A 137,713-nucleotide genomic window follows, 5' to 3' on the forward strand; every position below is an offset into this window, starting at 1 on the left:
TGTCAGGAGGGGCTTACAACCCCAATGGCTCCCAGCTGGCTCCCAAAACAGCACAGTTCTAAGAAGAACCCAGTAACAGTCTGCTCCCTGCCCCTCCTCGGCCTTCACTACCCTTCATTGGGGCTCGGCTCAGCCGTCCCTCATCTCCCAGCCTATGCCAGAGTTCCTGTTACAGATTCTCAGAGCAGCTTTGTTTTTCCTTTATGACTCTCACGTTGTACTTTCGCAATAATGTGTGTGTAGGTAATTTGATTTCCTTCCATCTCCCCCACTAGACTGTAAGCTGTGTTAGAGCTGACTTGGTTGGGTTTTGTTCTTATATCCCCAACACAGGGTCTGGCACATGAATGGATGGAAATGGTGTGAATTAAAGGGCATGGGTCTTACACTTCTGCATTGCTTTCTGCCAGGCCTAGGAGACTGGGCACAATAACATATGGCCTCCATGACCTATGTTCTGTCTCCAGACCCAGGGGACATAGACTAGAAAAGATATACCCAACCCTGGCCTGGCATTCAAAACACACTAATAGAAACACAGCTTCCCAAACCTCAACCTAGGAGATTTGGGCATCTAGGCTTTATATTTTTAACAAGGTTCCCTAGGTGAGGCTAAACCATGTATCAGGGTTGAGAATCCATGGAGATACTGTTGCAATAGATATAAGGAAACTTAGAGACCAAACAGAAGGCACCCGAGGTCCAACCTGAAGTTTCGTGGGAGGCTTTCTGGTGGGAATGACACCTCAGCCAGGTCTTCATGGTTGGTAAATGTGAGTGAAAGAGAGAAAGGATAGAAGGGCTTTCTGGATCAAAGGAACAGTATGAACCAAAACAGAGACACAGGACACTGCATGGGGTGCATTTATGGGGCAAGGCAGTGGGGTTGAACCAAAATGACAAGAATCGGACTCCTGATAGAAAATTAAGCTTAATTCACCCACCATTCCACTGGGCTCCCAGAACCCTTCTGGGTAGGAAGCCCACGTTTCAGCACCTCACAGCAGAGTTCCTTCGTACCCTCCATTTGCAATGCAAGCCTCTTTCCTATTTTGGGTTAATTTTACCTTGCTCTTCCTTATCTTCTTTCACTAGTGAGCCTGTGGCTTCCTGAATAGCCTTCCGAGACCAACGCCATCAGGCCAGTAGTGCCAAGGGCTTCCTTGAATACTAGGCTGGACTTAAGAATTATCCTGGCTGGAAAGACGAGACGGCTGAAGCTGGCACAATGGCAGCACTCACAGCCAACGTCTATTGCCATGTTCATCAACATGGCAGGAAAGGGTCATTTTATTAGATATAAAAGCAACATCTGAAGCATAAAGATCAGGCCCCAGAGGGGACTGCTCATCACCTTTCACTTCCATCTTTTTGGTGCCCAGAATTGGGGTGGGGACTAAGGTCGGGAATGACAGAGGGGATGCATGTGGGACAGGAGGGCAGATGCTCAGAAACCTGCCTTCACTCAGGAGGGAGCCATCCATGGCGGGTGCGTCAGGCTGTGGGGATGACCTCTCACCTCCCAGCTTCTGGCCCTCCTTCTCCATCTTTCTATTGCCTTCTCTGACCAGGCTTCCTCCCTCCTCTTCTCCCCTCCTGCGTAGTTGCTCTGGGGGACCCCAGCTGGGTTGGCAGGCCAATACTCCCTCTTAACTGGCCTTTTTAAACTGGGCTTTTCAAATGAGCCTGGCTGTTGCCTGGGCAGGTTTTCTAAGACCAGTGACCATGCCGTAGAGAAGAAGGGAGAGTCCTCGGCATATTTTCCCTCTCTGGACCAGGTGGCATCTAGGGCTAAATGTGGACCTGACGTTCTCAGCCTCTGCACCAAGCTGCAGACCCAGGCGTCTTCTGAGCAATGCCCCATGCCACAGTTCAGTGCCACCCCATCGAAGCCTGAATTATCTTGTCTGCTGTCCAGTTATAAATTAATCTCTTGTCATCAGTGATTAACTTATTCGAGCCACAGGAGCTGCTGAACCAAAACAGCCCGTTGGGGTGAAAGAGTCTCCAGTACCATGCGGTGTGTGGATGTGCCTGTGACCCTCATCACGCTGACCTTGTGCTGTGTCAGCAGGGGAGCAGGGACAGCCGGGACAGGGGTCTGAAAGGCTCCTCAAAGTGGAGATCCACATGGCAAAGGTCTAGGATTTGTTTTCTGAGTGTGTTTATCTGCAAGGAAGGTTTTAAAAGTGGAATTGGGGTGGGCATATTCTTTGGAGACATGTATCAACTCAAACTAATAGCCTAGGATTGACATGGGAGAAAGGGGAGCCAAACTTTGCAATTTGCTGGATGTTGAGGGGACTGAGGATCATCTCTTCAAGCATAAACCATCGCAGTGGGGAGAGGCCTTGGAGAGCATCAGCTCCAACTTTTATGGGCACCAAGAGAGAGGGCCTGTCTCACCCAAGGTCACGCTCTGGAACCCATGGAGAGAGAAAGAACAAATGTCCGGTTATATTTATATGTCAGATGAAGGCTCATTGCTTCACCACCATGAAGCTAGGCGACATACAACGGTCTTTGGGGGAAAAAAATGATTCGGGGGATCCTTCCATACACCATTTCTACCATTTGAAGTTCTCAGAAGTAAAATTTCTCTGATTTTTCTGAAAACTCCTGGCAGATTTGGTCTCACTTCTTGGTTGCGGGGCTCCTCACAGCCCTTTTAAAGTGGTATCTTTATTCAGTTCTAGGGTCATCCCCTGGAAACCCATAACCCCAGTCTAACCATGAGAAAAATATCAGGCAAACCCCAACTGAAGGACATTCTGCAAAGAAACAGACCAGGATTCCTCAAGGTTTTCAAAAATAAGGGAAGTCTGAGACATTGTCACACAGCAGAGGAGACTAAGGAGACAAGGTGACTAAATGCGACATATCCTAGATGGGCTCCTGGGACAGGAAAAGGCAATTAGGGAAAAACTAGTGAAATGTTAATACAATGCAGAGTCTGGTTAATAGTAATGAAATAAGGCTCGTTCCTTAGTTGGAATGAATGCATCATGGTACATACGATTTTAACAATAGGGGAAACTGGGTGATGGGTATACAGGAGTTCTGCACTGTCTTTGCAACTTTTCGGTAAATCTACAACTTTTAAAATACAGCATTTACTTAAAAATGTTTAAAATGCTGCCTTTCAATTTTCTCAGACTGGAACCTTTATCACATGTTTAATTACCGTGCTCATAACATGCTGGGTGTGGAATAATAAGTATTTGAAGGTAAGAGGGAGGGAGGAAGACACTGAAATACAAAATACGAAAGTAAATATAACTACCCAGCAACTGATGACTGCATAAACGAAATGTGGTATATATGTCCCCATGATGGAATATTATTGGCCATAAAAAAGAGCGAAACACTGATGCATGCTACAACGTGGCTGAACCTGGGAAACAGTGCGCTAAGTGAAAGAAGTCAGACACAAAAGACCACATATGGCATGATTCCATTTACGTGAAATGCTTAGAAAAGGCCAACCCACAGAACAGATAGCAGACTAGTGCTTGCCAGGGACTGGGGGTGGGAGGAATGGGGAGTGGCTACTAATGGATACAGGGTTTCTTTGTGGGGGGGGGGAATGTTCTGCTGTTAGATAATAGTGATAGCTGCACAACCTTGTGAATAGACTAAAATCACCGAATTGTCCACTTTAAAAGGGTGCATTTTATTGTGTATGAATTACATAATAAACTAGAAATCTGTACCTTCAAGGAGCTCAGAGTGTACTGGGGGAGAGAATTTCAGTCCAGGTGGTTGTAAGCCTTTCCTCTTGTCTGTAAGCTCCATGGGGGCGGGAGCCGTGATCGTGTTGTTCGCTGTTGTATTCCTGGCACCCACCACAGTGCCTGGCCCCTCACTGGCTCTCAGGAAGTACTCGATGAATGAGAGAATGAGTGTGTTAAGTCCTGTGACAGCTATGGAGTCACAGAAGAGAGGCTGAAGGAGTTCAGAAATACCACAGGCTGTGGCGTGGACAAGATTTATTGTGCCACACCACCATCAAGATTGTCAAAGCCCTCTGGAGTGATGAAGCCATGCAATCTTGGGTCCTCAAACAAGGCCCTGCAAAGGCACCTCCTTCCAGCTTACTGCCCACCCCACATGCCCTGGGACCCTAGAGCAGCTCTGCTCTGCCAGGAAGCCCATAGTCTAGAGAAAGGGACGTGCATACACACACCCCACAGCCTACTGCTTCTGATACAGTGCATTGAGAGTGAGAACAGAGGCATGTGCAAAGGTAGTGCGAGCCCCGAGGGTTCATGGGCCTGGGCAGAGCAGGTCACCAAGGGCTTCCCGGAAGAGGTGACATCATTTCAGCATGAGGGAACTTGAAGCATGAGGAATGGATTGATTCTGAAACATTGTTTCTGAGTTGGTATATCTATCCTTTTTATATACCTATCCTTTTCATAAATGGTTGCTTGTTCCCTTGTTCCTCCTTCCAAGGGAGTCTCCACAGAGCCTTAGATCTGGCATACCTTGTTTTATTTAATTTTATTTTTTTTACAAACTGAAGGCAAGACACTCCACCAATAAAATGATTATGACCCACTTAATTGCAATACTCACTTTGTAGTGGTGGTCGGAACGGAACCCACCATATATGCGAGAGATGACTGTTCAGCTTTTAATGTCATCGCCAAAACCCAAGAAGACCCCAAAGGGGACTGAGCTACTCAGAGGTGAAGTGCCGTACAAATGAAAACTGCTTTTGACTTCTAGAGCCAGCCAAAAGGAAGAGAATTTTTAAAAATCTGGTTTCAAGGACTTCAAAATACTGGGAGGTGTGGCTGGAAATTGAGTGTCATTGACATGTGAGGGACTTGGCTCTCTATCACAGGAAGGCACTTAGAGGGGAAAGAAATCTGCAAAACTTTGCACTATAGCCTTGGCAGAACATCAGAGCAGGGAGAGCAAAGGATTTGCAGTCAGACAAAGTTGGGTGTGAAAAACAGCCCTGCCACTTACCAGCTGTGTCATCTTAGGAAATACAAAATCCGAGCCTCAGTCTCCTTGTGTGTAACATGGGGATACAGTCTCTAGCCCGCTGGGTTGCTTTGAGAATTCAAAAAGATAATGTGTGTGAAGCATCCTGACTAATGTCTGGCAAATAAGAGACCCTCGATACGTTGCAGATATTACTTGTCATCATTGTTATGACTGTTATAATTACATAGAGACACCTTGTCAATTTGGAGGGTATTGGAAAATAAATTTCCATCCCAAAACTCCCTTTCACCCTCCAGATTATTTTAAAACCTACTCAAAGAACAAATTGAACTCTGGGTTTTTATCTTGGTTAAATTTCAAAGGGAGTTTCTATACCATTTCATAACGAGGGTGATGAAGTCACAGACCACAGAAACTGAAGACAGGGAAGCGCCTATGCCTTTCAGCCTGGTCTATGGAACAAAACAAAATAAAACAAAGAGTCTATCTCAGTCATGTCTCAGTGGACATGCTGAGGATGAGAGATTTTTATCCCTAAAACATCTCAAGTTTTAAAGTGAAATCTTCTGATTTCATTGTCTATCTCTTATTAAGTCTTCAGCATTGCATAATGCACTACTTTAAAGTAACACCAGGTCGATGTATAAACTCACTTAATTTAAACAGAAGGAAAAGAAGGAGGAGGAGAGGAAGGAGGAAAGTGGAAGGCACAGACATTGGTATTTTTAAAACTACCCAGGTGATACCAGTGTGTAGACAGAGGCCCATTGGATGGTGCCAATTCCCTTTGGCACTTAACCTTACAGCCCTTTGGTAAAATAGGAAATAGGAAATACCTGCTTTCTTGTGTCTCCCACTCAACAGGCCAGTTGAGTTTAACAAAATTGCACCCGCCAAAGTTTATCGTACTTGATAGATATTGCTGGTGCCACGTGCTTATTGTAAAACAATCACTAGATCACTAGGAATGATGGGAACCACCATAGATCAAGGACAGGGCTGTGTATTCACATTTACATGTTAACGCAGGAGCCCAAGGCCTCAACCTGGTGAGTGTTGCTGTTTAAACACTGGATGGCTTACAAGGGATTTCAGATATTCACTGGACTCTCTAAGCTGTTGATCTAATCACAGACGCCACACCTAAAGCAGTAAGTTACATTTAAAGAATTTCTTAAATTAACGTATAGTTGTTCCTTTACAACTTTGTCCCAATGCTGTTTTCCAGTTGTCTTATTTAGATAGTTCTTGATTTCCTCCTTGTTCCTGTTACCACTAGATGGTGCACATTACAAAACATTAGCCCTGAAGTGGGCCTGCGTTTATCATTCTGCAATGACTAGAAGGGAATCAGAGGTAGGGTTGCTAGATTTAGCAAATAAAAAGAGAAGACTTCCAGTTAAATATGAATTTCAGAGAAACAAATACTACATGGGACACACTTAAACTGAAAAAAAAAAGTACTTTTTGTTTATCTGAAATTCAAATTTAACTAGGCGTCCTGTATTTTACCTGGGTCCCAAAATAGCACCATGTTTAGACAGCCTCGTAAGAATGGTCAGACAATGTCATGTGTTAGAAATTTTTGCTCTATGACATATCCTGAATTCCTTAGGTCAATACATGGCTAAACATGGAAAGGAAACGAGCCTGCATGTCTCAGATTTTCCTTACATTTCTCAAGGCATGACGGTCCTGGAGAGGAAGCTGAGCTGTCTTCCTTGGGAGGGAAGGGAGGAATCAAGATGGATTGACATGAGTCACCCTTAATCCCCTGCTGAGAGGTTCCCTCCCTGGGAACTCTGCCCATCCGCATGGATTCATTCCACACATTTTACAGAGCCCCTTCTGTGTGCCAGCTGCTGCAGATAAAAACACCACATCACTTTGCAAGTGAGGAACTGAGACTCGGCCTTCCCAAGATAACATAGCAAATGATGCAGCTGAGATTTTAACCTAAGCCATCTGACTATAGAGAAGCCTTTTTAGAAACAGCTCCAATGATTAAAATGCAGTCCTTCCTCTCAAGGAGATTATAATCTAGTGAGGCAAACAGAGAAAAATACATTAAAAATTATATAGAGACAGAATGGTACTAGAAGTGAGTAACACAGAGAAATCATGCGGTAAAACTACGGGGAATTAAACCAGTGGTGGGTAGGAAAAGAGCACCAGAGGTAGTCAAGGAAAGTTTCCCCAAGATAATGAAGTTTGAAAAACAAGGAAGAATCTGCCCGAGAAAGGAGGGGAAGGAGGGTTTCCTTGCTGAGAGAGAACAGCAGATACAGAGGCTCCCATGTGGCAAATAGCTTTAAGAAATCTGTAACAAGATCAATGATTAGAGCAGAGGGACCGAGTGGCCATCCAGAGTGGTGCGAGAAGGGCAGAGGTCAATAACAAAGGGCCTTTTATATCACAATGCAAGTTGGATTTTATTGTGAAACCTGGGGAGCGATTAAAGGATTTTCAACTGAGGGGGAAGGTAATCGAAAACTTTATCAAGTTTCCTTGAGCAACATTGTGGAAAATGCATTGGAAGGGGCACCAGCAGAAATTCAAACTACTCAACACATCTTCCCAACCTGCTCCAGTTTGACCCCGTTGCTCTCCCAGGAAGATGCCCTGCTCTCATTTCCCTTCATTGTCTTCCTGTCAGGGCAGCCTCCTACCTTCTTCTCCTGCTCACCTCGTTGGAGTAGATTGCCATGTAAATATCCTAAGAAACGTTGCTTTATAGGTAGAAGTTCTGAGTTCTTATAAGTCTGAAATGGCTTTATAGAGAGAATCCTAGGTCGAAAACCTTTTTCCCTCAGAACTTTGTAGGTACCGCTCCCTTGTCTGTGGTGACACCAATCTGGTCCTCTTCCCTTTGATCTCACATTCGGAAGGATTCTCTTGGGCTCCACATCCTCTTGAACATTGCACTTCCGCTGCACTGGTGTTCTTGTTGTTCCTTGAACATGGCAAGCTTCCATCTACTTACTTCTCCCCTCTTCCTGGAATTTTCTTCCCCAACTCCACTCATGGCTGTTTCACTAATCAGGTTTGAGCTCAAATGTCAGCTCTCAGAGAGGCCTTCCCTTACCAATCTAGGCTAAACTAGCAAACACTAAATGTGCAAAAAATGTCTATTGAATTAATTAGAAATAATTGATGAGTTAATTCTAAGTAGGATTCTGTGGGACTATTTCACAGAGGAGCTGTTCTTTGGCCAAATTCTCGATCTTATCTATTTTCAGTTGGCTATCCGTATGGAAAAAAATGAATCTCAAATCCCTACTTCATCCAATACATAAAAACCTATTCAGATGCCTTATAAATCTAAATGCAAAAGAAAAACTGATAAACATTCTAGAGTAAAATATAAAATGTCTTCATGACCTTGGAAAATGGCAGACTCTGAAACAGAACACAAAAAGTTTAACCATTAAAATGAAACAATAAACTGGACAAGATTAAAATTTAAAACTTCTGTTCATCAAAAGACACAATTAAGAGAGTGAAAAGGCAAGTGAGAAAAGATATTTGCAGTATACAACACACAAAGGACTCACTTGTAGAATATATAAAGAACTTTCATATTTAATGAGAAAAAAAGAAAACAACCCCCAAAAAAGAAAAACAGGCAAAAGACTTGAATAGGCACGGCACAAAAGAAGATACTCTAGTGGCTATTAAATATATGAAAATAGTGCTCAATTTCACTATTCATTAAAGAAATACAAATTGAAAGCACAATGCAATACAAGTACACGTTCATTGTCTTCAGTCTCCTAGAACAAAATACCATGGACTGAGTGGATTATAAACAACAGAAATTTATTTCTCACAGTTCTGGAGGCTGGGAAATCCCATAATCTAGGCACAGATTTGGTATTTGATGAGGACCCACTTTCTGGTTCATAGAATATGCTTTGTAGCTGTAACTTCACATGTTGGAAAAGATCTCTCTGGAGCCTCTTTTACCAGGGCACTAATCCCATTCATAAGGGCTCTGCCCTCAGGACCTAATTACCTACTAAAGACTCCACCACTACAAACCATCACATTGGGGATTAGGTTTCAACATATGCATTTCGGTGAGACACGAAGATTCAGACCATAGCAGCTACCAAAATGGAAAAGAGAAACCATACCAAATGTGGGCCTATGTTTAGAGCTTCTAGGACTCATATTCTGTGGTGGGTATGTGTATTTATCAACCCCTTTGGAAATAGCCATTAAAGCTACACATAGGCGTGTCCTATGACTTAGCAATTCCACTCCTGGGTAAATACCAATAGAATTGTGTACATATATTCACCAAAAGATATTTACCCAAAGAATGTTAACAGCAGAACTATTAGTAGTAGCCTAAAATGGGAAACTACCATAATCAAAGTTCCCTCAACAGAATGGAGAAGCAAATTGTGGTATAGTCATAAAATGGAATATTATTTAGCAATGAGAATAAATGAACTATCGTTACATGTGAAATCATGGGTGAACCTCATAAACATATACTTAGTAAAAGAAGCAATACACAAAAGATTTTATATTCTATGATTCCATTTATATAAAATTCAAAATCAGGCAAAATTAATCTATGGGTTTAAAGTCAAGATATTAGTTATCATTTCTTTCTATTGGGGGTGGGTGGATAGTGGGAGACTGGGTAGAACTGGAGAAGGCACCAGGGGGATTTCTGGGAATTGCTGGTAACGTTTTAGCTTTTGATCTAAGTGGTATATTCACTTCGTGAAAACTCATCAATCTGTACATTTATGACATGTTTGCTTTCTTGTATGTATGTTATATTTCACTTAAAAGTTTGCCAAAAATTATTGTTGTGAGCATTAAATAACATAAGTTAAAGAACTTAGTTCAGTTCCTGTTATATGCCAAACACCCATTAAATATTAATCGTTCAATTCATAGTATTAATAGTGATTAGTGACCACGATGAGCCAAAGTGAGACACTTATATAGCAGTACAAAGAGTAAATTTAAAAACTGATTCACACCCATTAGGAAGGCTATCATCAAAAACAAAAACCAACCAATCAAACAAAAAACATCCTAGAAAATAAGTGTTGGCAAGGATGTGGAGAAATTGGAAAACTTGTGCAATGTTGATGGAAATATAAAATGGTGTGGCCCCTGTAGAAAATGGATGGCAGTTCCTCAAAAAATTAAACATGGAATTAGTATATGATCCAGCAATTCCACTTCTGAGTATATATTCAAAAGAATTAAAAACAGGAACTTGAACAGATATCGATACAACAAAATTAAAAGCAGTACTGTTCACAATAGCCAAAAGATGGAAACAATGCAAATGTTCCTGAATGGATGGATGGATAAACAAAATGTGGTATATACATACAATGGAATATTATTCAGCCTTAAGAAGGAATGAAATTCTGACATATGTTACTGTATGGATGAACCTCGAAGACATTATGCTGAGTGAAATAAGCAAAAGAACAAATATTGTAACAACAAAAAATATCTTTTCCCCACTGCTCTGCAATATTATCTTTGTAAAAAAAATAATAAATTAAATGACCTATACGTATTGGTCTGTTTGTAGACTGTTCTATTCTATTAGTCTATTTGTCTATCCTTGTGCCAAAATATCACTCTGTCTTAGTTACTGTAGCTTTACAATAAGGTGAGTTATATGGTAGTGTGATCGTTCCTGCTCTGTTCTTCTTCAAGATTTTCTTGGCTATTCTTGGCCCTTGGTATTTCCATATATAGTTTAGATTTAGTCTGCTTATCAACTTCCATTTAAAAATATACTAGGATTTTGAGTGGGATTACATTGACTCTATTAATCAATTTGAGGACAGTAGGAATTCTTTGAATTAGAAAGTGTTATTATCGCTGGTATTGCGATGAGAAAACTGAGCTTTGGGGAGCTTAAGTAACTTGCTGAAGGTCCCATGGACAGGATTGAAATAAACCCAACACAGCACTTTTCTGTCTGACTTCAGAACCTTCCTTCCTAGCAGACTGAAATATTTCTATTACTTCTGTCACCACATAGATCTTAGACTTCTGTGGACAAAGAGTCTGTCATCCATGTTTGTATCCCCTTACCTCCTAGACAGTGCCCAGGACTAAAACCTGTTTATAAATATTCATTAAGTGATTTGCTAAATAAGTGAATGAGTAAGCGAGTGAATCACTAGCTTCTGAGAGCATAAGCACATGCTGACAGCCAAATGCGTTTGCATTTTCCCCATAGACACAAACACCCCAAACAAACGAAACAAACATCAATTAAAGCAAAATTATGTTGTTACATTTTAACCCCTAAGAGTCTAAGTCTTACCGCAGTAAATCAGATCCAATGTAGAACTTTGTCCCTGAAGATGCCATCAAAGGACAAGTGTTCATTGGAAACACTCAATCGTCCTTGACATTCACCTAACTGCTATTTGATTTTTTCTAGCCCTCTATCCAACTTGTTCTCCTTTTGATCCAATTGCCATGTCTGAATTGGAATAATGACTAGAGTGCCATATGCTCACTGTCTCCAGGTGCAAGGGGAGTTTGTTGAGTTTGGACTGCTCCACATCCACTTCTCCCTAACAGCACCCTCCTTTCCTTTATTGGAGTTATTGCTTCTGCACCAAGCATGGTCTGCTGGCTCCTACCTACTCCTAGCCACAAAGTGACCAGATGACCCAAGCCTGACCCATCTGATGTCCCTTCCTTGAGACTGGAATCTTGATCAGAGTACAAATAAGCAGGGATTGGCTGCAGCACCATCCCAAGGGTCAGCACTGACCGGGCGGCTCCTCCAAGAGGATCACTGATGAGGTTTCCTAATCATGATCCCCAGCCTCCGTCAATTCTCTGAGCCCCCAGTAGCCTTCCAATAAATTTATGTTCTGCTTAAGTTAGTTTAAATTGAAACCAAAAGTTCCTAACCAAAACATAATCTAATACCAGAAGTGGGATTTTGCAAGGCTAAGCAGAGACATTTTGGTGAACGGAAAGAATTGATATGGAAATTTAGTAATGTTTTAAAAAAATATATATTGGGGAATATTGGGGAACAGTGTGTTTCTTCAGGGCCCATCAGCTCCAAGTCATTGTCCTTCAATCTAGTTGTGGAAGGCGCAGCTCAGCTCCAAGTTCAGTCACTGTTTTCAATCTTTAGTTGCAGGGGGCACAGCCCACCATCCCACGTGGGAATTGAACCGGCAACCTTGGTGCTGAGAGTTTGGGCTCTAGCCAACTGAGCCATCCGGCCGCCCCAGTAATTCTTTTTTATATTGTAGTAAATGGTAGGTGAACCTGATGCCTATTAAACCCTGAGATTCAGATGGTGTCCTTCCTGAGGTTTTAACATTAAAAGATATTATAAGAGAATCTCACATTTTAGAGTGTGCTGATAACTTCTTCAGCAAGGTCTCCCAAGAAAGAAAGAAATTGAACTCACTCTATTCAAAAGTGAGAGGGAAGAAAGTACAGATTTGCTAAGAGTTGTCTTTTTGCCAATGGCCTGCAGTTAACAGTTGTCTGGGAATCCAATCAAATCTCAGTTCTCTACCCTCAAGACAGAGTTAGCAGAAGAAAGGTGGGAGGTGACATAGGAACCAAAACGGGAACTAAGATTAAGGCCTGGGAGAGACCCCTCCAAAGCACCTCCTCTTACGTCTTGAGCAAAGGAGTCAATACTCCCCCAGGGAAGATGCAGCAGAATATAGTCCGTGAGCAGCACAGAGCTGTGGTTAGAGCCACAGGGACTGTGGAGCCAGGCTCCTGGGTGGGAATCTGGTTCTTTACTGCTCCCTGATGAGTTTCTGCAAAAGAGCAATAATAACAGTTCCTGTCTCATAGGGTCTCTGTGAAAATTAAGTTAATACACATAAAACCTTTAAAACAGTACCTGCCCCATAGTAAGCAATCAATAAATGTTACTCTTCATGTTTTTGTTGGTATTGTGAGGAAGCAGTAGTTTTGTGAGTGATCCCCACTTAGCCTGTTGTTTTAGATGATTCTCAGGTAGAGGCCACTTTTCTTCTGATAAAAGAATTCCTCTAAGTGTGATTTATTTCTTATGGTGATTCTGCCCCCCCAGATCTGGGGATGGGCCTTGATTCTCTTCAGCCAATCAACATGTCTTATCCCCTGGCTCTGTAAAGAAAGCCAATGAAATTTGATACATATCCTAAATCTGGAGAAAGAAGAATTCTTCACTCTTCTCTCTCCATCTCTCTTCTATAGAAGTTACTGGAAAGCGTACCACCCTTCCCCTGGATGGCATATTGTTAAGCTGTGAGAATTATAGTCACTGTGGGGGATGGGGAGGGGCTGGCCCTTGGTGACATTGTTTGAATCTAGTCCTCACCTGAATCCGTCCCACCTCTGCCCTTTTTCCTTAAATAAGTCAAACTGTCCCCATGTGGTTTAAGCCTGTTTGAGTTAGGTTCTCTGTCACTTACAGCATGAGAAGTTCTAACAGGTACATTAGCAAGATTGGTGCTTTTACCTTTTAATAATAACACCTGTTATTTATCAAGAGTTTTATGGCTTATGAAGCATTTGCCTGGACAGATCTCATGACCTTGTCACCTCCCCTACAGGGCAGGCTGCTTTTGCATTAGCATCCTCCATTTACTAGATGAGGAAACTGGGATGGAGAGGTTCTATTCTTCCCACACACCCAGTCAGTTATTAGAGGAGCGAGAGCTTGAATCCAGGTGTGACTCCAGGAAAAAGTTGCAGCAGGAGTCGCACAGAAGCCATCACAAAATGTAGCAAGTAAAATGAGACAGACACGCACCCAACCCATCTATTTTCCTCTTAGCCTCAAATTCTCAACAGCGATTCCAGGATTTCCAATCCTGAACGCCAGTACAGTTGCTTTTATGGGAGGGGAAACGACTCTGTTTGAGATATCTCTGGTGCAGTGAAGCAGGAGGTCATTTTCCTCTGTGGTTTCATTGATTTTATGATGAGGGAGTCTGTAATCTTAGTTGGAAATATTTGTACTTTAAAGAGAGAAACTTGGGGGACTCTGTCATGTCTGTAGGCCAGTCACTCCCAGGGACCTTCTTAATTTAGTGATTCCTCCCCTGCGGCCCCCCTTCTTCTGTCAGTCTTCCTTAATACAGGACAGGGCTGAGTGGGTGATGTATTTATGAGACTGGAGCTCCAGAGCCCACGTGGAGGAGTAAATTACAAGTGACTGTACCTCCAGGATGGGGCAGCCCCCTTTGTCCTGACGGTACTTCAAAGCTTCCTGAAAATTCCCCAAGGAGAACTGCCAGTGTCCGCGGGGCTCTGTGCAGGCCTCTGATGGCTCTGTCAGACACCTGTCCAAGTATTCTCCAAGGTCTGCGGGCTTTCGTTCACTTGTTTTCCACACCCCTCTCTGGCAGTTAGCCATGCCCCTTGGCAGAAGGAGACACCGAGGCACAGGGCGGCCAAGGCTATAAACCCAGAAGGCTTGAGAGCAGAACCCATCCTCCATCTACCTGCCCTGCATACCTGAAGGGCCAGGGTCATGCTTGTCTATCCTTGAATCCTCATTTATAGCACAAATTACCATAGTAGCTAGAACTCAAACCTTGTTGTGGAAAGAGGGGACAATTTTGCTGTCCTGTTCTTTATGGCAAATTCCATTAAAGTCCAATTTAACTTCTGACCCTTTAGGCCACGGAGAACAAAGAAGTTAAAATGTTCATAGATACTGGATGGTGAACAAACTGATTCCTCAGTAGCTTCCAGACACCAAAATAAAAACACTTTAGTAAAAGTGCTGTACAAATCACAAAGCATTTTTACTTATATCCTACTATTATTTTTACAGCACTCATGAGGCTGCATAGCTGTGTACATCTCAGAGATGAGGAAACAGACACAGAGAGGTTGGGTAATTTTCCAAAGTCACACAGCTGATAAGTGACAAAGCCAGGATTCAAACTCAGGTCTTTCCATTCGGAGTCCAACGTTCTTTCTACTGTATCATACCAAGGGTTATATTTTTGTCCCTGCCTTCTGCGGGGCCTTGGAAGGGCTACTGGAAATGAAGGAAGATGAAATCGAGTTTGGGAAATCCCCGTCATTGCCCCAGGCAAGGAGCAGGAAGATGAGGGTTGTCTCCATGTTTCTCCCATTTCCTAAGTACCTAGTACATACCAGGCTCCATGATACACACATACCTGCTTCCAGGGGAAGATTTACAACAAAGCTGAAGCTTTGAGCCCCTCCCTTATGCAGACCCTTTCAATGGCCTTGGGTAATGGAGGCCATCCACTGCCTACACAGGAACACTTTGAAATATCCTGAGCTCATATCTAAAAGAAACCTGATAGAGTTTTTCCAAATTTGACAACAACCCTGAAAAAGTGCCTGACATTGTGAATAATGAGTTTTAAAGCTGAATAATAAGTTCTCATTAATAAAAACCAAATTTTACTCAGTCATACTGTGTTTCCCCGAAATTAAGACCAGGTGTTATATTAATTATTGCTCCAAAAGACGCATGAAGACTTATGTTCAGGGGATGTCATCCTGAAAAATCATGCTAGGGCTTCTTTTCCAGGTAGGTCTTATTTTCGGGGAAAGAGGGTACTAAGAAAAGACTGGATTATCTTTCTCTTTTGACTGGAAAATATTACAAAATTTTTGTCATGTTGACGAGTGATCCAAAAGTATTCAAAATGTAGGAAAGAAGGTATTTTAAAGAGGTATGTTTAGGTAGTTAATTCTTTTAATTGTCATTTTAATTTTTTTATTTTGTGGTATGTATGGTATTTGTCATCGTTTAAAATGTGTTATTTTTGTCATTTCTAATTCTAAATAAATGTTCATTTTTTACCTAACTTGTAATTTTGCCTTCTTTTTTCTTAAAGAGGGCCCTGTCAAAATGAAAAGCATCAGGCCCCATATAATTTGGGTCTGTCCCTGCATAGGTCATCTCATTTAAATAGTATAATAACTCTATGGAAGAATTACTATTGTCATCTTCATGTTACAGATGAAGAAACTAAAGTTTAGAGATGATCCTTTTGCCCCAGATCCCCCAAACTAGAAAGGAGCAAAGCCTGATTTCAAATTCAGATTTGACTCAAAGCCTGTGCTTTTCCCACTATGTTACTACCAGAACCAACCTTTGTGGAAATTCATCCATGGTCCAGTCACTTAATGTTTTAGGAAACCGTGGTTTAAAAATATGTTCACAAATCCTTTGATGCTCTTCCTTCCGTATTTCCACTCCCCTTGAGTACAGACTGGACTTTCTTCTAACAAATAGAATATGGAGGAAATGATGGTATGTGATTGGGTCTTAAAAGGCATCATGGCTTCCTTCTTGCTTTCTCTCTCTTAGATGACTCATTTCAGGGGTAGCTGACTCTCATGTCATGAAGACACTCAAGCAGCCCTATGTGGAGGTCCTCATGATGAGGAACTGAGGCCTTGAACCAACAGCCGTGTGATGAGCTATCTTGACAGCAGACCCTCTGGCCCCACTCAAGCCTTCAGATGACTGCAGCCCGGCCAATATCTTGACTACAACATCATGAGAGACCTTGACCCATAGAAGGAGCACTGCAGCTTCTGGAATTCAACCTCAAAGCCGAATGTCCACAGTCCTGATGGGCCTTTCCTTTCACCCATGTGGTACAGAAATTGGCTTTGCCACATTCTCTGTGACCAGAAACTCAATCTATCTGCATGCAATGGGCCAGTTTTGTGAGGTCTGAGGACACTACGAAAACAGCGAAAGACATTTGGTCTGAGGGAAAGGGATGCATACAGAGGCTTCAGGCGGCCACTCCCTGGAGGCTTCAGGAACCTCCATCCCTGTGCTGCTCCTTTGCCTGGGGACAAACCACAGGGCTCTGCACAGGCAGACAGACTTGATGGTGACACAGAGACATGGGAACTGCCCTGTGCAGCAGCTGGGATTTTTTTGGGGGGTCCAGAGCCTGACCAAAAGTGAGGGACTTTGTGGGAAGGATGCCAAGACAAGGATTTGCAGGCTTGTCTGGTGGCCCTACTTGAAACAGCCTTCTCTCTGCCCTCCCATTTCCTCATTATCAAATCAGGTGTTTCCAGGCAGGGTGCATCTCCCTATGCAGGTTCTTCAGGCTTGCCAGTACCACGAAGAATGGAAAGAGCCCCAGGGAGGTCAGTTTTATTTTCACCCCATAAGAGATGAACTCTTCTGATTTCGAAAGGGTACATTTTCTTGTTCAGTTAAAAAAAAAGAAAAAAGAAAAAAAGAAACTCTCCAAATGTTCCTTTGGGCTGACAAATCTATTATACTTGATTGGTCATTGGAATTTAGGGTTTGTCCAGGACATTCAGGGTATTTTTGTTTGTCTGGGAGTGAGAGGTTTCCTGGGGTGTGGAGCTTTCAATGCTAAAATGGAGACAATCCTGGGCACATAGGACAGTTGGTCACCTTTGGCATTTACGTAAGTAGGAAGCCAGGTAAATTCAGTGGTTGTTTTTTAAATAAAAACTTAATGCTACTATTTATCATTCACCCTCAGGAGAGCATATCTTAACAAGAAATAAAACCTTCTGTACTGAATTTCTTCAGGAAAGCCCAGAGCTCTTTTGGGAGGAGGAAGTGGACGGAAGAGGGAAGGACATAGTTCTGTTTCCTAGACTTGTCCTCTTTGCCTTAATGTTGAGTTCTATGAGTACTATTCACAAGTGATAACTCACCTGGAAGGTTGTGTTTTTCTAGAAAGACAAGTAAGGTGAGAGGTATGTAGTGCTGTCAGCTTAATATAAAATGCTGGCAAGGCTCTCCAAGGCACACCTAATTCTCTCAGGCTCGCACTCTTTTTGAATATGAATATCAGCCGACAAAATCCATTGTGCAAGAAAAGCAACTTTTTTTTCCAAGCACTTCATTTCTATTAGAGTCTCCACCGTATTGTCATGGTGGGAACTTGATCTTAGCCAACTCTGGAGTCCTCATCTTTTCTTCAAGGTTGTGTCTAAGTTCAGGGAGAGGAGCACTTACGAAAAATCTATTGCTAAGGTCAGGGCAAGGGTGGGGACAGTGGCATCTACTAATCACTACGAGCAAAATACTAATTGAGCACCTGTGCTGTGTCAGACATGAAGCGCTTTACATACGGTCTCTCTTTTTATCTCAGATCAGTACTGATCTGCACGATTATCATCCCATTTTACACAGTCCGCATGGAGAAGGAAAGAGATTTACCCTGATTACACTCCAGTAAGAGGCAGAGCTGAAGTTTGAAACCCAACAGCCCGAGTCTACAGGCAGCACCCCAAAAGGCATTCATTCAATAAATATTGATCGATCACCTGTTACCGGACCAAGGCTCACAGGATGGAGCAGTGAACAAAGCAGACAGAGACCCCTGCCCCCAAGGAGCTCCCATCCTGGCTTCCACGCCCCTCTGCCAATTTGCAGCAGCCAGGAGACATCCACTCCCATTCTGGGCCTGGGCCATCATTTCCCCTGGGTAGCACTTTTCTTGTTTCCATTCTAGAGAACTCTTCAGACTCAACAACCGACCCTCTTGATGTCTACACTTCTAGGAAGATGGACATTCATTCTGCTGTGTGCACTGTGCTGGCTAAAGGGAAGCTTAGCAGTGCTAAGACCCCTTCTCCTACTTCCATTGGCTCTCAATCCAGGGCACGTTTGCTCTCTCACCATGTCCGTGTCCTGAGAACAATTCGGCAGGGTCGCGTCAGGCACATCTAACACACAGCAGCCGTTCCTGCGCTGGATTCTAATCTCCAGGACTCCCAGACATCTAGCTCAATTGGGGAGCAGGGTCTACTGCTCCATTTCTCAGGGGATCTATGCACGCTTCTTTTCCCCCTCACTCTCCTGGTCCCTGAGGACAGAAAAACTGGCTCTAACTCACCAGGTTTGTTTATGTCCCGAGTTACTTCACAGCCCAGGTTTTGAGTTTCAAAACTCTAAAGCCTTCTCTGCTCTTTACAGAAAATCCCTTCCCTTCAACTGGGCGTGTGGGGCTGATCCTAAGTGGCAGAAGGGTCAAGTAAAGAATAACAGAAATATCAGGGGAATGAAACCACCAGTTAACATTGCACAATACTCTCTCACTCCAACGTTACCTTCATTATTTCTACATCTCAAGCCCTGTGAATAAACACTTTTCATGCATTATTAACGTTCACAATACCTCTTTGACACACACACATAGGAATAATGACATACACAGCAATAATAGTAACACCCACCTCGTGGATGGTTGGGAAGATTAAAATGAATTAAAAGGTTTCAAGTGCTCAGAAAAATTTCTGGCAAAGCGTAAGTGCCACGTAAAACGTTAGCTACTATTACGATGATTATTGTAATCATTTCCTGTCATATTTGTCTTTCCTTTTACACAGATCACAGGGTAAAGACAATGTTTTAAAAGTTTATTTCTGTATCCTCAGCACAGGCCAGGGTCTGGCGCACAGTAGCTCTTCAGTATATGTTGAACTTTAATTGAATGAACAAACTTTTTATTCTCTGTCTCTCAATCAAAAATCAGATTTGATGCCGTGAAGTCAGTTGACTTCTCCCCACCCTTCACCCGCCCCCATCCCTTGCAGAAGGTTATAGTCCTTAGGATGTTAGAGCTGGAAAAGACCTGGGAGATCATCCGGTCTCAGCTCAGTCTACAGGATGGGGAAGTGAAGTGCCTGCGGCCATTGGTTAGTAGCAAAGGAAGCATTTATAATGGGGGGAGTGTAATCACTTCTTTTGCATGGCCGTTCTCTGAGAAATAAAGCGCATTGCTTCCTTGTACTCATTACTCACTGACAACACTTCACCCTCCGTGCTCTGGAGTGGGAAGAGTACAGGCTACGATGCGAATAGATCAGGGTTCAAGTCCCAGGTCCACCACTTGGCAGTTGTGTGCCTGTGGATAAATTAAGCCTCACTTTCCTTGTTTATAAAATGGCGACAGTAAGACAGAATCCGCAGGAGTTTTGTGAGGATTAGATGACGAATGTGTTAATGTTGCTAGCACACAGTAGAAACGCTTGTTTCCTCCCTACCTCTCCCACCCTCTGCTCTGTTAGCAAACCAAAGAAACAGAAGACAGGATCCTTATTCTCCAGGAGATTATAATCAAACATGTAGCCATATATCTTTCCAAGAATAAAGAAGCTTGAGCAGAGATGAGCTAAAGGGAATGTCAATGGAGGGAAAGTTAATTGGGGGTGTTTTACGAAAGAGGCAATCCCAGTTTTGAAGGAGAGAAAGAAGATAGATTGCTAGAGTGGATCACAAAGGTTTTCCAGTGTGCTTTTCAGGGAGACCACCCGTATAAAGTAGCCCTCCCTCACTCTCTATGGGCCTTACCCAGCTTGGTTTCTTCATAGTGCTTACACCGCTCACATTTGTCTTTCCATAGTTGTCTGTATCCCCAACGAGAATGTGTTTCATGAGGGTAGAGACTTCATCTGTTTATGTGCCTTGCTATAGCTCCTGTTCCTAAAACAACGTCTAGCACATAATAGCTGTTCACAAAATATGTGTGGAATGAATAGGAGTGACAAGTTACAAACGTAGCAACTGAGTTCTCTTGGGAAGAAAAGAATGATCGGATTGGAAAGAGAGTCTATATTTAAAATATTGAAAAATACAATGGGTGGTACTAAGGTACCGAAGGCTGAGATTTGCCATTTCCAATGGCAGAAAGAAGGCGTCTGCTCTGGAGCTGGTGAGGCAGCTTCCCTGTCTAGAAGGCAACATTCCTGACCTTTGGCCAGCTTCTTTCACTCTCCTACCAGCTGGCGAACCTAGAGAGATAACCTCCACCCACTCAAGACCTCAGTGCCTTTAGGTCAGCCTTTTACACGAGACTCATCTGTAGTCACAAGTAATTTTCAACTGCATTTGCCTTTGTTGAGTGTTGGTCCAGTTAGAAAGACCAGACACTCAGAGTCCTCAAAGAACATGGTTGAATCACCAAGCGTCTTGTTTGTGTTGGAGGGTGAGGTAAACTCCAGGAGCCTTCACCCATAAAACTGTCTGCAGTATTGAAAACATGCTTCATAAAAACTCCCTGGTGACCAGGAATGTACCGTTCTAACGTGGGATGTGACTGAAAACACTTTGAAATCCTGAATTACCACTGGTTGCCTCGTTTCGCGGTGAACAGTAGGGGGCGCCATTGGTACAAATTATGTCAGTTATACATTGATTCCATTATCCTGATTACAGTTTCACTGTGTTTACAGCTTTGCGTAGACACTTGGCCCTGATTCTTAACACTGAATAGTTAACAAGTGTGCCAGGAGAAAACCGTGGCTTACTCAAACAGTTTGAAGGATAACATTTTCCTGGTTGGCATCCTATTAACTGTAATTAATTCACCTTTTACAAAACTTCTGTCTTTTTCAGTTTTCACCATGTAAGACTGACTTTTCTCCTAAAGAGGGTATTTATGTTATACATCCCAAGGATCAATGTTTGGCATCCCGAGAATCCTTGTATTAGAAGAAGGTTGAACTGTTCAAAATGGGGGAACCCAAGTCTTACCCACTGACTTGAAGAAAATCCAGACAATATTTATAGGTTAATCCCAATTCTCCCAAAAAATGAAACTATTAAGGCTGTGAGAGTAGTTGTTTGGGAAACTGCTCTTGGGTTCCCCTGGAAGCAATACATAGCCATTAGAAGAAGAAAGTTGCACCCTGCAAGTCCCCAAAAGAGTGTGCATGAGAGCTTCTGACGCCAGATATTGTAAGGATTGTTCACGCACTTAGGGATGGGCACTAGATTTGCATTTCTGAAAGTTCGGAGCGTTTAGAATAAGGGATGAATAAAGGGTGCCCTCCTTCCCTCCAACCCTTCACCCTCTCCTAAGCAACAAGCCCCCCAGGCTGGCTCAGCTTCACCAGGTCCTGCTGGGACTGCCTTAGTCACCATGTGGAAAGTTAGGGAAAATTAGGAAAGTACCAAGACTGTTAGGGACTTGTGGATACTTTGATCTTTTCTGGAGTCTCGGACCTTCACTGTCCTCGACCAGCTTGCTTCTAGTTCTTCGAGCAAAGGAGGGTTCCCAAGGAGTTCCAGTCTTCCTCATGGCTCAAGGACTGTGAATGGGCATCCAGGCCAGGCCGACCTGGTGTCTGAGGACCAAGCAAAGGGAGCAGCCAGGAAGTCCCGTCAGGCCCCTCAGCTCCCTCACCCTCCCTCCACACAACTCCAGTGGATGGAGGTGCCAGAGAGAGGCTGGGAAACAAAGGTGGCTTTCACCCAGAGCCAGCTGAGAGGGGACGACTGTGGCGGGGTCTGCAGCCCTGAAGCAGGGAGCCGTCCTGTGACTCTGAGCTCAAAAATGTGTGAAATTTCTTTTTGCTGGGTATTCTACATCAAGCGGAACCTGTTCTCAGAGAAACATTCCATTTCACAGACCCTAATGGCTTTCCTCTGTGCTGATGCATTAATGAGACTCAGGCTCATTCTAATCAGAAGGAAGCCATGCAGATAATTGCCTGAATTTTTAATTCAGGGTTATGATAGGGGAATCAAAGTCACACTGCAGTTGCTGAGGCTGCCTCTAGTTCCAGGCCATTGACTTTTGCAATTTTCTTTGATTCCCCCCTCCGTCTCTTTCTCCCCACCCCCACTTCTCTCTCTCTGTCTCTCTCTCTCTCTGAGGCTTAGTGGAGGCTGACAGTTTCGGGTTGGGGGTGGAGTGGAGGAATAGGGGCAGCCCTTGGGGTCTTCTACAGTCTTTCTTCCTCCTCCTCCTCTTTTGAAATCTTCACCACCATCCCCACCCCCCGTGAAAGAGTGGATGCTGCACCTGTCACCCCAGGGCTGGTTCTGGGAGAGTGCCCCTTAACTGGCCTCCTAACTCAGGGTCTCCGTGCCCATAAGCAAAGACAGGAAATTTGCCCAGGGAGAGGCTCTCCCTTGGCAATTTACTTCTCATTTCATCTCAGTTCTTTGGGGCAGGGGAGAGAAATGGAAAGGCAAAGGGGAAAGAAATCAGGTGACCAGAGCAGCCCAGTGTCTTCCAATCTCCTGCAAAGGTGATTTGCTCCAGATTAGTGCTGAGACCAGAGCCGGTGGGAAGCTGCAGGAATCCAGGCCCAAGGTCTTTCCTGAAGAAGGAACTGATCTCCTGGCATAACAATCACAAAGTGCTAGAATTTTAAAGCATTTACAGAACTGTGAGAACTGACAGGTGGTGGAGAGAGGTGAATGCAGACTGGCTATATTGTATGCCACCAGCCAGCAAGTGAACCAGAACCCACAGGGGCTAGTACAGAAGAAAGCTCTCTGATGTTGCCCAGTTTTTCCAGAGTATCCAGGACCTTGGAGTGACAGAGAATCTGCTACAGTGAGAGTCTGCTGTTCTGGCTCAGATCCCAGCAGGCAAGCTGACTTTTCCAAAAGAGTGACTGTTCCTGCAAAAGGAAGTTTCTTCTCCCAGCATCCTCCAGTACTGGGTATAGCAACACTCCAGGCAAATGTTTCTACTTTAAAGCCAGTAGTCAGCAGTGATTCTTTTCCTTCCAGACTGGACTGCTGAATCACTGAGCACCAGTCACATGGCCTCTAAGAGCATATCTCTAGTTCTATATAGGTTCAGGATTCTTACGTTCAAGAGAGAGAGAAGATATTTGCACCATGATTGAACATCTTCTCGGTACCAAGGACTTTATACCATCATTTTGATGAATCCTGACCAGTGCCTTGTGAAGAAGCGATTACTACCTCTACTTTACAGATCAGGAAAATCAGGTTCACCAGGAAAAAAATCAGAAATTGTAATACCACCTGCAGCTCACCTTCCAGTGGAGGTTTTCTTCTATGGAATCCAGAAGTCCCTTCAAAGTTGCATGCTTAGGGCTTGGTAATGCCACTGCTAATGCAATCTTTCCGAGTGCAGACTGCAGCTTTCAGAAATTATAAGGAGCAGTTACTTTTATTATGCTGGTGGAATTTGCCCTCCACAGGGCTTTTGTTTCCTCAATAAAATGTTGCCTCATGCTTGAATAGCACCCCTCTCCCAAGAATTCCAAAACAACCTTAGATATGCTCTGCAGTCATCCAAACAGCGAGGGATAAAGGTAGAAGACTAAACTCCTTAAGAACATTCCATATCTTTTAGACCAGTGCACCTCATCTTGTCTCTGTGATATTTTAAGATACCACAGAGTATCTCAAGAGATATTTGTGAACCTCTGTTAACTTTTTATGCAAAATCACTCTCCATTTCTTTTAATTAAAAATAAAAATCATGTGCTTTGAAACAACTTTAGGGAGTTAGGGTCTCATTTATTCAGCCAGTCAGCAAATATGTAATGGGCACCTACTATGTGCCAGGCTGTGCTGAGATAAAAGAGCGAGTCCTGCCCTCCAGGAGGTCACCGTTTAGTAGGATAGGTGGGTGAGTGAAGACTTAACCATGCAAGGTAAGGGCTGTGGCAGAGGGAAGTACACTACACTCTGAGTACTGAAAAAGAATCCTGAAATCAAGCTAACAAGATGATGGGTGAATGCCAACAAAACCAAGAGAAACAGCAAGAGCCCATTTTCCTGAGCCCAGAGTAGAGGTCCACGGAAGACCCCATTCTAAATTTTGGTTCCCTCCCATCTCAAGAGCCATCTTTCTCTTAGCTCCCTGGAGACCCAGCTGCTCCCCAGATACTGTGCATTTCAGCTGCAGCCCTGTGAACTTGAAGTTAATGATTAAACTGGGCATCAGTGCCATGGCTTCCTTGGGGTGAGCTGGGCGGCTCAGCCCTGGAAACTGCCAAGTTCCTGGCTCTGCTCCAGCCCAGGATAGGCCAGAGACAGAACCAGCCCCCATACCCAGATGCAGCTCATTTTCAAAGTTGGCTGGAGTCTCAACCACATGCAGTCATCAAACCTCCTGCTACAAACCGAAGGCAACTGTGGTAGAGTAGAAAAGGGAGTGTAAAAAGAGATGGGAGTCTTGAGTACAGATCCTGGTTCTGTTATTAATTAGCTGGGTGACCTTGGGACAGTCTCCTTACCTTTTCTGGGCTTCTAGTTCCTCAACCATAACAAAAGTAGGTTTGACCATAACGTGCCATGTTTTCTCACACTTTCGTGCCTTTGCACATGCTGTTACCTTTTCCGGGTACACTCTTTCTATCCCCTTTGCCTTCTAACTCATCCTTCAGGATTCAGCTGAAGGGTCACATCTTCAGAAAGCTTTCCCAAACTCTCTCTCTAGAGGCTGAGTTAGGTGTCCCCTTTTTTTCTTTTTAGCCCCATAGCACTCTCTGCCCACCCTTTATCATAACACTTAGCCTATTGCTATTATTGCCTTCCCCCCGCCCCCCGCAACCCTTTCCCACCCCCACTCCCACCATGAGCTTCTTAAAGACAGAAGGTGTAGTTTAACCATTTTTGTATCCCCAGCGCGTAGTACAGTGTCTGGCATCAAATGTGTGTTCAGAAATTTTAAGTTTCATTCAATTGGAGACATTGTGATCACTGACATTTGTAAACTTATTTCTTCCATTTTGTTTTATGTTTTCTTTCTATCCTTAGTTCTTTTTTCCTCTCCCTTGGTCTCTTTCTCTCTCTTTCTGTCTGCATTCTACCAAATTGACTATATTTTCTCTGTTTTCCTTTGGTTTGGAAGTTTTACATTTCATTTCCATTCTTTTAGTGGGAACACAAAATTGTAACTAATGCTTGTCTTACTGATTATAAAGTTAATCAATATCTACAACCCGCCACCCCCCCCCCCAATATAAAAACCTTAGGACAGTTTAAAATTATCCTTCTAGAATCCCTATTGTGTCTTAGTACTTTAGTTTCATTTTATTTCAAACCCACCAAAATTACTCTTTTTAAAAAACTTATAGTCAGTGATTTAGCAGTGTGCTTGCATATGTATTTTATTTTATTTTAGTTCATATTGTTTCTTGCAATACCACTCCTACCATCTGGGCTCAAATCTCTTCTTCTTGAAATGCATCCTTTAGTAATCTTTTCAGTGAGGGTTTGTGACAGATAAACTCTCTGTCTTTTCCTAAAAATATTATTTGCCATCTTAAATAATACTTTAATATAAATTTCTACATTGATGTTTATTCTTCCTTTGCACTTTGAAGATTATTTCCACTGTATTCTGGCACCTTTGGTTGCTGACGAGGTCTTGTTTCAGTTTAGCTGACATTCACATATAGGAAAATGTGTTTTTATTTATCTCTGGTAGCTTTTAATTTTGGAGGGTTTTTTGTGTATATTTTGGTCTGTATAATTTCTGTAGCTTCATTATGCTGATATGTCTAAGTGTATAGTTGTTTTTATTTATTCTACATGGGACTCAGTATACTCATATCTTTTTTCAATTTTGGAAGCCAGGATCTCTTTAAATATTGCCATTTCTACATTTTCTCTAGGCTCTCTTTTAGAATCCCTATTAAATGTATGTTGAACCTTCCCATTTTATATTTCATATTTCCTAACCTTCTTCCATAATTTATATCTCTACTTATCCATATTTCATTTTGGGTGACTTCCTTAGATCCATATTTTATATCACTAATTCTCTCTTCACTTGTAGCTATTGTATTGTCTAGCCAATCCATTAAGTTTTAGTTATTATATTTTTCACTTTTTAAAATTTCACTTTTTCCCATTTATTTATTCTTTTTTTAGTATCCCATTTTGACCTTTTACATCTTTAAATATTTTAAACATACACATTTTGTAATCTCTTTCAGACTGTTCTATTATTTGCAGTTTTGTGGATGCTAATACTCCTAATTTTTGTCTGTTAACTCTCCCGCATGGTGCTTCGTTTCCTAGTGTAGTTTGTAACTTTTTATTGTGGGCTCATCTTCAGCTGGGTTTATCTTTTGTACAGTTTCACATATGCCTGTCAGGGCCCTAGGCTTTTACTGGTTTGAACAGGTTCTCATACTGCCCCACCTGGACATTAGAAATTCAAACTCTACACTGACATATGACACAGTCTTGGGGTTACAATATTTCACGGGTGTCTATTCTTCCGCCTATAGTCCCAGGTGGGTATTAAGAGTCCTTGTAAATTTTCTAGGCTGGTGAGCAGTTTTCCATTTCCCATTCGTGTACAAGAGAACCCTTAGAATTTAATTCCTCACCTCTTCCCATCCTCAGAGTTTCTGTGCCTTCATGTAGTATTGTAACTTAGCCTCTATAGCACCTAAAACCTATCTATGAATCTGAACCCCATGTCAACCACCATGGTCTCAGCACTTACTACTCTGGTTTTGAACCCTTCTCTTTATTTTTCTTACAAACTCAACAATGTATGTGGAAAAAAAAATTTTTGTTCTACTTAATCCACATTTTCTATGAATGTATAGAGAAATAAGCCCACATTAGTCTTTCATTAACTTGAAGTCTCAGAAATTTCTTTATGATGAATAAATTAATTAATTAATAATATTCAAGATTCCTTCAGGTTCTAAAGCCTATAATTTTAAACGTACTCAAAGGAGAAGCTTAATATCAAAAATAGAAATCCAAGAATGCTGTTCATCTTTTCATAGCTCTTGTGACTCCAGTGGACACATGCTCTAGCACACAGACTAAGGTTCTCTCCCAGTTACATTTGGTGACAATGAACAGAAACGATGCCTCGCTTTTTTGTTCTTCAAAATGGAAGCAATTCTCTTGACCTAACTTGTGGAATGTTAGAACACCTAAAGTATTGTTTTGAAGAGCTTTGCATACGAAGATTCTGTGTAGTGTAGTTTATTCCCAACAACGTTAACAATCAAATGTCAAGTTTCCTCATTGATAAGCTCTTCTTCATGGACATTAGAAATGACCAAGGCTTACTGGAGGGAGATTGCAACATGGTCCTCAAAACATTCTCATTCATGCCTGAAACACTGAAGGAAATACTTTCTAGGATATGCCTTTCTAGAAAGAAGACAGGATAATAATTTGCTACATTGTAGGATTTTGTTCATACCACCTTGAAACTGCCCAAGACAAGGCTATGTTCCTCCATCCCTAGGGGATGCTTGTCTTGCCCATGAAAACCAATTTAGTTTGGTTCAGTCCTACAAATGATTACTTGCTGTGGACCCTGTACTGTGCCACGCTCTGAGAACACAGAGATGTACAGGATGAGCACACACACACACACACACACACACACACACACACTCATACCAATACTAACAGTCTGGATGATATAGAACATGTATGGGAAATAGGAAATTTTCTGTAATTTTTTGTCACTTTATTTTCATTTATTTACCTATGTTGAATCTTTGACATTCCTCCTAAACTATTTCCCTTCCTCCTGAACAGTGGCAGCTTTGCAGGTCATGGTGGCTTGTAGAGTGTGGGGATGTCTCAACCAGCCCCTCCACATGAAATTCATTTCTCCTTTGGAGCCAAAGAAGGGCAGAATTTTACAATAAGTTAGCAAGAGCTTTCTCTTTCTCCAAAGGCCCAGAGCCTCTTGTCTGCACTTTTTGGGGCACGTACAACTTTTCACCCTGTATAGTATATTTGTCTTATCTCCATCACTGGAGTCTAAACCCCTTGGCAGCAGGGTTCATGCCTGGTTCATCTTTTTATAGTTCCCTGTAAAGAGCTGCTTAAAAATTACTCTCTTGTGTGATTTGATCCTGTCCAAAAGCCATTGAGACCCATGGCTGTTAAATTGCTTGCTGAAAATTGCACACTAAGAGTGGCAAAGGGAATGACAGCAACACTGGGATGCATGTCTCTTGATTCTCCCTGTCATTATACACTCACCAAACATCTGTTCTCTAACGCAGGGCTTCGTGGAATTGAACGTACCACCAGCTACTCAGGGAGCTTTTTAAAATGCAGATCCTGACTAGGTGGTCTGGGGTGAGGCCTGAGGTTCTGCATTTCTAACAAGCTCCCAGGTGACGTCAGAGCTGCTGGTCCACTGACCACAGTTTGACTACAAGGGGCCAACACATGGCAGATACTGTGCTATGTACACAAGCCATGGAAATTGGAGGTGATGAGTTGGAAAAGAGCAACAAAGTTTAAGAAAGACCCAAGACTCTCAAAGTTAGAGCTCAGAGGCTACAGGGAGATAATGCGTGGTTATGGTGAAGCTCTGTCTGTACGTAGTATTCTAGGGGCACAAGAAAAAGAAGAACCAATTATTTCCCTGGGTTAACCACAGAAAACGAACTTTATTTCCTTGCAGGACAGTCATTTCCCTCTCTAGTAACTAATGCCAACAATATTTTGTTCTGAGTCTTCGAGAAACACTGTAACAAGGCAGCCTCTTTTGGTCATGCTCACTCGTGAGCTCAGAGACCCCATCTTCTCACGTACCTCAAATGCCCCTGCAGCGTTTGGAGCTATAACTAGACCAGGTCATTTCATCAGATTACATTGCAGCCTCTTTGGGTCCTCGGAGCCCACCTGCTTTTTAGAAACTGTCCTCGATAGGCTGTGAATGCCTGAATTCTTAGTAAGGGAGACATTGTGATGATAAGGGCTGGCCGTGTGGGCATCTGCCTGTTGGTTTTCATACCTGTAGCTGACGTTGTTCTACAGTGAGAGCCCCTTCACTATGCTGCTCTGACTCCAGGGATCTGTTGGTTTGTTTTTGTTGTTGTTTTTTTTAAGAGGGGAAAAAATAACAAGAAAACTTGTTCCAGTAATAATCTCATCTACATTTAATTACATTGCCCTGGGCATTTTTCTTTCACTGGCAATGAATGTGGCCTATAAACAGTGTCTAGGGCCCTTAGGCCATAGTCACTTCCTGCAAGAGAAACTGAGATGGGGTCCCCTAAGCCAGCCCGGAGCTATCGATACCCAGAGTCTGCACGGTTCCCCATTGGGGTGGGCAGGCCAAATCTGACAGTGAGTTCTCCAAAAGACTCTTTGAAATAGGCTGGGAAAGAGAACAAAGATGAAGAAGGACAAAGTTCCTTGAAGGGGGCCACCCAAATTTTGTTGCCAAAAAAGATGCAAAGGGCCCAGCTCTCCAATTCTGCCTACTTAATCCTTTCTTTCTTAACGATTAACAGGGGAAAAGCAGCTAAACTGAATGGAGTGGCACAAAGTCCACAGGCCTCAAGTGTATGGTCGGAGGCAGAGCAGAGCAGTAACAACTCTTAACATTAGCATGCATGGGGGTGGGGTAGGGGATACTTTCAGACACACTGAGGGATTTCAGAGAGGGAAGGATCTGAGCAGTTGCCTAAATCAGCCCTCTCAATTACAAATGGGGAAACCAATGCCCAGTGAGGAGAAGAGATGCCCCAAGTCACCATGCAAATACTCCTAGGATATTTTTAATGCATTTATTGTAATATAGGGATGAATTCTTTTATTAAAAGCTGCTTGGCATATTGTAATAGAGAACTTCAGAATTGATTTATGAAAGCTCAAAAGCTGTAAAGCAAACTCAACCATCCTTAACTTCTTTTTTGATACTACCGTGTTTCCCCCAAAATAAAACCTAGTCCGACCATCAGATCTAATGCGTCTTTTGGAGCAAAAATTAATATAAGACCTGGCCTTATTTTACTATAATATAAGACTGGGTCTTATATAAGATATATAATATAATATAATATAATATAATATAATATAATATAATATAATATAATATAATATAATATAATAAATACTGGGTCTTATATTAATTTTTGCTCCAAAAGACACATTAGAGCTGATTGTCAGGCTAAGTCTTATTCTCGGGGAAACATGGTATTAGGATTCCCTGGATTCACTTGGAGAAAAAAAGCACCAAATTCATGAAAAATTTATGTAACTACAAGTACGTAGTCAGGGGTGTGCAAACTGCAGCCCGCTCTTGTGTGTATCTTATGAGTTAAGGATAGTTGGTATATTTCTGAATCTTTTTTTTCTTAAAAAAAAGAACATGTTATGACACATGAAAATTATATGAAATTCAACTATCAGTGTCCATAAATAAAATTTTGTTGGTATGCAGCCATGTGCATTTGTTTACATATTAATTTTGGCTGCCTTTGCACTATAATGGCAGAATCCAGTAGTCGAACAGAGTGTATAGTGCTCAAAGCCAAAAATATTTACCATCTTGCTCCTTACAGAGAGAGCTTGCAGACCCTTCCTGTAGAGAATAAAGATTTGGAATAGGGTTTTGGAAGTGATCTCAGGCTTTGCCATCTAAAGCTAAACACTTCCAAAAGGGGACATATCACTCATGAAGAAAAATCTCTGGTGGCTTACAGAGGACTGTGCGTGGAGAGGGTAAGAATTAATTCCTCATGTGGACAGAGTCAGAGACGTGTCTTTGGGAGTTCTGTCTCTCTCTTCTGCCTTCTCCACATTCAACAGCTGTAATGTCCCTCCATTAGATCCTCTTGGTGGTCCTAGCCACATGTCCCTTTAAGACCATTGCAGTTCCTGCGTAGGTATCACAGATACACCTACAATCTGAGACTCTTTGTCTGTTACAGGGTATTGGGAATCAGAGATCAGAAATAAAGGTATCCAAATGAGGGACTTATTCTTTGATCTAAGACCTGTTATTAACAGTGTCAGAAAATAGGAGGAATGAGGTTTATACTTAAAGCCTCTAGACTTTCCTCCTCTGGGCTGCTGCCCCTGACTGCCTTGGGAAGACTTAGAGATAGCTGCCTCTGAGCCCCTTTGGACTTTCAGCTGCACTTAGCATTATATTGCATTTAATGTATTGCATTGTAAGTGGTTATTTGTATATCTATCCCCAGGAAGATAGGAACTGGATCTTTTGATCACTGGATACCCCAGGACCTATGACCAAACCTGGTACATCGTAAGTGTATTAGTTTGCGAGGGCTTCTATAACAAAATAGCACAAACCGAGGGCTTAAGCAACAGAAATATTATTTTTTCACATGTCCGGTCTGGTTTCTCCTGAGGCCTTTCTCTTTGGCTTGTAGATGGCAGCCATCTCCCTGTGTCTTCACACGGCCTTTTCTCCATGTGTGCATATCCCTGGTATCTTGTCTTCTTCTTATAAGGATGCCAGTCATATTGGATTAGGGCTCCACTCTTATGATTTCATTTAATCTTAACTACCTCTTTAAAGGCCCTACCTCCAAATACAATCATATTGGGGGTTAGCACTTCAACATATGAATGTGGGGGTGGGGGACACAAATACTGGGTGCCTAATAAATATTTTTTTGAAAGAAGGAAGGATGGATTCTGCACACTAAAATATTTACAAATGGCAGAGCATAATATAATGTAAATATTATAATATCATGTAGTAGAATAAACCATCCCCGTCTTTAATTTCCTCTCTCCTCCTGAAACAGACTCACAAGCCAACAGACAACAATTTTGTTGAGTTTCATGCACGAAATAAGAGAAAGGAACCTTTGCTATTCTGGTCTCCCCAAGGGTATTGACCTCAAACATACGCTCTAGCCACATCCAGTCATTTTCGGTAGACAGGCCAATAAGAAATGTGGTTTACATGATAACCTGCTATGTATGTTTCACAAAAATAATGACATTACTCTGCAATACACACTGGCATTTTCAATTATATTCTTTAAAACAAAAATTCTCTTCTGGGCCAGGACCCACTGCTTGAAAAATACTGCTGTTTTCCTCATAAGGGAAAGCAGAGAACAGCTTTCTCCCTTCTTTTCCTCAGTTACTAACCTCTCATATAATTCAACATTTTACAGAAGAGGTCTACAGCCATTGTCTCATACGATCTTACAACAATCCTGAGAGGTGCATTTTATAAAGAAACTGAAGTTTAGAAATGTTAATATGCCAAAGGTCATTCAGCCAGAATTCTACTGATATTTTACCCATATTTTCTGACTCAACTTCAAATCTCTTTTGTATATCATGCTGAGTAGTATAATTTTTGTCAAAAAGGGTAAATTTTGCCCATTTTTCTCCTTTGCATATGTATTTTACTGTCTTAATTGTCTGTTCTTACCTTACTAGAAAGTTTTAAACTTTGGGGTGATTCAATTCCCAGTTACATGAAAGCAGTTTCAAAAATTTTACAAAGCCTGAATAAAAATATTTTTTCTGATTATAAAAAATAGGAATAAATTATATAAAATTTGGTAAAATATAGAAAACTTGAAAAGAAAATATCATCCAAAATCTGAATACCTAGATTAAAGCATTATGGGTCCTTTGTGTATATCCTTCCATTTCTTTTTTCTATACACAGCCATGTTTTCATGACTTAATTGATATCAGACTTAATTTTATCATTGAACATTGTCCCAGAAATCTTTTCCATGTTATTTCAAACTCATAGTTTTCTAATGGACACAAAAACATTCCATGATATGAATGCACCACAATTTACTTAACTATCCCCCAGTGTTGGACTCTTGTTTTGTTTCCAATTATCATCTGTAAATCAAACTTAAGAAAATGAATATTGACCTAAGTACTTTTCAATGCCCAAGTGATTTTCCTGGATTAATTTCAATATTCACTAAATTTTTTTTGGAACTAAAAGCTAGATGGAGACCTTCAATATTATCTAGTTAAATATCTTCTACCTAAAGGTGTAGATTCCTGCAAGAGTTCCCACTGTGGATGTAAAACAATATAAGGCGGCTGATGCACTGGCAGAACCAAGAAAACCATGCCCTTGAACTTGGAAAATCAGATCACCTTTAACATTTAGAAACGAAAACTAATTTAAGGAGACTCTGATCTAAGGGTGTATTCCCATCAGCAACCAGTAACATGGCCACCACAGCAGGAAGTCTCCATGGAAGGAGGCATCAGAATTTGGGGAAAGGGAAATGATTTGCCCCAAATTACACTGTGACGTAATGAGAAACCCAGGCCTTGTACCCAGATTAAGCACTTCTCAACTCAGTGCTCCCTCCACCCCACTGAAAATGTGTGGTATAAATCATAAAGTATAAATGAAAATATCATAGACTTGAACTTCACCCCCTCTAAATGAAAAAAACAGTACTTGTGCACGGAGGTTAACCATTTGGCTAAGTGGAATATAAAACCAGTAAAGCAATAGCTTCATTGTATCACAAAAATAAAAAATAGATAAGTGGAGCAACCTTTTTTTACTAGTTTAATAAACTCCCCAAGAAAAGAACTAGAGATGCAGCAATTAGAGGAAAAGAGTTAACTATAAATGCAAGACTTAAGCAGAAATTTCATTTTCGGCTTTAAACCAGAAATAAATTTGGAATGAGTCATGTTTTAATATCAAATACTTAAGCTATCCTGGAGTATATGCTTTAACAAGTATCCACACAGTAAATATCTACCTTACTTTGCCTGCAACAATGCTCAGGCTAATTTCCACTACCTCCATACTGTTGCAAATTCCTGGCTTCCAATATAGAAATCCCACTAACTGTTGCATCCTGGTGACTAAAGAAACTGCTTCTTGCTGAATTGCATTACTAACATTTCTAGTCCCCACAGCGTCCTTTGCTGCTAGCTTTGGATCAAATACAGGGTACATGGCCAACAACTACATGAATTGCTATCAGCTTTCTAGAGGCAGATTGGCATTTATTAAAGCCACAGAAATGTCTATAGCCTTGGTCTAAATAATCCCATTCCTCGGACTCTTCCCCAAAAGAGAAGTCAAAAGGAGAAGAAAATCTGTAAAAGTCCCCCACTGTGGTGTTATTTCGAACTATCCACCAATAAGGTAAACAACAGCAAACAACAGCACATCTCAATTAACAGCTGCCATTTATGAAGGAATTCTCTGACAGGTCTTGACTAGGCTTAGAGCACAAGGCAGTAACTAAATCAAGGTCACATGGCTCATGAATGGCAGCACCAAGGTTTGAACCAAAAGCTTTGGGACTGTTTCACGCATCCCTAGGATTGCTTGGGACAAAGACACTGACTAGAGCAGTGAATCTCAGGAATGAACCATGATCCAATAGCTTCCACGCTAAGCACCAAGTCGGTATAGCAACGTAGAAAAGGTCTTCCTGAAATAGCACGAGGGAAAAAAGAAGGATTCCCAATTAAATGTACAGTATGATGATAATTTTCATAAAAATAGTGTAAAAACCAAAGGCAGTCACAAAGGAAAATAGTTGGGTTAGCATTTAAGGGGGGAAAATGGGTGGGTGCTTTATTTTATTTATAGTTCTTTAAATGTTGTACCAATGTCTTAATAGCAAGCCTGAAAAAAAAAAAAAAACAAGAAAAAAAAAGAAAAAAAAAAACCTGAGCCGGCCACTGACTTGAATTTAATAAATGCACGTGGGTGTTTTTTTCTTCTACTTTTGAGTAATGTCTCTACCCTGCCATTTCTCTCTCGGTTTCATGATGCCTGCACCTTGCTATAACCACAACTTCCCCTCTGGGAATTGCTGGGCACCCAGGAGGGAATCATGGGTAGGTCTTTTTCAGTAGAGGTGAGAGGATATTGGAAAATGACATCACTATTCAAATGGTGAAGGAGAGAGGGAGAGCACCAAACAAACTCAAATGCCAAGGAGAAAACCAGTGGGCTTTTATGGCTCTGTTTATGGGAAGTGCCTCACTGACTGAAAGGTCAGGAGTTGACGTGTCCTATGGCACTGGAGCATTACATGAAATTGCAAAAATAGAACCTTATAAAAATTCATAAGCTCATAAAACACCCGCTTGACTTATAGTTAGGGGTATAGTGGCCAGGATTTTGTCAGTCCCTGGAGAAAGGGAAGCATACTAGCTGTATCCTGAGCACCAAGGATGCCCTTAGCACTGTCACAGGCCCTTCTAGTAAAAGAAGGCTGAGAACTACGTAATATGCACTGAGGGCTTACCATATGCATGCACTTGGTGGAACTCCTCTTGTATTAACTGATTTAATCCTATGGTAGATACTATTGGTTTATCTTCTGTTTTACAGAGGAAGAAACTGAGACTTCAAAGCAGTTAAAAAGAACCTGCCCAACTGAGATGCAAGCCCAGGTCTACCTGACACTAACTGCTGTATTCTGCAGCCTCTCACTACACCACACTGTCCAAAGGTTCTTGATTCATTCCTACCAATGACCCTGTGTGGCACCAAGTACTGCCTCCTTCATATTAAGGACACTGCCTTTTCTTTAGTTCATAGGAAGCGCTGCATCAGAGCCCCCTCCTCTGGGTGATCAGATCTGAGTGAAAGTTCACTGGGCTTCCTGCCCAGGAAATTAAAGAGGCAATGTGTCCTGCAATGGAAAGATTGTAGCCTTTGGAATGAAATGGATCCAGGTTTGCATTCTGATATCTCCATCTAATAAGTTGAGTAAGTCACTGAATGTCTCTGAGCCTCACTTTTCTCATCTGTGAAATGGGCTCCATGCACAGGTGGTGAGGAATGGAGTCCAGCAGAGTGCCTGGCATATAGGGAGAGTATTTGCACTTCATTAATAATCTGCCTTACTGATTCTAGAGGAACCTCTAATATCCAAGTCTCCTCTTCAGTGAAACTGCTGTGAAAGAATATTTGGTTGGTACCCTCAATGATAAGGCTCTGATTACCTGGGATGCAACCTCCATGCTGCTACCTTTGGCCACTTCCTTTGCCTTCACATTGATGCTACCAAGCTTTGCCTGATCCCTCCACCAGTGGGATTTCTCTTTCCCTTGATGGGAGTTCTCACCCTTTTGGCTATCCATTCCCCAGTCTCTTAAAATGTTTATCTTAATCTTCATTGCGCTTAGTCATTGATGTCCTTGATTTACCTCTTTCCCAACTCAGATGCTAATTCCACTAGGGTACACCCTGCAAGGGAGTGACCATATCTACTTTCTCACCTTTTTATCCCCCAGGGCCCAAGCACTATAGCTGGCATACAGTAGGTGCTCAATAATTGTATGAGAAATGGGTGATGAAACAGATAAACAAAGAAATGACTAACCAATAGTTTGTATGGCCTGAGTGGAGAGTGAGTCATCCTACAAACACTTTCGGAGGACCTATTGTTGGCTGTGACAGGAGAGTCACAAAGAGAGGTCTGTTAGTTTCCTTGGGAGTCGGGTGGATTACAAGCAACTTCTCTCTTACATGTTTTATACATTCTCTCATTTAATCTTTAAAACAACCCTCTACCTGCAAGGGGCAACCCCATTTTACAGTTAAGACTAATGTACCTTGTTACCCAGCTAGGTGGGGTGTCTAACCCAGACTCCAAAGCCAATGTCACCTCCTCACTGTTTAGCATAGCGGCTAAGTGCCTGATGTCAGACCATTTGGATTCCTAGCCTGACTTGCCTCTTACTGGCAGTGGGAATTCTGACAATTCATGGGACTCTCCAAGGCTTATCTTCTGTAAAACAGGGATAGTATTTCCTACTTCAAGCGTTGTTGTGAGAAATAGATGAGAATTTAAGATACCATGAGCCAAGCAGCAGCAACAGCAGCAATGATCATGGTAGTAATTGTAGTAGCGGTGGTGGTATTAATAGTGGTAGTAGCAGTAGCGGTGGTGGTGGTGGTAGTAGTAGTACGACTAGTAGTAGTAGCTGTAGTGATAATAGTAGCAGAAGTAGTAACGGCGGTAGCAGTAGTAATAGCGGTAGTAGCCGTAGTAGTTGTCGTCGTCTCAGGGTGATTTTGATTTCAGTGTACCCAGAAACCAAGGTAGTAATTTGAGGGGTTCAAATGGGCTTGTCAATTTGATGTTAAACTGGGAGGCTGAGTGAGTACAGAAGTGGGAGCCGGGTGTGACTGCAGCCCAGCACTGGTGTGCTGCGGGCCCAGATGTCCTTTTGCCCTGGAACAGAACAGGAGCGCTGCAATTCCCACATATAACCACAAGGGGGCGCCGTGACTCGGCACCCATGAAGTCTCAACCCCAACTCGGGGAAAAGAACTGGGTTAGGAACGGAGAGTAACCCAGGAAATCCAGGGGACTCCTGGTAAATCAAGGAGAGTAGGTTCCCTGAGCTTTAGAGATTTGATCCCTAGCATTTAAGCCAGACTTTAGGAGAGCGAGGTTAAACACAAGAGTGCCAGAAGGGCACGGAACAGAGCAATAGGGGATGACCGGAAACAGTGGTTCTCAACTTGTTCCACCTGACTGATAATGCTGGGACAAGGTTCACTGGTGCCCTTACTCCCAGCTGGGGTGGACATAAATGGGCCACAGGTTATGAGCAGTTCCCCTTTCTTTCTCACTCATTTGGACCCTATTAGGTGAGTTTAAGAACCACTTGTTTGGACCAGATATGGTGGCCAGAGGAGAGAGAATTTAAAAAGTATTGGAGTCACATTTAAAGAACACACGTACCCATAGAGGCCTAGAGTGGGGCGGAAGGCTGAGTATGGGCTGTGGGGATCAATACTAAGAACATGGGCTTTGGAGATGGACCTGGGTTCAAATTCTGCCCTTACACTATAGCTGTGGAACCTTGGGCAAGGGGATAGTATTCACACCAACCTGGTAGGATTGCAGTGCAGATTAAATGAGACAATTTCTGTAAAGTGTGCCTGGTAGTAACGACAGTAACTGCTCTAAAAAAGGCAGCTATTATTATTAGTTATTACTATTACGTTGGCATGATGAAGAGAGATTGCTTTTGAATCCCACAATCCTGTCAATGTTACAGTCTTACATGGGCACTGTCTTGTATTTTGCTCCATCGTTGTCACATGTGATAGAACTGACTTCCCGACGAGATTTCAAGGCCCCTGAAAGACTAAAAACAGACATATGTCTCTTGACTATTGCACAGTTCCAAGTATAAATCTGGATATAGAGTTGTTGCATGATCAATAAACTCATCCTCTGGTCAATTGTGAAAGTGATAACTTAACAAGTTTTCCAGTGTGGCACCTAATGAGATAATTCAATGAGCATTTGTTAAGCACCTGCTGTATGCCAAGAACACTGGGATAGTCTACTTTGGGGACACTGTCCCAGGTGTCCCTCTTTTCTCATTGCTAAACTGTGGCTCTGGGTGAGTCCAGTGTTCTTCTCCGCCCTCCCCACTCTGACCAAACTGACCCCACTTCTGGACAGAAACACTGGCACGGAACAGAAGGGACAGTATAGGAAACTAACTTGGTTCAGTGAATTTAGGCATTTGTTCACAAGGCCATTTTCTCAGGGACTAGACAAAGTTGATGTGTAAGTTACTCTGACGCTGAAGGCAAGGAAGACAGAAAGAACTGAAAGTCCTGCTTAAATAAACTCGAGAGAACCCAAAAGGGTGAAAGTCCATTTTAAATATCTTCTCTGGCCTCTTATGTCCTCCTTGGCCTCATTACTCTTTCTGCATTACTGGTCTCTGTTTCCTCATCTGGAAAATGAGAGTATTGAGACCAGTACGCCCCCAAGGTCATTTGAGGACCCTAGACATTGCTCTATGGAGACTCAAGGTGGGGAAATTCTCCTTTCTAGTCACTAACTCCCCATCTGGCCAGCTCCAGAGTCACTTATCCTTTCTGCACCTCAGCTTCTCCATGTGCAAATGACTTCTATGGTTGCTCTAGATGACCTCTAAGGAACATTCCAGCTGGGTCACCTATGCCATTTCTAAGGTTCTTCCCAGCTCTGCCTGCTCTGCTCTGACCCTTGATTCAACACAGTTACAGGCTTAAGTAAGTAGGTGGCTTTAACTTCTTTTTCTTTCTCTCCATGGTAGGTAACTTTCATGATTACATACCACTTCAGAGAAGGGGACACTTCAGGTGGATGGAGGCAAACATGACTGTCCCTTGATATAAGGGTAAAATTAATTGGGTTACTATTGTCCTTGGAAAACCATGACTCCTTTGCATGTGGCTCTTTCCTCGTTTGCAAAATGGGAGCACACGCTTTGTTTTTAATAAGCAACATTATTCCTAAAGAAAATTTCGGATGGCAATTCTATCATTAAATATCTCAAGCAGTAACTTTGATAAATGACCCCTTTTCTGAAAATCACACAACGAATAGCCTTGCCTCTCCTGTGCTTCTTTCTTCTCTTCAACCCAGAAACTCAGACTCATTAGAGGGCATTTCCCCCATTAGAGAGGAGAAAGAAAGAAGGACATTAATATGGGCTCTCTCCCTTGCCCTGATTCCCCCTCATTTCATTGCTGGCTGAACATTTCCCATATGACCAAACACATTTGAATAATTACTATTCAATAAGCTGAAAGGTTGACCTTCAGCAGCTAGATGACTCCAAAAAACGAAAGTGTCGTACATGAAAGCAGTGTCTGATGGAGGAGTCTGGACGACCTCTAGGTAAACGTCCCTCATTAAATTCTCAGAATGTGGGATTAGGTCAGAAGCCATCATGACTATAGCATATCACCCAAGTCTCTTTGGAAAACTTCTCGGGTAGGAGCTGGGCTCAGGTGAAGAGGCAGTGATAAATAAACCCTACTTCGGAAGAGTGGCCATGTGACCGAGGTAAAAATGATCTGCTCTGCAGATCATGAAAAGATGAGACCCAGCAGGGCTGAAATTCAAAGATCTGTTAGGAGCCAGGGAAGTTTCATTCATTTGTTCATTTTAAAAATACTTATTGAGACCTACTAAGTTCCAGGCATTGTTCTAGATGCTGGCGTTATAGCAGTGAATGAACCAGACCTTCCCCCAAAAAAAGAATTCCTGCCTTCATGGGGCTTACATCAAGGTGCGGAGACATGCAGTAAACAAAATTGTTGAATACGTAGCCTGTCAGTGATGATAATAGCTTGGAAGAAGAGGGGAAGAGAATATCAAGTAGGGAGTGGGCTACGATTTTAATAAAGGTGGACAGGAAAAGCCTCACTGAGAAGGTGACAAATGAGTAGAGGCTTGAGGGAGATGACGAATGGGCTGTGCAGATGTCTGGTGAAGATGTTGCATGGCTGGGAAACAGCAAGTGTCAAGGCCCTGAGGCAGGAATGTGTCTGGTATGTTCCAGAAACAGCAAGGAGACCCTATGGCTGAAGTCAAGTGCCTCCTGTAGGGCTTTTGCTCTGAGTGACATGGGACACCGCCGGGATATTTATCAGCAGAGAAGAACATGATCTGATTTTGGATTTAACAAAATCTGTCTGGCTGCTGTGTGAAGAATAGACCAGAGAGCAAGGGCAGTAGCAGAGGGACCAGGTCGGACAATAAGCAAGATGACTGGTGTGACGGAGAGGATGTTGATTGAAGTGCCAGGAAGTGGTCAGATTCTGGGTTTCTTTTGAAGGAAGATTCAACAGGATTTGCTGAAGGGTTAGATAAACGTATAGGAGAAAAGGATGAGTCCTTGTTTGGGGGCATGAGCAGGCAGGAAGATGGAATTGTTGAAAGCAGATTTGAGGATGAAAATAGGAAGCTGTGTATAAGCAACAGGAAGGGAGGGATACATTTGGCGTGGGGTTGGGGGGAAGGAGAGTGGGGAGAGGAGGAGTTAACCAAAAATCTTGCAACACCAAGTCAGCCAGGGCAGGCTGCACAAGCAATGTTGCGAAGTGGGGAAAGCCCTGGTTTTCTGAGTCAGAACACCTGGTTTCCAGTCCACATTTGCTACTCTGTAGCCAAGGGATTTGGGGGCAAATTACTTCAGCTCTCAGGGCTTCAATCTACTCATCTTCAAAATCTGGATGTGTATCTGTGCTTTGTAAAATGCAAAACATTATACCCAGAGGCAGAGGTACAGCGCAAGGAGAACAGATTCTAGAACCAAAAGGAGCTGGATTTGGAGCCTCTACCTAGAAATTGGATGTTGGGCAAATTTCTTAAACTCTCCAAGTCTTGGTTTCTTGTGTGTAAAATGGAGGTGGCAGTGCCTAGCTTACAAAATTGTCATCAGGCTTTCTGAGATAAAAATTTTTTGAAGCATCTAGTACAGAGTAGGTGCTCGATATATTATGGTTATTATTATACAAAAAAATAGCTGTTTTGTATGTATATTTATCTGTGTGCTGGCCTTCTGAGTGTGTGGTCACCTGTACAGAAATTCAGGGTGGTCGCAAAGTATGGAAACACAATGTTACTTCTTCATGAATTGTAATGTAATATCAGTAAATAGTTTATTATGTGCCTGTGGCCACCCTGTGTATACTCTGAGATTATGAGCCTCCAAGAGACTGTTAAGAGCTGAGAAATAATAAAACAGTTTAAACATCCAATCAAACCTTCTGGAGATGAGAGATCTTACCTTACTTTTCTTTGTGTCTTCCACTGCCAGCCTGGTTCAATGACTACACACGAGAGGTACTTAATAGACAGGATCAAAGAATGGGATCTGAAAGAGCATCATTTTCTTTTAAAACTGAAAAAACCAGAGCCCAGAGAGGGCCAGTGACTTGCCAAAGTGATCCAGCAAGTGGATAGCAGATCTAGGGCTGGTATTCAGCGTTCCTAACTGTTAGGACCATGGCTTTCCACTGTACCTGTCATAGCTATGGAATGAATGACACTCATGTGGTGGAATCAAGATCCTTTCATGACTTGGACCCTCATAAGTCTCTTCAATGGGCTCATCCAGTCTGACAAAGATTCAGAGTTTCCTTGAAGTGACAATAGGACAGAGCAGGGGTTCTGAAATGGTCCTTTGAGCCTCTTGGATTTCTCTGGGGCCTGCAGTGTTTGCACTGGTCTAGACATTTTCCACCAAACCTCCCGGCAAATATTTGAAGGCCTTGATACAATGCCACACAAATAACCATATCTAAAGCCCTCCCGTGTAAACAGCCTGAAGTCCTTAGTCAGCAATGATCAGAGAAGAAAAAAAAAAGCAAAACCAAAACTGAGCTTCTTGAAACAGTTTTTAGAAGGTAAACCTCAAAGACCACCTAAAAGGTGACACATTTTTGTTGTAGTTAAACTCACAATTGTTACTGATACCATTCATTGAAAGTTGGGAGGTGTGTGTGTGTGTGTGTATTTTAACAGCTTTTCCGTGATGCAGAAGAAATTCCCTGTGGTAGCAAATGCTGTTTTAAAAAATAACTTTTCAATTTCAAAAAACATGCCTGTTCTTTTGTCCCATACGTTACAAGTTCATTATTGGGATAACCCCTGTATCTGATAGGGGTTGGGGAAAGACTTTAGAATTAGATTAAATGGAATTTGCTGAGGAATTACGAGATGGTTCATATACTAAGTTTTCCATCACTGGTGGGGGGAGGGAGGGAGTACTATTTCCTCTCATACTAGCAAATCTGGCAGTAGCACAGAAGCAGCTTTGGACAGGGAGATGGAGAGAAAGTCATGTGAAATCTCAGTAATAATAGTAGTTAAAGTTTAGACCAAAGAAACTATAGTGGGTCACCATAGGTTGGAAATCCAAGCACAATCACCTAGCCAGCACCCCCATCACCACCCAACAACCCCTATCTCCAAAGAGTCTTTATACAATCCACCTTACTTCCACTGTATCTTCAAATCTTGTAAATTGAGAATCCTAGTTCCTAAAACCATCTACTTTATTTATCTCAGGTAATTACAGGTTAATCAGATCAATTACCCAGTGATATTCAGTAAGCGAGTCCTTTGACAAAAGCAGGGAACAAAATAACTTTAACGTATTATTATTATTGTTGACAAGAATAGCAGCTAACATTTATTGAAGGCCCATTCTGTGACATCATTGTGCAGTGTCTAATTTAATCTTCACTAAAACTACGAATTTACACTATGTTATCCCCATTTTTGCTCATGTAGAACCCAGGTCCTAACTAGTACACTCTTCCCGTTTAAACACATAAAGGCTCTTGAGAGATAACCAACAGACTTTCAGGATTACAAAAGCCCTAAAAAATCATATGACCTAAATGTAGAGTCTTGCATGTTTATTCTCATCACTAACACTTGATTGTTAGTAACGTATAAACCATAAATAGGATCACCCTATAAAAAATATTTGAAACCTTTCTTTTTCCACTTAACTATATTGAGGTATCTTTAAATAAATAAATAAGAATTTAAAATGTCAACAGCAGTTGAGATTAAGGAAACTTGTGCTTTCTCATTTTGCTTTATTTTTTTACAATGATTATATATTACCAAGAACAACCACAAAAAAGTTATTTCCATTCTTAAAAAATAAAAAAAGATTCCAGTACTTCATAGACCTGTGAAACAGGATGTTGACACAAATCCACTGATACAAAAAGTCAGTAGTAATCATTTACCTGCTGAGAGCTTTATGGTTGGCAAAGCACGTTTGCATATCACTTCATTTTATTCCTCACACTAATCCTATCTGATACGCAATATGATGCCCACTTTCTGGGCTAGGAAACTGAGGCTCAAAGAGTTTACAGTATGCACAACTCAAGGTTATACGTATCAAAAAGGTAAAACTTTAACTCAGGTGACTTGACTCCAAGTGCTGCCTGTATTCCACTACCCGAGTATCTTCCTATAATTACTACCCATGTGCCCCAGGTCCTAAATATTTTCTGGATTCTGCTCTGTCACCTCTTCCTTAAAGTTTACATTATAAGCTTTCGCTCCAGAGATCTACTATTTTGGAAAGGATATCTATATTGTAACAGGTACTCTCAATTGCTGGGAAGATAAAGATAACGCCTTCTTAGTATCTTATTTTTAGCTAGACCTTCTGTAGAAAGATGAGACACACATTGCAAGTCTGAGCATAGCATGTCCTAGAAGATCCTCCCTCCCCTCCCCTGCTGCAGACTTTCTTGAGCCCTGACTGCTCTCAGGGTGCAGGGTCATGGGAGAAACTTACAGAGAAGAACAACCACAGTCAGCCCTTACTGTATGTTTCCTATGTGCCAAGCATCTGCCACTCTTCTTTTCTTTTTTTTACAATTTTATTGGGGAAGGGGAACAGGACTTTATTGGAGAACAGTGTGTACTTCCAGGACTTTTTTCCAAGTCAAGTTATTGTCCCTTCAATCTTAGTTGTGGAGGGTGCCATTCAGCTTCAAATTGTTGTCCTTTCAGTCTTAGCTGTGGAGGGCGCAGGTCAGCTCCAGGTCCAGTTGCTGTTGTTAGTTGTGGGGGGCGGCGAGAGCCCACAGGCCCATGTGGGAATCGAACCGGCAGCCTTCGGAGTTAGGAGCATGGAGCTCCAACCACCTGAGCCACTGGGCTGGCCCCCACTCTTCTTTTCATTAAGTCCCAACAGTAATAGTGCACCCATTTTCAGATGAGGAAACTGGGATTTAGAGAGGTTACGTCACTAGCTCATGATCTTAGTCAATAAGGGCTGGAATGGAAATTCATACCCAGCAATCAGTCTTATTGCCCAAGTGCTTAAATGCATCTCTTGGCCGCCCTTGAGGGGAATAGAATGGTTAAGAAGGTATTAGGGGTCCTGATTTGGTTTTTAAAAGTACACTCACACATACGCACATACACACACACACATCTATGTAAGCATACATGAAGGAAACATACACTGAATAGCAATTGTTTAGAGAAAGAGAAGGAATTGGGGATTGGGAATTAGGCAGTAAATAGATGAGAAAGGAGACTCTCTTTTTACTTTATACGGTTCAGATTGTTTGAATTTTTTATAATGTCTATTAGGTTTTTTAATTGTGGTAAAACAAACATAAAATTTACCATCATAATAATTTATAAATGTACAGTTCAGTAGTATTAAATACATCCACATTATTGTGGGGCAACCATTACTACCATCTTTCTCCAGAACTTTTTCCATCGTGCAAGACCAGAAATCTGCAACCATTAAAAATAACTCCCAATTCCCCACTTCCCTCCACCCCTAGCAACCATCATTCTACCTTCTGTCTCTAGGAATTTGACTAATCCTGGTATCTCATTTAAGTGGAATCATATAGTATTTGTCTTTTGGTGACTGGCTGATTTCACTTAGCATAACATTCTCAAGGTTCATCCATGTTGCAGTATGTATCAGAATTTCCTTCCTTTTTAAGGCTGAATAATACTCCATTGTGTGTATATGCCACGTTTTGTTTCTTCATTCATAGATCAATGGACACTTGGGTTGCCTCCATGTTTCAGTTACTGTGAATAATGCTTTCCAGCTTTATACTCTACCCCACCCTGTGCCCAACTCCATGCCTGTTTTCTGGTAGGTGTCCTCTATATATATTAATTAAAGGGATGACTTCACCAGAGCATCTAGGTAAGTGACAAGTTTTTGCAAGGGTAACAGAAGGACAACTCGGAAGCAGTGCCAGTGGAGGAAAGGACTTTGCCACCTACTTACTCAGTGAGTGATTTTCGACACTTGATTTCTTGAGTCTTAGTCTCCTCAGTTACCCAAAGACACTACCCACCTTATATCATCACAGGATGATTGTGAAAACTCACCATTCAAGTATTCATTCTTTCAACAAATATTGCATGCCTCCTGGCCCAAGGCTAGATCAAATGTGAAATAAGAATAATTCGTTCAGTACACATCGCTTGAATTTTCATTTTGTGTAATTTTGTGTAGTATTTATGTATTCTTTGATTAGATCTGCAGTGAAGCACCCTGTCTCATTCCTTTGTTTTTAAAGCAAGTCTCTAAAAAGAAAAAAGTGTTCAGAGTTCTCAGAGAACTTCAAACATGACTTTCTTTTGATAGCTGTGTAAACCAGAAGATTGTCTCCCAAGTCCTGCAGGAGAGAAGTGGGTCAGGAATTTCTGGGAAACTGTGCATTCCTCTGCTCTCTGAAGAACCTGTCAGCTTTTCTAATCCATAATGGTCATCTCCAGCTGCAAGGAGAAGTTAATGAGGTGTGTGGGACAGTGATGGGAAAAGGTCAGCCTCTACATCACTCCTGACACCCCTGCTAAGAGAGGGCCACAGAGGGGAACTAGCCATAGGGTAAGAGACATGGACCAGAAAACAACGTCCACTTCATTAGCCGGTGATTCTGAGTGTGTGGAAAGAGGCCAAGGTCCAACCTACAGACTGTGACAGAACATTCTTACAACGTTGTGAGGTCTGGGCAAAGGCAGGGTAGAGAGCGTCCATACTGCCTCTCTCCAGTGGCATCGTGGGGACATTTCCCCTTTACTCTTCTCTCTCTCTCTCTCTCTCTCTCTCTCTCTCTCTCTCTCCTTTTCTTTTTCCTTCCTTATTTCCCTCCCTTTTGTCTTTTTTCCTTCCCTTTTAAAATTGTATTAATCTTATTCTTTTTTCTAATTATCCCCCTTTTGTTTTCTTCCTCCCCCACATCCCACCCCTTACTCTCATCCTATACTTCCAACCAATTTGCCCGTGTTTCCAAATCTTAAAAAAATTCCTAAGAACAGTACTTCCATACCTTCAAACAGGAGTCCCAAAGTGCAGTGCACAAGGTAATACGTTGTGAATACAGCTGAAACTATTAAGTCTTATTTTTATAAATTTATATTGACTCCATGGCCTTTTTATTTTCATGTTTGCTTTATGATGAGCATAAAATATTAGTACAGTAGCACATGTAGTAAGTTAATTAATTAATACAAATAATGGGATTCAGGTACTCAAAGTTTTTTTTTTTTTTAACTGAGAGGAGCAATTGGGGAAAAAAACATTTCCAGATATTGCTTTAAAGAAAAGCCCCTTAAATACTGAATTGCACTCCCAGGGGTTCCAGAGCGTACATAGGGCCTGAGCTGTGAGGAAGTCTTAGGCTCAACACCCCAAGGATTGCTGTCACTATAGAGAAAGTACACTGAGTTTGATTTTTCAGCTCTGTGTCATTTATTTGAAAAGTCTTTCCTGGGAAGACCCCTCACGCACGATAGTGTCTCCCACATTCCCTTTCCACTTTTCCCTGCCCTTCTATTTGTCTCCATAGCACACCTGACATGCTATGTATTTACACACTCACTGGTTTTCTCAGCTGTCTCCCCCTCTCACTGGAATGAAAGGTCTATGAGGGCAGGGCCTTGTTTTAGTCCCTGTTGTATCTCCAGTATCGAGAATAGTACCTGACACAGATAGGTACTTGAGGAGTGAACAAACCAAGAGCTGCAAATGACTAAGTGAAACCAACCATGGCCTACGGGGCTTCTGTTTGAAAGGAGATCCCTGACTCTGCACTCCTCTTTTTTATCCTTTGTCGTCTGAAGGCTCATTTCATAGCAACTGTGATGCTCAATGATGCCCAGTTAAAACACTCTGACTCCCTGGCCAGACTGAACTCCTTGAGGGTAGCAATTGTACCCTTAACGTCTTTAAATCCCCAGCATTTCACGTAATAGTAAATGCATTAATAGATGTTTGTTGAATGAATAAATGAATGTATTCTGGGCCTTGGACATGCAGAAAGGAGAATCAGCACAGAGTCAAAGAAGTTAGTAAGCAAGTGGTTACAGAGTGCCTGCTGCATACAGTACACTGTTCTAAGCACCACTGAGCAACACAGAAGATTGAGAAAGTTTATTTCCTGTGCTTTAGGCATTTACAATCCACTTAGAGGAGATAAAACATAGAATCATGTAGTGCCTAAGACTACATGGTGTACAAAATAATAGGTTAAAGTTTGGTGAGGTAAGTTTGTAGGCCCTGCTGGTCAGTCCAGTCAATGAATATTGAGAACGTACTATGTGCTGACGTTGCCTTAGGTCCTGGTGACACAAGGAATCATAAAAACGCAACCTTGCTTTTGGGGAGCTTCCAGTCTAGACAGGTTGTAAGGTCATTCCGAGAACATGGGCAAAAAACCAGTAGAGACATAAGTGCAGAGGATACTGGAAACAGAAAGAAGGAGCAAATAACCCAAGGTTTCTGAACCTTGGCACTGTTGACATTTTGGGCCAGATAATTCTTTGTTTTGGAGGCTGTCCTGTGCGTCGTAGAATGTTTAGCAACATCCCTGGCCTCTACCCCCAGACGCTGTAGTAACTCCTAGCCATGACAGTTGAAAATATCTTTAGACATTAGGACAAACTATGCAAGTTGTGGGGTCCACTGCAGAATGAAAATGTGGTACCCCTTGTTCAAAAAGCAGGGGAAAAAAGTGTCATTAAAGATCCTAAAATATAAAGATTTTTTTTTTTTTTGGTGGCCTAGTCTCTCTCTCTCTCTCTCTCTCTCTCTCTCTCTCTCTCTCTCTCTCACTTGTTCTCTCATTCTTGCTCTCACTTTTGATTTGCTACTTACTGTCAAATTCCCTGGGGAATGGGGATGCCAGCAGGATTAGAGCAAACCCTCATAAATCTGAAGAGCCCACTCTTGACTCAGTGTGCACACATGCACTCAGCTCACCGTCTGTCAGTTTCCCCCTCTGACCAGCCATTGGACCTGTGAACGGTGCCCCAGCTGAGGGCATGGAAGTCAAGCCAGGCATCTACCCTTCCCACTGCCGCTGCTCCAAACCCCAAGGCTGTTGCAAAGATGAGCGTGGGTGAAAGGCTTGCATAGTCTCTCGCCTACTGTTCCATGGCACTGACAGCTTGAGTCATGGGTGGCCATTGCCATGTCCCCCCCTGAGATACCACAGGGCTAGAACATCCTATCCCAACCTCCCCGGGTCGACCACAATCCCTCTAAAGGCACAGAGGGCAGCAGTGGTCGTCCTGTGGGAGCTGGGAGACAGAGGCTTGGCAGGGCAGGGACATCAGGTTGTGGAGGAGCTGGAGCCACAAATCCATCCCATAAATGCAGGGGTGGGGGCGGCGATGGAACCTCGTGAATTGAGGCTGCAAGCCCCTGGGGCATGCTCATTGTCCCATCAGACTTCACTTACAAAACAGAAATTCAAAGATAAAATTATTAAGAATTCCGGGATGGACTGCAGAGCATTAAATACCAAGAACTCCCATGAAGCTAGCGAGCCCTGACAGACATTGCCAAATCTCCCCTGGGAGGCAAAAGCACCCTAAATTGAGAACCACTGAACTCAACCTGGGGTTAGGTAGGACGTTTCTAAAGGAGTGAGCCCTCAACTATTTCCAGAAGGTTACAAGGGGGGAAAATTATTAGAAGGGACAGCATTAATCAGGAAAGTTTCCTGCATTTTAAAGCAAGTGAATTTTAAAGCAAGTTTTGGGGGGAATTTCTGGGACCTGGTTTGGCCACTAAGGCTTTTCTCAGTTCGTCTTTCTTCCTAAAATGCCTGTGACTTTTTGTTGTCAAAATCCTACATATCCTTCAAGGGCTCTGCGCCCACACAGAACTTTTCTGGTTCCCCCATTATTATTAGCATTTGCTCCTATTTATTAATTGTGCCAGGTAGTTTACATATATTGCAAGGATTTCCTGCCAAATTCTACACTGTCTTCCTTTTTACAGCCAAGGAAACTGAGGTTCGACGTAGCACCTTGCTCAAGGTCACACCAAGGAAGCAGCAGAGACAGATTTGAAACCTGTATTAGCCTGACTCCAAGCCCCACGCTGGTTCTCTTATTGTACTTGCCTCTTTGCTAGTTCAGAAAACGTTTGAAGCCAGATAGAGCTGCTTTTGAATCTCAACTCGATCTGAGCAACAACAGGCTGTCTGCAACTCAAGCTCTCTGAGCATCAGTTGAGAAAACTAAAAGTAGGAATAATGATACTGCCTCACAATGAGATGCTTTCTGTAAAGCAATCAGTACAATGCTTATTATAAGACCGGCTCCATTCTATCTAGCAATAGACATAAGTGTAGACGCGTCTCTCTCTCCTACTACTTATATACAACCAACTCCTTGGAAGCAGGACTTGAATCTTGTTCATCCCAGTAGTGCTTGATACCTCCTGCAGTGCCCAGCATATAGTGGGTGCTCAATAAATGTTTGCCGCATTAACTCAGCAGCCCTGCATGGCTCTTCACTCCCAGGCCTGGAAGCGGGGTCTTCATCTGGTCACCAGAGCATCAAAGGATGCCATCCCTCAGCGTGAGGCCCAGTGGACACCCTCATGCCCAAGGCGCATGTTGTGGGCAGCAGTCCTGACCAGACACAAGCAGGCCGAACAGGGGGCAGGGCCCTACAAGTAAGAACTAAGAGAGGAGTAGGAGGGATGTCTGAGGGAGAGGCACAGAGTAATACCAAGTGGATAGCAGTTCCTGACAGAGATTGGACCCAGTCCTTTCCCGGCATCCTTTCAGCTTTTCCATCCCAGAAGCATGGCATTGGGTGTGGAATTGGGGGTCTCTTATCTTGACTTATTCCTGGGTCTTGTACCTGCTCCTGGACAGCACCTTGTGCTACTCTTGTTTTGCAAATGCAGTGCTGTAGAGAAAACAGCAGGCGAGATTCAGAAGACTTGGGTCAACAGGCAGTGAGTCTGGCACCTTCACGGGGTCATTTTTCCTCTCTGAGGCTCAGTTTCCTCATCTGTGAGTACTAATGCCTATCTTGCCTTCTTTGCGGGATATTTTGAGATCAAACAACAACAAAAAAAGATTTTTGCACACCATAGAACACTGAACCAATATAGTTCTCTATGTGGCAGGTATCTCCTCAGACAGGAAGGACTTCAGTCTCTCTCTCACACACACATACACACAATCACAAGATTTCTCTGTGCTGAGACTGTCAGGGTGTTTCCGTGTGTTCCCCCTCTGTTTGGGTGAGTGGAGGTCTTGGAAGATGGGAAAGAGCCAGAAGGGAAGCATTTCCCGTGGAATTAGGCAATCGGTAGTTCCACTGCTTAACTGTTCGTGGGTCCTTGGGCAAATTCTTATCTCCATTTCCTCATCATTAAAGTGAGGATGGTACTGTCTACCTCATAGATTTGTGAGGAAGAATAAAGGAAAGAGTGTAGCAAGGGCACCTCACTAACACTTATTTGAATATTAATCTGAAAACAGATTCCAAGAAATTTTAGTAAAGGGCATGGCTTTTTTTCCTAATCACCACAGCCTCACCCATATCATTTATTCAATAAGCATTTATGGTGCACTTGCTGTGTGCTGGGCCCACTGCCAAACTCACTTTTTATGGGTGTAGTAGAAGAAAGAGGAATAGATTATTGCTCTGGAGTGAAGGCTCTCTCTGCTCGGTGTAGTATTCATTAGTTTAATATCATACCAGGTCGCTAGTTTTTAATTTAATCTTTTACAAACTACTGGGAACACCCTATTTCTGAAAATGACCCAACAGGAGGATGTGAGTTGTTGAATCAAAATGAGAGAAATCTTCTCTACCCTTAGGAGTTTCCCTGGCAAAGATCATCTGATGTCAGCATGTTTGAGAAATAAAAGCACAAAGTTAGAAGGGATTTCTAGAAAGGAAGCTGACCCCCGGTGTTTGAGATCTTCCCACATCCATTTGTTATTACCTCACAACTCTCTGCAGAGGACTTCATACCTATTAGATTCTTGGTAGTGTTTGTCAGTTTTACACCAGAAACTGTGAATTTAGAAGGGATCCCCTGAGCCATGTGCTATGATTGAGAAAGCACTTGTGAAACCATCCCCCATACAAGCTGTTTCTGTGTTATCTAATTTCTTCCAGTAACCCTATGAGGTATAAATTCCATTATTATCACCATGATAATATAAAGACTCAAAGAAATTAAGTAACTTACCCAAAGCCACACCCCCACAAACACCCCCTTCCAGAAAGCAGCTGGTCTATTTAACTCCAAAGCTAAGATTTCCCCAGTGCACCGAGCTATATCTCTTAGGAAAGTCATTTCTCCTCCTAAATCTCCTTCCTCATCCCAAAGATGAAGTGAAGTGAGATGACCCCAGGTCTCGTTCTTATCTATGGATTTCTACCTACATAGGTGTTTATTCAAGGGTTGACAAACTGTGGCCCACGGACCAAATCCAGCCAAGCAATTGTTTTTATAAAGAGTTTTATTGGAATACAGCCACGCATATTCATTTATGTATCAGCAATAACGGAGTTGAATAGTTGTGAGAAAGACTGTATAGCCCTCGAAGTCTAAAACGTTACTATTTGGCCCTTTATAGAAAAATTCCAACCCCTGGAATATACTGGTCTATGATGATAAACTATACATGGTAAATGGGACAGAATCTGGAGGGTCACGCATCAACAGTAAATAGTTGGGAGGGAGTAAGGAGGTGGCCTCCGCTCTTCACATTTTACACTTTGGAATTATTAATTTAAATTACTTCTTACTAGTTACAATTTACAGCAACCCTCATAAATCCGAAATGTGTAGCCTAATGATCTACCCACCATCCCAGTCAAGATACAGAACTTTTCTAACACGCCAGAAAGCTCCCGTATGACCCACCCCTATGAATACAGCCCTCAAAGTAACCTATCACCATGGATTAGTTTTTCCTGCTTTTTAACTTCATATAAATGGAATGGCACTGTATATACCCTTTTGTGTCTGGGAAAGGTATTCTACAACTTTATTGGTGACAATTTGGAAAATTGAGAAGTACAAATAAGGAAATAAAAATCATCCTCAACGGCATCATCCAGAGATGAACACTTATTCATTTATTCAACACGTAGTTTATTGAACGACTGCTATGTATCAGGCATCTGTCCAGGCATTGAAGAGTAAGATATGAGATGGTCCCTGCTCTCGTGGAGCTTATTGTCTGTGGTATATTTTTTCATGGGCTAGTCAAAAGTCCCATGTCCAGCACTGCACAGATGTCTGGCCTGACCTCTTGGACCATCCGCCCAAAGGCCTGGAAATGGACACCCTGGTAATTTAGGACCATTTAGGAATTTCAAATCATAGAAAAGTTAGGGAACTTAGTCATCCAAACCAACTGGCCATTTTTCAAAAGTAGCATCAGAGGCCCAGAGAAAGTGCTCACCAAAGCCTTTGGGAAGGTGAAGAGTCATCCAGAAAGGAATGTTGTATCCAGAGCTAGAACTTCAGGCTACTAACTGCAATCTAGAATGTTCTTCAGGTTGCAACACTGCTCTCTAACAATCAGACCCCCAATCTCCCTCAGACCAGATTAGGGTAGTATTTGTGTTTTACTCTAGAGATGATTTCATCTTAAGGTCTTCTAGAGACTCCGGAACCAATGGGAAAATCTTGGAGCGTGGGGCAGCAGAGGATGGAGACCAGGCACTCCCTGCTGTAAGCAAAGCAGGGTAACCATGGAAAGTAGAGGGAAGACTGTTTGTACAAGCGCAATAAAAGGAATATAGAGGTTCAGAAAGATTATGTAAAGTGCCCAAATCGCACAGCTGGATAAGCATATCTGAGACTCAAATTTAGGTTTGTTTGATTCCAACATCTACCCTCTCTTCTCGGCTATGAATTCTCCACTTCTCCCTCATAGACCACCCCCCGCCACTTTCAACTTCCCACCTCCTGAAACAGTAAAAGCTGGAGACCTTTCTCTTTCATCCTAAACCCCTGTTCAAAAATCCTGAGCCCCAATTTCAGTCCTTCCACTAACTTCTTCCAATGGCTCCAAGCCGCCTCCTTCAAATGTCCTGTCTTATTTTCCCACTTTTAAACTGGGGCCACTATATTAGTCCATCACCATTTTATCCTATGTGAAGCATAAACAAAGAGTATTTCCACTGTACTCTTGCTTCCTCTATTTGGGGGAAGTTTAACCAAAGGGTTTTATGAAATAATTCACTTAGCATTTTGGGCTCACATCCTAAAGGACTGTCTGCTGGGATGCTCACACTTTCCTTTTTAAATTTCCACATGAAGGGGGTAGGTATTGGATCTGTTCACAGATCTATCATTGCCGTTACTTGGTGAGCACCCATACTGCACTAGGTGGCATATACAAGGTAGATCTGGATCGGAGGGTTACAGGAAGTTGCGGGATATAAATAGATCACCTGCACAACATACCTGGACACTCATAGGAAGTTTCCCTGTGCTCTGTGAAATTTCCTGTATGTTCACAGTTTGCTTGGAGGTAGGGGGCAGAATGGGTTTACTGACACCTGAATTTTGAGAGATAAGGAAGCGTGAGAGTCAGACTGGGCACACAGCAGTTGGAACTACAAATCAAAGCTTTGTTGTTAAAAGGGAAGTGATTGCTGGTTTTTTAATGGGTTTTCCCAGCTAAACACAGAAACTGATCTTCATTACACTTGACTGCTTCTATCATGATCACAAGTGAGAGACAGAGAAAAAGAGATTGTTCTCCAGGGACATTTACTCTCAACACTTCATTATCCTGGTTGAGGGGAGCTGGGTAGGCAGAGAATGTTCTCCCAGTGGGCGGAATTGTGAGCAGCAAAGACCTGCCATATGTTACAACAAACTAGAACACAATAGGTGACGTGAAGGGTCCTCATTTCCATGAACTTATTACCCCTTTCTCAGGGAAAAAGACTGAGATAGTGGAAATCTTCCCCAGGGCTCCATGCACGCAACCCTTTCTTTCTGGCTCCCAGCACAGGTGGCCCAGGCAGCAGTAGCAGATACTGTATTTAAGAGGCAGCCTAGCTCCTCAACAGCCTGACTTGAATAAGTCATACCTGGAGTCTCAGCCCTCATACCTCTGGATCATCTGACTGAGTCAAGCAGACTGAGAGTTGCTAATCCTCCTTCCTCCACGTTGAAACTCCCGTCTTCCCAAAACTAACCCCAACTTCCTTCTAACGATCTCTTAAAGGTGGGAAAGACAGGAGAATTTGCTTAGAAGCTCCTTTGCAAATCCCCTGCGGATTCTGAATTTTTGTCCCTCATCTCTCAGTACCTCCAACCCCAGCGCTAGATCTGCCTGATTTTGAGAACCCTAAGCCTCCAAAGGAGCTCGATTTTACTACTGGGAACTGATTTCCTGCCTTCCCAGACTGCAAAGTGTGAAAGCTATTATTAGACTAAGGGGTTTCACAAGTGGTCTCATTCAATGCACACAAGTCCCCTCCCCCTGCACTGCAGGTATCAGTATTTTACAGACGAGGAAAGAGTGGCTTAGAGAGGGGAAAGGGGTGTCTGCTGCCCCAGGAGCTATGGGTCTGTGAGTGGAGGAATTTACAATGCTCCTTCCTCTGTTCTGCACGTCAGGTCCAGCCTGCAGGTGCGCCTCAGGCCTCCTTCCTCTCCACTCCGCGCCTCAGGGAGATTCAGGTGAAACTCCTGTAGTGCTGGAAGGTTCCCGGCTTCCTTCCTGGCCCGGCCCGGGTGGGAAAAAACGTCTTTTCCTCAGCGGCTTTGTGGGCGCTTTCTCAATTTGCGCCTTCTGCCGCCGCTGTCTCCGTGACCTCACGTGGGCAGAGCGCGGTCTCTGACCCCAGGAACCGCTTGTTTCCTGGAGCTACAAATAAACCAAAAATCAGTGGGTGGGCCGGGGTCGGGGGACACGTGGCTCTAACTGTCCACCCAGCTGCAAGCCAAGCTTTGCTTTCACCGCAAAGGAGGCCCTGCAATCCTAGTTTTACCCCCGAAAGCATAGGCGCTTTGATAGTATTCTGGGTTTAAACTGGAGAGCAGGCGGCCAGCTCCCCGGCGGTTTAGCCAGGCGAGGTGCTGGGGTCGCCCGGCTGCTGGAGGAACTCAACTTTGGCTACTCCCCCAGCTATAAATTAGCCTGCACCTCCTTCCAAAGGTTCTCCCGGCCTGCTTCCCGTTCGCCTACGCTCTCGGAGCCGGCAGTTCTGCAATCCAAACTGCCAGACCCAGCTGGTGAGGGCCTGGGCACTGCAGAATGGTAACCCAGGTAGAACTAAACGGTAATCCGCCCTCACCCCGCCTAACACGCCCCACTTTCCCCAGGTCTCGGCATACATTCTCAAGCGGTCAGTATCCCCTCCGCCGGGCTGGCTCTCCTGGCCCACCGCCTGAGTCGGTTGGGTCACCTTGGAGGGTCTCGACTCTCCCATCCGCCTCCATCTCCTTCCAAGAACACCCCAACTTCCTTCAGCTCTCACCTGAACCCCCGAAGTGCAGTTTCTTCTCTCCAGACTAAAGCCGGACCGCGGCGGGTGGAAAAGCCCCGGAGTCTTCCACACTAGGCTGCAAATTACTTGCTTAACAAGTCCAAAGGTCAGCTAAAGTTTGGCTGATAAACAGAACCAGTACAAGAAGGTCTTCAGCCCCCCAGCGTGAGTACAATGGACCCTGGCAAGCCCCGCTCCCGCCCGATTCTCCAGCTCTCCACGTCTGCCTCTCAAACTCTCCCTCTCTCTCGGTTTTCCCCCCTCCCCACAACCATTTGCATCTTGCCGAAAGCCGGGCCCTCCCCATTAATTTGCATATCTTATATGGCCTAATGGTGGCGATCATGGCAAGTTAGAAGTTTTCTGACTTCTCGGAGGAGACTCCGGGACCCCGGGGAGTAACAGGTGTCTGGAGGCTGAAGGGTGGGGAGCTTCCTGGACTTGGGGTTCTCTTGTGAAACTCCCCACCACCCTCTTCTCTTCACCCACACACCCCCTTCTTTTTCTGTCCTTGGAAAATGGTGTCCAAGCTCACGTCGCTCCAGCAAGAACTCCTGAGCGCCCTGCTGAGCTCCGGGGTCACCAAGGAAGTGCTTGTCCAGGCCTTGGAGGAGTTGCTGCCATCCCCGAGTTTTGGGGTGAAGCTGGAGACCCTGCCCCTGTCCCCCGGGAGCGGGGCCGAACCGGACACCAAGCCGGTCTTCCATACTCTCACGAATGGCCACGCCAAGGGCCGCTTGTCCGGGGACGAGGGCTCCGAGGACGGGGACGACTATGACACTCCTCCCATCCTCAAGGAGCTGCAAGCGCTCAACACCGAGGAGGCGGCGGAGCAGCGGGCGGAGGTGGACCGGATGCTCAGGTAGGTGCAGACAGAGTCGGGGAGTACGCGCCGAACCCCTGGAGCCCTGGGCCTTGTGCCGGTTTCCCACCAGAGAAGTCCCCCGGGGGGCGCTCCGCTTCTCTCCCAACACCTGGACCCCTCCCAAACCCTCAACCCGACAGCCCCGAGCCTGAGGCTTTATCTCCCCTTGCCCAGACCAGTGCCCCGGGCCCGAGGGCCCCTCCTGGCCGGGCTGGGGCTGGGCCTCTTAGATCCGAGCTGCGAAGCCCTTTGCCTAGAGGTTTGCCCACGAAACTGAAGGTGCGAGTAGGTGCCGTGAAACATCAGTGGTTTCCCAGGAGCAGAGGCTCGGGCCGCACAAGTCCCAAACCATGCATTTCTCCCGGGCGCCCCCTCTCCCGTCCGGGAAAACGCAGGCCGACCTAGGGCACGGCGTCCTGGTGTTCTTGCAGAGGGACAGGCGTCACTCGGACCCGGGATCTGGGGGACGAGTTCTCAGGTGGGCACTCCTATCTGCAGCGCCCATGCAAGGCCCAGGATTATCCGGAATCCGCCCCCCCCCCCCCGCACCTGCAAAAGTGTTTAGATTTGCAAAGGGAAATGTTTGCATGTTATAGGGTCAGGGTGGACCCTCACCGGGCAAAAGAAACCACGTATCTATGCAAGCGAGGGGCAAATGCGGCTAAAACCCCAGTTCGCGGCGGATCTGGTCGCCACCTGAGAACGGAGGGCGTTTCCGGATCTTACTGCTGACACCCGGCGTCCCCGGGAATTCAGGCGGCTGGCCGGCAGTTTATCTCCCGGTTCGGGATCGTTTGCTGGGCCTCCTTGACCGGTGTAGGGCTTTGACAGCTGGTTACTAATTATTCAAGGAGTGGAGCGGTTCCCTTTGACCGCACGTCGCTCGCGGCCACCCTGCTTTAGGACCTAACCCCTCGCGTGGCCTCGGACACTTCAGCACCGCGGTTTCGCGGCAGAGCCAGGACTAAAGTCGCGTCCTGGACTCGGGCAGCCTCGGTTGCACGCCCGCAGCGTCACTTTGGGATGGGATATGACCTTGCATTTGAATTTGCGATCTGGGGACCTGGCGGCTTACTCTGTAGCAAAGACAATCACAGGACTTCTAGATTTTCCCCCCAAAATACTTTGCTAAAATTCGTAGGTTTGAGGTTGTTTCCTCGCGTGGCGGCGGTTTCTCCCCTTCCGACGTTCGTGTGTAGGAAGGGGGAAGGGGGCCAAAACGAGCAGCTGAGGCGCCGGGGCAGCCTGGCAAACTAAGGAGCTCCAGCTGCCTGCCACCCGGCCCGCCCGGCCTAGGCCCATTCGCCAGGCCGCCGGCGCCCCCTTTGTAGCCGCGTTCTAGGAGGATCTGGGAAGCCCGGGGCGATCGAAGGCGCCCCTCCGCGCTCAGCCCCGCGCAGGGCTGGACACAGCCGAAATGTAACATAAACTGCAGCACGTGGAGTTAGGGTGTTATTAATTTATTTCTATAAATCATCAACAGAAAGATACACAAAGTTGTGATTAGGTTGAAAAGAGAGGCGGGTTATTCATTGGTGAAGTTGTAAACGGGGCTTAGAAGGGGAAGGAAATCAAAACGTGGATGCGGGGCTGCTTGCGGCTTCCAGCTCACACGCACCGCGCTGCGGGCGCTGCGGCCAAGCCCACCTAGTCCCCAGCGCAGCCCCGGGGTCGCTGATGCCCGCGGGCCAGAACCGTGGAGAGCCGGGCCTGGCCCTGGGCCCTGGACCTTAACTTTCTACCCTCCGCAAAGCCCTGGCTCCAGCTGAGCGGGGAGCGAGGTTAGAGGGCCCGAGACCCTCACCGGGGTGGAGACGCAGGACAGAACCCAAGGTTTTTCTCCCCTTCCCAAGCGGGTGCTGCCTTCCCTCCTCCACCTCGGGAGTGGTCGGACTTTATTAAAGTAATTTTTCAAGAAATTGCTAGAGGTTCCCAGGTCACTGCACAGTCGGCTCCTGAACGGCAGACACACGCACTCCCTTTTTTGCCCACCCTGTTTCCCTAAGGCGGAAAGAAAAGAACAGGAAAAGTCACTTTGGGGAGCGCTCGGAAGCTCTTCATACCTCCTAGAAGAGAAAGACGAGAAAGGAAGGTTGGGGACCTGCGCGCCGCTGGGTCCTCAGCTCCGGGTCCAGCCCGGCCTCACTCGCGGGCCCCAGGCTGGCGCGCCGGTGGCGTTTGGAAAGTGGCTACTTGCTACGCAGCAGGAATTAAGGCTTCTTAAGCAGCGTGCGGCCAGCTGTGCTGGGGTTCAGGGCGTTTCTGCTCGTGGGCCGCGAAGGCATTGTTTGAAAAGGAGCGAGCTGGGCAAACTGTGCGAGCACCCAGGTCCGGCTTTTGACACCTGCGCTCGTAGCACAAAGGCCGCGCGAGCTTCTCCGGATCCGTGTATTTATCGGGGATGGAAACCCCTGAACCTGAGTTGTATTTTCAATTTTAATAAAGTAACCAGTTCTCCGGGCTCTTCCGGTGAATATATGTAAATTCTGGGGTCAGAGCGATAAAGGTAACTACGCCATCTTACCTCCAACTCTAGTCCTTTAATGCGGGCTTAAAGGTTTGCTATAGTTTATAGGGTTTTCTTGGGATGCTGCTGCTGCTTTTTTTTAACCTTCCCAATTGTTAAGCTAATTCACTCTTTCCACAGAACCCCTAGCTCTTAGAACATTACACTATTTCGCTAGGTTTCTTAGACACACAAAATGAACACAGGTAAAAAAAAAATTTAAGCAAAACAAAAACTGCCAAAAAATTTGTTAAAGTAGTATTCACTTTTAAAATCCAAATACTTTTTCTAACTTTAGAAGCTATCGTTTGAATCTGTTGAAAGTGTTTTTCCACCCTTAAAATATCTGTGGAAATATTCGCCAGAAATAGGCTTTCAAATGATCTCTGATGTTTCTACAGGTACAAAAAGGTACATTATTTTTCTCTTACTCTAGGTGAATTCTCCATGTTTGAAACTGTAACGCATTTTCTCATTTTTTGTTCTTGTTGTTACTTCATTATATTGTATTACTTGAAAGTGCCTTTATAAATACTTGAGAAATTCGTTAATTTATGTGTAATTAATCAAAAGTTTGAATTTCTCAAAAACATCTCTATCAAAGCCTGTGTTCTCACGAATTTAATATCAAATAATGGCTAAAATAATCAGTTATTCAAATGCTTGCAAAATATCTGTTTAATTATTAGATTTTTAATTCATTAAACAAAATTTATTTTACTTGCCATATTATAGGCACCACTTGGAAATAAATTGATTATTTAATTTGTAACACTGTATCTGTTTTTACCTTTTTCCCTCTGCTTTATGTCATTTTTTTATTGTTTCACCTGAAACTAATTTTTCCCTTCATTTTTTTCATGTTCTATCAGGCTATTATATACATAAACATACAGTTATTTTTCAGTTAAATATGTACCTGCATTAAACAAATAGTGTGTATGGATGTATTGCTTCTTTAATACTTCTGTTCTATACTGTTCATTATTTTCTTTCTTTCTTTCTCTCTTTTGTTTTTTTTGTTTTTTTTTTTGTTTTAAATGACATCTCAGTTTTAAGTCACCTATTCAATACCCAAGAAACAATACTGGCAAAGTTGAAAACATTTTAAATAAATAAAATCCAAAGGCAGTAACACACTGTTCTAAAGTAACTTTTTGCACATCTGAGTTTATGAGAAATGAAAAGTAGAAGCAAGTTCTTATCTCAAGCTTGAAATTTGGGAGAAATATTGCCTTCCATATACTCTTACCCAATTAAAGCAGGAATGTAAGAATACAGGAAAACAAGGCATTGGGGATCGTTAATATCTTATCCAGAAATTGAAATTATTCATCCCCATTAGGTTTTATTTTGGAGGTACAGCTGTTGTGTGATTGTTTTGTTTTGTTTTGTTTTTAACGTTACTTGTCTCATCTCAGTGGAGTAATTCTTCAGTCCCAGGAAGGGACTTAAAAATTCTAAAACGCTGAAAATCATTTAACATTTGGCGTTGTACTTAAAAATTCTAAAACGCTGAAAATCATTTAACATTTGGCGAAAAAGTCCTCTTTGTGTCTCAGGAGGTAGATATATATATTTTACTCCTATTATATAAGACAAGAAACTGAGCCACCCATTCAGAAGGAAAACAATGTGGGAGAAGTCTAGGTGACTTTAGGAACCAATGCTAGCCCCATCATTTTGGAATCAGCCAGCCCAGCCCCAAGCAAATGGCCTCTCCACTTTCCAGTGGGTCTCCTGTCGTTTAAGTCTCGGTCATTACAAGAAAATGAAGGAAAGCAAGATAAAATAGGAACTTTTTCTGCTTAATGAGTGAGTGCTGGTAATGCTTTCCCACTCCTGAAGACAGGAAGTCATCTTCGTCTTTCCCCTCCTAATCTGAGATGAAAGGGATGGAGTGTACTATGTAGGAGCTTTCATCTCCTCTTTTACTTAGGTTCTATTTTTGGTCTTACATCTCTCCCAAGGATGTAGCTTGGACAAGAAGAGAAATAGGTGAATGTCAGCGCTTTGCACAGAGTTTAGGTAAAACCCCTAGAAAGAGAGTATTTCTCTCCAGATAACTTCCGCCAGCATCCTAACCATCTACTTATCTGTCTAGTGAGGACCCTTGGAGGGCTGCCAAAATGATCAAAGGCTACATGCAGCAACACAACATCCCCCAGAGAGAGGTGGTTGATGTCACGGGTCTGAACCAGTCACACCTCTCCCAGCATCTCAACAAGGGCACCCCTATGAAGACCCAGAAACGTGCTGCCCTGTACACCTGGTATGTCCGAAAGCAACGGGAGATCCTTCGACGTAAGTGTTTTAATCCTGCCTCTGCCTCAACCTGGAATGACCTTTGCCCTAATTCTGACCCCTGTGGGATGCCTCAGTTTCCCCTTCATCAAGAAGGCCTGTGTGGCACTTGGGAAATATAAGGAAGCTGGCAGGTGGATTTGGCCTTCATAGTTGCTATACAATGGATTGACTTATGTCATTTTCTTCTTCCACAGTCCCTTACAACCCCGCCAGGTATTTTGACAAGTCTTTCAGTGTGTGCAATGTACCTTGAATTTTTTGGTCCCTGCTTCCAACATCCTTCTCTTTGAAATCAAGTAGGTAACATGTGTATATACCGGGGGTGCCAAAAAAAAATGTATACACAGGATTTGTATTCATCTTTTGTTATCGGTATATAATATTACAATTTTAATACAGTTTTTTCCTTTCTTAAAATGTGTACATGTTTTTTGGCACCCTCTGTAGATATATTCAGAACCTGACCCTCTTACTTTGGGGAGGGGGTAGTGACTAAGTTCTGAAGCAATTTAAGGTGCTTACATTTACCCAAACTGGTAGAGTTGGGGGTCCTCATCTTGTGACCCTGACTAAAGAAGAAGCTACTCCTGGCTAAGGCAGAATACAATAAAAGTATCTGCCTTTGGAACTCTAACCAATCAATTCTTGTCATTCCCATTCCCATGCCCAAATTTCCTTTCGGTCCCAAGATTTCTTCCACTCAGTAATACCGAGAAATTCTTGTTTTGAAGTCTAGGGAAGTTTGAACTTCATTTGAATGTCAAGAGTACAAATAACATAATTGTTTTTATTTTAGGAAAGTATACTTTCACATTATACTTTAATTATTTTGATCCCACCCTTTTCCTAGGAAAATTTTGTATGCGTTGTCACTCTTTAGCACACTGTCCTCTGAGTTATGGGCTTCTCTGTCTTTGTCAAGATATTAGTTTCCATCACTTTCTGTGTTGGGTTTTTTTCCCCTTTCACTAGATGGCCACTTTGATGATCACTTTTGTTTTCTATCACACACTGTTCAGAAGTGATTGTTTGAGTATTTATTGTCTCAATGTCCATGGACTAGAAAGGCCTTCATGGTGGAAGGAAAGGTTTTTTTAGGTATTCATCTCATATTGTGAGTGTTTGCTCTTTTGTTGGAAGCATTAAAATGGATAGATTAGAAGAAGCAAAGTGAGAGCTCCTTGCTGCATAGGGGAGGAGGCTCAGAGTTGATCCACCATCCATGGTGACTCGGTCTGTAAGAATTTGTGTTTCTGACATGAAGTAACTCTTTAATTCCTGAAAAGCCCATTATCAGGATCCACAGTCTCCAGAGGCCAGAGAACCCTTGGAACCTGCCCTCACTCTAATCCAAGGCCCAGTCGACATCTTTAGTTTGAGCTGCCTCTCTGTGTTCAATGGGAGTTCCCTCAGAAAGGAAAGGGACGCAGGAAAGGCTCAGTGGAAGCTTCTAAAAAGACAAGAAGTCCCAGAAAATTTCTCAAGATACTTGAGAAGGAACATTGTACCAAAATTTATGATAGTCTCTGCAAGGAATTTTTAAAAATTCCTTGTTGTCGTTGTATTATTGCTCAAAGTCACATGAGACATAAAACTGAAGAAACATTTCTTCATCCTGTAAATATTATATGAGCACCTACTAGGGGCCAAGCACTGTGCTTGGCTGTAGAAAAGGGAACAGGTTCGTTTCTCCAGTGACTCACAACCTAATGAAGGCATGATATGTCTGAATAAATACTGACAACTGCTTTCTAAAGGCTGTTACAAAGGTATATACAAGGGGCAGCAGAGGAATTGCTAAACTGCCTGGATACATCCTGGAGGGCTTCCTAGAGGAGGTGACATTTGAACCAAAATCTGATAGATGACTATAACACACAATCACGGGATAAAAATTAGGAAGTGAGATAAATGAAAGAGAGACACAAGTGAATGGAGTGGGAGGGAGGGGAAAGATGGGGGAGAATTTTTAAAAGGTATTACATGATCACAAATTTTCTTTAAAAAAACCAAAACAAATAAATATGTAAGTAAATATACAAACAAACAAACAAATAAATGGCAATATTATGGGCCCATTTATACACATAGAATCTCCTTGTCCAAGCCAGCTTCTGAGCCTATGTAAAAGGCTACTGAACCCAAATTTTCCAAATTTTATGGGCAGTGAACATTTTCTGTCTCTTATTGCCCCCACCGCTAGCTCCCATTAATCTGGAAAGAAGTAGAGGAGAGTTGGTGGTGGCTGGAGAACATGGGTCTAGTTTTTCAAAAATTGAGAGAGGCTAGGTAGAGTCTGGATGTTTCTGAGCACTTACAGGCAAGTCAGCCTGGCTGATCCCGTCATGCTCTGGGTTCTGAACACCATGCCAGCTGCGGCCTCCTCAAAGGGCAGCTGACAGACAGGCGGCCCCCATAGTATGGGCGGTTGTGAATGTGTTTCACACCCACCACAGACAAAACTTCAGGAGTCGGTTTTATCTCCACCTAAGTCAGATTTGAAGGCTTTGTAGGTGTATTGTTTGTGGGGTTTTGTTTGTTTGTTTGTTTGTTTGTTTAGCAAGAGCGAATTCAAAGTCAGCTGGTTAGAAGTCTTAGGGTCTCAAGGGCTTGTTTCACATCCTGTTTTCTGCCCCACGTCCATGTGACTTGGGACAAGTCTGAACTTCAGTTTGAGTTAGAGAAAGACTTAACCAGTCTGAACCTCAGTTTCTTCATCTATAAAAATGGAGATAGCAATACTTGGTACGTGGAGAGGTCGTGAGAATTAGATGAAGGGACCCATTTAGAGGACTTTGTTCAACACCTCACCACACGAAAGGTTTAATAAATGTCAACTGTTACTACATCTGTTCACGTCAAGGAAAGAAGCTCAGATTAATCCTGGGTCCTTGGGCTTATCCATACTGGCTTTGGCTATTATTCATAGTTATTCCACAAGGCTCCAGGGAGGAGAGAAGATACTGAGACAGAACCCCACTGAGCAGGCAACTTCTCTCTGCTCCTCTGATTGTCCCTAAAATAACTGCAATTAGATTGCTGCTGTGAATACCAAATAATATAAGAGGTGTGAAAGCATTTTGAAAAGAATAACCTCAATAGGAATTTGGGTCATCATCATCATCCTGACTAAGGATAGATGTTCTAAAGATAGTTAGGGCCCTTTAGGCTTTTACCCAGACCCATTCCACAGATGGGGAAGCTGAGAGACTGGAAATTTAAGTACTTGGCCCTACGTTATCTCATTGAGTCAGTAACTTCCTGCCAGTAAATTTGGCAGACTCTCTCAGGTATCTAAAGGAGTTGTTGGGAACCAGTGAAAACAGAGCCCCAAGTGGCTTGAGAATCCTCAAAGTAGGTGGGACCCAAATAAAAGGGGGACTCAGTGACATGTTCAGTCCATCAACCAGGGAGATGGCTCTTGACTTGGCCAGTCAGCAACTGGTGAAAAGAGCCCAATACCACCTGCAGCTGGGGTGCTAAGTCCAGATGGGTTAGGGGCCCACCGCTCCTTGTGACGGACCAAAATGGAAATGAATCCCTTGATCAGTAGTAAGTTCCCCATTGCTGAAGGTATACAGACTCAAGGACCACAAGATAAGGTGTGGTAGAGGGGATTCCAGCATTAAGTAGTGGCCTGACTTTGAACCTTAAGGATTTTGGATCCAGTTGTCTCTGAGACCTGTGGGAGTGACTTTAGGAACCGAGAAAGAAAAACATCAAGGTCCAGAACATGGAGACCAGCCGTTAGGAAATGAATCTGTTATGTGTCCTTGCTCAGCAAGGTGTTTGGCCTCTATGCTTATTCATCCGTAAAATGGAATCAATCACCCTGATGAACCCTGCTTCATGCGGATATGAGGAAGAGATCAACAAAGCTGTCTTCTTCCATGAGTAAATATTAAATATCACTTAAACCGTATAGGCTAGGGTATCACCACCAGGCAAGCCGCCATCTTTTTTCATTCAACGAAAATGTACGGAGGGTCGTGATATGCCTGGGTCCTGGGAATGGACAGACAAGAAGCATCATTCCATCTGCATTTATCTTTCTCCAACTCATTAAATGCCATTCCTAAAAGAGTCCTATGTTTGCCGTTATTTCCATTTGCCATCTTTCAAATGTGTGAGTGGGTCTGTAAAACCTTTCCCTCATAAGTGGACCCCTGGACACACACACACACACACACACACACACACCATTGCCTATGAAATTATCTGAGATTTAAAGAACTTCTCTTTCCAATACAAAGCTCCAGTTATATTTATTTCAAAGCTGTAGTCAAAAGGTTTTGTGTTTGGGGTTTTTCTAAGAGCATAACATTACAATGTAGATACCTAGGATAAATGAGGAAAGAGAGGGGTGGGGAGAACTATTTTCAGTCTCTGAATATTTTGTCTAGCTGCAAATCGTCCCTTTGAGTAGTTTCTCCCTAGACCTGAGACTTGATTGAGTTCATCCCCTTGACATGAAAATACAAGAGTTCAGGAGACCGTGTTGCTTCATGTCTCAGGCCAGCGAGCTAATGGAAAATAATAATAATAAATTGCTCTTAAAACAATGGTTGGCCACATTGGAGCTCCTTCAAAGAAAGGAAAGGGGTGGCTTTGGTGGAGTGACCTGAGGTGGGCAGTGAGGGGGCCTGTTGTGAGCCTCCTGCCTGCACCCTCACAGGCAATAACAGCAGATGGCAAAGCTTAGGGGAGAAGAATGTAAGTGTTTTTGTTCGTCTGTCTGTCTGTCTACCAAGTGAAGGCTACAGACCCTATCAAATCTACTCCTTTCTCTTTTCAGAATTCAACCAGACAGTCCAGAGTTCTGGAAATATGACAGACAAAAGCAGTCAGGATCAGCTGCTGTTTCTCTTTCCAGAGTTCAGTCAACAGAGCCAGGGGCCTGGGCAGTCCGATGACGCCTGCTCTGAGCCCGCCAACAAGAAGATGCGTCGCAACCGGTTCAAATGGGGGCCCGCATCCCAGCAAATCTTGTACCAGGCCTACGACCGGCAAAAGAACCCCAGCAAGGAAGAGAGGGAGGCCTTAGTGGAGGAATGCAACAGGTAACACCACCAGAAGCTCACCTGAGCAGGTGGGCAAACACATGCACCCAAGATCCATCCCCTCAGTCCTAGGATATTGAAATACTAGTCACCCAGATAAATGTGGCTAAATCGGGATTTCCCAAAGTGTGTTCTGCAGAACCCTGATTTTTACTTCGTTAATATATAAATTTGAGGAACATCATATGCATATGTACTTCCTTTTAGGAAGTTGTGACGTACATTAATATATTAAAGGCTCTGAGAAGTCCTGCAGTCAAGAAATCCACTCAGCTTTGTTGACTTGGTTGTTAACCAGGGAATCTTTTTTTTCTGGGGCATATCCCTATGAACTATTATTATTCCAGGGAAGATACTCTGAAGAGTGCCAATCTAAAATATGATGCCAGTGAAATGAGAATCCTGTGTTTGCCCTTCATGTAAACCAGGGAAAAGATATTCCTTACACAGACTGGCTCGGGCCTCAACCAATTGTATACCTATTGGTCCAAAAGGAAACTTAAGAGGAGAGCAAGATGAGTTGGATCTGTGCCTCCCACTCTGACCACACTGATTAGAGTTCTCTTTGCATCTTAACAACTACATGTAATTTTAAAGAAAACGATGAGAAATCCTTGAGATACCTTTTCCCTTCACTCCTGCCCCATTCTCCCTGACGCCAACAGTGACTTCCTAAAAAATCTGCTCTTTGCTCTGGCCAGGACCTGTGGGCTCTCTGTCTGCGTCTCTGCGCTGGGCTGGGCTGGCAGCGGAAGGATGTGATCGGCGAGGTCAGGCCAGAAAGCGGGGAGGCCAAGGGATCAGCTGTACATGTCACAGAGTCCTCAGGCTGTGCGCTCTCCCCCTGCCAGCATTCAGGGGTGTCTAAGAATCTCTCTGACCCCATGGAATTAGGGGTTTACCCGCAATGATAAAACTAGAGACCAGCCATCTCTGTATGCCCTCCTTTATACCTCACCGAGCTTGCCCTTTGTGGGAGATTCCTGCAGTACAGATAAGGGATCTGGCTTTTCTGGCACCTTTCTGGGGTGCCTAAACCCCAAAAGACAGAAGTCCTTTAGGGTGCCATGAAGGGACTCAGACAGCCAGCGAAGAACTTGCCTTTTGTAGGTTGGGAAGAGTAGTAACGTAAGGCGGTGTCAGAAAGCCCAGTCTGGACCTTCCTCCTGAATTGCCTGTCCCCAGTTTGCTCTCTTCGTGCTGGAGCCACATCAGAGGCTAAGCCCCTGACTTCTAGGCAGCAGAGCTTGCTCAGTATGTGTGGTCAGCCCCACTCTAGTCATCTCATCAGAGAACTGCCTGGGCAATCTTTTCTCCAGACAGGCTTTTCCCTGGGCTCCCAACTCTCTGCTGGGCCTTTTTACACTCTTACCCGAGACCTCTGTGATTGTGTGTTTGGGACCAAGCACAGGTACCCTCTTCCTGGCTGCCCTCACTCACCCTCTCCCCTCTGTTCATTCTCAGGGCAGAATGTTTGCAGCGAGGTGTCTCTCCATCCAAAGCCCATGGCCTGGGCTCCAACCTGGTCACTGAGGTCCGTGTCTACAACTGGTTTGCAAACCGCAGGAAAGAGGAAGCGTTCCGGCAGAAGCTGGCCATGGACGCCTACAGCTCCAACCAGACGCACAGCCTGAACCCCCTCCTCTCCCACAGCTCCCCCCACCACCAGCCCAGCGCTTCTCCTCCAAACAAGCTGTCAGGTAAGCCAGCCCCAGGCCCCATTGCCTCGGCTACCCAACCAGACTGCTTCTCCCAAGGGTCTCATCCGGCTCAAGAGGAGGAAATGCTTTGGGATGGTCCAAGGGCCGGTGCCCACCTGTTGACAGAATGTTCTTGTGAAAATAGTGTGTGACTGTGGTCGTTTCCTCTGAATCCTTCCTTGGCCTCCAGGGAGCCCTTTGCCCTGTTCTTTTCTAGTCCCCTTGCTTCTCTCTCTGTGGCTGCTGGCTCAGCAGATCAGTGCTGCCATGAGATTAGATGGAGAAGGCTGCCTTGTTGGGAGCTACTTCCAAACTGCAGGCAGAGCAGTTGCCTCCTCCACTGTCTCCATATCCCACCTCAGAGCTCTGTCCAGCTCCAGTAGGAGAAGCCCAGGGTCCTCTTGGGAAGGGCCACTCTATGGGCCTGTGCTTGTTGGCTTCTGTGCTCTGCCAGAGTCAGGGCAGAGTCAGTCACCTGAAATCTTTGCAGTGATGAATTGGCCCAAAACGGCTAAGTATCTACTGTGTGCTTCTGTGTGCCAGGCCCTGGCCTGGACTAGGATGTCTTTGCTGTGGGGGGTGGGCTGGGCAGGATGGAATCCCACATCTTCATTGTGGGCGTGCTGAGTGTGGCATCAGGCGTAGGCTGGGGTGAGTGCTTCTCCCCCTGGGGCTTAGTTCATCTGGGAAACCTGGCTTCCCAAAATGGGTGTGCTTATTGAGGCCGGGTTCGTGGCTGTGTGGACAAAGTGTGTTAAGTGCTCCTGTCTGCTCTGGGGAAGGGCTTGTGAAAGGAGAGCCAAGCACTGTTTCTCACTTGGGAGTGGTTCTGAAACTTGTTCCTCCCCTTGCCTGCTGGTTGCCCTTCTGCTGGGAGAGGCCTGAGATCTGGACCTGACCTAACTAAGTGTTGTGGGGGATAGGCTCAGAACCACCAGCTGGGCAGTAGCCACACATTCGTTCCACGCCGTGCCCTCCCATAGCTTGACCTCTTCAGGGGTCTCTGGGAGCCTGCAACTGTCCAGCATGAAGCCTGGGCCAGGCCTCACGGCTCGTCCACATGGGGAGCAATTTGCGTTCCTCTTGAGAGGCTCCCAGACCAACACGGGCCTGATTGCAGAAGAACTTAGCCCTCTTATGGAAACTCAAAGCAGGGCTCAGAGGGCGGTGGCAAATGGCTTGTGGCCGGCACTGAGCAGGACTGGAGCACTTGCCGCCTGCAATGATCCACGGAGCTGGAGCTGGGAGCTGCAGGGGGCGTGGTTGGGGCAAGGGGCATTATTGAGAAGACAATGGCTATTGTGCTGGGACTTGTGATCTCCACACCAAAGTTAGGGAGCCTGCAAGCCACACAAAGGCCCAGCAGCTTTCTGACAAGCTGGGGTTGCGGTGAGGTCAGCACAGGGTCATTAGCTTAGGCAATGTGTACTGACAGAAAGCCCAGAGAGCTGGGGCTGGCGGCACGGCAGCAGCTCCTAGAAACCCGGCAGCCCAGAGACCCCTCTGATTAGTCTGAGAAGGCACGTCCCCCTGGAATTGGCCTCTCTGGGGTCCCCAGAAGTCTTAGCCTTTTTAAAAATCATGAGATGGAAACTGAGGCCTGGAAAGAGGTAGTGACTCATCAAAGTCACACAGACCGATGGGCAGAACAGGGATTAGAGCTCAGGCCTGCTGATTCCCATGCCATGCTTTGCACAGCACAGGTACACGCTGAGTGTACCAAGTCCCAACACCATGCTAGTGGTGACTAAACCACACATCCCTGCCCTTGTGAGCTTATTATGTGGTTGGAAGATGACGTACCAGTGTGGAGTTCCCAGAACAAGCTGGGGGTTGAGATCACGTTTGGGGGCTTTGCGCATCAAGAAAGACTACTATTTATGGAGCCCTAGTTGTGGGACACTGTATATTTTCAGTGGCTGCCTTTCCTTCTGCCTTAATTTTCACTCAGGGGTCATCAAGTTAGTCCTTCTCTACATCTGGGGACTGGATTCTCTGGACTTCATTTTTAACCGGTTCTAACTAGCCAGGTTAATTCTCATAACTACAGCATGGCCAATTCACGTAACTTCTCAGAGTCTGAATTCTTCTCTGTAAAATGGAGACATAGTACCTACCTCCTAGGGTCCATGTGAAAGTTAAATGAGAGAATGTATACACACCATCTTTCCCCATAAACCATAACTACTATCATTATCATTATTTTTGTTACCACAGAGGACTAAACAAGTGGCAGTGGAAAAAATGACAGGCAGCAGAAAGCTGTTTCCTTTTGAGTTTCACATACTGGGACCTTGTTTCTAAGAGGTAGTGAGATGTGCCTTGGCCCTGGAACTGGAAGTACAGGTGGCCACTGGGCTGGTGGCTGGGGTGCAAGATGCTGGGATCGGCGCCTGTGTCCCCTTCTCAGGCTGCCAGGGGTAGGTGGCACATGAGCTGTGACGGGGCCCCTAGGGAATGTGCCTGGGGCTAGGCAGACAGCAGGCTGGAGCCCAGTGCGCAGGGAAGGCTTTGGTCTGCAGAGCTTCATGCTGCATTTCCCATCATGGTGCTCATGACCAGGGTAAGGTCTTTTGGTCTCTAACCAGTCCCAAAGTGGCACTGGATGCAGAATACAAAGAGAGCTCTGTGGTAGCCGAGGAGAAACTAACATCCAGAGTCAGCACATCTGAGGCTGAGCTGGGGAGACAAGGCCCCGGTCCCCCAATCCCACACCCCCTCCCCTTCAAACACCAGCCTCTGAGTCAGGAGGACTGGAGGTACCTTAGAGACAAATCTTTCCCTTGGAGCCTCTGCCTGGAGGGGAGCGCATCCCTTCACTAACTGAGCCCCTTCCCTCCCAGCCACGCTTATTGCGTTGTGGCCCACTTGCCCACAATGACCACGGTGTGACCCTGGTCCTGGAATGTCCTGCACAATAGGAGTGGCAGGAGGAGCACTTTGCCTCTGTCAGCGGCTGATTGGTTACAAGGTGCCCTACAAACACACTGTCAGCAAAATCAGCTGTTTTCAGCGTGGCCCCTCCCGGCTTTACAATCACACATCAGCATGCAGCCCAGGGTTGTCATGGCTTTGTCTCCCTTACGCATGCTTAATTGACAATTAAGTTGGGGCTTTGAACCAGCCTGGCTGCCGCTGATGGGCCTTCATCTTTCCAGTGAGTGCCACAGGGACACCCTTTGTTTGCTCTTCTTGGGGGCCTGAAGTTACTGTAGCAGGCTGCAGGCAGCCATTTATCTTCAGGCTGGAAAACCTTTATCTGCACCACCACCCCATTCCAACTCTCGCCAGCAGGAGCTGTCCCTGGTTATAGGCCTCATGACAGCCCATTCTGAGGCCATTGAGCCGGCCTGGAGTGATGGCCCCTATCTCCATTCTGGAGTGGAATCAAGGGAAAGGCCCCCAAAAGGTCAGAGAGCAGGGCTGTGGCAAGGAAAGGGACTGGTTGGAGACTGGTGCTCATATTGATCTGCTCGAGGAGGAGGAGGAAGTTGGCGTGGGATGGGAGCTGGGCTAGCCTTGGCCCAAACCATGGGATCTGGCGGCGTGATCTGTGGTGGCCTTGATCACTGTACCCTTTGCTCCAATCTGCAGCAAACTCACCTGGCCACCTCCAGCACACTCACCTGGCCGCCTTGAGACAGAAGGGAGGGGCAGAAGGTCTTCATCAGCCTTCATTTACCCTACATATAATGTCCTCACTCTTGCACGATCACTTTTCGAGTGGAGGTTAGGGGCTCATTCTCCTGGAAAGAAAATGAGGCACAGGCGCTGGCAGAAGCCCTTGCAGGGTACCTTTCAGCTGCCCCGAACCACAGCCTCTTTACCTAACATGTCTCTTTACCTAAGACACGTTTCATTTCTGTGGCTGCTAACCCCTCCCTCCCTTTGAACTCTATTCCTGTCTCTCTCTGAGCCCAGTGGACTTGATTGCCCTGATGGTCAGATGAGAGCATCCTGCCTCCCCTTCACCCCCAGTCTCATCTCCCAAATTGGCTGCAGGAATCTAACCCTGGGTCTTAGACAAACCAAACTCTGGGCTAGGATATGTGTATGTTGCTATTGTTTTCCCTGATGCCGAAACCCACAGGACCCAAGGAAATCTCAAAAGTGCCCACAATGGCAGGGTTGTAACTAAATGTAAATCATAGCAACTAGTGTTGATTGAGCACTTCCTGGGAACCAGGGCCATGGGCTGAGCACCTACCTTCATCGTCTTTAATCCTGACAGCAACCTTGATGGGTAGAAACCATCTGTATCCTTATCCCCATTTATAATCAAGGAAAGTGAGATGGTTAGAAGGTAAGGAATTTACCCAAGTTCATATAGTTAGTAAATGGCAGAGACAGGGTTTGAGCTATTATACACTGTCCATCTCTTTTTGCTTTATACTAAGAACTTTTCAGAATGTATATGCTAAGAACTTTTCAGGCATGAAAACCAACACACACACACACACACACACACACACACACACACACAATCCCCCCACAGGCTCTTCTTCCATGTTCTTGCTGCTCCACTCTGAATGACAAAGAGGCTTTGGGAGAGCATGGCCAAGGACGTGGGTGAGGGTGGGGGTCTCCCATTCTGGCTAGTTTACTGCTTCCCCACCCACCCACCCAACTATTGACCCTGACCAAGGTGGATGCTATGCCCTGTCCAGGGAAGAAATCAAAGCCCCCTCTTTCACGACCCCATCCCCATCTGGGTGGGGATTTGAACTGCCCTTGCAGTCAGCACTGTCTGGGGCACTAAATGTCTTTAACAACTTAATGGGGCTTCTTAGACAGTGCAGGCACCTCAGCTCACCTCTGGAACTCCGCCCCCTCCCTGGGCAGCAGACAAGGGGAGGGGTTTTATGAGGGCAGTTGTAAAAATATTCATCTCAGCAGCAAACCCCGTAATAAATAAGCCCCAGTGTCCCTAAGTAGCAGACTATTTCAGTTCAGATGAGAAACAAATCCTGCCGTGAAATGTCTGCTCTTTCAGGAAACCTTTTTGTACTGACTTGGAGTTCAGTGGTGGACATGGCCCCAGTGTTCTCCTTCATAGGGACTTCATCTTATTGCCATTTTATCTGTTAAATTTGAAGGTCATTTTATCTTGTGGTATCACCCCCATGGGCTGCCACTAGATTGGGGAAGACAATCAGGATATTAATGAGATTAAGAGTCCTGGCCTTCAGAGCATTCTGCTAGCAGCCTTCTTCTGATAGGGGACCAACCCTGGCCTGCATACAAAGAAACCTGGCTGCGGAGCTGGCGGGGCTCCCAGCCTCTGCACAAAGGGGCCAGGAGATACTGGAGTCCTATCACTGTAGGCAGCCTATTGGCCATGCCTAATCCCCCTGAAGGACCCTTAGAGGATTCAAGGACTCCTTGTTGCCTCCAGTCAGCTCTGAGGAGGAAGGAAGCTGCCTGCAAGCACATACCCCTGGCCTGCAGGTAATGGGAGAAGTGCCCTTGGACTTTGTTTGTTGAAGGTTTGATGAGAACTGACAGGAACTTGGAGAGAATTAAACACCGAAGGTGCTGAGAGAGGCAGAAATTTGTGCAAGGGTCTTTTGAAGCTAATTGCTTGATGGGAAGGCACAAGATCTGGCCTTATGCCTCTACGCACTTTCAAGAAGTACCAGCACAAATGGGGAAGAATTAAAAAAGGAAAAAAATATATATGTGTGTGTGTGTGTGTATGTATATGTATATATATATCCAAAAAAAATCTATACTTTTTTTTTTAAATTTATTTTTTAATTCGTTTCAGGTGCACAAGACAAAGCAAAACTTAGACGTTTATCATTTATATCCCTCACACTGTGTGAACCCCCCTCCCCCATCCACTATCCCTCTGTACGTTCCCCAAATTAATTTTCAAACCCCCATGACCATCTTGTGGTTACCGACTATTTTTCAAAACCTCTCACCTTCTATACACATTTTAAGAAAGGGAATAACTATTAAAATTGTAGTACTCAATATATACCAATAACAAAAGATGAATACAAGTCACGTTTGACTTCTGCAATTACAAGAGGTGCTCAAAGTGGTTACCATCAGCGTAATTTTAATACAGTATATATATATATGACATATATATGATATATATATATTATATATATATATATATATATATATATATATATATATATATATATATATATATATATATATATATATATATATATATATATATATATATTATATTATATTATATATACAATATACAATATATATATATTATATATAATATAATATAATATATATATATATTATATATTATATATATATATATATATATAATATATATATATATATATCTGTCATATATATATGAAACATGGCCCCCAAATCAAATCAAATCAATTGTGGTCATCATCCTAGCTGTTTCTAAGAACTCTAGTAGAGGGGTTGGCAAACTGTTTCTGTAAAGAGTCAGATAGTAAATATTTTAGGCTTTTCAGGCCACACTGTCTCTTCTCATAACTACTTGACTCTGTCTTTGTAGAGTAAAAGCAGCCATGGACCGTATGTCAACAATGAACATGGCTGCCTTCCAATGAAACTTCATTTATGGAGACTGAAATTGAAATTTCCTTTAATTTTCACGTATCATAAAATAGTCCACTTCTGATTTTTTCCCCAACTATTTAAAAATGTAAAAACTGTTCTGAGCTCATGTCATACAAAATTAGGCTGCTTTGGCTCATGGAGCACAGTTTGCAGCCCCCCACTCTAGGACAACATTTCCTAAGCCTTACTGCACTTTGAAATCAACTGGGGAGCTTCTAAAAATCCCAGTGCCCAGGCCAGCAACAATCTCAACATTTAATATACACTGAAGATACTCTGGGGAAATGCTTTTATAAATTCAGAGGGCATAGCAACAAAATCATGGGCTATAGAGGCAGATCTGAATTCCCATCTCAACCTGGCCACTTTCTAGCTGTGTGACCCTGGGCAAGTCTCTGGGATCTCTGAGCCTCAGTTTCTCAATGCGTAAAGTGAGCACACCCACTCGTGCAGGTGCTGGAAGGATTCATAAGATGATATATGTATTATCCCTGGACATAGCGGCTCTCATAAATGGTGACTATTACTATTCCTTGCGGAGTCTGGTTTGTTTTGTTTTGTTTTTCCCTCTTTCCCTCTTGGAGGCTCCTTCCAATCTGATTTTTAGAGAATTGAGTATTTCCAACAAGATACTGATTTTGGTGTTTGTAGCAGACTCAGGCTGGCTTCTGGTAGCACTTGGAGTTTGCAGTGTTTTCTCATTCTTCCAAGGACTGCTCTGTGACATCCATAAGGCATTTCCAGTGCCATGGGCATTTAGTGCAAATACACTAAACAGAGAAAGCTGGGAAGCACCAAGGATTGTAGTGGGGGGCCGTGGTCTAGTGACCATGTAGTGGGAGGTCAGGTTCATAAGATGACCCTGAGTTTCCTATACTAAATAGGGCATTTTTCTCTTTTAATTAAAGGTGGTGTGAGTGAGTACCCTGCTTATTAGTAATTAGCCCTGGTAACCTGCCAATTGGAGTAGAGGTACTTTCCTTGTGGAGGCTTAATCTGAGACACTTATTGGCCTTTGTTCTTAGGAGGGAAGCTCCCCCAAACTTTAGGCAAAGAGTAGTAAGAAGGGGATGGTGGACATAACCCTTGTAGTGAGCACAGGAAGCCTCAGAAGATCCCCAAGGCTGATTTTCTAGAAGCCACTTCCCTCAACTTGTGAGCATGTCTCTGCTTAGACGCCTTTCCATTGCCTCTGCTCTGGCTTCAGCAGCTCCTACAGAAGCACACCTTGTGTGAGTTTAGACACTGAGGAGTTGACCACTGAGACTCTGTCTCTCTAATGCTTTCAGAAGGTCAAGAGCCAAGTTTCTCAGGACAAGTACTGGGCATGTCCTTCCCAAGTTGGAGGGATACCATGGAGATGATCTTTAGGATTTAATGATTTTCCCAAGGGGAATCTATACCCCCCGCCCGCCCAGGCAAGGTGTTCACATACAGTGCCTTGTCTGGACCACACTCAGACCTGTGTGTCCAGGTAGCAAGGTGTAGCACCCAAAACAGGCTTGGGCTTGAATTGTGGTTTGTCACTCTCTGGTGATACGGCCTCACACAAGTGACTTAGCCTCTTTGAGCCTCAGTTTCTTCATCTGTAAAATGGGGATCATGATGTCTATCTCCTTTGGGCTGTTGTAAGACTGAGATGTGATGAAATGTGGCCAGTGCCAAGCACAGTGCCTAACAAGGAAGGAGTGATTGGATTGACTCAGGAACTCTCAGGGCACTGAGAGAGGCAGAGCTTTGGATCTTCCTGGGTTCTTGAGCAGGGTGTGGTTTGCAGTTTCTCCCTGGAAGAGTTTCCCTTCTCGTGAACGCTGCTTATCATCTGAGACAGCAGAAACAATGAAACTCAAGGATTAGCCAGATCTGTGTCTCTCAAATCTCCTTCCCAGGCCACATAAAAGGCATCTGGAGAGCTCATTAAAAATACCCATGGCTCCCCCTCCACCCACATCTTTTAGGATCAGAATTTGGGGTAGGGGATCAGGCAAGTGACGTTTCATCAAACTCCCTAAGAGATTTGGATGTACAGTCTGGACTGGACATTGCTAGGCTAGATGGAGCGAGAGGGTTCTAAAGAGGTTCACAATGATCCTGATGGCCCCTGAGCTAGGAATTGTGAGGCAGGACTAGGATTCAAGAGACCTGAACCACTAACGAACAGAGGAGACCTTGGGCAAATCACTTTTGAGGGATTCTGGCAAATGAAGGTGTTGGACCTTTCAGCTCTGACCGGTTATTATTTGGAGACTGTGTGTAGCATCAGGTCTCGGGGCGCAGGACTCCGCTGCTTGAAGTAGCAGAGGGAGGTTTGCCATTGTGATGTTTTATTGTTCAGCTCATCATCTCTCTCTCTCCCTCCTGGTCTCCCTCAATCCTGCCCCATTTCAAGAACTGTGCTGTTAGAAGCCTTCCACCTTTATTAGGGACCATTAGAGCTTTACAGCACCAGCAGATTAGGTGGGGCCAGTCACAATAAACAGATTTATAATGGGTATATAAAGGAGACACCTATAACTGCTGGAGGTTAACACTTTCAGGCCCTTTGAGTGGCAGCTTGCTTGCCCATGTCTTCTGGCCCTGCCCACTGCAGGGCACCTCTTCCTGGTTGGCCCCTGTTGGATGGGGTTGGCAGTGAAACCCCATGAGCTCTTGCTCAGCAAAGGTGGAAAACCTCTGTACAATATCTCCCATTTGGGTAACATGAGTTTGCCCAGGGGGCACAAAATAGGTGCTTAATTTGTCTCAAGATGTTTTGTGAATGGAGCCTTTTCCTTTTTCTTGAGAATCCTGGTGAAGTATCAGGTTTGTATCCTTACCGGTCAAAGGAAGAGAAACAAGCCCGGTATATCTTATCCTCACCGTGAAGAAAGTAGTCTCTGAAGTCTCTCAAAATCGAGCTCCCTGTGCATATGTTCCAAATGGTAGCATTATGGGCTGTAGCGACATCTAAGACCGAGCTGGCGTTCTTCACCACTGAGTCTCCAGCCCACGACCCTGTGAGTGGCACATGGCAGACATTCCATGTATTTGTGGAATGGAGATATCTGTTGTGGAGGGCTCCCTGTCCAGAAGCGTAGTGCATAAATCCCGTTTTATAATCTGTTTGTTATTCAGCTGTAGAGTTAAACTGAGCATGGAATTAGTTTCATTTTACATAGTGTGTGTATATATTATTATTTAAAGCATAGTTTTCCCTTTTTCTTTACCCCCCTTTTCTAGAAGCAATGTTATCAGCTCTACCTCCATTAATACTGCTTAACCAAAGTATACAGTTTCTCAAAAAAAAAAAAAAAAAAAAAAAACGAAAAAAAAAAACCTCACCCTTCAATGCTACCGGGAAGTTTCTAAAGAAACGTATTATTTTTATTTCTCCCTAATGGTCTAGTAATTTCGTTGACTAGTTTAGTTCTACTAGCTTGTTTTATGTTCTACTAGATTAGTTCCCTTTAGCATCTCTTGGGCAGGAAAGGAGCTAGAACAACTCTTCCTGAGTTTCTACTGCATGACCTCGGGGTCTAGAAAAGGGACGGGACTTTTTGCAAATCAGTCATTTGGAGAGACAGAGAGGAAACTGCCCAGCTCTAGGCAGGCACCAGTTCGGGGGGTGGGGGGTGCCGAGGGCCTCCCTGAGCACTTAACTGGCACTCCTGTTCAATGGAAGCCAGTAATCATCCAGCTTCCCATGTCTTTTTGCCCAACACCTGGTGCTCCCTGGGACCAGCATCCATAAGCGGGTGATCATTGGCTGTCTGTCATGATGATGGTGATGATGATGGCGGTAATGATGTTGACGGCGCTGCCCTCCGTGACGGTGATGAAGAGGCCGGGGGCTGGCCAGGCAAACCCCCGTAACAAGGCAGCTCTGACACTTGCCAGGCCTCAAAGGATCTTCTCCCTCAGTGTCACCTCCCAGTAGGCTCCTGCTCATGAATAGGTCGCAGTGGAAAACCTCTCTTTTCTAAGGCAATTTTATTAGCCCTTTAGTCACAATACAGATGTCTGTTTATAGGACCTAACTTTTGTGTGGACACCCAGTGGCTCAGTCTGCTGATGGCTTTATAGCCTTCCCCCATAGCCCAGACCCACGAGAAGCATCATCACTCTCCTGGTCAGCCAAGCCTCGGGGCCTTTGTTTCAGCCACATGAGCCCTGCCCGCGAAGGCTGCCTCTCAGAAAAGAGACCCCAGGAGCCAGACTGCAGCAGGGCTCTGTCTGTCCCCACAACTTTTAGGTCTAATGATGTCCACCATTAACCCTTCTTAGTTTTACTCTGGATTCCTCTGGAGAAAAAGGCATTGAAGTTACTCACGTTGCCACAGTAAATCCTCATTAATTGATTCTCCTTACCCCCAAATCAACCCAATGGGCCTAAAACTGGGTTCTAATATGGTGAGTCTAAATTCGGGGTTCCCACCTGCAGCCCAAAATCTTTCGAAAAGGTAAGCCTGTGCTAACGGAAGTACCTGTTCCCATCCCCCTTACGGCATCCTAGGTAATGGGTGCTATGCTTAGGCCTCAAGAAGTAGAGAATGTGTGGGTTCCTCACAGGTATTCCATGACCGCTCTTTACACTGAGTAAAGCGCTGTCCAAAATCTCAGGTGTGAAAAGGGATATTTATTCCTCAACGCACCTACCTCATATCTTCAAACACGAAATTGCCCAAATGTGCCAATACTAGTTCATCATTGTGGTTATATTTTAATCTCTCTCCTTCTCTCTTACTCCCCCCATTCCTCCTTCAAAGTGTATGCCTCTCCCTAACCTCAGAAAAACCAGGAGCTTTAGAAGATAAGTGTATACCACTACCATTCTCCCCTGCTCAACTCAACAGATTGAAGGTGAAGGGAGTGTGGAGCCCTTCGTCAGAGGTGAAGTGTAGGTCATTTATCCATCAGTTATTTATTCCACAAATACTTATGAGAGCCTAGCACAGGCTAAGCTCTGTGTAAGATGCGGAGGAGACAATACAGAAGACAGAAAAGGTCCTGCCCTCATTGGGCTTGTATTCCAATGAGTGATACAGCCAAGAAACAAGCAAGCAAAGAAAATCATTTCGAACTATTAATGGGTCATGAGGGAAGGCTCAGTGTATCTGAAGTCAATATACTTGGGACTTATGGGGAAGAGGGAGAAGGGTCAGTTTCAAAAGACCACTGACTTGCTGGGAGACCCTTAGCAAGAGGGAGTGAAAATGACCTTCTCTTCTTCCAACCTCAGCTTTCCACTCTGTCACATGGTCATCTGTGACACACTGAGAAGCAGACTGTGTAAAACACTCACAGAGGAGAGGACTTCTCAAATTCTTGAGTGCCGGCCTGGTTTCTTTCCCCTGCAACCTTGGTCTCTAGGCTGAAGTGTTCATTGCAAACCATCTGCTGTTAGCCTGCAGAAACCAGCTCTCTGGTAAAGACCAGGCTGGTGGCTGGTGGACCTTGTGGGGAGGACAAGCGGAGTTTGTGTCCCTTCTACCTCCTCACGTGTGCAATTTTCTCAGGTGCACCGTGTACATTAGCTTCTGTGCTCAGCCAAGATGCTTTTGATAGAAGACTTTTTTTTCTTTTCTTGGTTACATTTGCTTTGATTTTTATAAGAAAACCAGTTTGTGGGCTTCCCTTAAGTATCACTCAACTTTTACTCCTTGAGTTCAAGAATGTTTACCGTCCCCACGGGCCTGTCTGTGTTTCTCCTCTTATGAATTGGGCTCCTAACTAGGCCACCTTGGGTAGAAAGGGATCTGGAATTGAAGCCAGCCCACTGTTTAAATTGCTTTCATCTTACATCAGCGTTTTCCTCCCAGGCTTTCAGATTTTTAATCTCCTAAATTCTTTGCAAACATTCATCTTTATCCCCACAGAGGAGGTAGTATCAATAAGAACTGGCAGTAGTCCTGTGTTACCAATGAGGAAACTGAGGCAGCAATGCTAACTCATTTGAAAGCCTTCATTTCTGGAGTTTCCAGTTTCAAGCCGAGGAGTGGTTCACATTCTTTTATCCCAAATGAGTGTCTCTGAAGTTCACCAGACTGAATCATTTGTGTCTCCACTTCTTGCCTCAAGAAAGTGACTCCTGTTTGGGAAAAGAGGGAGCGGATTTCTAAGGATGTAAGACTGGCCTGTTTCCCTCTGGTCCCCTCCCAACCCTATGTTTTGGCTTCATAGGAAAGACAGCTCTGTCTACCCTGTGATTGATGGGCATGGTTGTTTCCTTTTGGAAGAGCTTTCTCCTTCGCACAATCCCTCATAGTTGAGTTTAAATTCCCAGTTTCCAGACCGAACAGGGTTGGGCTGAGCTCTGCATGAGGTTAGGAACACAGGGGAAGAATGTGTGTGACAGAGCCCTGGCCAGTTGAGTAATGTTTACTCTGTTGGTGGCTGGTTCGGTCACTCACTCACGCTGGCAGAGATCCACCAGCCAGAGGAACATTCCTGCATTATCAGGGATGGGAGATGGGCTTTGAAATGTCAAGGGTGAAAGGCATCCCACCAGATTCTGGGTACACCTCACAGACCCCAGGGAAAGGGACCCCCAGGCTTCAGTGCCGAAGGCCACGTGCGGCAAGCTGAGCCTCTCATTGCCCAGGGGGCCCTACCTCCCTCTTCTCTTCTTAGTAAAAGAGCAATTCTGGTCATGCTTTCTGGGCTGACATTACTCTTCTGTTTGCCCAGCATTTTCTCTCCCAGGAGAACCCAGTGCTTCTCTAACCTTATTTTATTCATTCATAATTCTGGCTTCTGAGAGAGGGAGGTCTGGATGCCCATTTTATAGACAAAAATGCCAATGCCCAAAAGTTGACGGGCCCAGAATCATCAGAGTCAAGGCAGAGAGATAACGAGTAGTAGCTGACAGTGTCTAGATGCAGGTGCCTTGTTGATTTCTGGAATTGTGGCATTCGGGGTCTCAGCTGCCTTTTGAAGTTCTTAGAGAGCTGCATTAGCTACCCAGGGCTCTCTGTGGATCTAGCCCCTGAAACACAGGTTTCTGAGAGGTCTCTGTGGTTAACAACATGCTGAGCAGCTCCCCTCTGGGGTCCTCCTGTGAGGCAGTTGCTGTCTGTGTTTGAACACAGTCAGGTCTATAGAACCCAACACATGCATCATAAAATCCACCATGCTTTGCAAAGTCATGCAATAAAAACCACGGGGCTGATGGGAAAAAAATAGGTTTAAGGGTACAGTACTCAAAAACATCCTTAGGGACACCTTTTAAAAAGATAAGAATCTAATAAAAACATTAACAGAGTTTTAGATCTGTTACATGGTTAGAGATCCATCAATGCTGTACAATTAATAGGGCACTTGGCCTTGAAAATGAAGTTTGCCTGTGGAGGTGGGTGTTGGAAAGTTTGAAGCTTGTGCGTTATGGTCTAGAGGACGCAGGGTTATCTGAAATCAGAAGGAAAGTTGTAATTGCAGATGTGGATAGATGTGGCTTATAGCACATGCGGTGAGCTGATGGTAGATGGTAGATGGTTGATGTTTGACAGGTGTGTGTGTGTGTATGTATGTGTGTGTGTGTGCACATATAAACAGAAGTGCATTTAGTGTATTTCTGTGTGGTTCCATTCATCTGGGTGGAGATTTTGGAATTCCAAAAGCAACATGTGAAATTCATGTTGCATTCAAATTATTCCCTAATATATCAGTAGAATTGGAAGAGATCCACACTTTCAGTACAGGTATCACCATAGAAACTGACTGCATTTTCTCCTTCTGCCAGGAGGATGCTCCCTTGTTGTGGGGCATGGATACTGAAAGCAGCTGAGGGCTCGTTTCCTCATTCAGTAAATTTTCACAATTTCAGGCCCTCTGCTAGGCTCTGAGGATGCAACAATGAGTTAAAAAAGCTGTCTCTTTCCCTAAGAAGGAGAGAGAAGTAAAGATATCATCAGAGCATTATAGAGCAGGGTGACTGACTCCTGCTATGAGAGTCTCTACTGCATGTAAAATACAAAGGGCAGAGCCCATAACTACCAGGATGAATCAAGGAGAGCTTTACAGAGGAGGTGGCATTTAGCCCTCTTAAAGGATGTGGCATGGAGAAGAAGGGAAGAGCTTTCCAGGCAGAGGGAACAGCATAGGCAAAGGCACAGAGGCAGGAGATGGTGGGGCTTGTGTGAGGAGTGACAGGTGCTCTGACATGACTGACTGTAGGGGATGAGGTGAGAGATGATGCAGATAAGACAGGCCAGAATCCTAAAGGCCCGATTCTGCCAGTCTTAGGTGTTTGGGCTTTTCCAGAAGGCAGTGAGAGGCCATCATAGGTTTCCAAACAGGGCCGTGACGTGGTGCAATTTTGTTTTAGAAAGAAATCCCAAACCCTGGAGATGGGTACTGGTGCAGAAAGGCAGGGCATGGAGATGCTAGCTTCTTGGAACCATAAGCTTCTTTCATATTTTGACACTTCTGACCAGTTGCATTGGATAGAAACCAAATGATTTGTTTCTGTCCCCCATACCGTCAGAAATTCAGGAATAGCATCATGACCCATGATGCTGAGGACTAGGAACAGATGAAAGTAGGTAACCTTACCAGGGCCTCAGGGATGTCTCTAGATTCCAGCTGAGATGCCTGTTGCCGCTCGATACACTTGCTGTGTGGTTCATTGGGCCAGTGATGGGGACGTGGCCAGTTAGTGACTTGGGCCAGGAAGTGAGTGGGAGGTACATGGCCACCTTCTCGCATTGCCATTTCTCTTATGGGACCTCTGTGGCTATTAACCTGGCATCTTTGGCCGGTCAGTATTAAAACAGAGCTCTCGTTGTCTGTTCGTTTTCAGAGCTTGCAATGGTGAAGGAAAAAGTAAAGATGTCATTCCACTTCTTAACATAGGCTCCTGCCTGGCACGTGATAATTGCTCAGTAAGGTTTTGTGAACTTAGTCTTCTGAAAAATGCCTTTTAGACAAAGACAGCCCCAAAATAGGAGGAAACTGTTTTCAGCAACTGTTATATGCCAAGCATGGTCTGGGTACTTTCACACCCATTAACTCATCAGTCTTCTTCCCAATAACCTAAGGGGTGGTGGGTATTGTTAACGATAAAGACTGAAGTTCAGGGAGGTTAAGTAGCTTCCCCAGTGACACACAGCTATTATGTGGTAGAGCCAGGATTTAAACCCAGGTCGCCTGGCTCCAGAGCCTACTCTACTTTTGCCCTCATTTCAAGCACTCTTCTGAGTTTATTGAAAGACACAAGGACCTGGCCTCTCCTTCCTCTAACAAGAGCATCAGCAGATACCTTGTGATATACCCTCCACCTCCACACCCCCTTTTAGGTGGCTGGCTGATTGCAACCACCCTCTCAGGGGCCAGCGTGATTGCCCAATTCCTGGTGAGAGGGGCATCAGTGGGAAAGATGACAGGTGAATCTGGAGCTGATAAGTGGCCTCATGCCTAGCTCCCACCGCACTCTGTGTTGGTAATAGTCTCTTCCCCTCAGTGGGCAGACCTTCTGGTTTAGAGATGAGAAAGCTGGAGTTCACCTAATATGTTGATGGCAGAGCTGAGATCAAATCAGGGATCCCTAATTTCCAGCCAGATGCTATCCCTTAGCCAGAGGTCTTTAAAGGAATGTACAGAGGTCTAGGCCCATGTGTTTTTAAAAAGAGTAGCTCCACCGTTACATTTCTCATATAAGCAAAGAAAAGCAAGTCTGAAAACCAAAGCAGCCTTGGGTTATGCTGCCTGGATTCTAACAAATGGCTCTTGACTTTCTCTTGCCAGACTCCCTTGTAAAGAAGGCTTTTGTTTCCTGTGGATATCTTTGGTTAATTATTTTTAATAATTAGGTAGCCTGTGGTAAGGGAGAAGCCTCCCCGTGACCCATATTTGATCATCAGGGGGCTGGCCCTCTTCCTTCAGCCAAATTAAATAGGCTAAAACCAGAATGTGTTTGACTTGAGACTGAATCGATGATGGGGACAGGCTAGGGGGTGAAAACACACCTGACTCCCAGTGTTATCTCCACTCTCTCAGGAGCAGAGCATCTTGGGGAGGTAAATAGCTGGTGAGGGAGTCAGAGAAAGCAGGAGAAAAGCAGGGTGAAGTCCAGTTCCTCAAAAGGAAAGAAGAAGGGGGCAGGAGCCACACCTCCCTCCTGAACTGCTTCCAGGGCAAAGCATCAGTGGTCCACCGGGTTAAGATGCTTTAGAAACTGTTCTCCATGGAAAGATAATTCCATTCAGTATTTAGAATCTGCCCTACGTGGTCTAGAACTCTGGAATCTTAGGACATATATCTTGGTGCCCATCCCTACATCAGCTCTCTCCCTCAGCATCCCCACCCCTAGTTGCCATTTATTTGGCATTGTGCTAGGAGATATTTATAGATATTATCTCTCATCTGAAAATAAGGAAACGTTCTCTCCATTTGATGAGAGGAAACTAAGGCACAGGGAGAGAATTTTCCCAAGATCACACATCTGTTAAGAGCAAAGTCAAGATTTGAACCTGAGTTTGTCTAGCCTCAGAGCTCACAGTCTTCCCACTGTCTCTCCTTGTTAGAGAATTCATCCTTTTATCAATCTGAACCCTGCCTCTTTTCCTTTGGATCTAGCTCTGCCTTCTGCGCTCACAAGTTTCAGATCTTTCTTCTTCCATATAACAACACTGTGAGCTAATCTGAGTGGAGAAAAGGGACCGAATTTAATCCAATGGGATGGAGTAGAGGGCGATCGATAGGAAAGCAGGGGGGCTACAGATAGATGCAGAGAAAGAAAGACAGGACTGGGTAGGGGGTGTTGGCTTGGAGATATGGAAGCCTTTCCGTCTTTTAACTTCATGGCTCCTGTTTCCCCAAAAATGTAGTGCCCCAGACCAATAGCCACCAAATTCCAGTGCTGCCCCACTAGCAATACCACATTCACTGACAGCCCTGTGAATCAAAGGATGGGGAAAACAAACAACAGAAGAAGACCATAGAGCATGCATTAAGCCACTTCGCAGTCAAACACGTTGCTCTTGAATTTGGAGCCCTGCCTTAGCACTTGTTTGTCTTCTCCCCAGCCTTTTGAAGCTCTGGGCCATGTCAGCCGTGGGTAACGTCCTTTGAAGAATCCAAGGAAAACTGGCTTGGGTCTCCTCTTGGCAAGCTTCATTTTAGGGAATTGGAGGCAGCTTCCCTGGCCCCTCAGGGGACTTTGTAGTCTCCTCAAGAAGGAGGCAGGGCAGCAGGGGAAACAGACCAGCAGAATCAGTATACTTTATACAGTCATGGTTCATCTTGGGAAACTGGGCAAAAGCAGAAGTACAGCCAAATAGTTGGCCCACCTCTCCAAATAATTTCATGCTTTAGCATTTGGTCTCCCTCCCTTGCAGGTAGGAATAGGGTCCCCCAATCCTTTTGGTCGAATCCAAAGTGAAAAACAAAACCACTTTCTTCCTAAGACTTGAGCTTAGGGTGAGATACCCAGCCATGCCAGCTTTATCTTTGGCTGTGTCTTTGTAAACTGGATTCTTTGCCCTGCTTTTGCTTCCTTCAGTTGCCTGGTGTCTGCCCAGCTCTCTCCTTTTCCTGAGCACAGACCTTCATTTTGGTTCCTGAGCAGGAGGGCACGTCAGCGCAATGAGGTTGCAAACATGCTTGGTTCTCTCTCCCCCTACCCCCCCACCCCCACCGCAGACCAAACTATAGTGCTCTACGAAGCATCCACATCCCACCTGTGTGTCCTGCCTGTCCCACCTCCTGGCAGATGCACCTTCCCCTGTGACCTGGAAATCAGCAAAAGGGGAACCCATCAAGGGAATGTGAGTTCCCGAGCCAAAGCCTGCTGGCTGCGGCTCCATCCCTATTTTGCTCTGCCTATGTGCCCTGGGCCTCCTGGGCTCAGTGAAAACAGTGGTGCTCAGAGACTGATACATTTTCTATGACTCTTACCAAGTTCACTGGGCAGATGCCTCTTTGTAAAATGAGTCAATTCATACTTTGCAGCCCCATGCAGCCAAGAGATGCCAGGGAAACCTTTCTAGAAGGCGTTTTGAAGAATGGAATACTCCAGCAAGGAAAAGAAGGCCGGAACTCCTAAAAGAACTATACTGATGCAACAACAAGCAGAATCCAATCATTCACTTATTCATTCATTTCTTCACTGATTTGGCACATATTTATTGAGTGGCTACCAAGTGCTAAGGCACTAGGGATATAGCAGCAAACAAAACAAAGCAGATAAAAATGCCCTGCCCTCACGGAGCTTACATTCCAGAACTCAAATAGAGGCCATGCCACCTTTCCCCTAGAAAAAGACAGCCGTGGGTAGCTAGGGATGGAGAAGTCAACTTTGTTTTCTTGTCATCCACCCTTGAAAACAAGGGGAGGGGTGGAGTCAGTGTTTCAGGGTCCTGGTGGCGCTAATGTTCGCTGTTGGGTCTGCCTTGTTTTGCAGGAGTGCGCTACAGCCAGCAGGGAAACAATGAGGTCACTTCCTCCTCAACAATCAGTCACCACGGCAACAGCGCCATGGTGACCAGCCAGTCTGTTTTACAGCAAGTCTCTCCAGCCAGCCTGGACCCAGGCCACAATCTCCTCTCACCTGATGGTAAAATGGTGAGTACACCTGGGCCATTGTAGCTCTGGAGCTGATAAGATAAGAGGCAAAACAAACACAACTTCTCACAAGGCCTGCCTCAAACAATGAACCATTGTAGCCCTACCAGGGAAGATGGGGGCTATCCAGAGTTGGAACGGAAAGGTAGAACGGGTGACCCAGCCTTCGATGGGTGGAAGAGGTGTTCGGTTTGAACCCAGCCAATAAATCTGACAGAGCTCTGCTCTCATTTTATTGATTGAATGCCTCATAAAGGAGCAAGCCGGGTGGGACACTGTTTGTTTTGGGGCTGCCAATGACATTTGTGTTGATAAAATGTTCATTCTCCACTACCCCCAACCAAGGCCTCTAAAGCCAGTTTTTTAACCTAGAGAGAGCCTCACTTTGAAACAAGCCCCCGCTTTCTCTTCACCACCCCCTGGTGCTGGCAAGGAGAGTAATTAGTGGATGGCAGGAGGTGGGGAGAGGCTTCTTGAACTGGGATTTTGAAGGACATTGGATGGCATGCTAGTGAAGGTCACAGCACAAAATGGCAGGGAGGGTGGGGCATGCTTACAGGGTGAGAGAGAAACACCGACTTTGAAGTTACAGTGACCCAGGTTCAAATCCCAGCTCCAGCACTTAATAGCTGTGGGCAGGTTACTGAGCTACTCCAGGTCTCTTTTTCTCATCTATAAAATGGGGGTAATAACACTAGGGTTGTTGAGGGAACAAAGGTGACAGTGAGGGAAATAGCACAGTTTTTGGTAAGGTAAATATTTAATAAATGACAGTGTTGTTGTTATATTTCTTTAAATGAAATTTTCTACATCCATAACCACCATCACACCCAGATGTAAATTTAGCACACTTGGTGAGAAATAGGCTGTTTGAATTTGAATTTTCAAGGTTTTAATCCTCTAGCAACACAAGTGCAGGGGAGAGCAGTTTAGGAGAGTATACAAATATTACGACACTTGTAAGGGTAGGAAATGGAAAACTTTAGTCTTTGGTCATGCTCTGTGTTTCAGGGCGGGCGAGGGGGTGTGGGAAGGGGGGGAGAGGGGAGCAGGTTCCTGGCTTCTACGTTCAAGGTGGAGCTGCACACATTCCCTCAAGGTGTCTGACCCAGAGGTGGGTGGGGGCCGGGGTGGGGGAAAGGGACAGGGAGCAGATGCCATTTTAGACCTTGATGTGTGTGCTGTATAGGCAACACAGGAATGGTGAGTCACAGGTGATTGAGTCCCCAACTCCCTGGAGGAAAAACAAAGTGTGGTTGCTGAGGGGAGAGTTGGCCCAGCCAATTCCAGTATCAGGGGACGTGAGCTGATCGCTCTGGTAGTGGTCTCTGCAAACTATATGAAGGGGTGCTCCTGTGGGAGGCATTTCACAGCTGCCTTGCCCTCCCCTTATCCCTTAAGCTTCTTCGTAAAGAATGGTTTGTCTCAGCTACCTTGTGAGAGGCACAGACACATTTTTATGAGTTCTCAAGAGTCACTTTGAGACCTAAACAAGTAGGAGTAAGAATTACCCAGGCTTCCCTTGGAAAAGGGGCCATGTGGAAGAGGTCTTGACTTCTCAGTAGATGGAACCTTCCAAGTCTCCACTCACTTGAAGGTCCTTAGGGTTTCCCTTTGAGCCCTCCCACCTGTTCTCCTAAGAGGCAAGCTGCGGCACCCAGGCTGGGGCTGCTCCAAAGGCAGCCTGCAGACACGCTTTTTCCTTCCTGTTCTGCTTGGCAGTGCCCTAATGGGCAGTATGTTATTGGATTGATGATTGACCGAGACAGCACACCTCAACGTTAGCAAACACCTGGAAGCTTGTTTGCAGGGACCAGCTTTTTACTAGTCTCCGACACCCTGGCTCGTATGTTATGTCCCAATTGCTGGAAGCCCCACATTCAAGAGTGTGTTTTCTGTTAATATATAACAAATCCATCAAAGATCTTGGGCCACTAAGGCAAGAGGGGAACATGGTTAAAATTAGTGCAGGCCAGGGAAGCAGCATGTGAAAGTCTTGGGCTCCGTTATTCGTCAGCAACAGGATGGACGTTGCTTAACTTGCGTTTCCTCATCTGTAAGATGGGGGATAATGGATGTGAGAGTTACTTGGAGTTCTGCTCTTCTCTAAGTAAGCCCTGTACCAGGGAATGACAATCTGTGTGTGCTGACTTTCAGTAGGACACACACATGAAATCTTCCCCCAGATACTGGTTTTAGAAATAATACTGATCCATTTGAGCTTTCTTTTGCACTGTTCGTCCCCTACCCCGTGCCCAAATGTCATGCATTGACAAAGAGCTGGCCAGGTTTAGGGTTGCAGTCTGCGCATGTTGAACCTTGTTTTTTTTAAAAAGCACGTACTGGATATTTTCACAGTATCGAAGCAGTGTGACCTAATGGTGAAAAAGCTCAGGCCTTGGAGGCAGGTAGCTGCTTTCAATGCCAACTCGACCACTTGGGTACATTTCTTACCTTCTCTAACTTCAGTTTCCTTGTCTGCAAAGTAGGGAGAATAATACCAACCTCATAAGCTGTAGGCACAAACAGCACTTAGCATAGTGGAAAGACTGCGAAGGGCAGCATTAATGTAATTCCAGCTCTCCGAGTTATCAAGTAAGCATCATGACTGAGCTTGGCAGCTCCCTGGCTTCCATCAGTCCTGGGAGGCAAATAGAATATAATGGTTGCATTTAGAGGGGGGAGGAACTTGACCAAGATTACCTAAACATAGTAAACAAATAGGATTTAAACTCCAATAAAAATGAGTTTGAATTCTGGCTTTCTCAGTTACTAGTCAAGTGACATAGAGCTAGTCTCTCAACTCCTCTGAGGATCTTTCTTAATCTGTAATATAGGGCCAGTAATCATGATCCCTTCCGTATTTGTGTCATTATCTGTGGAAGACAATCAGTGAAAGCACATTACAAACTCCAAAGCCATACACGTGTAAGTTGTTTTTATCGTTGACATCTACGTTTTTCTTTCACCGCTAAAATCAAACATTGAAATGGCAGAGATTACGGTCCTCACTTTGTCACATCGTTGACTTTTTCCAAAGGATTACATTACCCAAGGGAAGGAAGGTTACTGATTTTTTTTTTTTTTTTATGACTCTGACATTTTGAAAAACAAGTCCAGCAATCTGGCTGGTTCTCTCTTGTTTGATGTGGCTGAATTCCTTCTTTGTCACATGACCCCTAACTCATTTCTTGATGCTCATTTTAAAAACACAAACAAACCTGTTTAGTTTTTTTTCTTTCATTCTTTTTCAAATTAACCTTGGAAGCTAGGGGGTTGATCAGAAGGCCAGGGCAGGAGGTAGTGTCTTACCTGGGTGCTGGTGTGAGAACTATAATCTGAGGAGCTCTGGGTGACAAGAGGCAGAAGAAGGGAAACTGGGCTACTCAGATGTCTGATGTATGTATCCTAACCCCAAAGTACCTCTCAGGGTTCCTGTGCCATCGAGAATGTCTGTGTTAGTTCAGGATGAGGGGAGCTGTCCTTTCTTAATAATAACTTAAAACATTAATTTAAAACTGTAAATAGTAAACTGCTTTGTCATGAAAAAGTGTGTTTTGTGTAAAACATCAGAATCAGAGCAAGCACATCTATTACAGCTGTTATTATTTAATACTATTCAGAAACTTCCAACCAATGTAATATGACATGCACACATATTAGTACTAGCACGGAAGAGACCCTATTGGCATTATATGCTGTGATGCCTTTATACACTTGGAAAAATTAAGAAAATAAAAACAGAAAAGATGCTATTAGGAGCAAATAAAAGGATTCAATCCTCAGTAAAAGGATTCAATGTGGCATGTACAAAGTGAACACATTAAAATCAGTAGCTTTCTCTTACTAATCTGTCATTAAAATATAATGGTGAAACAGAGTGGGGGGTACCTGGAGAGCAAGGTTGTTTTAGTAGCTGTATCATTACAATATCACCTCCTTGAACAAAAAAAAAAGAAAGAAAAAGAAAAAGAAATTAATGTACAGTGAAGATTTGGAAAAAGTAGAGAAGCTCAATAATGGCCGATCTCCCCAAACTCTTAGAAATAATTGCAGGGGTGGGGGAAAGTCCTCTACAAAAGGTAAGAACTTGAGTTCTAGAGTCAGAGAGCCCTGGGTTTGAATACCAGATATACCATTTATAGTCATTGGATCTTAGGCAATATACTTGTCTCCTCAGAGCCTCAGTTTTTTTCATCAGTGAAATGGGAAAGGCGTAAGTATCTACCTCATGGGACTGTGGTGAGGTTTGTGAATTAATGTATGAGCAGTGTATGGTAGAGTCTGTAGTCGGTGAGAGCTACCCTGTGCTCCTTCCCGGTCCCTAATCTGCTTTCACTGGGGAATCCCAGGGCATTTCTTCAGTTATTATTTTTAGCAAGCATATGCCTTTAGCACCAATAAAACAGAAGGCATAGAGCAGAACAGAGGACACTTCCAAAGTGAGCAAGTGACAATCACGTAATATTCATGGACAGAAGAATCTCTAAGGCAGGCTAGTAACTCAAAGATAGTCAACGAATGGAAGCATCATGAGGGAAGGGATTATTGTCTATTTTTACTTACTGCCCTATCTTCAGCACCTAGAACAGTACCTATACCACAGTAGGTGCTTAATGATTGTTATTGAGTGAATGAATGAAGGAAGGAAGGAATCCATCCATCCATCCATGCATTAGTTGTGCCAAGGAATTGTTAAGTGATATCATTTCGGACACTACTCTTTGCAGTCCCAGTTCCCTTCATGCTGCTCTCGTTTTTTCTCTCCAGCAGATCTCAGTCTCAGGAGGTGGCTTGCCCCCCGTCAGCACCTTGACGAACATCCACAGCCTGTCCCACCATAATTCCCAGCAATCTCAAAACCTCATCATGACACCCCTTTCTGGAGTCATGGCCATTGCACAAAGTAAGTTCTGTTCTTGGTCAGACAACTTGGGGGCAGAGAGAAGCAGCATGAAAAGTGAGTCATCCTGATTGAAAAAAAAAGAGACTAGCGAAAACCCCCTTCAAACTCATCCACTACTTATAGATTTGATTCACCTTGTTTAGTTTCTTATCTTTCTCCTCAAAAATATTTGGATAGTTTAGCCTAAAACAAGAGAAAATTATGGAATGGAGCTGAATCTTGGTCACAGCTTACCAGCTGTGCATCCTAGTTCCAATCATTGACCTTTATGAGGTCAACTTCCTCATCTGTAAAATGGGTTGCTGAGGCGATCAAATGGCAGTGTGTCTAGACACGCTTGTAAACCTCTAAAATATGAATATGTGTAATATTGTAGCTTATACTTTTATCTAGTGTTCATTCCTATCCCTAATATGTGGTAGATTTTCCAGGAAGGTGTGCTGATGTTTCCTTGTGTTGGTGAAGATGGAGCAAGACATGATGGGCTTCCTTCTAAATGGGGAATTTTGTGTGGTCATATGAGACCTCTTTGGCCAGTGGTAAAAATACAGTGAGTGGAAACTCTGAGGGAAATGGTCATAGCCTCTCTGGGGCTTTAAGGAGAAATAGGTTGTTTAAGCCCATGCCTTGAAGACGGGGAGATGGGTAAGGTCCTTCCAGCTCCAGGAGTCTCATATTCCACAGAGAGCCTGTACCCTGTCCCAGATGGGCCATTTCAGGGCATGGGAAGGCTGACGCGGACTGTATTTGTGGATGCCTCTGGGAGATTTAATGTTAATGAGTACTCAGTGTGTTTTCAGCTTCATCACGACAGCTCAGGCTGTGTCATCATTGTGACCCTAGGAAGTATTCCTGAAGAGTCTTGGGAGAAATCTAAGGGTGGCACACTGCTGACCTTTCTTTCAATCTGGGACTGCCCCGCTGTCCTCGTGGCCTCCCTTGTGTCGAGGGCCCATGTTGACCACCTCTTTGTTTTGTTCCTGCCTTTTCCTCTCCTTACCTCCTCTCTCCTTAAACCAGCTTTAGCCAGAGTAGCAGCTTGGGTCACTTCTGGAGAAATGACTTACGCACTCTTTATGGGCAAAACAGGGCTAGGCTCATAGGAAGCACACACAGATTTACTGAATGAGTGAGTATGTGTGGCTCTCACTCGATCCTTAGCTGCTCAGAAACTGGTACACTCCACATTTATTTTTTCAGGGGGAAAGGGGAATGGAAAAGCCCTTAGAGGACTTACAAAATAAAAAATTATTATAAATTTAGTGCCTTTTCACTGGGCCCTCTCCAGGAATATGGTAACCATACTAATACCATTGAGAATGAGATAGGCTACCTGAAAGCAGCTTGCTTGTCTTCTAGAAGATTTGCTTAAAAGGCCCATGGTAAGATATCCCACCTCTTTATCTCTACAACCAAAATGATACACAAACAATCCCATTTACCTTCTTTCTTCCCATGTCAAGCTTTGGCTGACACACACAGTTATGTACTTTCTTAAGCACTATGGGAACTAAAATTTTCCCATATTTTCAATTTAGTTCCTCCTTAAATGGGTATGTGTGTGTGTGTGTGTGTGTATGTGTGTGGGGTGTGTGTGTGTTGTATGTGTATATGTGTTGTGTGTGTGTTGTGTGTATGTGTGTGGGTATGTGTGTTGTGTGTATATGTGTTGTGTGTGTGTATGTGTGTGGGTGGGTGTGTTGTGTGTGTATGTGTGTTGTGTGTGTGTATGTGTGTATGTGTGTGTGTGGGGTGTGTTGTGTGTGTATGTGTGTTGTATGTGTTGTGTGTGTATGTGTGGGTGGGTGTGTTGTGTGTGTTGTGTGTGTGTATGTGTGTATGTGTGTGTGGGGGGGTGTTGTGTGTATATGTGTGTTGTATGTGTTGTGTGTGTATGTGTGTGTACTTGGAGTAGGGGGAAGGGTTATGAAGAATGGTGAGGATCACCAGAAAACTTGGCTGAGACACCACGGTCCTCCCTATGGAGTGTCAGGATGAAGAATTGGTTGCAGGCCTCCTCCTTTTGCTAATCATGTCCTGTTGAGTATGTGGGCCCTGCCTCAGGACCTCAGAGGCCATGGAGAATGTAACAACAAATTACTTGGCAGTGCCAATTCCTCGTTCTCTACTCATCTACTGGCCTGGACAACATACTTCTTAAGCCGGAACCAGTGCCCAGAAAACAAATGAAAAGGCTGAGAGTCATACTCCATGGGAGCGAGAATGACATCAGTGGCTCTCAGTCCTGGAATTGAGGCAAATCAGGGTCACAGACTGTGTTGAAAATAAGATTCCTGGGCCTCACCTCTAAAGGTTCTGAGTCATTAAGTCTTGGGTGGGGCCTAGGAATGTGTATTTCTTAAATTGCTCACCCAGAAGATTCTGAAGCACAGGCAGGTTTCCGAACTATGCCCTCAAATGTCATCCACTCCACACAGGATAATTTGCTTTTCTGGGCAGAGATTTCCCAACAAGGGCAGCAACAATGGGTTCTAGGGAAAACAGCAAATCTATGGGGCCTCCTACGAGACTGAGACCGTAAGTTGAAGGTAGGAGAGGAAAACAGTATATCTGGGTATCAGGTGAGACACTGGTTTGGGGAGAAGCTAAGCCCCTGTGGGAAACTAGAGATAGTGCTATTCTGAAGGTGATCTGAGGATCCCACCCCCCAGCCCCACCCAGGAGAGCCAAGGGAGGGGGCTTATTCCCCCTCCACTCTCCTTTTAGGTTTCTGATAACAGTATCAGCTAAAGCTCTGTGTAGGCAATTGTTGAGGTTTTCATGCTATCTCCATGGAGGACTTCCCACAGACCTGCTTATAAAACCCTCTCCATTTCAGGAAAGGCTCTCTACGTGTCCCTCCTGCGTTTGCCTAAAAGAGACCTTTTTCTGGATTTTCTTCTTCCTTTGATTCTTCCCCCCACTTCCCCAGAAAGCAAGGTCAAAGGAATATTGGCGACTCCAGGAAAGAGGTTAGGGTATCTTCCCCCTGATCCTCTTGTCCCCACTCCCACTTGCCTCAGCTGTCTTCCCCCGAGTCCCACCGACTTCCCCCGAGTCCCACCGAGGGCGCAGATGGAAGCTGGGTACCAGGGACCCAATCTTGGCAGTACTGGCCCTGGTTCTAAACAGACCTCAGGATATAAACAAGTACGGAACCACAGAGGTCCTCATACCCCCCCCGAACAGAAGGGTGGCAAGACCCACTATAATTGCCAACCTTTAACCTCCTCTCCCCAGTACCTGTTCCTTTTGATGCCACAACCCCTGTGTTGCCAGATGAAATATGTCCACTTTAAAGACTGGCTGAGTTTCAGGTTTTTTCCTCTCTGCTATAATCAAGAGAATGAGCACCTCACCCCTCTCAGGGTCTTTATACGAAGCCTTTAAAGGAGTACGTCAGGCTTCATACTCCCAGGACGGTGGAGGTTGTTTTGTTTGTTTGTTGTTGTTATTTTTGGTTTTTAATCAAAATATGGGTCTCTGCACACTGCTGCCCTCTGCTGGACAGACAGATCTAGGCAATACTGTGCGCCTCAGAGCAGACACTTTCACCTCTACCCTCAGGGCATTACCAGGGCAAGCCTCTTATAGGCAGGCATAGATGGAGTGGGCCAGTAGAATCAGCTTTCCCAGGGCCCTGGCAAACTCAAGGGAGGTCAGATGACTTTGGGAGACTCTCCAGCCTCAGTCAGATCTGTTTAAAGCCCATTTCCATCTACAACTCACTGTGGAATTTGAGCAAGTCCCTTACTCTCTTCAATCCTCAGTTTCTTTGTAAAATCGCTTCCCATGCAGTCTCGTACGTAACAGGCTCAGCCCAGTGCCTGGCACATAGCAGGGGCTCAGTGGATGACCATGGCCATCCATTCGCCTCTCCTCATCCAGGGAAAGGTGGATCTCTGATCTTTCCCTCTTGCTCCCACAGGCCTCAACACCTCCCAAGCCCAGAGCGTCCCGGTCATCAACAGTGTGGCCGGCAGCCTGGCAGCCCTGCAGCCGGTCCAGTTCTCGCAGCAGCTGCACAGCCCTCACCAGCAGCCCCTCATGCAGCAGAGCCCGGGCAGCCACATGGCCCAACAGCCCTTCATGGCTGCTGTGACTCAGCTGCAGAACTCACACAGTAAGGACACGGACGTGCTGGGGAGGGGCACACAGGGCCCTCCGCAGCCAACCTCTTCCCTCTCCGGGTCTGAACTTGCTCCAAAGTGTATCGGTTGGGTCACTCCAAAGTGTATAGGTTTTCCCTACCTATGATCAACCAAGACAGTTTCTCAGACATAGCTCTTGTGTGGTGCTGTACCTTTTTCAGTCTTCTATTTTATCCCCAAGACTCCCCAGGGGAAGGTTTGAAGAGGATAATTGAGGCCTACCTGTAAAGAGAGTTGGAGATAGAGAGCAGGGATGGCATGTATGTGGAACAGGGGCCACAATTTCCCACACTGGCACCCATGGACGGTATTACCTGTCAACCACAGCACCTTTCCCAATGAGCCTCAACTTAGCCTTTTCAGTCCAAAATTCCAAGTAGCCATTACCGAATGATGAGAGTTGGCATTTAGTAGGTTGGTGCAAAAGTAATTACGGTTTACAAGGTTAAAAAATTTGCGAAAGCCGCAATTACTTTTGCACCAACCTAATAGTTTGCATCTTGTTTGCCTTCCCTGAAATTGAAGAATTTTCTAGAGTCCCCATGGCCTCCAATTTATACACTCCAAACATCTCTAATCATGAACGTGAATATAGATGGAAAATACCACCTACACGCCATCCTGGACAAAGAATATTAGGGTTTCCACCCCACACACAGAGGCTATTTCCCATCTCCAATTTCTACCCCTACCCTAAGTCTACCTTTCAACCATTTATTTCCCTCCCACCCCCTATCCCTATACCTCTCCCCACCCCTATCCTGAACCCCAGGCCTCAGTGTTCTGGCCAGATTAGGGTATAGCCCCTAGCCTACTAATTTGGGGAGAAATTGTGGATAGGATGGCTTCCCTGCTTCAGGCATGGTCCCACAAGAACATCAGAGAAGTCTCTGGAATAGAGTAGCAGTCTTGGAGTCAGCTAGACCTAGATTTAAATCCTGGCTCTGAGACTTACCAGCTATGCAGCCGTTACTACGTTGCTGAGCCACTCTGAGCCTCACTTCTTCATCCATAAAACGGAAATAATATGCATGTAGCGTGATTATGGAGATGAAATAAAACTAGGTATGAACTGTGCTTGGTAAGCATCAGGAGTGATAGAAACCCAAGTGACTGTTTATTAAGGGACTCCTTAATAGAAGGAGGCAGGAATGGGAAGACGATTTTAGTTTCTCCCCTGGCTGCCTCAGGCAGAGCTGCGGATCTGAGGGAGACAGTCAAGTTCAGCCTTCTTCTATCCTCAGGGCTCTAGTCCCCCTCAGGCCTGTGGAGCTGGTTCCTAAGCACCATCTCACATTCCAATCACATTTTCGTGGCTTCTAAAAAATCTGCCACAGCCTGTAGTCGAGCCTGGGACCACATGCCCCTCCTTTCCTTCTTCTCAGGGCCTGATACTATGCTCCACACTTGCCCCCGCCCCCTCCCCTGGGCAGGCTTCCTCAGGGGCCAGGCCGGGTGGGTGGGACAGTCCGAGAGCCATCACCAGCCACTTGCTGAGGCCCAGCTGGCCTGGCTGGCTATGAAGAAACAGCTCACGTGGCCCTAGACCAGGAAATCACCAGCCTCCCCCCACGGAAAGGACAAGTGGAGGCGGCCTTCACCCCTGTTCCCTACTAGAGGACTCTTTGGTAGAACAGGCTAGTCCCTCCCTCAAGACCAAGCATCCACGTGCTTTCATTAGTTGTTCATGTGACCTAGAATTTACATAAACATTATGGATAACTAGTGTGAGTCCAACAGTTCCAGTCTTGGTGGATAAATACTAGAAAAAGTAAAAAAACGAGTCACATGCTCCTGGAAGTTTTACTTGAATTCAGTCTCCTTTTGTCTATCCTCCTTCATATTTCTGGGGTATCATAAGGCTATGATGTCACAAAGCATTTTAGTGCAAATTACAACAGCCCAGAATCATACAATTAATTACACCTATGTCTAATTATAATGATTCATTAACTTATAATTGCTAGCTTAGGACCTGGTACTTGAGTCCTGGCAGAAATGGTAAGCACGTGCTGGCCGTGTCCTTCCTATGAGTTTGCAGCTACTTTAGAACAATTTTGGGCTTAAAATCCCAGATGCACCACGTACACCTAAGGATTGCTTATTGACGCCCAGGCATCTAACCCTTTATTGAAAGTTAGGGGAACAGAGGTGCTTCCACCACAGAAGTGTTGTCTACCACTATATGCCAGGCACTGTGCACGGCTATTTATTGATTTGGTACAAAGTGCTTTACACATGATCTCTTCTAATCCTATAACAGATATTATTCCCATTCTATAGGTAGGAGACTAAGGTTAAGTAACTTGGTTAAGGAGCTAGGATTTAAACACATGGCCATTCTTTCTACCACCTAACACTTCCTTCCCAAACATCACCACCACCACCACCACCACCACCACCACCACCGCCCCTTTAATCTGCCCGGGGACACAGGAGCTGTGGCGTGGGATGGTGTGGGTTGTGCATACGCTCCTGTGATCTGCGCCTTGATTTTGCTTTCGCTCTGTCTCTGTAGTGTACACACACAAGCAGGAGCCGCCCCAGTATTCCCACACCTCCCGGTTTCCATCTGCGATGGTGGTCACAGATACGAGCAGCATCAGCACGCTCACCAACATGTCTTCCAGCAAACAGGTAGGGCCAACGGGAAAGGGGGGTGGGATAATGACTCAGGCTATTGATGTGCAGAGAGTGTGGCTGGTATGGACTCAGCCACAAGTCTGGTCCTCCAGAGGCTCCCTGTTACTTGCCAATGGAATCTCTGAGGTCACAGGGGAAAGAAGATGGGCCACAGGTTAAAGGGGCTTATTGTTCCTCTGATGTCCCCAACAAGAGCACTAAATGGGGACTGAAGTTCGATAAGTCGTTGGAGACTGGATCACACAGAGCCTTTAGGCATTGCGATTGAGTATTCCCCGGTAGCTTGTCAGTGACTCATGGAAAAGGTATTTCCAAGGAGAGCTCAGGAAGTCAAACCCTCTGTGGAGTTTCATGCTTTGTAAGAGGGATCCCTAAGGATTTTCCACAAGTTAGTCAATGGAGAAAGTAAGTGATAAGTCAGGGGTCCTGAGGCCAATTCCCCCAGTCCAGGACTCATGCTGGACCTAGAAGGCTGTAAGCTCCAGAGAATGACCAATTCTACCAACACACGGGGACCCTCAGCAGACAGCCTAGCCTGTCCAGGGGCCTGCATACACTTGGTATTTTATCAAGAAACTTAGAATTGACTCCCTGGTACACTAAAAGTGAGGAATCCAGAGGCTTAGTCACCGTTTCAATTGATAACTAATTCCCAGCGCCACATAGAGGTGATAGAGGAATAAAGAAAACCAATAGCAAGGCTTACCACTGAGCTTGGACAGCTGGACTGTATTGGGGCACTGAGAGAAAACAGGACAAGATGTCTGAACACAGATGACGATTCCAGAATAATACAATAGGACCTTTTAGTAGCTAGGGTCTATGCAGTGTGGGAACTGTTTGGCCTTTATTGATTACTAGATAAGTAGGCGACAACCTTGAACTTCATGTCAGAGGCGCTCAGCAGGGTTTGGTCTTGTTGATGGTTTTTTTCTATCTGAGCTCTGTGAATCACACTTCATCCACTGCCACGTGCTTCCAAGCAGGTTCTCTGCTCTTCCCTTTGCTCCCATCTCCTCCTGGATCTGCAGTGTTGTAGAGCAGGTGGGTTCTATTCCTGGTTGTACCACACTTGGTGACCTTGACCTTCCTGAGCCTTTGTTTCTTCATCTTTAAAATGAGAGTCGTAATATTTACTTGTTCTGAGGACCCGATGAGGTCATGCAGATTAAATGCCTGGCACGTCTTGGATGTACATGTACGTGAACACACACGGCCTAGGCAGCCGGGCTCTGGAATTGTGGGTGGGGGCGGGCAAAGGAGAGGTGTGTGGGACCTGCTTTGCCAGTCTTCTCTCACCCAATGGAAGATGAAAGGACACCCCCTGTTGCCCTGCCCTTCGACTCCCGTGCGATTTCCCATTCTTTGTAGTGAGCAGGGAAAACATTTATCTGTGCTCACAAATCTCAATCAGGGGGGCAGCCAGGCGCAGCAGCCCTGCTTGGGAATACCTTCCCCTTTGAAAGGTTTATCAATCCATCTGCCGCTTGGTCAGCCCTAGACAGGACTATGATTAATTATTCCTGTCTTTCCCAAGTTGACTTTGATGCTTGCTTGTTGAAACAAGTCCTCTGAATTCAGGAAATGGTCTCTTAATCAAAATACTTCAAGATGCTCTCTGAGACACTGCCCCAGCCCCCAAATGGCTTCTCCCCTCCACTGGACAGAGTGGCCAGTCGACCTTGAAGCCACATGCATGTCCCACTTAGAACTACCGTGACATTGTCTCCAAGTCCCCGGACATTTCAGGATAAACTCACTTACGGGATGATGAGGATGAAGATTATACTTAGTAAGAATAAAACCATTCCTGTAGCACTTTACAGTTTATACTTCTCATGCGCGTTATCTCATCATTTTCTTTTTATTAAAACCTCCTAAGTACAAAGAAAAGAACTAACGCTCAGAGACGGAGAGCATCCTGCCCAAGGTCACACAGGTGATAAATTCTAGAGCTGGACCTCTAGACTTTGGTTTTTGACGCTAAATCCTGTACTCTTTCCACTGAAGCAATACCCATCTTTAAAATACCCTTAGTAATTGCTGCTCTTGTAGTCTTTAATGGTCAGGAACAAGAGTAAAAATGGTGCCCACTTACTATCTTCCAACCAGGAAACTTTCTTCCTACAAACTGGAGAAGAGGGAACGGGAAAGGCAGAATGAAGTAGAATGGGTGTAAATGTGCTGCCTCCTGACAGCAGGAGGAACCCAAGGTGAAGACAATTTGTGTAAACTCTGTTCCGGAGGCAAAGGGTCAGAAGTGAGTTCCGAAAGAGACCTGGTGGCGATTCTGCTATTCCTGTTTTATGGTATTATTTTCCAAAAGGCATTTCAAGACCATTGCTAGGAATCAGGGGCATGTGGTGTGAGGAGAGGAGGATTCCTCGGTCCGATGTGTTGGGGGGATGGATGGCCTAAACAGTTAAACCCCACAAGACAGGGCTTCCAGAACTTTTCACATGCTGATGTGTGCATTGAACAGGCCCTTAGTATATACCTTGCTCCTCGATGACTGCGTCACAGGGACACAGCCAGGACAATGCTACTTCAGAGGCATGCTGGAGTGCTAGGAAAAGCCAACACTCCTGAGCTAATCACGGCCTTCGTCCCTGCTACATGAAAGTGGGCGGTTGACTCACCACTGTGAGACAATTTCTTCATCTCGAATGAGGAAAATGCCAGCCCCATCTCACAGAATGCTGACGTGCCAAAAAGAGTGGCTGATAGGTACGTAGTCCAGTACTCAAAGTAGTCACTCTCTCCCTGTCCCTTCTCCTTCCTGTGACCCTTTAGGAGACATCAGCCATCGATTCCTTCATTATTTAACTCATTGCTTTGTCCACATGTGGTCAAAGGAGGTTCTGACAATAAAATTTCTCAGAATTAGGACCATCTCTGAAGCACATCCTACCTCTTGGGCTTGGTCCCCGCTGACACACAGATGCCCTCTCACACATCTCCGAGGAAAAAAGCAAATAATTCAGGGGTCTCTCACAGCACCCGAGCCCTTGGTGCTTAGCTAAATGCTTGGGCTATCATAGGTGTTCAGTAAATATGAATGAATGAATGAATGAATGAATGAATGATTCAGAACTAGCATTTTTTTTTAGTGCCTCTCATTTTCCAAACAGCACTCCAGATGCTTTCCCATCTTCTCTTTCCTGGCTAACACTCTCACCTGTCCTGCAAGGTGATATTTTCATGCCTGATTTACAGAGCAAACAACTGAGGTTCAAAGATGGGGAGGGATCTGGCCAAGTTCACACAGACGATAAATCTGGCACTGGACTTGCAGACTTTGGTCTTCTCATTCCAAATCCATTCAACAACGTTCCTCCCTTCTAATATCCATGCCTGAGCGCCCATAAAAATAACCCAAGATTATGCAGGTATAAGGCTAAAGCCAGCATTTGAACTTGTAGCTGTCTTATCCCAGTACTGCCTCTTGTCAAGCTAGACATGCCCCAGGGTCTTGTGGATCATGTTTCAGGAACCTCAGGCCAGGACTGTGTCACTGGGAATCCTTCTGCAGCTCCTGCCCGCAGTCCTTTCCAGACTTAGGCCTCCCCCTCCTCCTCCAACCTTGGGTGCTGGCGAGTTACCATCTGAGCTCCTGCAAAACAATGTCCCGTCAGTCTGGAAACAAGACCACAGCAGGCACCAGGTTAGAACAAGTGTGGGCAGGCTGTGAGCCAACCCCCGTTTCCTCTACTTCTCTACCCACTGCTTCACTTCCTAGTTTATAGAGAGGTCAGGAGAGGGCCCCCAGAGCCGTCACTAGTCAGGGGAGCTGACCAGAAGGAGGTGTGAAGCCTCATCCTAAGTTCCCTGCAGCTGTTCCCCACCCACCCAACCTTTTCCACTGGCGGCGGGCAGTATCATCTAATGGTTAACAGTACCAGCTTGGGAGTTAGGCTGACCCAGCTCAAAATTCTTCCTCTTTCTATCTATGTGACCTCAGGAAAAAGTCTTACCCTGTCTGAGATTCCGTTTCCTCACCTGTGATATGAAGATAGTGATTCTTCCTTCATGGGATCCTTGAAAGGACTAAATGCAATAAGTGTTATAAAACGCTTAGCTCAATGCTTGGCCCGAAATACCCAGTCTAGGGCAGCTGGGTCAAACTTGACTTACCCTGATGGCAAAAAGGAAGTGATCTTCCTTGTGGTTAAGAGCACACGCTTTTCTGTTGTGAGACCCTGGGCAAGTTACATATAATCTCTCTAGACCTCAGATATCCTCATTTGTAAAATTGGAATTATACTCGTTACTTTTAATTAACAGCCATAATTAATCTAAGTTGATAATAATAGAAATGAGTTCTCTATCCTCACTGTCTCCGCTTCCTCACTCCCAATTCTCTCTTGAGAAGACTCCAGACTGGCTTTTGTCTTCACACTCTACTGAAACCTCTCTCGTCCAGATTGCCAGTACTTCCATGTTGCCAAATACAATGGTCATTTTTCTTTTTCTTTTTTAATTTATTTTTTAAATTTATTGGGGTGACAATTGTTAGTAAAATTACATAGATTTCAGGTGTACAATTCTGTATTACATCATCTATAAATCCCATTGTGTGTTCACCACCCAGAGTCAGTTCTCCTTCCATCACCATATATTTGATCCACAATGGTCACTCTGACACAGCTGACCACTCCTTCCATTTTTCCACTTGGATGTTGGGATGTCACCCATTCCTGGTTCTCCTCTTAAGGCACTCATTTCTTTCGCAGGAAACTCATCTTCCCAACATTTACTTGTTGGAGGGCCCTAGGGCTCATTCTCTTCTCTGTTCACTCCTGGGTGATCTCCTCCAATCGCAAGGCTTTGGGCCAAGTGTACACACTGATGGATCCTATAATTCTGTCTCCAGTACAGACCTTTCCTCTGAGTGCCCGTTAATAAACTCAGTGCGACTTTGGCATGCCTAATATATCTGGCAAGCCTCTCAAATTGAACCTGCCTAAAACAGGAGCTCTTCCTTTACCCCTATATCTCCCTGCCCAAATTGCTCCTCCCTTGGGCTTCTCCATTTCCAAAAATGGTACTAGTTGTTCAGGTGAGATATCTGAGAATCTCCTTGATTCTTCTCCCACACTCCACATTCAGTCCATCAATAAGTTCTGCTGGGGACCCTTCAAAATGTATCCACAATCTGACTACTTCTCACCCCGCTATCAGTCCAGTCCCTCGTCTCTCACTGACCTCCTACAGTATCCCCTAACTTCTCACTCTTACTCTCACTCTTGCCCCACTATGGTGGGTATGGTTTGTTAACAACACAGCAGCCAGAATTATCTCTTTGAAAAAGGACTCAATCATATTAGTCCCCTGTCAAAGCTCTCCAATGGCTTTTCATTGCAACCAAACTGAAATGAAGGCTTCCAAGGCCCTGTGTGTTCAGATCACTGCCAGCCCTGCCCTTCTCACCTCCTCTTTCTTGGCTCCAGCCGAAGCAGAGCCGAACTGAACCCACTGCAGCTCTTCTGCGTGTGTGGTATCTTCTGCCTCGAACAGTCTCTAATGTGCACCTTTCCATGCTTGCCCCCCCTCCCTCATTTCATTCAGCTCAAATGTCACCACCTCAAAGAGGCACCTCCTGATTCCCCTCCCTAAATTATTCTCTTTTCCCTCAAGTCATCCTAACCCCTCTCACCAGGCTTATTTTTCTGCAGTATTCATCTCCACCTAAAATTTTAAGTACACACACACACACACACACACACACACACACACACACACACACACACACACTTGGTTCTTTACTTGTTTATTGTTCAAACCCCTCTCTAGAATGTAAACTCTTTGAGGTCTTGTTCACAGCTGCGTCCCCAGTGCCTTAAAAATGCTAAGCATGTAGAAGGCACTCGGCGTGTTAAGTGGATAAATGATAATCACCTGCCTCAAAGGGTTGATGTAAGAATTCAATGCAATGATACGTGAAAAGCCCTTACTTAGCATGGTGCCTGGCACACAGTAGGACCTCAATAAATGTCAGCTATTACCATTATGTAACAAATCCTCTTGGAATGAGGACATCCTTAACAATTGCCACAGACAACACACCTTTCAGACGGAGGTGCCCTTTCAGAGATCCTCTGGACAAGGCCCCCCACGGGGCTGCGTGTGCTGGGCCTCGATTCTAAGGGACTACAGTGTACCCCTTATCAGATGTTTGTGTTTAGACTCTGAAGGGGGCAAATAACTCTAGTTCCTTTGACAACATTCAGGGCTCTGCCACCATTTTATTATGTGAGCAAACATTTGATAGCTGGGAAGCCCATCCCTAATGACAGGTCATAGGATCTTGCTGGCGTCTCCTTATCTGCCCTTCTTGTTTGCTCTTCTATTGAAACTTGCAAGGTCACAGGCCATTTTCTCTCTCCTCCATCTGAAATCTGAAAATTGGGAAAAGGCTGATAGTGGGAAGTAAAGAGACTCAAGAGTGGGGGTGGGTGGAGGGAGGAAGAGGACGCAAAGGGCATCAGAGGACTGTGAGCAGGGCCTCAAGAATTTAAAAGGGTCTGAAACCTGCCTCCTCCCACGAATGCACAGCTCCATCCCACTCTGCAGGGCACTCGATTGCCGCGTGGTAGGACGTCCTGTGCAGGCGGCAGTGTTAATGAGAACAGTTATGCCTGCCGAGTACCATTCTGAGTACTGCACGTGTATCAGCCTATCTAATCCCTCAGTAACCTCTGTCTTAGAGGTAAAGAAACTGAGCCCCAGAGGTTGTAACTTGACCAAGAGCACAAAGCCAGTAGAAGGTTCCTGGCCATCAGAGCATTATAGAAAGAACACATTCAGGGAGAGCATGCTGAACTGGTTTGAATCTGGCTCCACACTATCCTAGCTCTGAAACCTTGGATAATTCACCACTCTCTTTGAACTGTTTTCCTAATCTATAAAATGGACATCATGGCACCCTCATATAGGGTTATGGTTGGGAGTACTGATTAATGAGATAATAATGACATAACAAGCCTGCAGTGGTAGTAGTAGGTGTGTGCGTGTGTGTGTGTGTGTGTGTGTGTGTGTGTGTGTTTGAAAGGGAATCTTGAGAGAATAAGCCACTAAGCCAAAAGGCAGAACCTTCCCCTGAGATGCCAACAAAAATGAAAGGGAAAGAGGAGACGGGGTGAACAAAAAGAGACTCCCTGAAAGGAAAAGGAGAGGAATGATGTCCCATGACTATTGAAATGGATGAGGCCCAGGGCTCTGGAAAGAAGACTGCCCATGACGGGGATGGGTCTCCTCTCAGAGGCTTTCCCCATCCATTCTGGGGTCTTCCATGGGCAGTCTGGCATCAGAGGCCTTCAGCCCTTGGATCTTTTCCCCAATCCTCCAAGTGTCTTGTCCTGATAGTAACCAAGCTTAGAAAGCACTTTGCAATTTCCCATGCTCTCGTGCTTTATGGCTTTGGTGCTCAAAGTAGATCAGTAGTATTGGCACAGCTTGGGAGCTAATAAGAAATGCAGATTCTTCGGCCAACCCCAGGCCCACTGAATCAGAATTTTATTGGGATCTCTGGTACTCAGAGATCCATTAATTTTGGAAAGCAGTGGTCTCGGGGTCCCTGCTGTTAGAGGTCTTACTTAGGAAGAGGCCCTTACTTCCACAAGAGGCAAGAGCTCCCCATCCAGCTGCTGTTGCAACCACACTGAGCACTTTATAAACACCACTCGCACAGAAAGTGGAGCCCAACCTCCTGGTAAAGGTCAGTGCGTTAAGACAATTTCAAGGTCTGCAGCAATTCACCTCTCTTCTGAAGTGGCTGGAAAAGCTGGCCGGCAGGTTTGGCTAAAGGGAGTGTGCTTCAGGACCGACACGGCAGAACTGAGCAGGCATTAGGTCCCCAGCCCTCCACCTCCAGCTCTTTGCTGGCTGAGTTGGGTCTCCGCTCCCCTGGAGAAGCCAAACTAACGGCCTCCCGTCCCTGCGAAATGCACACAGCTGAGCTCTCTCTCCTCTCTCTCTGCAGTGTCCTCTCCAAGCCTGGTGATACCCACACATCACTTACTTTGTGCACAGCAACAAAGATCCTATTTTCCACACCACCACCCTCCGGGCAGCTGTCATGGAAGAGCCCAGTGACCTGACACGCACCTGCAAGAGGTCCCTGCTTACCTGACATCCTGCTGGCACCTCGGACAATCCGTTCTCAGGAGGCACAGCCTGAAGCCCAGCTTCCCTTCTATGCAGTATTGTCACGATGCCTCTCCCAAGATGTCAAGTCCGCCCATCCGTCCCCGAGGTGGGAGACAAGAAACCACGGAAGAGGAAGAGAGAAAGCCTACATTAATGCTCTTTCATCGAACAAACTGACGTGAAAACTTGAATCTGTTACTGAAACGAGGAGAGGAGGACGTGTGCTATTGAACTGAGCCAAAACAGTGTAAATATCAGCAAACTCCCTCCCCTCACCCCCATCCCAAGTGATCTTGAGATTTCTTTTAAAGAAGTAAATTCGTCCAATGGGTGTAAACTATAAACGACTGTAATTAAGTGCAATTTCCCCTCCACTCCCCTGCCCCTCTGCCCTGTATATAATACTAAAGTGTTTTCTTTGTAAAGGTCAGAGTTGAATTTTCAAAGTGATTTGCCCCTTTCTCTTCCCCCGTGGAGAAACTTCCTAAGTCAGAAGTGAAGCCCATGCCCCTCCCTCATGCGTGGACACATACAAGGACACTGTATATTATGGACTGACTGCCAGTTAACACCAGTCTCCTGATGTTGAGACACACCTCTGGATCTGTGGAGGGGCTGAACGTTGTGTCAGGGAAATGTCTTACCTTCTGGTGGGGTTAGGGGTTCAGCCAGGGTACCCCCAAGAAACCCCAAGGCAGGGAAACTGGCTGTTTGATAGCACAAGAATAAGTCCTTTCAGAAAGCCTCCCATTAAAACTATTTTATCACTGCCCAGAGTCTCGTATTTCTGTCTCTGACACTTGCTCTGCCATGTTTTTACCAAGAACCCCTGGCCCCTATCTCCTTGGGATTTTCCACTTATTCCACTAGGCTCCCGGCCACACATCCCCATGTCTTTGCGCCGGCTTTACTGCTAAGGTGAGAAGAGTCGATTCTCCCAGTCAGACCCCACAAGTCCATCAGAGGGGATCTGGCCAGAGCAAGAGCCAACACCTTTTTCTTTTCTGCAACTCACAGGAGTAAAGTGATAGAGCCAGTTCTTGGTGACTGTGGTCATAGGAACAGATAAAAAAAAAGCCGGAAGAATGGAAACCCTGTGGATCACTTTTTCAACTGGATTTTAAACATTAATTCCAGCCTTTTTGCCCCTCTCTGTACAATCGTCAGTCACTAGGACAGTGGGCTCTTGTAGGTGTCGCCTCCTGCCCGGGTTTTCCCCTCTGGTAGGGATGCACATTAATACAGATAGTCCAAAGGGGAAGAGCCAAAGGCAAGGACACCGCCAGCAGGGACTTTGCCATAAGTAATCCAGTGTTGACTCAGGAAGAAGGAAAATAGACCTGTCCTCTGCTGCTTCCTCTTTTGTACAGCGTAGCGCGACCGGCGTGTTTCGCTTCTCATCATTTCTTACTTCTAGGCAGAGTATTTCCCCAGTCAAAACGTAAGTAAGGGAATTATGCCTACCAGGCTCTGGGCAATAGGTTTTTCAAAATCACAGTGTAATGGAAGATGCAATTCTCAATGAGCCAGGAAAATTTACTAAGTATCTACTATGTACCCAGGGTAGGAATGGATGCATATGGGAAGGCTGACCTCCTTTGGTTCCCAGCTCCCCTGGACAATGTAATTTGGGCTGAAATGGTCAAGTGAAAACTCATGGTTGGGTTGAGAAGGGCTAAGTCCAAGGCTAAGTACCATGTGTCAAGAGAGGCCAAGATCCCCTGTCACTAATTGAGATATCCTATTGGACTGCCCCTGTGAGTTCTAGGAAGAGGAAGGGAATATAGCCTTGCACCCCAGCTTCAGTTGGAGCCCTATATCTGGTCTCATGTAGTTTCTGGAACAGCAGATGTCTGCATTTGACAGGCTTTAGATCAGATCTTGCATTGTTGCAATAATCTTGAGAATCCAGAAGGTTTTATTCATCCAGGAGGTCATCTAGGCAGAGGTGGAGGTTGCAGGGAGGGAGGATGGGTGGGTTGGGGAAGTCTTTAGGGACTTTTCCTAACCAAACCCTATGTGAACCGAGACATGTAGAAGGCAACCCTGTCCACTGAGAGACCCCAAGAAGGTTAATACCTTCCTTCTAAATCCAACAGGAACCAATTGGTACAACCACTATGGAAAACTGTATCGACGTTCCATAAAGAATTAAAAACAGAACAACCTATGACCCAGCAATTCCATCTCTGGGTATTTATCCAAAGAAATCCAAAACACTAATTTGAAAAAATACTATACGCACCCCTACGTTCATTGCATCATTATTTACAATAGCCAAGATACGGAAACAACCTAAGTATCCATCAATAATCAACTGGATAAAGAAGATGTAGTACATATATCCAGTGGATTATTACTCAGCCATAAAAAAGAATGAAGTCTTACCATTTGTAACAACCTGGATGGACCTAGAGGGTATTATTCTAAGTGAAATAAGTCAGTCAGACAGAAAAAGACAAATACCATATGATTTCACTTATAGGCAGAATCTGAAAAACAAAGCAAAACAAAACAAAGCAAAAACAGACTCATAGATACAGAAAACAAAATGGTGGTCACCAGATGGGAGCGGGTTAGGGGGCTGGGTGAAAAAGGTGAAGGGAATAAGCACAAATTGGCAGGTACAAAATAGTCACAGGGATGGATAAAACAATATAGGGAATAGAGTCAATAATATGGTAATATGTATGGCGCCAAAAAGGCACTTGGCTTATGGGGGGATCACTTCATAAGTTATGTAAATGTCTAACCACTATGTTGTACACCTGAAACTAATATAATATTAAATGTCAACTGTAATTGGAAAAAACAAATGAAACAGGGACCTCCCTCCCCTGGCTGTAAGAGGCACTGGGAGGCCAGTGTTTGAGTCCAGGTGGGAATTACCCACTCTAAAGATTCATTTGCAACGAAAAACCCCCATATCTTCCTCTAGAACCTTATGAACCAAGATTTCCAGGGTCCGTCTTTACACCCTGAGCCGAGTCTATAGACAGATGGTTCCATTTTTACAATGACCAGCTGTCATTTTCTAGGATGAGCTCTGGTGAAGGCAGATTCATTTTAATATCCATGGATAAGAAAAAAAACTAGCAATGAAAACCTGCCTTAAAATATATTAAACTTTTCCATACCAACCAGTGGATTGATTATTCCCTGCAAAGGCAGAGATAGCTGGAGTATTAGCTGCTGGATTCAGGTGGATAAAAAAACAATGCAGACAGCCAGGGAATGTGAGTTCTTGGCCTCCAGTTGGGGGCAGGTCTTTGATACTCATTTTGGAGCCAGAATGCCTTGATTAGAAGCTCTAACTCCACAACCTAACCCCATCCTCATTGTCCTCCTACATAAAATCGGGTGATAACAATAGCACCTACTGTATACGGTTGTTTGAGGGGTAAATGGGTTAATACATGTTAAATGCTTAAAAGTGTGCCTGGTATGTTGTGATGCTGGTATTCATATTCTTTCATCCCAGAATGCCTTGTCATGTGGGCTTCTGGGTCTGGCTGATATTTCCAGATAACCTCATCACAAATTTGATGCTTTGTAAAGAAAACTGCCAATAATTGGTTAAATGATGTTGTTCATTTCTGTGGGGTATGGCAAATCCAAAAGCGAACCAAGGATGAGTCAGGAAGGGAAGTTGTGAGGAGAAGATAAAGGCTTGCAACTGGGGAGAGTCTCTTTCTCCTTAGGGAAAAAAAGATAAAATGTGGTGATCTTGCAATGAGTGTGGGGGCCACAGAGTGCCAGGAGGCTGGAACGAAAGCAGCTTTGGCTTTGCGCTCCTAAAGGTGGGCAGAGGGAGTGGATGTCTGGGAGGAGAGCATTCTAGGCAGAGGGAACAGCCAGTATAAAGGCCCTGAGACAGGAAGGAAGGCAGGGAGGTTAGAGTAGCTAGAGCTGAGTGAAAGAGAGAGTGCTGGGTCAGAGAGGTGAGCAGAGTGCTGGAGCATGATGACAAATGACACAGGGCCTTCTTGCCATTTGTAAGGACAGCTGTAAGCTATTGTAAGGACTTTGGATTTTATTCTGGGGAGCTGGGAGCCAACAAAGAGTTTTGCACAGAGCAGAGATAAGATCTGACTTATGTTTTAAAAGGGTCCCTCTGGTGGACCTGAATAGACATTTCTACAGAGGACATGCAGATGGCCAACAGATATATGAAAAGATGCTCAACATCAATAATCATCAGAGAAATGCAAATTAAAACCATAGTGAGATATCACCTCACTCCTGTAAGAATGGCTATCATCAATAAATCGACAAACAAGTGTTGGTGAGGATGTAGAGAAAAGGGAACGCTTGTGCACTGCTGGTGGGATTGCAAATTGGTGCAGCCACAATGGAAAACAGTATGGAGGTTGCTCAAAAAATTAAAAATGGAACTACCTTATGACCCAGCAATTCCACTTCTGGGTATTTATCCAAAGAAATCCAGAACACTAATTCAAAAGATATACGCATCCTTATGTTCATTGCAGCATTATTTACAATAGCCAGGATATGGAAGCAACCTGAGTGCCCATCAATAGATGATTGGATACAGATATGGTACATATATACAATGGACTATTACTCAGCCATAAGTTAGAATGAAATCTTACCATTTGCAACAACCTGGATGGACCTAGAGGGTATTATGCTAAGTGAAATAAGTCAGACAGAGAAAGACAAATGCCATATAATTTCACTTACATGCGGAATCTGAAAAACAAAATAAACAAAGCAAAAACAGACTCATAGATACAGAGAACAAACTGATGTTTGCCAGATGGGAGGGGATTGGGGGGCTGGATGAAAAAGATGAAGGGATTGAGAAGTATAAATTGGCAGTTACAAAATAGTCACAGGAATGTCAATACAGCATAGGGAACAGAGTCAATAATTTTGTAATAACTATGTATGGGGCCAGGTGGATACTAGACTTATAGGGGGATCACTTCGTAACTTATATAAATGTCTAACCACTATGCTGTACACCTGAAACTAATATAATATTGAATGTCAACTGTGGCTGCTGAGTTGTAGGGAGGGGCCAAGAGTGACAACAAAGAGACCATTAGGAAGCTCTTCCCATCATCCAAGCCTGGGGGACAGGGGAGGTGATGAGAGGTGGTCTGATTGTGGCTGTTGTTTTGAAGGTAGAGGATTTGAAGGCACCAGGATTTTCTGATGGTTTAGATGTGGAGTGTGGGAAAGAGAAGCATCAAAGGTGATTGCAAGGTTTGGGGCCTGAACAAAGTAGGAAACAGAAATGGATGTTGTAGAAAATGAAAAACAGTGTTGCCTGAACATAGAGTCTATCTCAGTTATTTTTTAAAGTGATACATTAGGAAGCATGTCATGCTGTGATGTCTGCTATTACCTTAACTCTGAATTGATGTCAGGTCTCTCCAGGTAGCAGTAATATGACATACAATCATTTCTCCAGCAAATGTTTGTTGAGTGTTTACTACTGTGTTTCCCCGAAAATAAGACCTAGCCAGATCATCAGCTCTAATGCGTCTTTTGGAGCAAAAATTAACCTAAGACCTGGTATTATATTACGTTATATTATATTATAGACTGGGTATTATATCATACCCGGTATTATATTGTATTATATTTTATTAAACTGGGTATTATATTACACCCAGTCTTATATTAAAATAAGACTGGGTCTTATATTAATTTTGCTCCAAAAGATGCCTTAGAGCTGATGGTCTGGCTAGGTCTTATTTTTTGGGGAAACATGGTATATGTTTACATACTCTTCTAGGCACAGGGAGAAAAGTGATTTAAAAATGTCACTTTTCCCATGAACTTATGTTGAACTGGAGGGAACCAACAGTAACTAAACAAATACACAATATGCCAAGTATTGATAGGTACTAGGAAGAAAAACAAAGCAAAGAAAGGGTGCAGAGGGGGAAGGAGGTGGACTCATTTTTTTGTAGGGGGATCTCTATACCCTTTCTTTCTGAGGAAGAATTTCTTTTGGGCATCTTGATTAAAAAATATGAGAGTATATATTTCTGAATCACCTACGCTGGTGGTTAAAGACTTATTCCCTCAACTGCTGCCTTCTCTAGAAGAGTGTATTAGTTTCCTGTGGCCACTGTAACAAATTACCACAAACCTGGTGGCTTAAAAGACCAGAAATTTATTCTCTCACAGTTCTGGAGGCTGAAAGTCCAAAATCAGTATCACTGGGCCAAAACCAAGGTGTCTGGCAGGGTAGCACTCCCTCTAGAGGTTACAGAGGAGACTCTGTTTCTTGCTTCTTCCAGCTTCTGGTGGTGGCCAGGTTCCCTGGTTTGTGGCCACATCACTCCAGTCCCCTTCTCTTCTGTATCAAATCGCCCTCTTCCTCCTCCTCATAAGGATGCATGTGATTACATTTAGGGCCCGCCGGGATTATCATGTTTGCAAAGCTCTTTTTCCTTTCAAGGTAACATTTACAGCTCCCCAGGATTAGGACCTGATATCTTTGGGGGTCATGATACAGCCCAATACGGAGACTTTACCACACACCATGACAACAGAACTGAACGTGATCTTTTTTCTGTACAACTTTTCCATTATAATTCATCATTAGTTTTGTAAAATAGATTGTCTTGCCTAGAAAACATGGGTGGTCACAAGAAAGATGTTTGTTTCTTAATCTTTGTGAAATCTATGTTCTTTGTTTGTTTGTTTGCTTTTTTAAAATCTTTTATGACATCTGCTTTTAACAGGAGGCACACTTAAGAGAAGCTTGAGTCAATAAGAAAATGAAAAACTTAAGCATGGTGCTCATGCTTGTATCATGGAAACAAAACAGGCTGCCACTGTAGTTAGAGTTAACCATCCATCCACCCTGCAATTTATCTAGTGACCCTTTACTGCCGCCATGTACAGTTGTGGGTCAGAGTTCAGGCTGGGGGAGTCGGACAGATCTGGGTTCAAATCCTGGCTCTACCACTTCTTAGCTGTGTGATCTTGGGAAGGATACTTAACCTTTCTGAGTCTGTTTCCTTATGTTTGCTAAATGAGTTTTTAGGTTCATAAAGCCCTTTGTGTGGAATATAAGAAAGCGCTCAATAGACGTTAGTGATTAGCATCCAGTCCTTGCGGGACTACACATGAGAGAACATGATGGGTCCCAACCCCACTGTTACTGAACGTCTTCCTCCAACTACAATGTAAATTCTGTGACAGCAGGGACTCAGTGTTTTGTTCCTGGTTTTGTGCCCAGCGTCTGGTACCTGGCACATGTTAGGCTCTCAGTTAATGTTTTCTGAATAAATGAATGAATGAAGGAAGGAAGGAAGGAGTGTATGTATGTCATGGAGTTGACTAGTTTTATATCTGGAAAATGGCCCAAATGCACACCTACTACCAGCACTATCACCATCACTCTCTGGGCCTCCTGAGCTTCAAAGGAAGGAGCAAGTCCCTTTTATAAACGGGGATAAGGAGAAAGGAAAGAGAAAAATGGAGGTTCATAGGTAATTCCTTGTGGCTAGTGTAGTGTGAGGGCTACGTAGACCAACTCAGAACCATTCTGGCTTCTGAGCTGCACTCAAAAAAGAATACCAACAACAAAAAAAGACACTTCTACCTACTCATGTGTTTGACCTCTTTATCCCATCTGCAAATATTCCTGCGATCCACAGAAAGATGGTCAGATTGCAAACTTCTCAAGGACAGAAAGCCTAGGTTATTCCTCTCTTTACCAGCCTACCCCAGGTCTTCATTCCTTTGACTATATTTTTTTGTACATTTTCAATATGCAAAGCATCTAAGTGTGGTGGAGAGACACATAAACACATAATAGGTGGCCATTCACTCATTCATTCAACAAACCTTTTTTGCACACTGACTTTGAGGACAGAAACTATGATGGCTGCTGGGGATTTTAGATGCCTTAAAGGAGTTCCCAGCCTGGCTGGGGAGATAGATAAATTATTAAGTGATGACAATGCAATGTGTAGATGTTAGAAGGTAGAGTGGTAGGACAATGGAGGAAATTCTGTTTGGGTAGAAATCAGAGAAGTTTCCTTGGAAGACACTTGTACTGTGTCATGAAGAATGAGTGACAGTTTGACAGAGGGGACAGGGGTGGGGAAGACATTCCAGGCTGAAGGACCATAAAATGCAAAGTGAATGTCCACATCTTCTTGTGTCTTCTGCCTGCCTGAGACGGCTGCCTGAACTTCTCTTGCCCTGGCTCTGTAAATCATGATCTAGCGCAGTGAAATATGTTCTCCGGGCTGCAAGGTCCTTAGGTCAAGGTAATGGGTCACTAGCCAGCCAGTGCCTCCAAGGGGTGAACCAGGGCCTGCGAATCAAGTATGTGGGCCCCAAACCTCGGGTGAGCAGAAGTAAAGCATGGGGTAAGGCATGTGATGTTTACGTTCACGAACCTTAAGCCACTGGTTTGCAAAGTGTCATTACATCTGCAGGTAGAGGGTCATTTTCCTGTTACTCAAGGACTCCTGATAGGTCTCTGATTGGTCTCTGGAGAATTGTTTTATGACCCAGAGCTAGGTAGAGAGGAGATGTGGTTTGCTGGGCAGAAGTTTACAGGGCAGGAAATTGCTTCACTGGGCACAACCATTCATAAGAAACACCTCTGGGAAAAGGAGACCCGGCTCCTGGCAGGTCTGGCCCTGGCGGTTTGTTTACATCAGCAACAACCCATGTTCCTGGTTACACAATGTGGCAACGTCACTTTGAATGGGGATCTTTGCTCCTTGGAAGAATAAACACATTCCTCACTCGCAATGGAATTAGCAGACCTCACAAACTTTTCAGTGACTCTCCTGGAGGCCTTCATGTCATAGGAAGGTGACTGTAAACATGATTAGCTGTATAACCTAACTTACTCCAAAATTGGTTGAATTTTCCTTCAAACGTCAGTACAGGCTTAAACGAAGATACTCCAAAGGTGAGGGGTGGAAAAGCGTGACAACCCTTTGCCAGGCAGTTGCCAAAGCCACACTAGATTTCTTAGGAACAATTCAGTCACTGGTTTAGGGGTCATTGGTCAGTCTTTGGGGAGGAGGGGACAGGGCTGTGGGTCGTTTGGATACATTCCACAGCCCACATTTCCATTGTCCCACCAGCTCTTAGCTGAGTTCTAGAGTCCAGAGTTTTTAGCACTAGAGACATCAGATCAGCATATATCATGCGGAAGAAAGATAAGGGGCAGTGGCCAGAGTCTCCAGAGCCATGGGGGTCTGTCTGGCGAGTTACTGAAGGTCTCCAGCCCAGCACTATTCAGTAGAATCAAGAGTCACGCCCTGGGCCCTTCTCCCCACCTCCTTTGAAAACCCATCTTAATCTCATCCTGGCCAGGTGAGCTTCAGTGGGCTGTTTCACCTCTCTAAAGTCTCAGGTTCTGTATCTGTGAAATGGGGGAGGACCATGCCTCTTAATGTCACAGCTTGAATGTGGGGATTAAATGGAAGCATGATTTTCCTCACTCTTGAGTGTGATCACACATAGGGTTTGGCACACTGTCTCGGGGGGGCGGAATTTCATTTTATGTTTTTTTCCCTATGTAGGAGGAGTTGCAGACAATTCACCATTGCCCCTGACTTAGTTCAGGACCTACTAACTGTATACTTAGGCTATTGGGCAGAACTTCCAACGGCAGGAGCATCCAGTCACTGGCAGAAGGCCCTGGGCTCGTCCCATCTGAGCTTGTTTTATTGACTTCCCTGGAGACCATTTGTTTAATTCTGTCACCCCACTTGAGATTTCTAAGGGAGCCCAGACCAGGTTATTCTTGCTCACCCTTATATTCTTGCTCACCCAATAACACCCCCAATACATTTCCTGGTGCATAGAAGTTTCTCTGCAAAAATTTGTTGAATGAAAAAGCAAATGCATGAAGGAATGAATGAATAGGTTGCACTTTTTGTAAAATTTGAAAACCATTGATGTAGTGTATCCGTAACAAACCTACTATAAACTTCAGATCATCTAATTTCTACTTCATCAGATAAGCAGGCAGCCTTGAGTCCTAGTTTCCTTGTACGGAAGGAGCAGGTGTGTCAGGGAAAGCAAGGTGGAGGGCACAGTGCTAAAACCCACCGTGACAGTTGCAAGGACAATCCTTAGCCAAGGAACCTTTATATAACTACTCATATTTCAGTAAGTGTCCACTTAAGTAGTTGTTTTCAACTGCCCCCTCTCCCCCCCACCTCAGGATCTCAGGCTTACTGCTGCCCCTTCCCTGTGAAGGAGACTACAAAAATGTTTAGAGCCAACGCCCCTCGGTAATTAGGGAATAGTATTACTGGGCTCCTGATCTCCAAATCCAGCTAGAGGGACCAGGGTAAGCCCAGAGGTGAAGGGATGATCCCACGGCATCAGACTGGAGGAGCGTGTGGCCAGGGCAGCATAGAACAGACCCAGAGGAATGTTTTGGGATCAAGGATGTGGGCCATGCAGGAGTGTTAGAGGCCCACTTTGAGGTGGTACCCGTGAATGTGATACATGTATGTGGGTCTGATGTCCTAAAAGGCATGCTTCTCAAACTGGGGTATAGGTAGGGTAGTGAGCCTGGGGTATAAGAAGCCCCAGGAAAATAGCTCATCTTCCTGAAGCATCAATTTATTTAGAGATAAGTAATTTTAACTACATTTTTATATAAAAGCAATCATGGTAGAAATTACAAATTATACACACATTTTTTTCAAGATAAAATAGGGGACTTCAAAGAAATTTCCTGTTTGCAATGATCTAAAACCCTAGCCCCTTGAGAAGTGTGAATTCACTCTTCTCTATCGTTAATGGTACTTCAGTAGAAAATTTTCAGAAGCCCTGGCTTAGAAGAGCCATGCAGAAAAATGTCACCCCACGGACAGTGCCCCCCACTGTCCATGCACGCTGCCAGACCCCCACTCCAAGGAGTGAAGGTCCCCTCAATGAGACAATGGCATTGGTAAAGCATGAGTCCCTCATATCTTCTGGGCTGACCCTGGGCCCCAGGAGGTCAATTTGCTGTCCTTCCTTCAGGTTTTCTGAGATACAAGTTCCCTCCCTGTCCTAGAGGAGGAATTACACTCCTGTTATTATTTTCTCTATTCTTAGCCCAGCACTCAGCATAGATGAGGAACTCAATTAGGTGTGTTGGGATGAAGTGAGCTCCAGACAGATGCCGCCATCTCCTCCTTCCTTTCTTCTGAGGGCAGTGGCTTCTCCGGCCTCATATTCACAGGGAGCCCAAACCAAGCAGCACAACTAACAAGTGTGACTCCAGTTGGGGCCCAGTGGGAGCAAGTTTCAATTTTTTTTGTTTCCAAGGTTAAAGGGTTTTGAAATTCTTTCCAAGTAGAGACAGTACTTTTTTTTTTAACTTTTATTCACACTTTTGAGACGAGGACACCGTAATCATAGGGAAAAGCTAGACATGCAGTAGTTGGTGAGTTAACAGCCCCACTCTGGAATATAGGGAGATGAACAGTGAATGAACATCTGGGCCTGGGGTATCTGGAGTGAGTTTACTTGTTGGCAAACTTTGGTAGCCATGGCAGAGTCCCTGGGGAACCCAACCCCAGTCCTTCCGCTGACCTACTGGCGAGCTTCTCTGGGTCTCCCTGACTCCAGTGTAAGCCCCAGAGAATGGGAACGGTGGCTAATTAACCTTTGAACCTCCTGTCATTCAGTGGAGTCACTGCACAGAAGACACCCCTGATAAGTAAATGCTGGTGATGGGTATGACAGCACTGGCTTAAGATATGTATCAAATATTTATGTTCTGTGTAGTCAGCTTGGCATAGGGATTCAATGATGAATAAGAAACAACCTGTTCCCTCAAGGGCTCAGGCTGAGTAGGAAAGGCTACCATGGAAAATGCCCATTGCATGACAGAGGAAAACTCAGAGGCAGGCCGCGTGAGGTCCCTCCCAGACAATGCAGGTGATTGCTGCTCTCTAGCAGATGGACTCAGTAAGTAAAGTGGGGACTTCTAAATCCATTGAGGTGAACGTGGCCTCCTGCAGCTGAAATCATGGGGGACCAAAGGGAGGGTCACATCTGATGGTGGGCTTTCACAATCACAGGAATGCCCGGAGTGGGTGGGCCGGAGAGTGACCTCCCCATCACCCTGTAAGAAAGTGAGGCCAGGCTAGCACCTGTTGAGACAGGTAACTCCATTTGCCCATTGTCCCATGTTTGCAGAGGAGGAGCAGCAAACTCCAAGGAGTAAGAGGGGATGGGTCACAACCAGGTGAGCCTCCTTTTGGTGGCTCCACGAGCATTAGTACAGAGATAGGGCGGCCGCCCTGGAAGGATTTATAACTCCAGATTTCAAGGTCTTATCATAAACAAGCTCTTTCTCAATGGCAACATGTCAGGGGTAGAGGGAGTAAGTAGGTAGGAGTGCAGTGCTGGGGGTGGGGGGGAGAATGTAGTAGAAATGTGCTCATTTGGTTGTAGCAGGTCGGGGGGAGGAGAGAGAGAGAGAGAGAGAGAGAGAGAGAGAGAGACAGAGAGAGACAGAGAGAGACAGAGAGAGAGACAGAGAGAGAGACACAGAGAGAGAGGCACAAAGCTGTTCATATTATATGGGACCTTGAACTGGTTAGTAATAATGCCTTATTTCTTGCCTCGTTCCCTGTGGCCAGGCCTGAAAGGTCATAAACACACTTTGGCACATAGTGATATCCTGAGGCAAGCCCAGAGAGCCAGTCCAGTGGGGACACTGTCTCAGCCAGGCTTCTGCTCTCTGTAAGTTTCTCCCCCACCCCAGAGTTCCTCACCCAGTACATTCTATTGCTGGGGGGAGGGGACAGGTGGGCAGTGTCGCTGGTCTACACCGAGCTGTCCCTGGAGGAAGACAAACGGCTTTGGTGGGGGCAGAGGAGAAGGAGCAGGGTGTGGTGTGGGGAGTCAGGAGAGCAGGGAGGTATTGGTGAGCATGACGAGGGGAGGGGGAGACTCTGCAAGTGGGAGCCTCAGGCCTGTGACTGCTAAAGGCACCAGTGCTGCCCTTGGGTGCCTCTTTTTCTCTTCAAGTCTTTCCTTGACGTCCATTCTTACCTGATGCCACCTGAATAAAAACAGTTGCCCAAGGGAAGCAGCACAAGCTGCAATTTGCCCTGGACCACACCCGGGTAGACCACCTTGAAGGAAGGGGACTAGATGTTTTCTTCCATCCCAAGCCTGTCACAGGCTTTTCTGGTCTCAGGGCTCATGTGCATTCTGCTCCGAGGTAGGACTGCAAGATCAGCAGGAGTTGAAAGATGTCCCTTGGAGGACCCCAGAGAGTGCCTCCCTCCTCCTGCCTCTACAGTGACATCAAACACCTCAGGCCTGGGAGGGCTGACCACTTAACAAACACAGCCAGGCCTGGGGGAGGCTTGCAGTCCTCTCCTTCAGTCTCCCAACTCCAGCCTGAGCAAATCCCCCTGGGACTTCAAAGCCAGCTGCTTGTTTGCCTAACCACAGGGCAGCCACAATGCTTTCCCTTTGACCTAAGAAAGCATCCCTGGCATCACTGCTGGAGGACTGCTGGCCAGGGGCCCGGCTAAAGCACCGGACTCTGCGTAGGGGCTGTGAGGTGGGCATTCCAGCCAGCCTCCTTTGCCAACCCATGACCAGGGAAAGTGTTGAGATAGGAACTATATCCCCAGGCCTCTGGATACATCTCTGGAAAGATGGCCCAAACCCGACTCAATTCAGAGAAGGCAGGCTCCACCCCTCCCCTGTGGGGCATAACTGGCCACTGTGGGGAATAAAGACACCATGCACTTACTTCTCCCCCCCAGGCACCCTTATTTCCAGGGACCGTGCATCACCAAGGTGGGGATGTGATGTGTGTGCTTGTCTGTGCAGGTGTGGTGTGCCCATACGCACGGGTGTGTGCAGGAATGGGCACAGCCCTGTCCCCACAGTTCTCTAGGAACTGTGCCCTGGACTTCTCTTCTGAAAAAAATTTTTGTTTGCTCTAAAATCAAGAGCCGAGAATGGTGGATGAGAAGTAGTAAATTCATTCAACCAGTCAGCTCAAGAGATGGAGGAACCTATCTTAGGACTTACTTTCCCTTCAGCTGACTTCTGCCAGGTCAATGATGAACTACTCACACTTTCAGGGACCTTCAGTTTGAGGCTTCAAAAGAGATTTCAGATTATAGCATGCAGCGCCCAGTGAGATCTTTAATGAGATTTTTTGATAAGGATGATGATGATGATGATTTTTCCCTGAAGAGTGGGCCCTTGCACATCCTCCATCCCCAGCAAAAGAGAGTATTGAGAGTGTCCAGACTCTTTCTGAAGAGATGGCCCCATGATAGATGCAGTGTAGGGAAGGGGGAGGTGTGTGGACTCTAAAGTCACCCAAAGCTGGGTTCACGTCCATGTGATATCCACTGCAGATCTCTTCACAGTTAAGAGAAACAGCATCCACAGTGGTTTAGAGCCCAGACGCTAGAGCTGGACTGCCTGGAGTCCAATCCCACCCTGCCAGTTTTAGCTGCGTGACCTTGGGGAAGCACTTCATATCTGGGCCTCGGTTTTCTTTTCTTTTCTTTTTAAATTAAAATCTATTGGTGTGACAATTGTTAGTAAAGTTACATAGATTTCAGGTATACAATTCTGTAATACATCATCTGTATATATCACATTGTCTGTTCACCAATCAGAGTCAGTTTTCCTTCTATCACCTGGGCCTCAGTTTTCCTATCTGTGAAACAAGGATAATAATCGTCTTTACCCCCAAAGGACTGTTGTTAAGACAAAATAAGTTAACATACATAAAGTGCTTAGAAAATTGATGTCATATACTAGGTGCCATTCAATGTCTGCAATTTTTATTATTGTATTGTCAATGCTAGAGTCACTGAACGCTGTTGTTATAAATACTGCCCAGGCAAACTTACAAATATTGGGTGCAGGTGAGGAACATGTGTGGGGTGGGGGACGATTTATTGATTCATACGTATGGATCTGTGAGCAGGACAGAGGTAAGGGAGATTTGAGTGGCTGGGATTTCAGTCTCAGAGATACAGCCTGAAACTGATTTGTGCTGTTCAGATGGAAGGGAGGATATTAAGTAACTCCACTAACCAGGGTGGTATAAAGCTGAACCGAGCCCTCTGATTACTGTGCCTTCCCTTCCTGTGGTTCTTCCATCATCTCTTAAGAAGGTTACGGTTTAAAAAATTATGAGCTTTCTAGTTTCAGGTAAGAAATTGAATTTTAACTCTATAGTGAAAATCTCAAAGTATCAGTGTTCTGAAATTTGAATTCTATCCTATGCTGGGACAGCCGCTCCGAATGACTTCGCTGAGCCTGACCACCAGGTGTTTCCTGGTGACCTGTTGGTAACCTCCAAGCTGCAGATGCTGCTCCTTTTGTTTCCATAACAGAGTAGGTTTCTGTCCTGGTTGCCTCTTCACAGACCTCACCCTGACCTAGAGAGCTCCCAACTGCTGCAGAAAAGGGTACTGGGGATGAAAGGGAGAAAAAAAACCAAATAAGCCACCACGGATTCTAGTCTGAATGATGAGGTAATGCAGGACAACCTCTCCTTGCATCCCAGACCTCACTCTACACAGAAGGCCTATTTTATCACATTTATTGATGACGGATTATGAGGTAGGAACACAAATGATTAATTTTAGTGAGAACATATATAAATGTCTGCCTTCAGGGCTTTTTTTAACATACAAATAACACATTTTCAGTAACGTAGTTCAAATGAAATATATATGGATTTAGTTAACCCTAAACTTAGCATGAGTCAGCAATGTGTCTTAGTTGCTAAAAAGACAAAAATCTAGACTGCATCAGTGGAAGTAACTGTGCATAGATCATGTGACCTAAGAAACCCACCTTGTTGGCAATCAGACCCCACCTGAAAGTCTGAGCATCACTTTTCAAGGGGAACATTCACCACCTAGAAAACCTAGAGAGGAGAATAATCAGGATAGTGAAAAGCCTGGAAACTATCTCATTCAGACAAATAACAAATATCCTAGGGATGAATAGTCTGAAAGGGAAGACCTAAGGAGAACAAATACATGAGAGGTATTATGGAGAGGAGAAAACACACTGCTCTCTGGACCAGTGCACAAATTGTGGATCCACATTAGAGTTACTCAGCAGTTTATCAATGAAGTGAACTCACCCTGGCAGTTGGGAAAGGCTGGAGGATGATCTCTCAGTGATATAGTATAGGGATAAATACATTAAATAGGGGATTGGATAAGATAAGAATTGTCTTACAGTCTATGAATCTGTTAAAAAATTATAAATAAGCTGAATCTTCTGTTTTGGCAAAACAGGATATCTGCCTAAAACTCCTACTGCTAGAGTCATTTAATTGGATAAAGGCATTGTTTGTTCTGGAATATCTCTCTTAAAATGCAATATGTTACATGAAAAAGGTAACGCATTAGAACAGATAGATATCTAGAAGATAGTAGCATTCAACTGGGAATCAGAAGTTTTGAATTGAATCTCCCACTTATTTTTTTGTATCTCCCACTTAATAATTCTATGGCCTTAAGTAAGTTATTTACCTCTTTGAGTTTCTGTTTTTTTCATCTATTAAATGAGAATAAAAATACCTATTCCCTACTATTCTGCCATAAGAAAAGATGAAATAGTATCATTTTTGACAACATGGATGGATCTTGAGATTATTATGCCGAGAGAAATAAGTCAGACAGAAAAAGTCGACAACCATATGATTTTACTAGTATATGGTATATAAAACTGAAAACAACAGAAGAACAAGACAAACAAAAGAAGAAACAAAAACTCACAGACACAGATAATAGTTCAGTGGTTACCAGAGGGTAACGGGAGTGGGGGATTGTAGATGAGGGTAAAGGGGGTCGAATATATGGTAATGGAAAGAGAACTGATTCTGGGTGGTGAACACACAATGTGATATGTATAGATGATGTATTATAGAATTGTATACCTGAAATCTATGTGACTTTACTAACAATTGTCACCCCAGTAAACTTAAAAAAAAAAAAAAAAAAAAAGCCTATTCCTAAACACCAAAGGCATACATACATTGCTGGTAGAGATCTAAAAGGCATAGCTCTAGAGATAGCCATTCTTGTGACATATCACTTTAAAGTGGCATGTTCCTTTAACTAACAGCTATTGACTTCCACCATGGTCATTCAGTATTTTACTGGCTAGCCCAGCAATGCAATAAAGCAAGCAAAGAAATAAAAGGTAAAAGGATTGGAAAGGAAAAACTTAAATTGCTGCTATTTTTTGACAATATTATTGTCTTCATAGAGAATCTAAGAGAATTTACAGACCAATTATCAGAACTACTAAAAGAATTGAGCAAGGTTGCTGAATTCAGGATCTAAAGCATCCCTATATACCTGCGAAAACTAATCAGGAAATGTAATCTTTATGAGTTCCTGTCACCATATCCAGAAAAATTAAAAAGTATTAGCAACAGATTAATAAAAGAAGTGTGATACAAATTAAGAAAAATATAAAACTTTGTTGACAGACAAAAGGCCTAACTAAATGAAGCAATATACTATGTACATGGATGGAAATACCCCATATTACATAATAAATCCCAAATTACTCTATAACTTCAATGCAATACCAATAAACACACAACTTGGTTAAATCTATATATAGGGCACTTACAAGATAATCTTAAAATATAATAGAAAAGAACAAACAATAATTAAGACAGTTTTGAAGAATAAAGAGGTGGTGTTTCCTTTACCACATGTGAAAACTTTTGATAAGGCTAGAGTAATTTAAGTGGTATAATTTTGACACACAGAGAGTTAAATAGCTCTAATGGAATGGAATAGAGAGCTCAGAAATAGACCCACTCATATAATAGCTTGGTCTATTACAGCAATGGCATCACAAATCATTGGGAAAAGGGTGGACAATTCAATGAAAGGTGCTAGAATAATTAATTATCAGTATGGAAAAATAAAATAACTGTATGTAAAGAGCAGCTTAAGGGGTTCAGCGTGAATTTTTTTTAATTTTTAGGCTCTTAGAAGACAATATTGGAGAATAGTTTTGTGCCATTGGTATAGGCAGGATTTCTTAGGTAAGACCCCAAGAACACAATACTATAAAGGATAAATTTGACTATATTAAAATGGAGATTTGATAAATTAAATGTACTTAATATAGTAATTATACTGAGATGGAATAAAATACTAGAAACAAAATTAAAAGTCAAGCCACAGAGTGAAAGAAAATCTTTACAATGAATATTAAGAAAGGGTATGTTCCAGATCATACAAGGAATCCTAACAAATCAGTAAGAAAAAGACCAACAATCTAAGAGAAAAATGTGCAAAAACATGAACAAGCCAGTCACAGAAAAGGAAACCCAGTGGGCAAAAAATATGGTCAAAGGTATTTGACCTCACTAATATTTTGAAAAATGCAACTTAAAATCACAATAAGAGACTTTCAGTTAAAAATGGAAGATTGAACATATTGTCATTTCTTCCCTAAATCGTCACTAACATGACAGTAAAGATTCTTTGTACAAAAGGCATAAACTCACAAGGATAAAGAGAATGGGGCAGAGACGACAGCAATAAAATTTTGGAAGCTAGAAAGCAAATGAAAGAGCGATAACTGACTCAGTAAACCTAAGAAACCTGAATCCCAATCTAGAAGTGGAGAAAGCTAGGAAGGAACCCATGTTGGTCTACCAGGTACCTCAGGAAATGAGGATGATGATGGAGTAAAAGATATCAAAATTGAATGGAAATCTTTAAAAAGCCAATAAATTCCCAGATTTCCTTCCTTGCTTCATGCAGCCAAAATTTGGAAGAGAATAAAACACAGAGTCTCTGGAAAATAAAACAGACAAAGCCGAGAGCAAGTTATTATATGGAAAACAAGAGAGTTATGTGAATGTTTATGTACCAAATGCTGATGAAGTGAAGGAAGCCTACATCCTCCAGGAAGGAGATTGGGAAATGCTTCTCTGGGGATTCTGACTAGTCTGAGAGAAAAAGCTTAACACTTCTGACATCAGAGGTCCCCCAAGGAAATGGCCCATCCAGGTGACCTCACAGTAAGCCCCACAATTTACAAGCCCCACTCTCAAACTCAGAGCTTTCAATCAGTTTTTAGTGCCCCATGTTTAAATATTAGTGGCCATCCATTAGTGGACTTCTAAGGAAGACCTCTAATATGAATAATAGAGAATAAAACAAACAAGCAGGAAAAAGCAACCTGGAAAGAGACAGATTCTATGCAGGAAAAAGAAACAAAAACAAACAAATAAACAAAACTGTAAAAGAATAAGACTATAATTATTATTCTTAGAGAGGTAAGAGTAGATATTACATCCATAAAACAAGAGTAGGAAACGATGAAAAGAACCTTCAGAGAATTAAAAAAATATATTAGTAATTAAAAAATATATGCTAACATCCATGAAAAACATAAAAAATAGGTTGGAAGATAAAATTGAGAAAATTCCCAGAAAGTTGAATAAAAAGACAAGGAGGAAAAAAAACATAGGCGAGAAAATAAAATAAGAGTACCAATCCAGGAGGTCAAACATCTGAAGACAGGAATTTCAGAAAGAGAAAGCATAGAAAAGAGGAGAGGAAATTCTAAGATAAATATTCCAAGAAAAATTTCTCAAAAGACACGGCTTTCCAGATGGAAAACCAAGTGTCCAGCATATTAGATGAAAACAGATACATCCATCCATATGTATTATTAAAATGAAAATGCAGATGGATTCAAACTAATTTCACAAAAGTGGTCACTTCTGAAGTACAAGAGGGGAATAAGAGTGAGGAGAAATACAGAGTGGGTTTCAACTAAATCTGTAGCTGTTCTTTAAAAAAACTGAATATGGTGAAATGTTAACTTTTATTTAATATGGGCTGTGGTACATGAGTATCTATAATATTCTCTAAATAGTTCTGTCTGTATTTTATAATTAAAATATAAACTCAATGGGGCTCAGAAAAAAGTATCTAAGAATAATCATAATAGCCATACTCATAACAGCCAAAAACTGGAAATAAATCAAATATCCATCATAGGAAAATGGAAAAGTATTATATGTATACAATGGAGTAGTATTCAATAAAAGGGAACAAACTACTGATACATGAGCAATGTGAATGAATCTCAAAAAATGTGTTTAACAAAAGGAGCCAGATACAAAAACGTGTGACATCTAACAATAAGCAAAATGAATCGAGGGTGATAGAAGTCAGAATTGGCTAGGAGTAGAGGTGGATTGGAGGATTGAATGAAAAAGGGCAAGAGGGAACTTTCTGGGGTAATAGAACTGTTCTATATGTTGTTTTGAGTGGAGGTTACATGAGTGTACTTGTATACAATTATCAAAACTCACTGAATTGAACACTTAAGATGTGTCATTTTATTGTCCGTAAATTAAACTTCAAGAATGAATGAGTGAATGAATGAATGAATGAATGAATGAAGTGGGAAGAACAGATGACAAAAGGGAGCTTCAAAATTAATTTGAGGTAGAAGCTCACAGTCTCCACTCTGTGACCCTACGGTGTTTGTAATGTAAAGCCCCATTGTGGGGGAGGAGAGCCAATGTTCATAGATGGTCTATGTCTCTTTTGTATTTCCATTTTTTATCTGCTCCAGAGTCCATATGCAATGGTACCAGAATGATGATCTGCTTCAGAACTCTGGGAAGAGAGAGACAACCTGATTCTATAAAACTACACAAAAGTAAAACAGAAAATTCACAGAACTCAGACCTCATTTTGGCTAACATCCATCCAATCCATGAATCTTCCTCACGACATTCCTGACAAAGGGTAAGCCAGTCTTATGCTTGAACCTCTGCAGTGACAAAGGGCTCCCTCCTTCCCAGGAATAATAACAAACAACAACTAACCCATCCTGAGAGCTAACAATGTGCCTGGCACTGTTCTAAGCCCTTTGCTTACTCCAAATGTGGAAAGCTCAGACAGGACTCGCACATTTCCTCCTAGCCTCACAGGTCTCTTAACTCAGGGGGAACGAGGGTTTTCATCTTGAAATGGGTTGCCCATGGAGATTATAGGGGAGGACAGAGTTGGTTTTCATTTGTGTTACGTTTATCGTCATAGGCACCGTCTATACTGGGCTTTGAAGTAATGGCGATCGTAACAGCATTTGTTAAAATATATTGAAGCCTATGCTCACCTTACATGCATTCATGTCATTTATTCCACCTCATAATCCTATTTTCCTAGAGTTAAGCAAATTGTCACTTTGAAAGGTTAAGGAACAATCTTAAGGCCCCAGCGCTCGTAGCCAGGTTGTAGTCTATCCCAGATTGTCTGACCCGGAGGCTAAGCACACCAGTCTGCACAAGATTTCAAAGTTAATATGTTTCTGAGAAGAGGGTAATGGAAAAATCTCTGAACTGGAAGTGAGAAATCCTGAACTCTGCTCCCTCTTCTGCTATTTCTCTGTGAATTTGAGCAAATTGTCTCCCTCATTTCCTTTAGTATAAAACAAGAGAGATGGAGCAGGTGATCCCTAAAGCCCAGGCCAACTCGGATCATCTATATGATCAAAGCAAAAGGTGTCTACAATCCTTTCCTATCTGGAATGTGTCTCGCTAACATTTCCTAGGATATCCACTTAACATACAGAGATGGTGTCGATGATGATGGTGATAATGATGATGAAATGCATGAACGCATGAAGTGGAATCTTTAGCATTTTCCTTTGCAGAAGGCTGTCCTTGGTCAGCTGTTCCAGGAGAAGGAAAGCGAGTTCTTGTCTCACTTTTCAGTTCCAGTTGTTTTTCGCCAATTGGCCTCAAATCTTGGAGCATAAATAAATAAAGCCAGCTTCAACCCCAGGGCTTTCGCTCAAGGCCCATCTGTAGGCTCGAAGCAGAAAGTGAATATGCACAGAGTGGCCAATTAGTTCACTGAGTGCCCTCATGACCTCTGACCCCCGCTGGGCCACTCCATCCATTAGCTGTCTTCTTCCCGCTTCACCCTCCTCTCTCTCAGTTTGAATTGTTGTCCCCACCATTCTCTTTCAGCAAAGAAACATGCTCAGGCATTCAGCCAGCCGCTTCCACTTTCTGTTCTTTTGTCTCCTCCCTCTGCAGCCCTTGTTGCTAACCTGGTCACCATTCCTTGACCCTAACACAGGTCTCTCTCCCTTCCTGGGGATGGGGAGGGGCAGTATTCCAAGGCAGGACTTGCTGGGAAGAAGGCAAACTCTTAGTTTTTCTTTTCACTTGGGTTTCACTCTGCAAACTTGAGTTTTAATCCTGTTCCTCACGACAAGAAAGTCTCTGTGACACTTTGTCTGGGATGATTTCTTTCAAAGTCACGTGGTTTGAAAAGTCCATGCGGATGATGACAGCAGCATGTTCCTTTGAGATATTGGCTATTTCTCTATGAGGTTGGACTATATATACCATGGGTGCCAAAATAATGTATACAAGTGGACACTTCGGTCAGCGTTGCTCAAGCAATAGTTTGCCGTAATCAGAAGTGTCTGGACGCTGATGGTAACCACTTTGAGCACCTCTTGTAATGGCAGAAGTCAAATGTGACTTGTATTCATCTTTTGTTATTGGTATATATTAAGTATTACAATTTTAATATAGTTTTCCTTTCTGAAGATGTGTATACATTTTTTTGGCACCCTCTGTACATTCTGTTGATTGAGCGGGGAAAGGCTAGTGCTAGATTATGGGTGTGTGAGTACATGTTTGTGAAAAGCTATAAAGCAATCATCAAAAGACAAGTATAAACTAATTTTATTGGACTTGAAAAAAGTCTTCCAACTGTTGATTGCATCAGAGCAAGGGAACTGGTGGTGAATTTATTAGAAAAGGTCAAGCGCTTTGGAGTTAGACCCACTGCATTTAATCCCAGGTCCTGCCGCTTGTCAACTGGGTGGCTTTTGGTGATCATAGTGGCTTCTAAGGTTCTGAGTGCATTCTACGTGCCAAGCTCTTTATTCAGATCATCTCATTTCATCCTCATAATAAGCAGTGAGGCAGTTATTATTAGCAATTATCATCTCCATTCTCCAAATAAAGAAATGAAGACTAAGAGAAATTAAATCATTTGTTCAGGAGTGTATAAAATAAATGGCAGGAAAAAAAAGTCAGAAAAGGAATGTGAATGATGTATATATGACTGTGGAGTTCTTAAACGCAGTGCCGTACTTCCTGCAAGTTATAATGTTCTCAGTTAATCTTTAGGAGCTTCCGTTTCCTCACCTGCAAAATGCTCATCTGTAAAGCACCTAACAGGAATGACTGACTACCCAGTCCTGCATGCTTACTATATTCCAGGCATTTTTCTAAAAGCTGACATGCCTTATCTCATTTAAGCCTCACAAAGTTCTAATAAATCGGAACTATTTTTATTATCCCCATTTTACAGAGGAGGAAAGTGAGGCTTAGAGAGATTCAGAAACTAACCCAGATCACACATGGCTAGTAAGTAGTGGAGCTGGGATTCTAATTTGAGCCTGTTTGGCTCCAAAGCCCATGCTTTTTCATGTTCTATGCTATGACAGTTGCCTCAAAAATAGGCCTACTGAGGAAGTCATGGTACACACACACACACACACACACACACACACACACACACGTATACAGTATATACACAAAGAGAGGGGGCTACAGGAACGTAAGGAAGGAGGAAACTAATTCCAGTTTAGAGTAACAGGGGTGACTTTCCAGAGAATGTTGAGATTAACCTAATGGAAATTCACTTTCATGCCAGAGAGGCTCAGAAATACATCTGTTTCATAAAGTGAGGAACACCCTATTACGTACCACTGTTTATGCTGAGGAAGTGGCTGAGGAAGAGTCCCTGTCATAAACATGTCTAATCCATAGTAAGGCAGGTACTGTATCTTATTCATCTTGGTACTACTTCCCCACTCCCTTCCCCAATAGCATCTAGAATCATGCTTTGCACATAGTAGGCACTCACTTGATAGGTCTTTGCTAAATGAGTGAGTGAGTGATACGTCAGGGAGGATTTGGTTGGGGGTAAATGGCTTTCCTGGTCTGAGGGATGCCGTGACCCTGCAGCTGGAAGACCCTATTCCCTCTCATTTCTTTGCCTGCAGCTCATCTGACAAGCTTCCAGGCTGAGTGATGGGGGCCCACTGTACCAGAGATGATTTATGGTTCTTTGTTATACAAACCCTTTCACATTCCTCCCCATCCTCTTTTTGCCAATTCATCATGATACGTAAATGAAACTTTAGATAGTGAACTATGGCTTACAGTCTTGAAGACAATTGTTCAGGACACCTGAACAGCAATAGAGCTAGTGTTCAGGTCTATAAAAGGACCACTTCTCCATCGGGATTATCTTAGACTTCCCTTCTTTCCCCAAGGACCCGGAGAAAGAAATGCCTTAAAGAATCTCAGGTACTCAGCCTGAAAAGTGAAAAGAAAGGGGGTGACATGCAGCCAACTGGCTAGGGAAGGTGATGCTCTGTAATTTCTCCATAATTAAAGTAACAGAGGGCCTGAGGAAGATATGATCACAGTATTTCAGTCTGGGTTGCAGAATAACTTTGCAAAGATGCCTTAGAGGTGTTCTACTCAATGCTCTGAGACCCACAGCTTTGCTGCGTCAATTTGCCATCAAAATGGCGACAGAAAAATGAAGCGAAACTTTCTTGGTTCTTCATGCTATTTTAATACAAGCTGAAGTTACACTAATCAAAGTAAACCATTATCATGGCTATAGGAGTCATGATAGTCCTGTTTAGTCAAACAGCACGAAACATTTCCTTCTGTTTGTCATTAAGCCTATTTCAATCACATCACTCATAGGATACTATATGATGGCATTATCTTGACTATGTCTGCACAGCCAATAGAACTGAGACTTTAATTCTTGGACAAAACTCACATACACTAATGCTAATATAAGATCATGTAGAAATGAGCACTTTGGATTTTATTTATTGATAATTCTATATCGTCACCTTATTGCAAAAAGAACTATGGTTGTTAGATACTAACAGTCCATACATGATTTTTTACATGAATTTTTAATAACTGAAATGAGTAGGTGATGCCTTTCAATTACTTACTGTGCAATGCTGAATAAACTCACTGCTTCTCTGTGTCTCATTTTCCCTTTGTAATAATTATTAGGTTGGTGCAAAAGTAATTGCGGTTTTTGCAATTATCGCTAACCTTTCAAACTGCAATTACTTTTGCACCTAACAGGCGATGAATGTTTTGCTTCCTTTCCACCTAAAAGACAGAAAATTAAAAATGCAATGTGGGCTGGCCAGGTGGTTGGAGCGCTGTGCTCCTAACACAGAGGTTGCCGGTTCAATTCCCACATGGGCCAGTGAGCTGTGCCCTCTACAGCTAAGATTGTGAAATAGGCCAGGGAGTTGTGTCCTACACAACTAGACTGAGAAATGCACTGTACAAAGCAAAGATATTTTATAAAATCATGTGTTCTAAAAAGTTAGGCAGCACACACAGTGAACCACATCATACTTTCATCATACTTTAAATGCACCATGGAGAAACAGAAACTCATAGACACAGACAATAGTTTAGTGGTTACCAGAGGGTAAGGGGGGTGGGGGGTGGGAGATGAGGGTAAGGGGGATCAAATATATGGTGATGGAAAGAGAACTGACTCTGGGTGATGAACACACAATGGGATTTATAGATGATGTAATACAGAATTGTACACCTGAAATCTATGTAATTTTACTAACAATTGTCACCCCAATAAATTTAAAAAATAAATTTAAAAAAATGCACCATGGAATATCAAATAATATTCTTTTGTAAAACAATCAAGTCCCTTGTATACTGGTTTAGAACATTCAAAATTTCAAGTAATAAATTTGCTTGTAAGAGAGATTCAATGAAAACTTGCAAAGTATCTTGAGTTTGCCCTCTGCACTTGGTGGTATCAAATATTTTTTATCACAGATATTGTCAGCTGAAACATTTATCATGTACTGTTCTTGCCTCTCACTCCTTCAATGCAAGCATCTACATTTGATCTCTATGATGTTAACATTTTATTGTTCATTTCAGATGATTCTGCTTCTGTTTTGTTATCTGCAAAGTAGAAGTCTATCCCAAAACAATTAGATAGAACAGAATAAAAGACATGCAGTTAAAAGACATATGGAGAGCAAAAATTTTAAAATATTAACTTTCAATAGTTTTAACATTCATGCTAATTATTAAATATCAAATATGACAATCTCATTTTTATTTTTCTCTAGGAATTTTGTCCTCAAAACTGAATGATTCTGTGTTAGATCCACAGTTCTCAACCTGTGCCCCAAGGCACCACAGGGTGCCACAGCAGCAAGCCCATGGGTCAACATAGGATATTTAAATTTTCAAGGACAACACAGAGCCACTCAACATCTGTTGGAAATCATGTGAACTTCTAGTACAAGGTAGATTATAGTTTCAGCATTAGACTGTTATCCTTTTGATGATGTCATATCTTTGCAAAGCTGGATTTTCTGCAGTTGCTGTATGAATATCAGTGTGGAATAGGAAATGAGTATTACAGTGTATCATCTGAGCTCAAGGTTTGAAAAGTGTAGCACCCAATGGGCTCATACATCCCATTAGCAAGTAATTGTGATTATTTAAAAATGAAATAAGAATACTACTTTCTCTTTCAATTTATATGTATTTCTCAATGGCTACTAAAATGTGAATTCATAAATATGTATTAAGATATTTGGCTCTAACAACTTAATAAATTGAATTATTAGGTATTTCTTTTGGCCTGAATTGCCATGAAAAAATTACCGGGACACTAAGAGCACAGTTAATCAAGAAAGTTTGAGAACCTTGCTTTTCTCAGTTTTAAACTGACTCTAATAATAGTATCTACTACTCGGGGTTGCAGTGAGATTAAATGGATTAATGTATGAACAGTATTTAGAATAGCAAGTCATTGCAGTAGTGGTATTGTCACCTCATTACCTAGGATAGTTCTTGGAATGATCTTACACTTATTTCTATGTGATAGGAAAAAAATACAGTTTTGGAGTATGTCTATGCATCGGTAATATTAAAACTTAATAACTGCCATCATAATCAGACATTTTTATTTAAATTTACTATCTGAGAAGAGAACAGAAATTATTCCATTTCCTTATTTTTTTATTTCTTTGATTTTTACATGTCCTGGGATTGAAATCATAACCCAATCTTTTCTTTTTTTTTTAAGATTTTTTTTTTTTATTGGGGAAGGGAACAGGATTTTATTGGGGAACAGTGTGTACTTCCTGGACTTTTCCAAGTCAAGTTGTTGTCCTTTCAATCTTAGTTGTGGAGGGCACAGCTCAGCTCCAACCAACTGAGCCATCCGGGAGCTCAGTGGCAGCTCAGCTCAAGGTGCCCTGTTCAATCTTAGTTGCAGGAGGCGCTGCCCACCATCCCTTGCAGGACTCGAGGAATTGAACTGGCAACCTTGTGGTTGAGAGCCCACTGGCCCATGTGGGAATCCAACCGGCAGCCTTCAACGTTAGGAGCATGGAGCTCCAACTGCCTGAGCCACTGGGCCGGCCCAACCTAATCATTTTTAATAACTAAAAATGTAGAATTTATCTCTGGTACATGAAAGAGTTTTTCAAAATTTCTATCAAAAACTCTTTTCCAACAGGCTTACAGCTTTTCAAAAACAAAAATATATACGTATTTTAATTTTGTTCAAGGAAACATCTAATAAGGTTTTTGCCCTCCCATCATGCCCTGCTCCCCAACGATGGCTTTCCATAAGCTGTGCTAATGAGACAGGCAGCATTAACTTGCTATACAGTGATTGCAGCCTTTGTCTGTCTGTAACTTAGCAAACTCCTAGGAAGTGCTTTAGTTACCTTTTCTTTTTAACTTTTTATTTTGATATAATTTCAGGCTTATAGAAAAGCTGTAAAAACAGTACAAAAAAATCCTGTATACCCCTCACCAAGATTTCTCAAATATTGGTATTTTACCACATTTGTTTTATCATTTACTTTGATCATTTTAACATGGTGTTTGCCAGATTTCTTCACTATAATTTACTACTTTTCTCTTTGTAATTAATAAATATCTTGTGAGAGCATACTTTTTTACATTGTAATGATCCCATTTCTCATCCATTTCACCCATTACTTTGATCATCCATTGATGATTCAATGATTACTCTGATGGTTGCCAAATAGTGATTTTCTAATTCCATCATTTCTTCTACATTTATTAGTTGGCATTCTACTGTAAGGACTAACTTTCCCTTCTCCCACGTGTATTTATTTCTTTATTAACTCTTTTATTTATTTAAATGCCTGTGTATTTTCATTTTATTCAATGGGTTATAATACATTACTATCATTATTTATTTTACGCTTAATTGCCCCAGATTTGGCTGGTAGTAGTGCTTTCAGTATAGCTCTTTGTCACTTTTTCTGTTTGTTTATTCTTTCTTTAATTTCATGTATTCCTTTTTTTTTTATTTTTCAATCACAATCAACATACAATATTATATTAGTTTCAGGTGTACAGCATAGTGATTAGACATTTGCATGACTTACGAAGTGACCACCATGGTAAGTCTAGTACCCATCTGGCACCATACATAATTATTACCATATTATTGACTATAATCCCTATGCTCTACTTTACATCCCTGTGACTATTTTTATAACTGGTGATTTGTAGTTCACCTTTTTTACCCATTCCGCTGAGCCCCCTCCCATCTGGCAACTATCAGTTTATTCTCTGTACCTATGAGTTTGTTCTGTTTTGTTTGTTCATTTAGTTTGTTTTTTAGATTCCATATATAAATGAAATCATATGGTGTTTGTCTTTTTCTGACTTATTTCACTCTAGTTCCATCTATGTTGTTACAAATGGAAAGATTTCATTATTTCTTATGGCTGAGTAATATTCCATTGCATATATGTACCATATCTTATTTAGTCATTTATCTAGTTATAGGTTGCTTCCATATTTTGGCTATTGTAAAATAATGCTGCAGTAAACAAAGGTGTACACATGTCTTTTTGAATTTCTATTTTCAATCTCTTCAAATGGATACCTAGAAGTGGAATTGCTCAGTTATATGATAGTTGTATTTTTAATTTTTTTGAGAAAACTCCATACTATTTTCCATAGTGGCTGTACCAATTTACAATCCCACCAACAGTGCACAAGGGTTCCTTTCTCTCTATATCCTCCCCAACTTGTTTGTTGATATTTTGATGATAGTCATTCTGATAGGTGTAAGGTGATATCTCACTGTGGTTTAGATTTTCATTTCCTTATAGTTAATGTTGTTGAGCATTTTTTCATAGATCTGTTGGCCATCTCTATGTCCTCTTTGGAGAAATGTCTATTCATGTCCTCTGCCCATTTTAAGATTGGATTTTAAATTGGGGTTTTTTATGTTGAGCTGTATAACATTCATATATTTTGGATATTAACCCCTTAGTGGATGTATCGTTTGCAAATCTCCCATTCAATAGGTTGCCTTCTTGTTTTGTTGATGGTTGACTCTGCCATTTTGACATTCTTTGAGCACTTCCTAACTTACTAGCTTAATGTTCAAGGTTCATCTTGTTCTTTCCAATCTCCAGCTCTAGAATCAGCCAATTCTGCAAGCAGCCATGGTTCCTTTTAGTAGCAAACAGAATTTACAAACCAAGTACCAGATGCTAAGTGTTCATTGCTCTTGGGGTGTCATTGCTTCTGAGCTTTCTCAGTGGACACACACACACACACACACACACATCCGTATCTATCTATGTTAAAAATCGTGAGTTCATACTGTCATGTATAATTCTAATCCAGTGCTATAGGATTCATTCTACTCTTCTGTCTTTCCATATT

The 137,713-nt window shown here is 43.9% G+C and overlaps 1 protein-coding gene and 1 long non-coding RNA gene across 7 annotated transcripts; one reads left to right on the forward strand and one right to left on the reverse strand.

Moving 5' to 3' along the window:
- Positions 1-52,484: 52,484 nt before the first annotated feature.
- On the reverse strand, positions 52,485-56,630 carry LOC109447885 (uncharacterized). Its single transcript, XR_002137436.2, has 2 exons — positions 56,491-56,630; positions 52,485-55,877 (listed from the first exon to the last, which is right to left on the reverse strand). It is a non-coding gene; the product is annotated as an uncharacterized LOC109447885 (long non-coding RNA).
- Positions 56,631-56,705: 75 nt separating this feature from the next.
- HNF1B (HNF1 homeobox B) lies at positions 56,706-108,665 on the forward strand. 6 transcript variants are annotated; one of them, XM_019732599.2, is made up of 9 exons: positions 56,706-57,361; positions 61,975-62,174; positions 66,973-67,237; positions 68,702-68,937; positions 87,887-88,047; positions 92,818-92,953; positions 96,882-97,076; positions 99,623-99,741; positions 107,729-108,665. In XM_019732599.2, the coding sequence occupies exons 1-9, from the start codon at positions 57,018-57,020 to the stop codon at positions 107,747-107,749; spliced, it is 1,677 nt and encodes a 558-aa protein (XP_019588158.2). In that variant the 5' UTR covers positions 56,706-57,017; the 3' UTR covers positions 107,750-108,665. The 6 variants fall into 6 exon arrangements, with proteins under 6 accessions (XP_019588158.2, XP_019588159.2, XP_019588160.2 ...); XM_019732600.2 differs by having other exon boundaries at positions 92,821-92,953; XM_019732601.2 differs by having other exon boundaries at positions 67,051-67,237.
- The last annotated feature ends 29,048 nt before the right edge of the window (positions 108,666-137,713 follow it).

The sequence above is a fragment of the Rhinolophus sinicus genome, linkage group LG15 (genome assembly GCF_036562045.2).
Source record: "Rhinolophus sinicus isolate RSC01 linkage group LG15, ASM3656204v1, whole genome shotgun sequence".
In the NCBI taxonomy this organism is placed as follows: domain Eukaryota; kingdom Metazoa; phylum Chordata; class Mammalia; order Chiroptera; family Rhinolophidae; genus Rhinolophus; species Rhinolophus sinicus.

Excerpts from the sequence above, each read along its gene's own strand:
- HNF1B (XM_019732599.2), top strand. The coding sequence starts at position 57,018 with ATGGTGTCCAAGCTCACGTCGCTCCAGCAAGAACTCCTGAGCGCCCTG. Across the intron at positions 68,938-87,886 it reads TCCTCCAAACAAGCTGTCAG|GAGTGCGCTACAGCCAGCAG; the intron begins GTAAGCCAGCCC and ends CTTGTTTTGCAG. Across the intron at positions 88,048-92,817 it reads TCTCACCTGATGGTAAAATG|CAGATCTCAGTCTCAGGAGG; the intron begins GTGAGTACACCT and ends TTTTCTCTCCAG.